The 130971-nt window shown below is 34.9% G+C and overlaps 6 protein-coding genes and 2 long non-coding RNA genes across 13 annotated transcripts in view; 4 read left to right on the forward strand and 4 right to left on the reverse strand.

Moving 5' to 3' along the window:
* slc12a5a (solute carrier family 12 member 5a) overlaps nt 1-24959 on the reverse strand; it is a 145953-nt gene extending 120994 nt beyond the window's left edge. For 2 of the 3 annotated variants that reach the window (XM_051112170.1, XM_051112168.1), the window contains exon 1: nt 24569-24959. In XM_051112170.1, the coding sequence (XP_050968127.1) occupies nt 24569-24689 (121 nt within the window). In that variant the 5' untranslated portion in view covers nt 24690-24959. The remainder of the gene's footprint in view (nt 1-24568) is intronic. The other variant, XM_051112169.1, reaches the window with a different exon arrangement.
* On the forward strand, nt 15486-17818 carry LOC127166697 (uncharacterized). Its single transcript, XM_051112173.1, has 3 exons — nt 15486-15727; nt 15980-16262; nt 16428-17818. Exon 3 carries the CDS (start codon nt 16451-16453, stop codon nt 17156-17158), a length of 708 nt encoding a protein of 235 aa, XP_050968130.1. The 5' UTR covers nt 15486-15727; nt 15980-16262; nt 16428-16450; the 3' UTR covers nt 17159-17818.
* Nucleotides 24960-28179: 3220 nt separating the features above from the next.
* On the forward strand, nt 28180-30463 carry LOC127166426 (probable N-acetyltransferase camello). Its single transcript, XM_051111677.1, has 2 exons — nt 28180-28316; nt 29642-30463. The coding sequence occupies exons 1-2, from the start codon at nt 28301-28303 to the stop codon at nt 30325-30327; spliced, it is 702 nt and encodes a 233-aa protein (XP_050967634.1). The 5' UTR covers nt 28180-28300; the 3' UTR covers nt 30328-30463.
* Nucleotides 28180-32669, forward strand: LOC127166427 (N-acetyltransferase family 8 member 3). Of its 2 annotated transcripts, none has more exons than XM_051111679.1 (2): nt 28180-28316; nt 31848-32669. In XM_051111679.1, the coding sequence occupies exons 1-2, from the start codon at nt 28301-28303 to the stop codon at nt 32531-32533; spliced, it is 702 nt and encodes a 233-aa protein (XP_050967636.1). In that variant the 5' UTR covers nt 28180-28300; the 3' UTR covers nt 32534-32669. The 2 variants fall into 2 exon arrangements, with proteins under 2 accessions (XP_050967636.1, XP_050967635.1); XM_051111678.1 differs by lacking the exon at nt 28180-28316 and adding an exon at nt 31437-31520.
* A 5322-nt stretch (nt 32670-37991) lies between these two features.
* LOC127167146 (1,25-dihydroxyvitamin D(3) 24-hydroxylase, mitochondrial) lies at nt 37992-44388 on the reverse strand. Its single transcript, XM_051112994.1, has 12 exons — nt 43984-44388; nt 43043-43233; nt 42862-42955; nt 42684-42777; nt 42510-42601; nt 42252-42363; nt 41191-41336; nt 40777-40943; nt 39304-39382; nt 38865-39062; nt 38665-38776; nt 37992-38530 (listed from the first exon to the last, which is right to left on the reverse strand). The coding sequence occupies exons 1-11, from the start codon at nt 44221-44223 to the stop codon at nt 38666-38668; spliced, it is 1524 nt and encodes a 507-aa protein (XP_050968951.1). The 5' UTR covers nt 44224-44388; the 3' UTR covers nt 37992-38530; nt 38665.
* A 12235-nt stretch (nt 44389-56623) lies between these two features.
* On the reverse strand, nt 56624-59719 carry LOC127167100 (uncharacterized). Its single transcript, XR_007827952.1, has 2 exons — nt 59463-59719; nt 56624-57280 (listed from the first exon to the last, which is right to left on the reverse strand). It is a non-coding gene; the product is annotated as an uncharacterized LOC127167100 (long non-coding RNA).
* Nucleotides 59720-62420: 2701 nt separating this feature from the next.
* On the reverse strand, nt 62421-98120 carry eya2 (EYA transcriptional coactivator and phosphatase 2). 3 transcript variants are annotated; one of them, XM_051113242.1, is made up of 16 exons: nt 97840-98120; nt 84854-84907; nt 84708-84748; nt 82964-83083; nt 82761-82877; nt 79570-79646; nt 79107-79287; nt 77856-77995; nt 77080-77163; nt 73756-73845; nt 69910-69968; nt 68435-68595; nt 67026-67140; nt 65078-65199; nt 64894-64994; nt 62421-63852 (listed from the first exon to the last, which is right to left on the reverse strand). In XM_051113242.1, exons 4-16 carry the CDS (start codon nt 83064-83066, stop codon nt 63772-63774), a joined length of 1431 nt encoding a protein of 476 aa, XP_050969199.1. In that variant the 5' UTR covers nt 83067-83083; nt 84708-84748; nt 84854-84907; nt 97840-98120; the 3' UTR covers nt 62421-63771. The 3 variants fall into 3 exon arrangements, with proteins under 3 accessions (XP_050969199.1, XP_050969200.1, XP_050969197.1); XM_051113243.1 differs by having other exon boundaries at nt 77856-77992; nt 79107-79290; XM_051113240.1 differs by having other exon boundaries at nt 79107-79290.
* A 24329-nt stretch (nt 98121-122449) lies between these two features.
* LOC127166492 (uncharacterized) lies at nt 122450-124837 on the forward strand. The gene is made up of 3 exons (XR_007827914.1): nt 122450-122624; nt 123543-123642; nt 124726-124837. It is a non-coding gene; the product is annotated as an uncharacterized LOC127166492 (long non-coding RNA).
* Nucleotides 124838-130971: the final 6134 nt, after the last annotated feature.

The raw sequence follows: 130971 nt of genomic DNA on the forward strand, positions 1-130971 counted from the left end.
CAAAACTAATCAAATGCTGGTAAAAAAAAGCGAGGAAGAAACACAAATTCCTTTTAAATGCAATTGAAAAAAGCCTGGAAACAACAATCAACGCTTTCTGTTTGCTGTTTGTAGTGTAGTATTAAAATTGAAAAGATGTCCGCCTGGCACAAAGAGAAACAAATGAAAAAAATGCAGCAGCAAAATTGATTTATCAGTTGAAAACCAACCAAACTGCACAGCCCTATTGTATACAAGAGAAAGACAGATCGCGACAAGCTTCCCTTCCTCGAATGTGATGGAAATGGGATCGACGCGTTCACCAGCAAAAGCAACTCAATAAACCGCAGCTGTTGCTTCAATTGGCCTGGCCAAATTCAATTAGAGGTGAGCGCTAATAGGTAAGCTGACTGCGGGCCATTCAATTCCCAATGACACACTGACAGCGATGCTGCCGAACAACCATTTTATGCTGCTATTTGCTGCTTCCGCGTCGGAAAAGAGACAGATGGAGAGAAAAGGCGCAAGCCTTGTCTTCCCACACGCCTATACACAAGAGTTACTGTACATCCTCAACATGAGAAAGGAAATCTGCATTGCATGCCCACACTTGTCTGTGTGGAAAAAAGATGAGGTGAGAAATCGAAACTGGAGCAAAACAGGAAATGCAAGTCTGTAATATGAGGAAAGACCTGGGAAGATGTTCACTGACGGAGGTGAAATGTGACAACTAGTGCATTTGTAGAGGCATCCGAGTTGGTTTTGGATGTCGAGGCGAACGGAAAACATGTGCATGACTTGTTGTCTCAGCGAGCCGTCTCATCTACACCCTGTTCCCTGTAGGATATCACAGCCTGCTTTCAATTTGACTCCAGACACAGGCCACTATTAGAAATCTGGGGCTCTGCACATCTCGTCTCAGCTACTGAGCTATTTATTCTCGCTGCTTTGCCTTGTCACAGGCAAAATTGATTTCAATTAAAATGACTACTGTGCTGAAAAAGCCCCCTCTCCGATGAAGAAGTCCCTCATGATTCAATAAAGAGTAGAGGTAGAGGGGAAAAAATTTCTTCAGATCTTACTCAATAACTATTTTATTCCCATGTACGGAAAGAAAAATCACAAATGAAATCTCATTAGTTTCTCAAATGGAGATTTTTTTTGCAGAACTTTCCAGCTTCTCAGATTTTCTTCAAGACTCACGCACGTGTCTCCACGTGTTTCAAGTAGAGCTCAATCTGAAGTCTGAAAAGTCAGAGTATAAAAAGTCTCAATATAAACTCAAACATTTCTCATCAAATGATCTGAGATGCTCTGTACATTCATTTTATTGGATGCCAACTAGTGATTTGCTTGTGTCTGTATTTTAGGAGAAACATCTACTTCAATGAAACCACCTCTAGAGCCACAAAAGAGCAACATCTGAGCAGTTACTATTTATTTATATTATTTATCTAATTATTTTCTATGCCAGTAGGAAAGAAAAACACAAATGAGATCTCTTTAATACCTCATTTGTTTCTCCTAGACAGCGTCGAGATTAAATGGAGATCAAATGGAGGCTTTTGCTGAAGACTTCTAAGAAAAAGATCCCAGTATCCCCCAAGAGAGATCTCAACAATCTTATCTCAAATATCAAGATCTCAATACATTCTCAAATGATCTGAGCTGCTATCCACTTTCATTTTATAGCTCTAAACTCCTACTTAACTCCAAATGAGTATCAAAAGATCAATGCAATGATCTCTTTAACATCCTAACTGGTCCTCAGACAGAACTGAGACTAATATTATTTTTAAGGCGTTTTGGAGAAACACATTAACAAATTGAAATTTTTGCTGAGGTAAAAGGGAAAGGAAGAAGGGTCTTATCTAGTGAAACAATCAAAGTGAACATGCAAAGAAGATCAAACACCCCTAACAAAAAAGGTAAAACAGCAATATAGGATGATTTTTAAGTTGAGGGAGAACATGAGATGGGAATTTTTCGACATACCCTAAAACTGTCATGAACCGGAAACAAACAGTCCAGGCAGAGTCAGACAAGACGAGCGTTTGGCATTAAAAAGTATATAAATTGTATTATTTTTATGAAAATAACCGATCGTTTTGCTGGATAAGACCCTTCTTCCTCGACTGGGATCGTTTACAACCGCATCTGGGATCGTTTGAAGCCGCATTTAAACTGCATTTTGTAAGTTCAAAATTGGGGCACCATATCAGTCCATTATATGGCGAAAAATGCTGAAATGTTTTCCTCACAATGCATAATTTCTTTACGACTGAAGAAAGAATGAGATGAACATCTTGGATGACAAGGGGGTGAGTACATTATATGTGAATCTTTGTTTTGGAAGTGGACTTCTCCTTTAAAAGGCACTTTAAGAGACACATCGGAGACAAAATTAATATTTCAGTGTAACATAAATAAGAACTTCATTGAATCTCTAGCACCACAAAAGAGCAACATCTTTGCAATTACATTTTTATATGTCAATAGGACAGAAAAACACAAATGAGGTCTCTTTAATACCTTAAATATGGATTCTTTGCATCTGTTTTATCTCTTCTTCTGAGTTAACTCATAACTCATGATACTTCAGCTAGTATCAACTCAGCAAATGGCTTGATCAATACCATTTTCACCAGTTTGCAAGAAAGATAACACAACTGAGGTTTCTTATATATCTAAAATGTTCATCCAAGACAGCACTGAGACATATTAGTAAAATGAATCAAAGCACTTTAAGAGATCTGAGACAAACTGATGCTTCACTGTAACAATCTAAGAAGTTCATCAAACCACTACAGCCACAAAAGAGCAACATCTGAGAAATTACTTTTTTCTGCATGGAAATGCTCCTTAAGACCTCAAATGTTCATCCAAGACAGCACTGACATGCATTAGTAAAAGACATCACTTACATTTTTATATGTCAGCATAAAAGAAAACACAAAGAGATCTCTTTATTACCTCAACTGTTTCTCCTAGACAGCACTGAGACCAAATGGAGATCAAATGGAGACTCTGAAGTCATCACAGCTTATTCTGATCTGCTCTTATTCCTTTTATAGCTCTGCACTCTTACTGCATGAAAACTGTCGTCTCATTTGAGTCTATTTTTAATCCTCCCAAAGCTTTTTAGGAGAAACATCTGAAATCAACGTGAAAACTATACAAAGAGCAACCAGAGAGCAATAAAACCTTCCTCTGGGAACAAACACACACACGTTTAGTTCGACAGGCTCTGATTAGAATGAATGCTCACTCATGCATGAACACAGAGCAAGCCAAGGGAAGACGACTTGTGCAGTTGCACCTTTTCTCCAACAAAGGGATGCTTCCGAATACAATAACCATCAGTCGGTCTTCCCACACGCGCTCGTACCTACAGGAGGTGTAAATCATACATATTCTGACACCTCTGTGTACGGCCGGGATGCACGCGGCTCCTCTGGGAGGAGAGGAGCTCTGTTGTCTTATCTTGAGGGCAATCGGTGGCACAGCCTCTGTCAGTGACTCACCGAGGTGGCGTGCGCGCATACGTGCAAGCCCTGTGACAACAGTCCACGTGCGACGGGACGAGTGTCTTCCTCCCTGTTCCTCTTCATCCGTTTCTCCCCATCCCCCTCCCACAAAGAGCGTTACATAATGCGTGCATGGAATACTAAACGGGAGAGAGGATGCCTTGGATTCTCGTGCGTGGGAGGGTTGCACTAAAATAGCTCAGATTATGCACTAGTGGCAGCACTACTGAAACGGCATTTGACTTCCTCCAGTAAATGGAACGAGTCTTTGCGTGCTTAAAACAGTCAGACTCCAACGGCTACGCTCTTGACCTCTTTTTCTACTTGCTGCGTGAGGAAATCCTCGCCTGTAAACGGACTGTTAACGCAAGACGTTTTAACATTTAATTAATGTGAAACAGGATGGAGTCCAGAGTACTGAGTGAAGATGAAGGAACATTTGTGAAAAAAGAGAAATACTCTGTCATTATTTGTTCAGCCTCATGTATGTCCAAAGCTGTATGTTTCTTTCTTCTGTGAAATACAAAAGGAGAAGGTTAGCAGAATGTCTGATTCTTGCTTTCAATGAAAGTGGTTGTCAAGCTCCAAAACAGAGTAGTTTATATCATGTTCTAAAGCCATATGATAGCTTTGTGTGAAGAACAGACTGACATTGAAGTCTTTATTCAATTACTGAAAAGCTTACATTGGAAAAGATATGGCTTCCATCAACTTTCATTATTTGGAAAAAAATCAGCTTGGACAATCTGTTTGTCTTTAATGGAATTAATTACTATTTATTTATTTATTTACTTATTCATTTGTAAAGTATTTCTTTAAACGTTGAATTGATTTTATAAAATGGTTAAAACAACACCATGAAAAAAGACAACAATGTTCAATAACTAACTAAATAATAATAATAATTATTATTATTATTGCAATAATTCTTACAAAAAGTTCATTATAAATACAGTTCTATTGTTGATAAGGGCAATGAATAAAAATATGTTGGGGGTTGTGAAAACGCTAAAAATGTAAAAATAAGATTAAAAAAAGTATATATATATAATTGTATATAATATTATATAATAAGCATATATGTTATTGTATTAAAATAAGTAAAATTTAAATTTAAATAAATACATAATAGGTGAAAAGCGAAAGACCCTAAAACATTGTGAGGTCTGAAATAAAAATCGACTGCATTGCCCACAATCATTTCCTCCCTCATTTCTACAATCACAGCCTGTAAACATTACAACCGGCCGTAATTCAGCACAAGGTTTCTAACAGATGCATTCAAGAGCCACATTTGTTTCCAACCACATTGGGTTACTTTCTAGCAGCAGATTCCATAATGAATCTGAACGCCTTTCAGATAAACAGGGTTGCGGCCGAAGCAAACAAAAGATGCGAGACGCCTAAATCAGACGGCTGCTGCGTAAACATCCCATCTCCATTCGAGACAGAGAAAGCAATAGTCAAATCTTCTCGAAATGCAGGGAGAGATGCATTTTAATACTGTGATGTCTTCATGCGACTGTTCCAAATTTATTACACGCTGGCGATGATTGAAGTCAAGCTCTCAGCGAATGTGAAGGGGGCCGGCCTGCTTTTCCATAAACGCATCGGGGAGGGCTGATAACTCCGTGGCTTGTATGCAAATACACGATGGAACAAATGCATGGGAGTCGTTTCTATTTCTCCTCGCTTAGTAGCGCATAAATACTTTTTTGATAAGTAAATCTGCTGGTTGCAGACTCACCGTTACAGCTCTGTTACTAAACTCCTCAACCGGTCATTGCCGACCGATAAGTAAATGGAAGAAATAGCGAAAGGATTTGGAGAAAGGACGGAGGCTGTCACTGAGCATTAGCCATGCACATCTTGCTCCATGCATCTGGCCTTTGTACTTTGAACTGAGCGAGGAGGTCTGGGGGCGTTTAAGTGCTCATTTGCTTCCCATTATTTCATAATCATTACTATTACTTTCCTCTTTGCACGTATCTACATTTTGTCAACGTGCTCTTTTTCATTTCGAGAAACAATCATCACCTATATAAAACCATTAACAGCAGCAAATGATATGTGCCTGGGGAAATTCCTTGCATTTGCATGCAATTACTAAGAATTATATCAAAGCGACTTAAGGAGAAAGGATTCAATGGCTTAAGCTATGCTCACATCATTTACTGCACAGAAAGCAAAACCATTTCTTAAACTTACACAATCATCCATGGAAGGAACCGGAATGAACTAGAATCAATATTTCTCAAAGGAAATTTTTATTGCTCAGATGCTGCTCTTTCATATGTGAGATGTCAGTTTTGTTTTTCATAGAAATCCATTTAGTCTTAGATGTTTCACCTTAAATTCCAAAAATAAGTCAAAATGAAATATAAATGAGAATTAAATTTCATGATGCAAGTGTACAGAGCTTCAAAATTTGTTTTGGTTAGTAATGTTTGAGTTCATATCAGTGTTGTTGTTTACTAATCTAAAACAACTAAGAATCATTTTCATTAATTGAAATAAAGCTGCAATACAACAACAAATTTTGGATTAAAATCTTTAAATGAAGATCAGAAACAATGCTAATATAAAATGTGGAAGTACTAAAATTACTAAAACTGAAATAAATATAATTTTTAACATAAGCTAAATAATAGAAATATAAAAATTATTAAAAAATGCAAAAGCACATAAAATTATTAAAACTTCAACTAAAATTAGAATAAAACTAAAAATATAAAATTCAACATAATTCAACATAATAAATACTGTAATATAATATAAATAATACTAAAATAACACTGGTTCATATAGAGATTTCAGACTTTTGGTTGCTCTTTTAGCCACTTAACCTCTTTAGATTGCAGTATAAATTATCAGTAACACTTCACAATAAGGTTCATTAGTTAACATTAGTTAACTACTTTAGTTAACACTGGTCAAAGACATTTAATCACCTGTAGGGGTAGAGATAAAGTACTGCTGTAATACCAAATGGTGACTGTGAAGCCCTTGGTCTGGCCTGTGTGTGTGTGTGTTTGAATGAAGATAAAGGGGACCTTGAGCTGTCAGCGCTGACCTTTAAGCTTGTGGGCGTGCGGCAGATAACAGCAGACCTGCGCTGATTAAAAACCTACAGCAGAGACTCAACCACTGCAACTATATCAACACTCTCACTCGCTCATCCATCTCAGCACCAAACTTCTGCAGCGATACCCTCATAGCTCCTCCAGACGTAAAGATGCGACACAGACCTGCTGTTCTGTATGGACAAGTCATTACTGCTGTTGAGCTTGACAAATCATCAGGCTAAAGTTCTTCACACTGTTTACTACCCATAATGTTACCGGTGTTTTATCAAATGTAATTATCCAATCAAAAGGCTGTGATTAATTAATAATATGTGGCTCATGATCTGCCTTTTTCGGCATCTCAGAGCATCTAGGGTGCACAATAAACTCCATCTGGTCTTGTCCTGTGATTTTAACATGCATTTAGAAAAGCAACATGCACCAGGTTTGCTTTTCTTTACAAATCTAGTAAAATGCTGTAAACTTCTGTGAACAAAAATGTTGGAAATCATGCAAATGTGAAAATAAATAAGCATATGTAAATCTGTTATCGCAGGAACTTCCTGCAGTTCTCTGCAGTTAATAAAAGCTTTTGAGTTTAACTCCAAACAATTAAGACATATTGTAAAAATAATTCATATTATTAATATTCATTTTTTACAGTGCAATTGTATTACAACAGTAATATATTTATGTGTTAGAGTTAATAAAATAATAAAACATTATTCATTTTATTACTATTATAAACAATATCATAATAATTAGTATTATATTAAAATAGTTTTATTTCCTAAAAACACTAGTGTGAGCGTAACTCTTAAAGACTTAAACTAAAATCATGTCTGATCAACAGGGTTACTATAGTTAACTAAAACTAAAATTAACACTAAAATGATTAAAAAAGTTTCATTGCTTGAAATAAAATAAACTTTAACTGAAATTAAATTTTAATATATAAAAGTATATGAAGTATTTTATTTCAGCTAGCTGCCAAGGAAAACATTTTCATTTAGTTTAACTTGATGTACCAAAATAACTCGAACTGAAATAAACGTTATAAATTGTTATTATTATAATGTTCTAATTATTTGGCTTCCTAAAACACCTGGGACACTAATCTCAACTAATGAGGGTTTGAATCCACTTTAAAGTACAGGTACAAGTCAATGCAAATAAATTTATTTTAATTCAATTATTTTTTTAATTAATTTATATTTAGATATTTTAAGTGATTTTTAAGAACTGTTCAGCCTTCCTGTAGCTCAAACAGTAAAGCAAGGCAAAAATAATGCCAAGGTCATGGGTCAGTTTTTTAGGCAAAGCAAGAACTAATAAAGTGTATCTTAAATGCATTGTGAGTCGCTCTGGATAAAAGCATCTGCAAAATGCATAACAATGTTTAATTTGGTCACTGTAATGGGCATGGAGCTCTTCATTTTGCACCAGATTGAAGCATTTAAGTTTAAAATGCAGATACTTCTTCACCTTTAAGTCTCTAGAAATGGCTCTGGTCCCAAACATGCTTAACAAGACATGTAATTTGAGGAATCAGTCATAGAGCAAACGCTGCAGGACGACTTACATACTGAAGCGAATTCAAATCACTAACCCAAACAAGAGTAATAATAGTGCAAATACTCCTAATTAATAATTCATGTTGCTGAAACAATGCATTTTTTATGCAACCTGACAGCTTTGATGAATTAGTCCAGGAGTGAATCAAAGAGTGAATCAGAGTGGCTGTGGCTTTCCAGCATGTATAAAATACTAAACACAACTTCTTGAACCATAAGCTCTTTGAACCCCTGCCAACAGACTCATTCGCGTCTCAGTCCGTAAGAGCCAAGACTCATTCATCACTGCAACTTTTTCCACAGCTCGATGTGTATTTCCAGACTCATTCTTTATCATTAAAGTCCTCCTTGCAGGCTAATAATGTACTACGGCGATAAACAAATCACTCTGTGAGACAGGGAACTACAGGTTGGTTAGTGAGGAAAAACGCTGTTCCCCTTTTCGACTTTGTGCAGCTGGTTCATATTGCAGCGTTTGGTTCCCTTGGTCTAAAATAATCCGAGGCTCTTGAGGGGCCGTGATTAGTTGTGATAACCGCTGGACATGAGCTGAGATCAGGGGGATGAATGGGACGGTCCTACAGGGCGGGTCGTGAACCGTGGCCGCTGGGGAGCCTGAGCCGCTACAGGGACTGATGGAGGCCGGAGATTTCAGAGCAACGTGTTTATATCACAGTCCGTTTAGAAAAGAGCCCGGAGCTACGGACGCTCACAGAGAGATAAAAAGAGAGAAATATGAAAGAAAGAGGCAAGGTACTGAACTGATACAAGTGCTAAAAAGACACTTTTTTTGTTTGTTGGTAAAATTAATAAGCATTAATGGTCATTTTTTCTAAAAATACTGCACAATATAACATCAAACTTTACATCATTAAATAACTTTACACCATTACAAACACTACAAAATACCCTAACAACTACATAACCCACTAAAAACCCCGCAGAACCCTTTTAGCAACCACCACAAGACCCTAGTGACCACCTAGCAACAACTTAGTAACAACTCAAAGTATCCCAGCAACCACATACTGAAATCAATCAGAAGCCCATAGTAAACACCCACAACAATCTAGTAACCCCTTAGAAAACATCCACAACACCCTAGTAACCACCTAGCAACTATTTAGACTACCCCATCAAGCACATAACTCACTAAAACCCAGCAGAACCCCTTGTTAGTAAATAAAATTAATAAGCAAGTTAGTAGTATTTTTTCTAGAGATACTGCACAATATATCATCAAACTGATAATTAATCTTGAACAACTTTACACCATTACAAACATGGACTCAAGCTTCAATATCTGACCAGTGTTTTACTAGTAGCCACCTAACAATTCACATAACCCACTGAAAAAAAAATCAGAAGCAAACATCCACAACACCCTAGTAATGACCTAGCAAAACCCTAGTAACTATTTAGAATACCCTAGTAACCACACAATCCACTAAAATCCATTAGAACTCCATAGCAAACAACCACAACACCCTAGTAACCACCTAGCAACACCCTTGCAACTATTTGTATACCCTAGTAACCACATAACCCATTAAAACCCACCAGAACTCCTTAGAAAACATCCACAACACAGCAGTAACCACCTAGCAACACCCTAGCAACTATTTAGACTATCCTAGTAACCACATAACCCACTAAAACTATCAGGACCCCATAGTGAACACCCACAACACCCTAGTAATGACCTAGCAACACCCTGCTAACTATTTAGAATACCCTAGCAACTACATAACCCACAAAACCCCCTCATAACCTCTTAGCAACAACCCACTAGTAACCACTTAGCAACACCCTGCTATTTAGAATACCCTAGCAACTACATAACCCACAAAACCCCATCAAAACCTCTTAGCAACAACCCACTAGTAACCACTTAGCAACACCCTAGTAACTATTTAGAATACCCTAGTAACCACACAAACCACTAAAACCCATGAGAACCCCTTAGCAACCACTAAAAACACCATAGCAACCACCTAGCGACGCCCTAGTAACAATAATAACACAGTAAACCCCATCAGAACCCCTAGGCAAGTTATAGTTAACCTTTTTTTACTTAAAATAATAAGGTTAGTTTATAATAAAACAAATGTTAACTTAAATAAAATAAAATATATTAAAAAAGTATTTTTTATCAGCCAGTTGCCAGGGCAACATTTCTCAAATCTAAAATAAAATGAATAATAAAAACCATAAAAATGTCAAAGACAAAACTAAATTATTAAAACGTTACCTGAAATTAAACTAAAATAAGAACTTAAAAAAATAAAAACGACTTCAAAAAATTAATAAAAACTGTAATAAAAAGTGTTGTACTGGTGAGTTTTGCATGCAAATATAAAAAATATATTTTTTCACGAAGCCACTAAAATGAAAATCTGCAGATAAAGCATTGATGTATGTCTTTGTTTCTGTGAAAGATGGAATTTGACCAAGAGACTGGCTTTAATTTAGTTTTTAATGATTTCGTAGCCTGTGTTCTGGACTCAAATATACTAGAGAAAAACAGGGAAATAATTCTTTTGTCATAGGAAGAAAAATGATATTGGCGCAATCCAAAATATGGTTTTGTGGCCAGTAAATATTCTCAGTTCAGCCGTCTTTGGCAGGAATGTCAGAAAGTTAAAGTGGGACCCTGGAAGGAGGGCATCTGACTGTGACATTAAGTTATTAAGCTGATGTTGATGTGGGTATTTTTCTTCTGTGTGTGTGTGTGTTTGGGTGGTATGACTCACCAAAAGCAATCACCTACTTTTCGCCATCAACTCCTTTCAAACTCGCTGTTTAATAGCCTGCAATGTTTTGCCACGGGCACCTTTTATACCTCCTTCAACAAAAAATAAAAACCGAAGGCCAGTCTCCTTCAAACTCTCCTTCACATAGAACAGAGGAAAATGGCTGCTTTAGAAGCTAATTGCAGTCATAACATCGCTCTATCCATCATTTCTCTCAGCTGCATGGGTCCTTGGAGACAGTTTCCATATTTAAACAGCACAGCTCCTCCACAGAAAGATCATGACCTGAGTCTCTATGACAACCTCTAAATACTGATCTAAAACCAGCCTAAACTACCACACATGAATGTGCATCACTGTTTCTAGTTTACACTGAGAACAGTTTCCAGCAAGACTAATAACGGTGCCTTAACGCTAGAGTATATGCTGTGTTATGATTTCAGTTGAGTTTCAAGAACGTAAAGCAAAAAGCAAGCATCATGATTATTGTTTAATGATTTGATGGCAAAACCTCATGAAAAATACAGCAACTAGTTTTTGCTCAGAAGAGCTCAGTCTAGAAGCTTCAGAATCAGAGTTGTGCACAATTCAGAATTCAAATGAGAATGTTTTCTATTGCAAACAGGATGCAGAATTGCAATTTCAGTTTGAATGTGAAAGAGCAGAATTTAAAAGAATTGAAATGTTTAAAACCTAGCTAGATAGAACGTTAGAACGACAGATAGATAGACAGACAGACAGACAGATAGATAGATAGACAGATACATAGATAGATAGATGTATAACAGAATGTATGAAAGAACGATAGACAAGGATAGACAAGAATAGATAAAAGGACAGATGATAGAGAGAGAGACAGATAGATAGACAGATGTATAACAGAATGTATGACAGAACGATAGAACAATAGATAGAACGACAGAACGATAGATAGATAGATAGATAGATAGATAGATAGATAACAGAATGTAAGACAGAACAATAGATAGAAGGATAGACAGAAAGATAGATAGATAGATAGATAGATAGATAGATAGATAGATAGATAGATAGATAACAGAATGTATGACAGAACAATAGATAAATAGAAGGATAGATAGAAGGATAGATAGATAGATAGATAGATAGATAGATAGACAGAAGGATAGACAGAAGGTTAGACAGAAGGATAGATAGATAGATAGATAGATAGATAGATAGATAGATAGATAGATAGATAGATAGATAGATAGATAGATAGATAGATAGATAGATAGATAGATAGATAGATAGATAGATAGATAGATAGATAGATAACAGAATGTACGACAGAAGGATAGACAGAAGAATAGATAGATAGATAGATAGATAGATAGATAGATAGATAGAAACAGAACGATAGAACAAAAGAACAACAGTGATATATAGAATGGCAAATAGATAGAATGATGGATAGATAGAATGATACAGAGAATGTATAAGAGAACGTATGACAGAACGATAGAAGGACAATCATGAATGCTCCATGTCTGTGGCGTCTGTGGTTGAGGACTGCAGGTTCATTTCTGGTGTTTAATGGCAAATGAAGGTGTGAAGAAACCCAGAGACACACAGCAGCTCACAGAACTGCCACCACAATCCATCAGCAGCCCCAGAGACAATGATGAAACCAGAGGCAACAGCTCACTGATATAGAAGGTCCTTTCAGCATATTAGAGAATCCAGATCACACAAGCACATCATCTAAAGACACGGCTCTCTATGCAACTGCTGTAAAGATATTTAACAAGGCAAATTCATTTCCAATATCCGGCATTTGAAACAATCATCGTAATATGAAGAGCGTGAACATTTGTGCATATCGGTGTGAAGATGTGCAATTATCACGCATGCTTAAATGCATTTCAAACTGAATCAGCCATAATGGAGGAAGATCTTCCCGCTCATGCTCTCCGACAACAGAATGACGAATGGCTGTAGGACAGGAACTGTGCGGAAAACCCATATATGGAGATGGTTTGGGCGTATATTATACTAATTACTAACCGTAGGCTAATGCTCCATCATTTGAGACAATCCAGATCAACATTAGAACAAATTTTGCATATAAATACACAATTATTAGCTAAAGCGATGCACTGAAGGTGAGTGATTGTGATTGCACATTTCTCTCAATGCTCTCATTTAAACCAATAGAGCTGATCTCAAAATATTAAGGCTGCCTAAGTAAGTTATTATGATTGAATCTAGGCTAATATTTAGTGCCGGTCGTGATCAATAATTCAAACCACACATCATTGTTTCTGCAAGGAGGCTCAGAAATGGCTCAAGGGAGTAAGATCAGTGCAAGAACGATTGCTGCTGCCGTTTGGACCGTAACAATACGGTAAGATCCTGGATGTGAATCATAACATCATTACAGCGTGTCTTTTCTTTGATGTAGCTGAGCCGTGAATCCTCTCCCTTTTCCTTGAGATTCAAGCGGTTATTTCTGCTCATCCTTTCTTTGTGTTGACGCTGCGTTACATAACAAGCCCATGAAGGCTTTGCATGATGACGCTGGCAGCATCTACACAGCTACGACCCCCACCACATGTCTGCTTCTACCCCTGATACCCAACGCTAGGAAGAGAGTCTGGATCGGTGAACTGATGCTCCTGAAGAACACAGCTGCCCTCTACAGTTTGCATACATTACACTGATCAAAGTGAGCGCTTATATGAATATAGGACTACAGGAATAAGACTACAGGAGCTGCATTCTAAAATAAAATAAAATAAAATAAAATAAAATAAAATAAAATAAAATAATTATTTTATTTTATTTGGGGGTTTTTGGGGGGTAATTCCTTTTATTCTCAGTGTGATTTTCATTACTATTAAATGTACAAAAATGCAATTTTTATTTTTTTAAATGTAAAATACTTCCTGGATGCACAAATACTTTAAATAAATATAAATAATAAGTGCATATTAAGGAAAAAATAATGAAAATTACAAGTTTTTGAGAATTTGGGGCCTAAAATATGCCAATTTCAGAATGAAAGAAAAACATCTTAAATGTCATTAAAAAACTTTTCTTTATGCAAAAAATTCTTTCTTTATTTCTTTCTTGAATATATTTTTGAGTACGTTGTATAACAATTTCCTGTATTTCTATTCTGACAGCTTCAATATCATTTTTCTTTATCTGAAAATGACAGGGTGAATTTCACAAATATATGTCCAGATTTTGTTTAACCATAAAGTAAAATGAAAATAATTATAATAATAAAATAAAAACAACAATATTTTGCATAAAGATTTGTATGTGTTAAAATAATGCATTTGGATATTTATTTATGTAGATTTTTATTTGTTAAAATAATGCATTTGGACATTTATTTATTATTTATTTATATATATATATATATATATATATTCAATTTAAACTACTTTCATGATGCACAAGTAAGTAAATATAAATAATAAACATACAGTATAGTTACATAAATGTAATAAATATAAACAGTGTTCAAATTAAAATATTAAGAATTACATTTTCCATTATGGCAATGTATATTTAGGGGTTAAAATGTGGTAACTTCAGAAGAAAAAAAAATAGTAACAGCCTTAATCATCTTTATGCTAAATATTTTTTCCCAATGAACAATTTCAACAATTTTTTACATTTTGAATATAGTCTCCAGTATTTTTGCTCTGACAGTTTCAATCTCATTTTTACTCTTACTACTGGTATGCAATCTAGTGGTGCAGTAATGCAATTGCATCTCTTTTAAAACTGATCTCTAGTGCTTGGCACTGCAGGTTTATTTAGCAGACATTGCATATGACAAATATAATTTTGTCAGCAATGATATCTCACCATGACTGTGAGGACAGGCCTGTTGTTGATGTTGATAAGCAACATTAATCTCTAGACTAGACAAGATTAAAATCAATGTGAGGAGATGCACTAATGTAATGACATTACAGTTTTTCTCGATTGGTTTGGCTCATTTCTTGAAACCGAGATGACATTCTCAAAATAACATGGACAAATCTCCAAACCACCTTGCAATTGTTCACAACAGAATGTCATTTTTCATTGGTTTTATCAAATTGCAAATGCTTTAGTACATGTCTCAAGTGACTCTGTGCTTTTTTTCAAATGATTATGTACAAGTAGCTACAGTTAGCACAATGAGCCCACATTTAGCACATTTTCCAAATAAATAGATCTTGCTGATCTAAACTGATTAGTTGATTTTTCAGTGAAATGGTTACTCTCTCCAAAACATATCAGCATGGTTTCATTGTGTAAGTCATCATATGCACAATTGTCTGTTCAACTGTCAAAATTAGTCAAAGATATAATACCATGAAAGAATTTCTTGGAACATTTGATAAATTTATGACAGTACTTGACAATCAATCAGGTGAAATTAGAACTAACGAAGGAGCAGTTTCCCACATCTCAGATGACCAATCAAACAGTTTGTTTAGTTACCTGACAGGTGTTGTCTATGATTATGACTGCTGCCAAAAGTATATAGACAGAGCTTGGCCCGGGGCCAGTTTCATTTGCAGTGTGAACATGGAAGCACCTCGCCAAGTACAACAGCAACTTCCTGCTCGAGGAAGAGGAGGAAGAGGAAGAGGAAGAGGAGGAGTGAGAATGCATGGAGGAATAGGGGGAAGAGGCCGAGGAGCACGGAGGCACCATGATGTCCCAGATGAAATCCGGGCCACCCTTATTGACCACGTTATAAACCATCGCCTCACAATGGCAGAGGCAGGTCGCCGAGTGCAGCCTAATGTGCCTCGGTCTACAGTCTCCTCCATCATCCAAACCTTTCGCAGGGAAAACAGGTACAGAACTATTCTATTGAACTATTCAGTGTTGGTGTGTGTGTAGGCCTAGAGTACTGTAATATCTTCATGTGATGTTATATGATACTATAAAAATGACAAAGACAAAAAAAATGGAGAAAATACTGTGAATAGTATTCCAGTCACTGTGCAGTGCATCACACTTGTAGTACCATAAAACAGCAGTACAATTACATTGGTAACTCATTTTGTAACAAATTTACAGTGTTGACCTTTGACTTGTATGTCTAGGATTGGACGACAGCCTCAAGTGGGTGGCAGAAGAAAACTTCTAAATGAACAACAAGAACGAGAAATATGCAACATGGTCATTGCAAATAATGCCATCACACTGAGACAGATTCGTAATGCAATCCTTCTAGACAATGTAATGTTCCAAAATATAAACTCTATCAGCATCTCCACAATAGACCGGGTATTGAAGAAACATCAGATGACCATGAAACAGATTTACAGGGTACCATTTGAGAGAAACTCTGACAGAGTGAAAGAGCTGCGGTACCAGTATGTGCATGTAAGTCAACTACTGGTTGTCTATCATTGTAACACTATTACAGTAAGACATGGTTACCACTTTTTTTGTTTTGCTTTATCCTTTTTACCTTCAGAATCCAGCTTTGTGTGACTAGAGCATTATGCCTAGAAATTGTCTTCAGTTTTTCACTCCCTCTTTTTACAGTACTTTAGATCCTCTTTAGAATAATGGCATTAGAAGGCAACGAAACCCCTCACATCCTAGTGTTCGTTGATGAAGCTGGCTTCAACCTGGCCAAAGGTCGAAGGCGTGGCCGTAACATCATTGGCCACCGAGCCACTGTGGATGTCCCAGGCCAGCGAGGAGCAAATATAACAATGTGTGCCGCTATATCAGAAAGAGGTGTGGCCACACACATTCCCAGTTTAGGGCCCTACAATACACAAAAGCTCCTCAATTTTTTGGACCACCTTTATACTGATCTGATCCCGGAAAATGAGAGAGGTGAAGAAGGACCTCAGCTACCACATTATGTCATTGTGTGGGATAATGTGAACTTCCACCGTGGCCCACGCATCAGAACCTGGTTCACCACCCATCCCCGGATGCTAATGGAGTTTCTTCCACCTTACTCTCCTTTCCTAAATCCAATTGAGGAGTTTTTTTCAGCTTGGAGGTGGAGGGTGTATGAGCATCAGGCTCAAGACCAGAGGGCCCTGCTGCATGCAATGGATGCTGCATGTGAGGACATCACAGGGGATCAATGTAGGGGATGGTTGAGACATTCACGCCGTTTCTTCCCTCGCTGCATCGCAAGAGAAAATATCCGTTGCGATGTGGATGAGAATTTATGGCCTAACAGAGAGCAGCGCGTCGATGGCCAGGAGGATGAGGATGGTGGCCAGGAAAGAGAGGGTGACAATGGCGACCACTGAAAATATTACTGTACTATAGTTCTGAAACTTTATTTACAGTATGGTAGGCTAGAGTTTTTTTTGTTTTTTGTTTGTGTTTATAACTGTTCACATTTACAGAATCCTGTATATGTTTTCTTTTCACAGTATGTTCTCTAATGTTAACATTTCTTTGTACGAATAAAAATGTTTACAGTTTCCTTGAGTATGAGTGGTTTATTGGAGGCTGATTTTACTGTAAAATCTTTTAGTTTTATTCATAGTGGTATTCTGTTACTAGACCTGTGCCTCAGTGACAAAACGTCTAAGCATTTTGACTTGCAGTGCTTAAACAATGCCAAAGGTATAATGCATTTTGGGGGCATTGACTATTTATATGAGAAGGATATTTAGTTTTGACACATGGATAAACTGTTTTGGGAGAGATATGAGCTTTTGCAGGGGATCCATGGTGTTGTGCTAAACCATCCAGGTTATTTTGACAAAAGCACTAAATGAATGCACATGTGCCAAGGCAATTGAGAAGGATCTGTGCTATTTTGACTGTACTGACCTTTTATATGGGAAAGGAATCTGCTTTTGAAGCATGGAAGAAGAGTTTGGGGAAAGATATTTGATTTTGCTAGTGAGCTATAATGTTGAGCAGAACTGTAAGACTGTTTGGCCAAATGACCTTATGGTTTTGAGAATGTCATCTCGGTTTCAAGAAATGAGCCAAACCAATCGAGAAAAACTGTAAAGCACAGACGAGTGTTCAGACAGTAATATCAATATCTAACAGACATACATTGTTTATGTATATGCGCAAACTTGTCTGTGTGTTTCTGCATCATGTGTGCAACGGTAAATCCAATCAAATTTATTGATCCATCCTTTCAGGAAAGGGTAATTCAGTTATCATTTCATGACTTTAACGGTAAAACAAATCAAACAATCAAAAACAACAACAGCCAGATCAAATAATTACACAAAGCAATTATTGCAGGCTGAAAAAGATTGCTTTCACTTAATATCGAAAAAAATTTAAATCATTAACAGAGAAAAACTGGATCTTCAGACAGAGAAGAGAGTGATGGATGACATTCCACATGGAGTGAATCCTGACCTTCTGTAAATCCCACAGAGCTCATGATCACCACATTATTACCTGACAGCGGCTGGTGGGACTGAGAGACTGATTGTTTACACAGACAGACAAACAATAGACTAATAGACATAAAACCTGCACCACCAGACCAGCATTATGCTAAAATAGCGAGGGCGCTATCACGTCTGTCTCGCCAGCGACGGCTTGAATGGAAACAAACAGCTCGGCGTGCCATTATGAAGAAAGGACGGACTGCTCATTGAGAGCTAAACAATCTGCATATCCCAATAGGCTAATGGCCTCCGCCGTATTTGGACATCAATTGACTCTGAAACATTATGCAAATGAAAGCAGGCTGAGCGGCCAATGACAACAATGAAGACAAACGCGACATCAGCTAAAACAATACAAGCTGCTCTGGCCGCATTTCCTGCACTAGATAGATATTTTACCACTACATTGTGTTTAACGTGCAAAATGAGAACGAGCTTGATTTGAAAATTGTCTCAACAGGGCAAAACACACCAAAAATCTCATGTGCATGAAGATCTTTGTGGGGGGAAAATAATAATAAAGAGTAAAAACTAAATAAAATATTATATAGGCTGGATTGGAAGATTTATGTAATTCACTTGCATAACATTTTCCAGATTTCTGCACAAAAACAAAATAATAATAATAATAATTAATTAATTAATAAAATAAATTACAACAGTTTATTATTAACTATTTGCATCTATTTGATTTCATTTAAGCAATCATTATAAAATGCATTCATTCAAATTGCTTAGAATCAGCAAAAATCTGTACTTTTTTTAGTATCACTGAGACTATTATAATTTTATTAATCGATTTTTATATTTTCTGTTTTCATTTTAATTTGTGTTTCATTTAATGTTATGTTATGTTATGTTATTTTATTTTCTTTAGTAGATTAGTTAAGCTAAATTAAAATGAGAAATGTTGCCTCAGCTGAAATAAAACTGCTTTTATATTTTATTTTGGTTAACATTTATTTTATTTCAGGACATTTTTTTTATGGTTTTAGTTTCAGTTTTATTTAACTATAATTACCCTGGAAAACAATTTAATTTATTTAAATGTATAAGACTGAAAGAAATAGGATTTATTGGTGAAAAAATATATAAACCTATGAATTTAAAACACATTCAGGTTATTAGTTTTAACACAGAAATCTTAAATGTTTCATTTATGCATGACTGACAAATGTAAATTACATTAGGTTTATTAGTTTGTTAATCTTGAAGTGTGCAGTGCAAAAAGATAAAATTTTTATATTTAGGCCTCAATATTTTTTGTGCATGAACAGTACAACTATTCCTTTAACTGTTTACAGATAAGCCACAGGAATGTTTATTGTGCATATTAATACTACTTATGCATGTGTTAACGGCATGTGGTTTTCTTGTTGTGTTTTTAGCACACAAAACACAGGTTGCATTGCCAGAGCTTTGGTTCCCATGCACAATATACAAAGTCCTCATTTAATTCTGCCAAAACTACAAACTCCAGCATGGTACAAAGTGACACACTTTCCCAAACAACTCTTCCAGCGTTGTGTGTGGGATGTTCTTGTCGACTGAGCGTTCTTTGTCTTTGTGCAAACGATCACTAAATCGAGATGAATTTGCCCATGATGGCGGTTCCAGTAGACGCTCATCACGGAGCAGCCAAAACTCCCACGCTGCACGTCTGTGATGGAGAACACAGCTATTGTGCAGCAGTGTAATATGTATGAGTGATTACTGACATGGTTAAAAACAGCTTATGGCGCTTGTTCTGTCTGGTGTGTGTGGAATATGCCAATTATAGAAATGACGACATACTGTGTTTAGCACTCTGGCTACTATTTCTGGCTGCTTGATGGAAATTAGTAAGTGTAATTAGTCATGTAATCTGTTACAGTCCTGAATGATTCCTTAAAGTCATGCACACTGTTTAGGAGAATTGTGCTGTTCATTCACAAGATACCAGACATCAGATTTTCACCTGCTGAATCATAAAGCAGACCATAACAGACAACCTAGCAACTACATACTGTAGCAGATCTCTAGAAACCACCCAAAACAAAAGATAAGCAACCTCCTAACAATATCTTAACTTAACAAACATCTAGAATACCCTACTGTGACAAAATATCAACCAAATAGCAGTGCATTATTTTTTTACACATTTACAAGCATAAAGACTAAGGCTTTATTCATGACAAACTTAAGAATACAATTTAAAGTCTTAATAGCAATACTTCAAAGAATTGTATACAATAAATTAACTAAAAATTTTTTTTTAAAAAAGTAAAACAAGCAAACAAACAAACAAATAAATAATAAAAAAAGACATTTTCTTTGACAACATATGTTTGTAAATGTAACATTTTACAAAGAATTGTAATAAAATATTAACTTAATATGAAAACATTCTTGTTTGAGGATAAACTCCTTACAAAACTAAAAAAACATTGCAATAAATAATTCCAAAATGAGTGGATAAATTAAATTGAGTGGTTAAAGTGAGATACTTTTTGCAAGTTTATATCTTACTAAATAACAATTATGAATAATTAAAAAATAAAAGCTAACATTTTTGTTCAACAAAAAAAAAGCCAGATTTTTTTTTATGAAATCTGTTATTGATTTTATTACTGAAAAAAGTACACAGGCCGATATCCAAGTTATATGAAGTAATTAATATATAAGAGATTAGGATTAACAACTAAACTAGCAGTGCGTCAGTGCCTTTAGCACCACTGACATTACCCATGACCTCAGAAAATGTAGAAATATACCTTACCATTCCACATTAACTGCAAATATTTCTGACTATCATTGTAATATCTACCACTAAAAAGAGGTTACTATAAGAGAGGGCCACACTGAATCAGATACTGAATAATTGAAACAGTATCCAGGACGTCTTAATCATCCTATTAGCCTCATAAAGCGTTAGACTCGGGCTAGATCTTTCAGACTGTCTGGAGACCTTCAAGGTCAGATGAACCTCTACATTGGGTGGCATCTCAGATCGATAAAAACAACATCAGCGATAGCATGAAAAATAACAGTGATGCTTCATCCTCGTCGAGGCTGTTCTCAACAAACACCCATGAGACACAGTAACCTACCTGTGATGCTCACATACGTGGACTGACTACAAAACCAGCACTCTGTTTGCTATTTTACTGTTTATGCATGCATGCATACAGACACTCAAACACATATACACTCATGCATGTCCAAAAAAGGCCTCAGAGCAGGATTCAGCCAGTTCATGCTTTTTTTAGGGACACAGGAGGTGACAGAGCAGCATTATTTGCCAGAGTGTGCATGGTGAAAGCAGTCACTGTGGTTTTACTATTATCATCGCATTCAGCACTCTCTCTGCACACACCAATCACGGCACAAAGAGGATGCAGTTGTCATGGAAACGTTGTGGCGACTTAAACCGGAGACGAGAGCTCCAAGGCTGTACCGTCTCTAAGCGACTACAGGTGTGCATCTCTATATCTATGGATGGGGAGCACTGAGATGGACGTTCTACACCTTCTTGGACACTGTCTTTGATTTGAGACTCCAGCGGATTTAACATGGCAAAAACACCAATGTTTGTCTCCAATGTTCAATCTTTCTTTCATAACCCAATGAGCTGCCTTGCATCTTCTAAAGGAGTAACCTAACTAAAATGTCCCTCATAATTAGCTGAACAAATGCTGCACAAACAGTGCTCCACATGTCATATGTATGTAAGACTTGAGTGTCATAAATACAAATCTCATTAAAATACATTAAACTGGTTAAAGTAATCTCCTAAACTGATTAAATGTCGCTATTTTTATCAATTCATTTCAGTACTAAATGAAATGTTTATTAAGATCAGACTGATTTTCACTGAGCAGTGCAATCTGGGATTGCTTATATTTGTCCAGTACATGGTGTTTTATAATTAGATAATCAAATAACTATTTTTTGGAACAGGCTCTGCATCAAAAGCTATTTTTAGTTTGGTAAAAATTCTTAACATACAATTGTTTTGATTTGTTATTTAAAACAATACATAGAAGTAATTGAATAAAAATGCCCAAATATATTTGATTTGTTTAGAATTGTTTCTTCAAAATTATTAAAAGGGAGGCAACTGTGTGAAATACTGTTACTAAACGTATATAGCTATTAATGCACTTAACATACTGGGTAGCAATTGTTAATACTTTTTAAAGGAAACTTAAAAAAATGGCTAAAGAATCATCTTAGAATCGGACTGTGATTCCCAAAATTGGATTGGGTCATGAAGTGCCTAGAGATTCCCAGCCCTACTTGTAATACATTAAAATGCACCCTAGGTAGGCAGCTCACTAAGTTTTGGAGCAGAGCTTCCCATTATGCTACTAATCAAATATAAGTAGGACACATAGGAAGGTATTCACAACAAAACTTCACCGAACTCTGAGACCTTTCAAGTGTAGAAGAACAGACATAAGCATTTGTAGTACAACTGAATGGTACAATTCAAATTGTTGTAATGCATACAATAGTGCCTCATAACCCTTAATATTCACCAACACTACAGTAGATCTACACTAGTATTTTAGTATTTAGTGGGTCACTTAGTATCTATTTCAGTCATGTTAAATATTCCCATCCACAGTGAATTCTTAATGCTCTAAAATCCCGTTCCACATAACCAACATCAAACATATTCTGATGCATCGCACTGCTTTTTCACTTTTTGTGTGTGTAGACAAATTACTCGTCATAATAATAAAGCACGTCTGTTTTGCTGCATTTCTCTATGCCCATCAAATCACATAATTGTTTAATACTTAGCAGAATCCCATGAGCAAAAAATAGCAAACCTCATCACAGAAAACATCAAGAGGCTAATGATTACAGCTGAATAATACCGCCTGACTTGTATTTAATAGACTTCCTGTATGTCACACAGCGCAGTGTGCCTAAAACACATTTCGCCTCATTAAATATTCAAAGGCTTCATCAAATATAATAGACTGTCAGAAGTGCCATTATCTGAAGACAACCGTGCCCACTTAAGGCTAACAGACATGGCAAGACAGTGTAACCATTTCAACAAGCTACTGAAGTGCGTCTACATGCATCGCCATACTGCATCCATTCGTTCATCCATCACTATAAGGAATACTGCACCAAACTGATTCTCTGTCAGATTTAGCATTGCAGTACTGATGAAAAAAAAAAAAAAAAACAAGCAGATTCTCACAAAAAGTAGGATCAAATCTCACAGTTTACACAAGATGTAGAGATTATGAATGCAATACATGGCAGCTTGAGCTTAGGGAAGGAAAACATACACTTGCACTGGACATACAAACTAAAAACGCATGCAATAGACCAATTAAACCCAATGCTCAGTGCATTTAATGACATTTATAATAAAGCACCATTTCAACAATGGTATATGGATTTTCTTAGTCCTAATGAACTAATCAATATAGTCTACATGAAATATTGTGTGAATTATAGATGTATTTCATGTTATATAATATCGAATCAATATGAAATATGAAATATATTGATATTCAATGAAAATTTATATTGGGGGAAAAACAAGGTTTATATGGATTTCCTTATGGATCAGTATACTCTATATGAAATATTATATGAATATATTAGAACATGAATATAATCTATATCATCTGCTATATTTATATGCACTGAATATAATATTAAAAAAAAATGATTTATTAAACAAAGACAAATAAAACCCTTTTTTTTCATTTAAAGTCATAAAAACTAAAGCACTGTCTTGCAGATATTTAAAAATTATATATTATTTATACATGTCTATATGAATTTACCCAAGAGATTATAAGATTCTGTATGGATTTGTGACTTGTATATGAAATATTAAACTTTTATTAATATTATAATATATTCATATAGTATAAAACAGTACATGGATTGATATAAAATAATAAAAATACATTTAGTTAATGAACTATATTATATTAAGCACTGGACATTATACTGTAAAATCATTAAGGTTTGTTTTGTGCCACTGGATTACAGATATTAAAAATGACTGATGCCAAATCTGATAGGTTTATATGTATTTTTTCTTAGTTTTCCAAAAATATAGATGTATATGCATATGAAATATGATTCGAATATACCACATTATCAAACAGATATGACATCTAGACTGAATATGGTCAATGAAACAGTCTTTAGTCTCATGTGATGGTTATATCAGAGCGTGGCGTGTTGAATATCATTATTCCAATTTCAGATTCCCAGCAGCTGGATTAGTTTATCCTTCACAGGTGTCAAAACGTCATAAACATCTCTCACCTTTCCCGGCTCCCTCCGTTCCCGTGGCGTCGGACGCGCCCGGCGTCTCCTCATCGCCCTCGAACAGCTGGTTCACTTCGCCCTGGATGTCACCGGCGGTCACCGTGAACCTCTGGCTCATGCTGTCGCCGGTGGCCTGAAGCGGACTGACGGGGAACGAATAAACGCGGCTTCGCTCTCTTCACCGGCTCCAGCTGGAGGAATTCGCCGGTGATGCAGATGTGCGCCGGTCAGCGGTGATCAGCCCGGTGTCTGTTGTAGGAGGAGTATGAAGAGAGGACTAACGAGAATTCAAGAGCGCAAACGTGTGTAACGTGTCCGGTTGAGACGTGCGTTTTATTGTTCTTTGATAACAGACATTGAATGAGTCGCGAGCGGAGCATCAACCGGTGTCTGAGACTCACTGCACATCCGGGTCCTAAAGCCCGCAAAAGATCAATCAATCACAAACATTGATCAAGTAGCTTTATGATCACAAACAGCGTGTTTATTCATTTATCTTATGGCGTACATGCAACCATTAGCAGATATATTCATAGATAAATATACTTTCCTCTATATATACTATACCTCTAACATGACAAAACGCAAAAGAAAAAAAAACCCAGACATTTATTTTATTATTATTATTTTTTTAATTAAATTGTTGTGTTATTAATTAATTAATTAATTAAGAAAAGTGCTATACACACTTTAAAACGTTCATAGCACTAGGCTAGCAATGACCTCCCAATGTAAAAACATTTTAAAATATGACAACACAAAAAAAGAAACTTTTCAAATATATGTGAATGTCCATATATGATATAGTAGGATAGCCTACATTTTATTTTCTTATTTAATTTTTAAATGTATATGTTACATAAGTTCGCTTTATATTTTGTTGTTCTTGTTTTTGTCACATATTTTGAACTGTACAACAATGCTTCATATGTTCCCTGTTGTTTTTGCACTGTATTTGATTGTGATTGAACTACATACGAACATTATTTGCTGCAAAAAAAAAAAAATAAAAATAAAATAATAATAATAATAATAATTTTTTACTTTATTACTATAAGCAATAATCCATGGTACTATTACAAAATATATATATATATATATATATATATATATATATACAGTGCCCTCCACTAATATTGGCACCCTTGATAAATATGAAAATAAATCTGCTTTGTTTATCTTTTTGATTTTACATTCAAAAAATTCACAAAATGCTAACCTTTCATTGAAGCAAAACAATTAGAATTGGGGGGAAACTTATGTTATGAAATAAATGTTTTTCTCTAACGCATGGTGGGCACAATTATTGGCACCCTTAGAAATTATAATGAGTAAAATATCTCTGAAGTATATTCCCATTCATATTTGCATTTATTTAGCACACTAGAATGGCTAGGAGTATGATACTGTCCAGCCATGACTTCCTGTTTCACAGGAATATAAATATGAGGAGCACAAAGGCCAAATTCCCTTAATCATCCATCACAAGGAATAAAACCAAATAATATAGTTCTGATGTGCAGAACAAGATTGTTGAGCTTCACAAAATAGAAAGTGGCTGTAAGAAAAGAGCCAAAGCATTGAAAAGTCCCATTTCCACCATCAGGGTAATAATTAAGAATTTCAATCAACTAAAGATGTTACAAATCTAACTGGAAAAGGATGTGTGTCTATATCGTCCTAATGCATGGTGAGGAGGAGAGTTTAAGTGTCCAAAGACTCTCCAAGTATCACAGCAGGAGAATTGCAGAGATTAATTGAGTCTTGGGGTCAGAAGACTAAAAAAAAAAATTCAAACAGCCCCTTCATCACCACATGGTGTTCAGGAGGGTTTTAAGAAAAATCCTCCTTGCTCATCCAAAAACAAACTCCAGCGTATTCAGTTGTCAGACACGACTTAAATTTCAAATAGGAATGGCTTCTGTGGTCAGATGAAACTAAAAACAAGAGCTTTCCGGCAGCAAACACTCAAGATAGGTTTGGTACAAAAAGTACCCCATGCCCATGGGTAAATATACTGCTGGATCTTTAATGTTGTGGGCTTATTTTCCTGCCAGAGGTCCTGGACATCTTGTTCAGATACATGGCATCATGGATTCTAGCAAATACCAACAGATAAAAAATGTAAACCTGACTGCATCTGTTAGAAGTTCTATAATGAGCTGTGGTTGGATCTTCCATCAGGACAGTGATCCAAATCAAACATTGAAATCAACACAAAAATGTGTCACTGAGCATAAAATGAAGCTTCTGCCATTGGCGTCCCAGTTGCCTGACCTGAACCCTATAGAAAATGCGTGAGGTGAACTGAAGAGAAGAAGCACCAGCATGGAGCTGAGAAACTGAAGGATCTGAAGAGTTTCTGTATGAAGGAATGGTCTCTGATCTCTTGTCAGGTGTTCTCCAAACTCTTCAGGCATTAAAGGAGAAAACTCAGAGCTGTTATCTTGAATAAAGGACGTTACAATAATTGGGTGCCAATAATTGCGGTCAACATGAACTAGAGAAAAATATTTATTTCATAATGAGATTTCCCCCCTGCTTTCCATTGTTTTGCTTCAATGATAGGTTGGAATTTTGTGAATTTTTTGAATGAAAGATTAAAAGGATAAACAATGCAGATTTATTTTCACAGCCACCTTCGCTCATATTTACCAAGGGTGCCAATATTAGTGGAGGGCACTGTATATATATATATATATATATATATATATATATATGGTAGTGGTAGCCTACATGGTACCGTGATAGCCATCCCGTTTGTTTGGACATGACCACTGCCTTCTTTGAGAACCATGTAAATATCATGGTACATGAATATGAAAATCATAACCATAATCAAAGCATCAAGGCATTTCCTTACATATTCATCATGTTCCATAGTATTTGCATGGTACTCCAACTTCAGAGAATACTATGATGTTGCTATAGCATGGGTGTTTCTGTTTTAAAAAAAAGTTTTATACCCCAACTGACAGATATTTTTGTTTATTTATTTTTGTTTTAGGCAAAAGCTCACAGTTTTGTTCATTTTCTCAAGACTTCATTATTTAAATATAAAGAAACCTAAATGTATCTTGATTTAGGGATGAGAATTACTGAGAAACATTATTCTTTTATAGCAATGCATGCAACATTTAATACCACCACTTTGTGAATATAATGAATACTTATGCTCAAAATTGTTTAAGGACTTAAATTGTGGAATTGTGAATTAAGATTTTTAAGACCCACAGAAACCCTGTTTTTATCAACTGAGTTCACACGAAAACCGCATGTTCTGTTCATGGCGTCACATAACTGTCAAAACACGAAGACTTATGACACCACAGAAAATTAAAATTTTAAAAATTTAAAATACATATGTGTACACACGGCACAAAAAAAGGCAGTAAAGTGAAATTCAACAGTAACGGTTCGGTAACGCTAGGTGGCGATAATAGCAGAACAGTGCAAACTATCTTCCTCAAGAATACATGAGTGAAAGTTGGAAGTTCCTTACTCATATTCAAACACATCTTTAACTGTGTTCAAAAAAACTTCTACATATGTTTAGGAAATTGTGAAATGAAATGAATAAAATGTCCGGTCTGATCGGAGAATGTCCTTTTGAACTTTGAACTACCGAAAAGCGCTGATAATGATTTTTTTTATCACACACATCATGTGACTGAAACTGCAGATTGTGTGAGACACAAATCGAACACTTACTGGAAATAAAGGATAATAATGACCAAATCAAACAGTAAGTAGCTAACATTTCTATCTATCTATCTATCTATCTATCTATCTATCTATCTATCTATCTATCTATCTATCTATCTATCTGTCTAGCCTTTTGTCTAACCTTCTATCTATCTATCTATCTATCTATCTATCTATCTATCTATCTATCTATCTATCTATCAATTCTTCTGTCTATCCTTCTATCTATTGTTCTTTCATACATTCTGTTATCTATCTATCTATCTTTCTATCTGTCTATCTATCCTTCTGTCTAACCTTTTGTCTAACCTTCTGTCTATCTATCTATCTGTCTATCAATTTTTCTGTCTATCCTTCTATCTATCGTTCTTTCATACATTCTGTTATCTATCTATCTATCTATCTATCTATCTATCTATCTATCTATCTATTTTTCATCTATCGTTCTGTCATACAATCTGTTATCTATCTATCTATCTATCTATCTATCCTTCTGTCTATCCTTCTGTCTAACCTTTTGTCTAACCTTCTGTCTATCTATCTATCTATCTATCTATCTATCTATCTATCAATTCTTCTGTCTCCTTCTATCTATTGTTCTTTCATACATTCTGTTATCTATCTATCTATCTTTCTATCTGTCTATCTATCCTTCTGTCTAACCTTTTGTCTAACCTTCTGTCTATCTATCTATCTATCTGTCTATCAATTTTTCTGTCTATCCTTCTATCTATCGTTCTTTCATACATTCTGTTATCTATCTATCTATCTATCTATCTATCTATCTATCTATCTATCTATCTATCTATTTTTCATCTATCGTTCTGTCATACAATCTGTTATCTATCTATCTATCTATCTATCTATCTATCTATCTATCTATCTATCTATCTATCTATCTATCCTTCTGTCTATCCTTCTGTCTAACCTTTTGTCTAACCTTTTGTCTAACCTTCTGTCTATCTATCTATCTATCTATCTATCTATCTATCTATCTATCTATCTATCTATCTATCTATCTATCAATTCTTCTGTCTCCTTCTATCTATCGTTCTTTCATACATTCTGTTATCTATCTATCTATCTATCTATATATATATATATTTTTCATCTATCGTTCTGTCATACAATCTGTTATCTATCTATCTATCTATCTATCGATCTGTTGTTACCCACACTGACACCTGCAAACATTTTAATTGTGTTTATGCATTGTAGTGTCGCCAAAAAGTGAAAATTCTTTGATTATTTACAAACTTGATGTTTAACTTTAGGGATTTAGGGAATGGTACATTTAATATATATATTTTTTCATGATTATACCCTATCCATTTCTTTTTTTAATTCCTCTTCACAATCCACCAGTGCACATTGTGATCCGGCGGTATCAGCCCTCTGACCGAGAGGCAGTGGAAACCATTTTCCGAAATGGAATAATGGAGCACATCAATCCTGCATTCATGTATGCCATGACCCGACCGCTGCACATCACTGTAAGCCTGTTCTTTTACATCGGTGCATATGTGATGAGTGGACAGTCAGTCGTTCTGGCCCTGGTGTCTGGAGGAGCCTACATTGGCTTTGTATACTTCTGTTGCTATGAGTTTTATGCTGGCTTTGTCAAGGCGAGACTGAACACGGACATGAAGGACATCCCAGGTTACTACCTCAGCAATCCAGATAACTGCTTCTGGGTTGCTGAGGCTGAGATCCATGGCCGGCCTCAGATTTTGGGTATGGTGGCTGTGGAAGGTAAAAATGACCCGGGAAGTGAAGGAAAAAAGTATGGAGAGCTTTACCGGATGATTGTTTCATCCACCTGTCGCCGTTGTGGTCTCGGTGTACGGTTGGCCAAAACTGTTGAAGACTTCTGTAGGGAACGCCACTTCTCAAAGATTGGACTTTCCACCTCGTCTACACAGAAAGCAGGTGTGGCGTTGTACTTTAGGCTAGGTTTTAAACTCATCCTGGTTCATACTCAGTCTGAGTCTCCCAAGTGGATGATCTGGATGACTAGAGCCACAATTCTGGTCATGGAGAAGAGCATCTGAGCATTAGCTTCTCATGTAAATGCTTAAATGCAAGAACCTGAGTTTTATAATTCTGATTGATGTACTGTTTATCTTTTATAATCATAGCTGCATTGTTACACTGCACTTTTTATAGACATTTTATACCACTGTTGTATATTACACAAATGTAATTAAAATTTGATTAAAGATTTTTCACTTCTGAATTTGATTAACTGTTCATTCTTTCTTGCACTACATATCTGTGCATTATTGCTAAATTTCATTATTTCAGTTATTTACATTTCTTCTGTACATTGTTTCATTGCATTGTCAGACGTGTAAAATGATTAAGATTTCTTAAATGTTTTTGAAATATAAGGCTGCATTTATATGTCTTCAGTGTCACATGATTATTATATTCTTTTTATATATATATATATATATATATATACACACACACACACACACACACACAGTATACATAACTGCATATATATATATGAACATTTATACATTTATAATAAGAACCATTATTAATAACTCAGCACCAATAATAACTGAGGGCCAAATCAGCATATTAGAATGCTTTCTGAAGGATCATGTGACACTGAAGAGAGTAATGATGCAAAAAATTCAGATTTGATCACAGAATTAAATTAAATGTTAAAATATAATCACATAGAAAGCAGTTATTTTAAATTGTAAAAAATATTTCGAGAATATTTACTGTATTTAGTGAGTCTTCAAAAACATGAAAAAAATGTAATTATTCAAAACTTGAATTGATAGAAAATACATAATAAAATGCACTTATATACATAAATGTAGTAATTTACAGTACATCAAATCACATTGAAATCACATTTATTAAAAAAACATTAACTTGTGTATTTATATGTATATATAAATACGCACACATACATGTATATATTTAAGAAATATTTACACACACACACACACACACACACATATATATATATATATATATGTAAATATTTCTTAAATATATGTATCATGTAAACAAAAACTTTTATTTTGGAAGTGATTAGTTGATTTGACAGGACTAAAATAAAGTTAGTCTGATAGGAGAATATCCTTGTGAACTTTGAACTGACGGAAGGGCTGATAATATGATATTACCACACGCATTGTGATCGAAAGCGCAGCAGGTTCTATCAGACACGAACCAAACATTGATTGGAAATAAAGGATAATCATGACCCAATCAAGCCGTAAGTAACTAACATTTATGTCTATGGGCCTATCTATCTATCTATCTATCTGTCTGTCCTGCACTGACACTTGCAAACCTTTAAAATATATTAATGCATTGTAGTCTCGCCAAAAAGTGAATATTCTTTGATTACTCACCTGCAAGTTGTTCTGATGTTGTTCTTTAGGGTTCTTTAAATATAATATACATGATTGTGATATACATATACATAATATACATTATGTTGTAACGATTACAGTTTTATATATATATATATATATATATATTGTGTGTGTGTTTTAATGATTTTATCCTATCCATTTCTATTTTTATTCCTCTTTACCAGTGCACATTGTGATCCGGCGGTATCAGCCCTCTGACCGGGAGGCAGTGGAAACCATTTTCCGGGATGGATTAATGGAGCACATCAATCCTGCATTCATGTATGCCATGACCCGACCGCTGCACATCACTGTAAGCCTGTTCTTTTACATCGGTGCGTATGTGATGAGTGGACAGTCAGTCGTTCTGGCCCTGGTGTCTGGAGGAGCCTGGATTGGATTTGTGTACTTCTGCTGCTACGAGTTTTACGCCAGCTACATCCAGGAGAGACTGAACACTGACATGAAGGACATCCCAGGTTACTACCTCAGCAATCCAGATAACTGCTTCTGGGTTGCTGAGGCTGAGATGGCCGGCCGGCCTCGGGTTTTGGGGATGGTGGCTGTGGTAGGTAAAAATGACCCAGGAAGTGAAGGGGAAATGTATGGAGAGCTTTACCGGATGACTGTTTCATCCACCTGTCGCCGTTCTGGTCTCGGATTACGGTTGGCCAAAACTGCCGAAGACTTCTGTAAGGAACGCCGCTTCTCAAAAATAAAACTTTCCACCACATCTCCACAGAAAGCAGGTGTGGCATTGTACTTTAGAATGGGCTTTAAACTCATCCTGGTTCATACTCAATTTGAGACTCCCAAGTGGATGATCTGGATGACTAGAGCCACAATTCTGATCATGGAGAAGAACATCTGATCATTAGCTTCTCATCTAAAGGCTTAAATGCAAGAACCTGAGTTTTATCATTCTGATTGATGTGCTGTTTGTCCTTTATAATCAAAGCTGCATTGTTACATTGCACATTTTATAGACACTTTATAGCACAGTTTTATATTACACAAATGTAATAAAATTTTGATGAAAGATTTTTCACTTTTGAATTTAATTCCTTTTTTATTTCTTGCTTGCAGTGCATATCTGTGCATTATTACTCCATTTCATTTAGTTATGTAAATTTTTTCAATGTGTTATTTTAATAAATTTCATTGGACACCCTAGATGAAGGTCAAAAGTTTGGAATAATTAAGATTTCTTTTAATGTTTTAGAAATATATTTTTTATGTATAGAATTAGGTTCACCAAGGCTGCATTTAATTGTCTTCAGTGCCACATGATATATATAAAACACACACACACACACACACACCAAAATAATAAGCAGCAACAAACTGTTTTCAACATTTATGAGATTAATTAATATTAGCATATTATAATAACTGAGCAGCAAATCAGCATACTGGAATGATTTCTGAAGCATCATGTGACACTGAAGACTGGAGTAATGATGCTGAAAATTCAGCTTTAATCACAGCAATAAAATACATTTAAAAAAAAAAAAATAACATAGCAGACAGTTATTTTAAATTGTAATATTTCATAATAGTACAGTATTTACTGTATTTTAGAAATAAATGCAGGTGAGACTGCTCAAAAACATGGAAAAATATATTTATACAAAACTTACATTAACACTGAAAGGAAATCATTAATGAATAAATAAATCTGCTTATATACATACGTGATTTACAGTACATTGAGAATGTTCCTGCAATGAACACGCTACTGTTGTACAACTTCTAAACACACACTAGAGGGCGGCATCAACCTTAAAATATCCATTGCTGGTCATTTTCAGGGTAGTGTGTAGGAAGGAGACGTAGGGCGACGAAATATAACAAACGGGCTTTAATAAAAGCCAACAAGGGTAAATCCAGACAAGAACAGCAGGGGGAACCACACACTAACATAACGTTAAGGTCGGACGACAACCACAGAGCTGAACACAACTATTAAAGGGGTGCTAACGATACAAAGACAGGTGTGGGTGATTAACCAATAAAGACTTAACAAGGAACGGAACAGGAAAGACCATATAAGGGCACAGAGGGGACACACCAACAAAACAGTCCACAGGGGTGTGACAGTCATGAGCTGAAAAGACCTCAGGTGGATCAGAGGGATATGTTCTATCCAGATCGAATATTGTCAGTTGTTACCTGTGAAAGTTGGCAGATAATGCATTGTAATGCATTTAGTGATTTTCCTATACTTGAATATTGCACATCATTGCCTGAAATATTACAAATATATTACAGCAGTTTTAATACAACATAAGCAATTTTCCACTTTCATATTTTGTTCCTCAAAACATTGCATTCTGTTGCATCTCAAGTGTGCCTAGATCACATCAAATCAGAAAAGTGGTGGCAGTTTTAATGCCGCAGCATTCATATTTTACAGTATCGCTATGATCATGCTTTACAAAAATTTCACATCTGTCAGGTATTGCTCAATTTCTCTAAGCTTAGTGATGAAATCAAGGCCGCAGAGTCATTTCTGAAATTGAGAGTGGAAAGATTTACCTATACGACTATACTATACTTCCTACACAATGGTTTTGAACACTGCTCCTACTACTAGATGTAGTAATGCCCAGCTCGTACAGAGATTATACTCACATTTATCTGCCTCTGAGTAAAAGATGTCTTGAAGTGAATGACCTTTTAAAGATTATGTAAAACTTCCACATTGCTGTCGTATACAGTAAAACAGCACAGATGATAAGGAGTCCGCTGATAATACATATAAAACACGGATATAAGTTGGTGTGTTTAAGGTTTCTACAGGTTAAACCAATTTCATTCAGTTCATGGGTGTGTAAAGGTTATTTATGATACCATTCGAAGTTTGTGTTTTTGAATGAAGGCTGCGTTTATTCAATCATTAGAAACAGTAATATTGTGTAACATTATTACAATTTAAAATAACTGTTTTTTTCTATGTGTATATCTGTTAAAATATAATTTATTTCTGCGTTCAAAGCTGAATTTTCAGCAGCATTAGTCCAGTCTTCGGTGTCACATAATCCTTCAGAAATCATTCTGATATGCTGATTTGCTTCTTAAGAAATTTCGGATTATTATCAATGTTGAAAACAGCTGTGCTGCTTTATATTTTTGATGAATATAAAGTTCAAAATGTTAAAGGTTTTGTTTTAGTTTGGCATTGATCAAGCAGGAATTTCATCGTTTTACATCAGCAGCTCTACTATGTGATAAACACATCCCACAGTAATTCTTAGGAAAACTAATAAGGCAAGAACATAACAATTTAATTACAGGAATTCCATCACACTTACAGTATAGATGAAGTGAGAAAAAAGAAATAAACATTAGGTTTGGATAATTCAGTCACTGCCTGACTTTAGTTGTGGTTTTCTAATGCTACTATAAACACGGGCGGCAATCAAGCTTTTGACTTTATTGCATTGCTCTATTGATGTAGTGAGTTTGTTTTTGCTCTAAACCCACACAACACGAGGTGAACGACACTGGCATCGGGCCAAAGCAAAGGGACGTTGAGAAACTGGGGTTAAAGTTACAGTAGTTGCTGTTATATCACTTGGCAGTGTTTTTGTGTGCCTTTCTGTCAAAACATCAGGTTCATAGCTTGTGAAATACCAGAACATGATGACATTATTGAATCTGTGTCAGTCCAGTGTCAGCTGACAGGCTCAGAGTGGCCAATTAACCCAAACACCCCCATCCACCCCATAAACCCCTCAGAACAGGTCAACACAAAAATAATACTTCTATGTAATTGTTGTATAACTACAACAATATCAATAATATATTTATATATATACAGCAGATTTTAATGTTATTATTTTGTTATTATTGTTTTTTTATGTAATAATATTACTTATATTACTTATATTTTACTTTTTAGAATAAGATGCTTTATTGATATCAGAAAATAGATAAATAATAAATAAATGTATACATACATACATACATACAAAGAAAGATAGAAAAGAAATAAGTTACAGAAACATTTCTTATTATAAGTGTTGAAAACTGTTGTGCTGCTTCACATTTCTGGGCAAACTGTGTAATATATAAATAAATAAATAAATAAAAGGGGCAAATGCTGTTTTTCTTTCACTTTTTGGTTATCAAAAATCATTGTTTTCACCATTAATAATAATAACTGTTTCTTGAGCAAATCAGCATATTAGAATGATTTCTGAATCATGTGACACTGAAGACTGGAGAAATGATGCTGAAAATTGATCACAGCAATAAATACCATTTTATAATATATTCACATGAAAAACATTTATTTTAGATTGTAATAATATTTCACAATATTACTGTTTTTACTGTATTTTTAATGAAGCTTTGGTGAGCATAAGAGACTAGAAAAGGTTCATTATAAAGAAATCATTATATATAATATACGGTCAACATTTGAAGCGGATCAAAACCTTGTATCAAAGTTGTCCTAAAATCAAAACAATACCCATTCTTCTCTTAGGACAACTTTGATGAACTTTTTTGATCCACTTAAAATGTTGACTGCTGTACACACACACACATATATATATGTGTGTGTGTATATATATATATATATATATATATATATATATACACTACCGTTCAAAAGTTTGGGGTCAGTAAGACTTGTAATAGTCTTTAAAGAAGTCTCTTATGCTCATCAAGGCTGCATTTATTTGATTAAAAATATAGAAAAAAAAACAGTAATATTGCAAAATGTTTTTACAATATAAAATAATGTTTTTTATTTTAACATACTTTAAAATTGAATTTATTCCTGTGATGAAAAGCTGAATTTTTATCAGCTGTTACTCCAGTCTTAAGTGTCACATGATCCTTCAGAAATCATTCTAATATGCGGATTTATTATTAGAATGATCAATGTTGGATAATATCAACAGTTGTGCTGCCAAATATTTTTTGGAACCTGTGATTTTTGTTTTTCAGGATTCTTTCATGAATAACAAGTTTAAAAAGTACAGTGTTTATTCAAAATATAAATATTTTATAACAATGTAAATTATTTATTATTAACTTTTAATAAACTTTTAATTATTAACTTAATACATCCTTGGTGAATAAAAATATTAATTTCTTAAAAAAAAAAAGAAAAAAGAAACAATAATGTACTGACCCCAAACTTTTGAACGGTAGTGTATATATATATATGTGTGTGTGTGTGTGTGTGTGTATATATATATATATATATATATATGTATATATACAGGGGTTGGACAATGAAACTGAAACACTGGCCAATATAGTGTTGGAGGTTTCATGGCTATATTTATGCAGCCTGGTGGCCAGTCTTTACTGATCGCACATTCCACCAATAAGAGCAGAGTGTGAAGGTTGACTATGTGCACCCAATAGCTCAAACATTGTACCCTGAAGGTGGTGCCGTGTATTAGGATGATAATGCACCAATACACACAGCAAGACTGGTGACAAGAGTGATTTGATGAACATGAAAGTAAAGTTAAACATCTCCCATGGCCTGCACAGTCACCAGATCTGAATATTATTGAGCCACTTTGGGGTGTTTTGGAGGAGCGAGTCAGGAAATGTTTTCATACACCAACATCACATAGTGACCTGGCCACTGTTCTGCGAAAGGAATGGCTCAAAATCCTTCTGGCTACTGTGCAGGACTTGTATTTGTCATTCCCAAGATGAAATAATGCTGTATTGGCTGCAAAAGGAGGCCAAACACCATACTAATTGTGGTCTAAACCCAGGTGTTTCAGTTTCACTGTCCAACCCCTGTATATATATATATATACATATATATACACATATATATATATGTATATATATATATATATATATATGTGTGTGTGTGTATATATATGTGTGTGTGTGTATATATGTATATATTAGGGGTGTAACGGTACACTGATGTCACCGTTCGGTATGTTCCTCAGTTCGAGGGTCACGGTTCGATACGATTTCGGTACTTTATAATGAATCTTTTTTTTAGTCTCTTCTGCTCACCAAAGCTTCATTGAAAATACAGTAAAAACAGTATTATTGTGAAATATTATTACAATCTAAAATAAGTGTTTTCTATGTGAATATATGATAAAATGGTATTTATTGCTGTGATCAATGCTGAATTTTCAGCATCATTTCTCCATATAAATGTATTATTTATTTAATTATTTTAGATCAATTATGTGGTTCATTATAGTATGGACTGATTACAATTTCCAGATGTATTTATTTATTTATTTATGTATTTATGTATGTATGTAAGTGAAAGTCAAGTATTTTTATTGTGGGATACACAGTGAATCAATTTATATCAGACCACAGCATTACATTTAAAGTTTTTATTAAGAACATAAGTAGTAAACAATATCCAGTGAATTTCTTGACTCTAGTGATTTTCTTGTCAACAATCACTTCAACAATGTTTTCTCATCACTCATACAGACAGAAATTTAACATATACATATTACTGAGTACATAAATAGAACATTACATTTATGTTTAATATAACATGTATGTACAACATTTTTACACTTTTTGTATTAGAAAAAAGATTTACATAATACTGTACATGGAACGATTTCAGTACTAAATAATATTGCATAGAAAATTTATCATCTCTGCATAATAATTTTACTATAATAATATAGAAGGTAGCAGCAATTATGGAAAAACCTTAAATATTTAATTTAAGCTGTTGTTTTTTAATAAAGTAAATAAATAGAAGAATTATTTACTAGTATCATAAAACTAAATACTAATAGTTTGAGGTATAAGTGTGAAACTCATTCTAAACGTTAGCAGCAGTATAAAGGCCACAATGTGTCAGATCCATTAATATGGAGTCATCTGTTCAGGTTAGTATCTGCAAAGACAAAAAAAAAAAAAAAAAACAGGTTTCAAAACACAAGACAAGAGCCTCACAATGCACACAGGAGCATCAAACCTCTTCTAATGTCTTTATGTTCTTAAATAAGATGTTTGAAATCATATTCATACCTCATCGACGGACAAAAGCCACAGGAAGCTCTCGACTGGGAACCAGAGTTCCTGAATGCAGCGCGTCCACCGGCTCATGATCTGTGGCCACAATCTCGTACTCACGTAGTATCTGTGATGAAGAGCATGAAAAATTACATTAATCTACTTATATTAAGACCTAGAAGTATTGCTTAAGCTTTTATGTCCAGCAAACATACCCAGCAGAGACTGAGCTGGATCTGTAGCTCAGCGAGCCGCCGGCCGATGCACATCCTCTTTCCGATCCCAAACGGCACGTGTGCGAATGGGTTGATAGAGCCTTTCTCCTTGAGCCAGCGCTCTGGTCTGAACTGCTTCCCGTTGTCAAAATACTCCTCATTTAAACCGATAGCCTGACTGTTGATCATCAGGACGGTCTGAAAACATCATAAGAAATAGGGATAAATAAATGTAATGCACTCAAATACTCTCTTATAATGAATTCAATAATGTGCAATGCATAAAATGTCTATGAAACTTAGAGGCTTATTTCGGTTAGGATGCTTTCTTAGAAAGGAGCTGTCAGTTGGACTGCAGACTTCAAGGCCTCTCACTAGGTTTTGAATCAGAGTTCATATAGGGGGCAGTAGTGAGCAGTTCTAATAATGAGATACTCACTCCTTTGGATAGAGTATAATCGCCCAGCACGGTGTCTTTGTCTAAGGTACGGCTGGTGAACGGCACAGACGGTGAAACTCTGCGGGGAAAAAAAAGACAACAATGAACTTCTTGCTTTTGAGAATTCCTGAGAATTTCCTCTTTTCTTTTTTGGCATGCGTGAGCGCGTAAGCTGAAAGGTATGAGGCACGTTATGCTGCTAATGCAAGTCAAGGCTAGATAATCCCACAAATACACCATCAACATTCCCAGCACATGCTTCAGCATTATCCTGCTTTAATGTCCGTGTCTTCCTGTAACGCATGACTGTCGCCTGAAACATGAAAGCGTGACGCATAAACATGCTTCCATGCGCTTTCGGATTCCGGTCGGGACTACTATGTCAGCTGACTGCATCTGGGAATGATCAGCCTAATCTGCTGCCATTTTATTGATCATGCATCACCTCATATAACCCTTTTACAGCTGACACTGAGAATTCAACAGAAAAGTGATGGGATGACTCACTTTTAAAAATAAAGGTTGCAAAGAGAGGTTTTTGGCAGTAACTTTTGTGGAATTGAAAGATTCCATGGATGTTAAAGGTTCTTCATGGATCCATCAATGCCAATAAAAAAACTTTATTTTTACCAGTCTAACAACCATTTTGGGTTCTGCAAAGAACTGTTAAGTTCCATTGTCCTCATTTTTGAACTTTTTAATAACCTGAAGAGCCTTTTCCACTATAAAACCTTTTGTGGAATGGAAAGATTCCATGGACGTTAAAGGTTCTTTACATGAAACTACTGATTCCAATAAATAACCTTTAGTGTAAGAACCCATTTTAGGTTCCCAAAAGAACTTTTCAGTAAACAGGTCTTGAAAGAACCATTTTCTTAATTTTTCACTTTATTGGCATTGATGTGTTCACGAAAAACCTTCAACATCCATGGAACCACTAAAGGTTCTTTATAGTGGAAACCGGTTCTTTAGATTATTCAAATGTTCTTCGGACTAAGAAAAATGGTTCTTTTAAAAAACGTTTGGGAACCCAAAATGGTTCGAACCCTTATTTGTGTCTGAAGAACCCTTTTCCACTATATATAAACTTTTTTGGAATGGAAAGATTTTACACTCTTAAAAATAAATGTTCTTTACTGGCATTGATGATTCCATGAAGAACCTTCAACATCTCTGGAACCTTTCCATTCCACAAAATGTTCTTTATAGTGGAAAAAAATAATTGTTCTTTTAAGAACTGTTCTTGGCTGAAGGGTTCTTGGCGTAACCCTGAATGGTTCTTAATGGTTCATTGATGCGAAACCTGCGTTTGGAACCTTTATTTATTTATTATTCAAATTTAAAGGTTCTTCATGGAACCATTAATGCCAAAAAAGCACCTTTATTTTTAACTTTTCAGTAAACAGTTCCTTAAAGAACAAGGAAACTTTTTATATGTATAAAAAAAACTTGTAATAAATATATTTTGCCCACCTCATGGACTCCTTCAGGCAGGCTTTGAGGTAGGGCATGTTCTTGATGTGCTCGGCACGCGGCGTTTCCCCTGCAGGCACCACTTCCTGGATCTCCTTCAGAAGTTTAGCTTGGGCGCAGGGGTTACGTGAGAGGTTGAAAATAACCCACAACATGCTATTAGCGGTCTGCAAGAAGAAAACAAGAAGGATTTGCTTGGTCAATCAGGCCACGCTGTACAGCGTCCCTGCCTGAGCGGCGCGCTACGCCTGCTCTGCCTCATTCTTCTGACTTATGTGCTTGATTGAACTAAGCTGTGTGTTGTTCAGTCTTAGCTTGGATAAGAGCAGAACAAAGACGAGTTAAAATAACTGTTTTTTTAGCTCACGAGTGTGACTCGAAAACAAACTCGCTGAAAAACAAGAAAGTGCGTACCGTCTCCATTCCTCCGACCTGGAGTTCGGTTGTGGCGGCGTACAGCTCCTTCTTGGTGAGGTGGCTCTGGTGGTAGATATCGCAGAGGAAGTTTTCAGAGTCGCCGTTTGAGTGCCTCTTCAGATTCTTGTCAATGTAAAGTTTTGCTGAAAAAATGAAAGATTGCTTGTTAGTTGGTGATATTTGTAATAGTTTTAAAACATGACATTTTGAGTGCGTGCATGGTTATTTTTTGAAAATAGAAGTAAATAAAATTTGCTCAATCCATTTAAAATAAATTACTAATTTAAATATATTATAATTATATTTATATAGACAAACTATCATTGGAGGTTGGATTTATTTGTTTTTAAAAAGAAGTCTCTTATGCTCATCAACACAGGGATAATTTAAAATAATAATGCAACAAAATACAAAAACACAATAACTGTTTTCTATGTGAATATATTGTAAAATGTTATTTATGCCTGTGATCAAATCTGAATTTTCAGCATCATTACTATAGTCTTCAGTCACATGATCCTTCAGAAATCATTCTAAGATGCTGATTTGCTGCTTAAGAAACATTTCTGATTATTATCAGTGTTTAAAATCTAAATATTCTATTCAAAAACTTAAAAACTGTTAAGGTGTCACCATTTTTGTCTTAATGGCAGGCCTATGTGTGGAACGCCCTACGTGTAGTCAGGTACAGCACGTGCCGCTGTTTTTAGCTGCAGGGAAAGCTAAAAGAGCTGTGTGACAGGTGCTGCGAGTGAGCCGCCGCTAATGGAGCAATAGCAGCACAACAAACTGTGAGTAATTCAGCCTCACGTCAACATTCCTCCTGCCCTCCCTCCCTCCCTTTGCTCCGCTTCTGCTACTACAAATATTTGGCTGGATTTTCATGCACTTAGGTCACTGCGTTTACTACTGCGGTTTACTCTCTCTCTCTCTCTCTCTCTTCTGCTGATCTGCTATGGTGGCTCGGAGCAGAAAGCTGTAAGTTCATGTGTCATCACCTGACTTGAAATGAATGCTTTATGGGTCACACATCAACTGATTAAGGAGCGCTTTAGTACCTGTGCTAAAAATACGGTCCCAGGCCGCTGTGTGATCTTGCCAAGTTTTCGTATTGAAGGTCTTGTGGAGCTCCACGGGCGTCACCATCATCAATCCAAAGGTGCTCATCATCTGAAAGTGAGAAGACACCATGTGGATCTGTTTTGGAACTATGAAACACTTTGCATTGCATTGCATCAGAAGAGATGTAGATGAAGCTTACAGTGTGTTACACACTGTTCAAGCTATGAATTGGATCAAAAGGATGGTCAATTTACCGTTTTTACTGCCGTGATGAAATCCATGGCCTCCTCACTGATGCTGTCTTGCAAGAGTCCAAAACGTTTGTCGTAAAGCACATAGCAAATGGCTTAAAGACCAAAAGAGAAATAAACATTTAATGCATTTCTTTATAACAAGGAAGTATGTGGAAAACGTGGTGTGAAACTCACTTTCAAAGGACCACTTGTTCAGTTCAAAATACAAATCATCGATCTTCCCGTTGACTTGGGCTCTTCTGATCCTCTTGATTAAATCAGCTGAAACCTTTCCATAAAGACAACAAGCAGTCATTCATACAGTCTGTGCATATATGTGCATTATACTTGAAATTTCTCAAGCAGAACTCACTTCATTGATTTTGCCGTCCAGTTTCATGACTTCAGTTGGTTTCATGAGTTTCTGCTGGAAAGCGCTGCGCACCCGCTGCCAGTCCTTTCCTTCCCTGCAAATGCATTTGTTTGCATTTTAGAATATTATGAAATGACCAATAAAATCTCGCATGCATTTGTAACTGAACTATGATATTTACAGGATGAGCAGCCCATAAGCTTCGTCCCGCATGTCTCTGTAGGCTTTCCATGGTTTGATCTCCAGTCTCTGAGGATAGTTGCCCTCCTTTCTGTAAAGAGCCTCCAGTAAACATGGAGCCCCAATGTGAACCGACTCAAAAGAGCCCAGCTTCATCTGGAAGATCTTCCCAAATTTCTTATGGTAATGGATCTGAGGTTAAAAACAGAGAAGAACAGAGAAAACACCCTTAATATTGAAGAAATGTAAATAAATACATTTAATTAAACAATGATTTTATTTAAACTATTATTAGGACAAGCCAGGATTCAAATAAGCATAAAAAGTTTCACTAAAATTACTATTTTAAGTAAAGCTGTAAGTTAATTTATAGTGTGTATATAAATAGGAAAAATATAAATGAAAAGCACACAAGAAATAAAATTAAATCATGCATTCATTATTTATAATATTAAAAAACTTTACTTAACTAACATTAAAAACTTTACTAAACATAAATGTTATAGTGTATATACAAATAAGAACATTTTAAATGAAAAGCATACATGACTAAAATCGATTAATAAAAAGATTAAAATCATGAATTTATATTTTATTTAAATAACTCTAAATAAATGGGGAAAAAAAGTTTCAATAAAGTTAATTTATAGAATAAGTAGAATATAAATGAAAATCCCACATAAACTGAAATAAAATAATGTATTTATTATTATTATTATTATTAATGGAAAGCAAGGTTTATATTCTATACTGTATTTCATACATTAATTATAAAAATTAACTTTAAAGTAATTATTCAAACTGAAAAAAAGTATTTTAATTGGACTGAAAAGAATAAATAAAAATCAAAATAAAATAAAAAAAAAAATCAGTTATCGTAATTTTTTTTAAAATAAAACAAAATAATTGTTTAATAATGTATAACAATAAAGAGGTTCATACCAGCGCCTCATGTTGTCTTTTTAAACCCCCTTTTCGGAGCAGCTCGATGAGGCTTCCGAACAGCGGCCAGTTGGTTGGTCCAGGGATGGAGTCGAGACTGTGCGCACAGGGCGCGCTTCCCGCAGCATCCTTCGAGTCCAGCACGCACACGGAGGATGTGGGTTTACAGTGCTGAAGCCCCACAGACTTCTTCTTCAGCAGCTCCAGAATCTGAGGACCCTTTTGGATATGCACTCTCATCTTGGCGCGTGCGTAAAACGGCGTGCGTAAAAGTGTTTGTGAAGTTTCTCTTAAATGCCACTATATATATACTCGCGGCCGTGTTTATCTCGGTCGGACGCGGCGACCAATCAGGAATCGTGTGTGGAAGTCGAGCCCACCATTCATTTATGGATCCGCTTTGGTGAGTACCGCATGACCCCACATAGACCGAGGAAGTACCCTCAAACGCGCTTTATAAATAAACATAACGGAGGTGACGCGGTTCGCTTTGAGCTGCCCTCAACTCCTCTCTCTGAGTCAACACGGAGACCACGCGACGCCACGACGCGCAAATATTTGCTCAATAGCTCCTGTGCGCTCTCTTGGCCAAAGGCGATCGACGGTCGCGGTTGTTTGTACAGTGTTTGCGATGGAGCTCTAGAACATCTAGAACATCTAGAAGGCGGAATTTCATTGATGAGATCTGACATGTCATCAAGCATCGGCATCCACAAGTGCGGCATCTGATTCATAGCGAATTTCGAAAAGAAACTCTTCTGAAAGCTTTTTGCATTGAGATAACATTATTCATGTAGTATGGTTTTACAGTATTAGTAATAAATAAATCAGGAGAGCTGAGAGATAACATGTATGTTTGTCCATAAGCATCAAGATTTCAGATTAAAAGTTGCATAAGAGAAAGTGCATATCTAATGGGTCCTACAGTGTGACAAATTAAAGTATAAATATTAAGAATTTAATGAATGAATTTGATGGCATGAAGGCATTCATCTTCATTAATTAATTAATTAATTAATTTGCATTGCAATAGAATTAATTTATTATGGTTTTACAGCATTGTCTAATAAATGTACCAAGATGGTTGTGTATGTATTTTACATTAAAAAGCTGCATATGTATAAGAGTACACTGTAAATAATATCGATTATTGGATTATGTTTTACAAAAAAATACTGTTTCAGTTTTTCTCATTCAAAATTCTATGTAAATTGCCATTTCTGTATAATTATTTGTGAAATGTACTAGCAATTTCTGTTTTTTCCGGTGTAAGTGCATATTTTAAAGAATTTTTAACGCTGCTGTTTAAACAAGGGTTACTGGAGTTTCTTTTAGTATTTTTAATTCAAAATGTAACATTTAATTCAGTGCCATTCAGTTACTTGCTGGTTATTTGTAATTATTTGTGTGAAATTTACTTACAAAAAAGATTATTTCACAGTAAATCATGCATTTATTTCAGTGCATATATGTGACCCTGGACCACAAAACCAGTCATAAGTGTAAATTTCTCAAAATTGGTATTTATACATCGTCTGAAAGCTGAATAAATAGGCTTTTCATTAATGTATGTATGTTTGTTAGGAAAGGACAATATTTGGCCGAGATACAACTATTTGAAAATCTGGAATCTGATGGTGCAAAAAAAAAAAAAAAAAAAAAAAAAAAAATCTAAATACTGAGAAAATTGCCTTTAAATTTGTCAATTTAAAGCAATATATATTACTAATCCAAAAATATTTTTTTATATATTTACGGTGGGAATTTTACAAAATATTTTCATGGAACATGATCTTTACTTAATATCCTAATGATTTTTGGAATAAAAGAAAAATCGATAAATTTGACCCATCCAGTGTTTTTTTGGCTATTGCTACAAATATACCCGTGCAACATAAGACTGGTTTTGTGGTCCAGGGTCGCATATATATATATATATTATATAACTGTCCTATTTGGCAGAAAAAGTACACTTGGTATTGTACGTTTATGAACTTAGCCGGACCATGTTGTTACTGTGTGTATCGTATGACCCATGAGGTTTGGGAATAAAATTAGCCGGGTAAGTGTGTTGCCCGGTACCCAATGTGCAATGTTATATCTGAACTCAGGCCCCTCTGGTAATCCCACGCTCATGACATAGTATAGTTTTACCAAAGTAGAGATATGTGGTACAGTAAACATGTTGACTCAGAGCATACATAGGTCTTGTTTAAATAACCTTGAACCCTCTGCAGTGCTTGCTGTGCTGTCGTAGTATTTAACAACAGTGTCCATAAAACACACAGAGAACGGATTTATCAGGACTGGGTTTGCTAGTGCCGAGGAGACAACGAGACAACTTTAATAGAACGTTCATTCAAAGTTATCATAACGTTCTCAAAATGTCAGCACAAAAACGTTATTTATACATTTATGGAATGTTTTTCTGAAAATTTTCAGTTGGATGTTCGGTTTAGAGAACATTCAAAAGTAATTCCCATAATGTATGCAAAATAATAAAATGGAACATTCCCCTATTGTTATCTTTAACATCCACATAACAAACAAATAAATAAATAAATAAGTTAACCCTTTTAAATGTTTTTTAAATGTTCATAGAACATATTACTAACTTGTTTTATGGTAGTCATCAATAGTGGACAAAAAAATGCCTTTTTCAACATCTGATACTGGTCAATTTAATTACAGCACTTAAGAAGTCTAATAAAATGACCATTTTTACACAAAAGGCCTAAAAAACCACAGAAAAAATAAAAACAACATTTAAACGCAACTTGTGCATGTTGACAAGGCTGATGGTAGTTTTGTTAATCATTCTGTTATTCAAAGCAGATATTTGTTTTTAGCCAATAATCTCAAAATGGCCAAATTTTGGCTGATTTATATATGTCTTGACTAGCATGATGATCAAATTGCACAGTAAGGTCACATGCTGCTTTAAAAATGATCCTAGAAGTTTAAGGCATGGTATGTTAGATAAAGTAATTTAAATAATTTAATTTAAAAATTCTAAATTTAAAATTAAAAATTTAAATTTGACTCTGGTTCTTAAAAAAATAAATAAAATTGACTATGCTTCATAACCCATCTTGTTATTTATATTATTTCTTTTTTCCTCCTTTTTTTAGGAATAGCATTTAATTGATAATCATTTCATAATTTTTACTGTCCCCAGTGTCACTTTCCATCCTTTTTGTTAGTATTTTTATTCCTTTAAATAATAAAAGTCAGTTCCACATCTTCCAGGAAGTGACATCATTATGGAGGGGAATCAGAAGCAGACAGTTGTGAGTACTGGCGATGAATTTAATGAATTTTGCTAGTATGATAATGTATGAAACACCATTTGTTTTTTAAATGTGTTTACTGCATAACAGAAATGCCTCAGAACCGGTTGTTGGTTAACAGAGGAGATGTTTGGACTATGAACAGTGAAGTGAGTAGCAATTGTTTATAGTGACAGGAAACTCAAGATGGTGGATGCAGTTAGAATTAACCCTCATAAACAAACCTATAAACATATAACCTATAAACAATAACATGCAATATGCACATTACCTCTTGTTAACTTTAATGGACTAAATCGACTAAAAGAATGTAATTTGAACCAGTCCTCAGGTTATTCAGGAACACATGGGTGGTCGTTTTTGGCAAAAACAAGGTATTAGAGCTTCTGACCAAACCACAGCCATGCAAGGACTTAAAACCCTGAACTTGTTTTGGCTATTTGGCAGTACAAGGCTCTGGAAGGTTGTGGTTGATGCAAGACTCTTTCTTTGGTAAATTTTGGTTAAGCTCTTTCATACTTGGGATTTTTGGATTTTTTTTAATTGCCCAACGCCCAACATTGGTTTGAGCTTTAGATCAAAAGTAATGGGAAAACAAGATACCATTGCACAAGAGTATCCATAAAAATACACATGGTTTTGAAAACACATGGGTTTGGCTATGCAGAACTCACTGGCGTGATGTTAAGGTGTTGTGGATTGTTGCCAGAGCATTCTGGGTAATAATAAGTGGTTTTCATTTGGTTACTTGCTGATATCCGACTCAAGTCTGGGATTTTTTTTCCACTCGTCTGTGAGATAAAATATGCCTCTGCTTCATGTCTGCAGCACATAGTACAGACATTTAACAACGAGGCTTAACAAATACCCTTACTTAAGACTAAGTGATTTGAAATCTAATGTTTTATTCATGTTCTGTCAACCTAATGATTCTGCCTCATAAACTCTTTGACCTGAGAGCTGGATTACACACATAAGACAGGCCGAAAACACATGAAGTGAACCAAAACTGATGAGTCAAGCTTGTACGACCCCGGCTGATAGGGGCCACTGAGTTCAGAGACAACACACACATGCACATAAACACTAGTAAAGGTCGTTCAGTAACAATTTGTTCATTATGCGTGTGGCAGATGAAGAAAAGACTTGGGAGGTGAACTAGTCATGTTTGTGTTTCATAATTTATCTTTGGTTGCGTATAAAGATTTAGTAATTTGGAGTTGGATCAAAGATTGCATATGTGGACATGCTCAAGAAGATTGCCTATTGAAAATCAAACGTTTTAATTGAACTCTGCTCGAATTAAACCTCGTTAGATGATGAACTCAATTATTTGTTAATTGCCACAAGGCGGATCATATCTGACTGCTAAAACATTGTTGTGCTTTGTTCACAAATTCTCATACCGCATTTCTCAGCCACATCTGTTTCTTGTGCCGTTTGACGACCTTAGCTGTCCTTCTTTAAAGAATTAGGTCGCATTCCACTCGGCATCAAGGTGTTGAAGGATTTGTGCGTGTGAAATAGAGTAAAAAATGTCCCCTCTTGTGTCATTCATACCTGTCACGTCAGGGCAAACCTGAGGAACCAATCTGGTCCAATAGCATAATTTTGCTGTCAATTTACAGTGTTTTTACACTGCTCGAACAGTGATTTATAGGTGACATTTGGGAACGGCTCAGCCCCAGATACCTCACTACGAACTCACTGACCCTCTCTGAGGTTTTTCTTGCACAAACAACTCAGAGGGCCGGGAAAGGGTTAAGGGTTTCCCTACGGCAGCCTTTCCTCTACTTCACACTCGAGACCTCAAAGAGTAGAGCCATCATTGCAATGCACAATTATCATAATGCTGTTATGAAATTAAATGGGTAGTTGGTGCAGGGCTGTGTCCTAATATTTGGGCTTGTTGACTGCAGTGGAAAAACAATGCAAATTGTAAATAAAGTGCAACTAACGATAGATAAGATAGACTTTCATATCTTTTGTTGTTGACGTCAGAAGACACCTACTCAAACTCTATTTATTTGGTTAAGAATGACCACAGTTTGTCTTATAATTTATTGGCCAAAATTCAGTCTATTCAATGTCAGGGTTTCTGCTCATTTTAAGACCAATTCAAATGTCAATAATATGTTTTTTTAAACAAGTCTTCATACCTGAATGGCAGATAATTCTTTGTTTTACACAAACATAGTTAATTTGGTTCAGTTTGTCAGTATCTGTCTTCATTTTGCACCTCTAGTAAAAGTAACTTGATTTAAGAATGCTTAGATGTTTCTACTGGAAAACACAAAGAGAAAAATACTGACATGCATGCAACATTTTATGCCATGACTTTATACATTTAAGACTTTCTACTCCAATTTAAGACCTTTTAAGGCATGCATTTGTGGAAGGACCCACAGAAACCCTGTAATGTATGATATTGTTTGGCCTGTGCAGGTTATAGTAATATTCATGCATTTCATGGTTTGATTTAAAGGTTATTTTTCCTCATTTTGTTTCATAACATGACTTCATCTCTGATAGGTCTTTCCTATAAGACATAGTATGTCATATTGTTTTTGAACACTTTACAGTGTAAACAAAACATTGTTTTTTGACGTAACCTTAAGTCAAAAGAGAACATTTTATTCACTTTTATTGGATAAAGATATTACGCTGCTTGGAGTAGCTACTTAATATTTGATGTGAAGTCTGTCTCCTCAAGCCAAATCGTTTCAGTTCCATCTGCATCCTTTCAGTATAACCTCGACTGACCTCATTTAAGAGTCTCAAAGTCCACACCGAAAATCACTTATCCAATCAGACCCAATACACTTTGGTGCACTACTTTTGCACAGCTTGGAGGAAAGGGTTAAAAATGAGCCAATAGATCAACGGGTGCAATCGATAGCAGTTTCCCCAAATCAGCTCCTCTATTTGCATATATGACAGTGTGTCTCCTCCTGCCAGCAGAGAGAGAGAGATTATTAACATTTTTGAGCTCATCCTGTGCCCACATGTACAAAGCATTCTTCCACTGGAATGTTCCCACTTTCAGATGGATGAGTAGATAGACTTCAGCTACAAGACGACAGAATGAAGAAGAGCAGAGGAACAGTTTATAGCTCATGATGTGATGTTTAGATATTCCTCAGAAGAAAACAGTCACACATGAATCAGTAGTACAGAGCTATAAAATGAATGCAGAGAGCAGCTTAGATCATTTAGGAAGAGTGTGATGAGAAAAGTTTGAGATTTCTAATTTTTGATTTGCAGAAGTTTAAGAAAGGAAACTCTGAAGGAGACACATGCGAGAGCACATGAGTCCAAAACCAGTTTGTTATTTAATCTCATTGCTTTCTATGAGAAACGCTTGATATATTAAAGAGGTCTCGTTACTGCTGTCTTTCCCGTAAGATGTAGTACGTTATATTGTTTTCGCACGCTGTACTTTGTAAACAAACTGTTTTGATGTCGTAATCTTGAGTCAAGAGGATAAACACAAACACTTTAAAACCACCGGTGGCTCACTGCCATGAGAACTAGTGAGTTGATTACAAGGTTTAGTCTCCCAGAAAAACAAAGGAACAAAGCCAGATTTGTGTTTCTTAACCTTCTGATGCATGATGTCCGCTTAGTTGGACAGAAAGCCATTTTTAACCATTCAGGATGCGATGTTACAATAAAGCCACCATGAGGTGTTCTGCTTTTGACCTTTATTTAGGGAATTCAGAGAAAAAGGAATTGGGAATGTTCGTATTCTTTTCTGTAGAAAGTTAGTAATAACCTTATATTTACTAAATATGGTTTTTGTGTGTGTGTGTGTGTGTGTGTGTGTGTGTGTGTGAGTGAATTATTTATTAAAAAGCTTAATTATGAAACTCTTTTCTTGTCATCAACAGTGTGTCCATGTCTGATGGATCTGCATCTTTTGTCATAGTAGTGACTCAGTCATTAGCAGAATTTCAAGAACCTTATTTATTTTACACATTCATTTATAGTACTGATTTAAAATCTTTTTTTTTTCTTTTTAGACTATAAACTGCTTAATGGGCTCAGGTCACATACACCAAAAATCAGATTTCTGACTCACTCATAATCCCGAGCCGATGCATGGTGCCAGTAAACTGCCTGACTCACAGGTGATGAAACCCCTCGTCCCCCATGACCCCGACCAAGCTACTTAAAGCCTCGGGTAAATTTGCTGAAGCTCTTGACCCTAGATACTGTGTCCCACAGGGCGCATAAACCCTATCTAGGGTGCAGAGCCTTTCGGAAACAAGCAGAAATCCAGCTGGCCTTATCTTATCATGTTATGAGTAAGCAAACAGGAGCACAGAAAATGTCAGCCTGCACATTACCCTACACACATCAATCACCTGAGAACTCAAGTTCTCACCTATTGATCAGTTTGATGAAATTTATTGTAGATTCTATACTGCACCAGCCATTTGATGGCTTTGTCTTCTATAGAACTGAATGAATCTGCATTGTGCATTTGCACATGCTGTCTATGTTGTTTTAGTACTTGATTCACAGAAGCAATTATGCAGATCAGATACAAAATCAGTGGTAGCAATTTGAACGGAGTAAATCCGTCCAGACGATGAGCAGTAAAACTTTCAGACTGGGATCTTGAGGTTGTTTTACGGAAGGTTAAAACCATTCCCATAAATCTGGCTGCAATTACGAAAATGTCCACAACCGGCCCTTTTAAAATGATTCATCCCCAATGAAATCAAAATTGGAGTTCCATGGAACTGCAGTTTTCTGAACTCCTGGCCTGTTAACTGAATTCACCCATAATGTTTATAATACAAGACCATCGCCCTCTAGGTGTCTGTCTATCTATTCCTCTGTACATCTGTCTGTCTATCCATCTGTTTGTCCCTCCATCTATCCATCCATCAATCTGTCTATATCCATCTGTCCATCTATCTATCTACCTACCTATCTATCTATCTATCTATCTGTCTGTCTGTCTGTCTGTCTGTCTGTCTGTCCGTCTATCTGTATATTCTTCTTTCTATCTGTCTGTCTGTCTATCTGTATATCTATCTTGCTATCTATCTGTCTGTCCGTCCATCTATCTTTGTCCGTCCATCCATCCTGCTATCTATCTATCTATCTGTCTGTCCATCCTACTATCTGTCTGTCTGTCTGTCTGTCTGTCTATCTGTATATCTGTCTTGCTATCTGTCTCTGTCCATCTATCTTTCTGTCTGTCCATCCATCCTGCTATCTATCTTTCTGTCCGTCCATCTGTCCATCCATCCTGCTATCTATCTATCTGTCCGTCCATCCTGCTATCTGTCTGTCTGTCTGTCCTGCTATCTATCTATCTATCTATCTATCTATCTATCTATCTATCTATCTATCTATCTATCTATCTATCCGTCTGTCCATCCATCCTGCTATCTATCTATCTGTCTGTCTGTCTATCGATCTGTATATTTGTCTTCTTATCTGTCTTTATTCTGTCTTTATTATCCATCCGTCTTTATTTGTCTGTGCATCCATCCGTGTGTCTGTCTATCTATCCGTCTGTTTGTCTGTCTATCCATCTGTGTGTCTGTCTATCTATCTGTCTATCCATCTATCTGTCTTGCTATCCATCCATCTTTCTGTCTATTCATCCCTCCATCCGTCTGTATTTGCCTGTGCATCTATCTATCTATCTATCTATCTATCTATCTATCTATCTATCTGTCTAAAGGGTACCTTAATTGTGATTAAAATACTTTAGTTTGCCATGTGGTTTTTAAAGTGTTATGAGTAGCTGCTGGGGTATTTGCTGTGGTTATTTACTCACTCAAGTCAATCGGTTTCTATCTGTCTAGACAAAAAAAAGAAGAATAAATAGACAAATCAGAGAGCCTGTTTACCTACATTAGATCTGATAGGTGTTGACAGCGTTACTCGAGCCGTTCAGCGCCCCCAAAGGGCCGTTTGGCAACATGCTCCGGTTTACCGTCAGTGCTGTCGCTCGTATTGCAGGGACCACCATCACTGAGCCTCAGTGCTATTTATAATGCTTTCAGCACCCAACAGATGCAACAAATTTATTACAGCCACATGTCTCCAGCAGGGATCATTAACCTTTTGGGATGACCGTGCCATAAAGTCGTCCAAATGTTTAGGAAGAACTCCCGCTACTCATTTCCGATGTCCCTCAGAAGTGACTCAGTGTTATTATGAGCTCATCGCAGCTTGTTATGATGGGTGTTGTATAAGTGACAGGCCATGGCAACAGCTGACAATCCTTCTCAGTGATTGCTTAATATTTCTTGATGTTTGGCCAGCATGTAAGTACAATAACTAGCGGTTAATTCAAATCACTCAACTCTCACTTAGGCCTTTAATATAAGTACGTCTCTAAAAATAAATAAATGGTAGCAAATGTCTGTACATGCTGTCCAAGACTGCGGTTTAGAAAAGGTGTTGTCACATTAAAGTTCTGAATATGAAACAAATTGGACACATAGTATCACATTCTTACTGATGGTTGCTAGGGCGTTGCTATGTAATTGTTTACTGGCCCACCGTGAAGTCTAGAGCAAATCCTAAAGCTAATTATGAGCAGTAGTTATAGTGATGCTCGGATTACCAAAGACCACAGAAAAATTAAGCATATATCTGGGAATGTCTGCAAAACAATATGTGACTAATATAACAATTTGTCCTTCTCTTGACTTCCAGATGCTTGATGTATTTTATAGGCACAGTGTTTGGCTTTGTTGGCCTCTCCTCTTCATGGTCAAGTTTTAAAAGCGTTGAGTGTTCCCTCAAATCGCGCCAGAGCCGCATGACTTTGGCACGCTGACTCTTGGGACAAATGGTGTAATGCCTGTTGTTTGAGCGGGAGAGTGAAGTTACAAACACCTGACCACATTTTCCCTGCGTTCAGCCTCTGGTGGAAACTCTCCAGATTTCATCTCTGTTTCATTCATTGCAGCACACGAGTATCCGTGCGCTCTGTGACCTGCCCGAGCCTGTTTTCTAGAGGCTGTTTTGCCTGCCGCTGTGTTTTCTCAAATGACGTCAACTTCCTTGAGTTCCCTGAGTGTAACACTAAATTTATGAGTATGTTGTGCAACCACAAATTCTTCCGCTTGATAAAAGACGATGGGGAAACTGTAGCCCGGGGTCTGTTTCTGCGCTACAGTAGAACAACAGATATGTTTTAGTGCTGCCAGGGACACCTTGTTATGATCGCCCTTTGACTTGTTTCAATAAGTTCCCGTACGACACGCTCTGTTCTGCACCCCAAACTGAAAAATCAACACACAATCTTGAGATCGACTCGTGTGCTGTAGTTGTTTTCTGTGGGACAGCTGGTTTGCATTAAGTTGTAAACAATCCATTAATTCCCAGCATGCATCAGAATGGCCTATATTTGTATCTTGTATATTTAGTAGTGTTTTCCAAAGCAAATGCGCATTACGTTTTGCTATGAATTTTTAAGCAAGAATTCCGATTAAACCAGAAATTGTAGATTTTGACCGATTGGATTGTTATTTGGTTGCATATCAGTTCTTATGCGTCATGTTTTGTTTGCTTTTATGTAGTTGCTCAATGCATTTTCATTTTGCCAAGTTGCATCATGTATGATTCTCAAATAGTATCTTGTTGCACATTTATACTTTTTATATCTAAAGAATTTTTTTTTTTTTCATATATTAACAGTCCAAATATGTAGTGTCACTGTAATATATACAGTATATTATATATAAGTTACATAATTATATTATATAAGTGAATATATATGTTTTTTCAAAATGGTTCTCATTTTATAATGTTCTCTGTGGTTCACTTATAATGCTCACTTATAACTTAAAATGTGATTTAATTAAATATTCAAATATTCCAAAAATCATTTTTTTGTCTTGTATAAATCACACTTTTATATGAAATGTGTAATTTTAGCATTAAAGGATACGTTTATGAATGTGTTTAACTTTTCTAACCACATGTATTTACTCATGAAAGTGAAATGAATGAATGTATTTTTTTTAAAAAAGCTATAATATGTAAACAATTTAGTGGAGTATCTTTATTGCTATATATTTCATATGTATCTACCTATACATGGTCTATGCATACGCTGCAGTATGTAAAAAATATATAGCACTAGTTTCCCATGTATTTTTTAAAATTGTCATTATATTTTCCAATATATTTTGCCCTATATATTTTGTTTGGGACATGCTGTACTGTAGCCGTCCATGCCGTTCAGCAACAGATGTGTGTGTGTGGGTGTGTCAGGAGGTCAGCGTTGGTGTTCTGCTGGATGAACGCCAGTGCTCGGGTTCAGGCAGTGCCTGTGTTCTGTGTGCTGAACTCCAGCAACTACAACCACACACTCAAACACCATCGTGTACTGCATGACCTCTGCCAGCATCTCACTCACACCGCTCTTCATTAGTTCATTACTTACCAATAATGAAAAGAATCACACAAAAAATCTGCATTTCAGCCTCAGATCAAAGGAAGAAGAATAAATAATTTATGCAATAGGGAAATATATCAAGAACAGAAAACTTGAATGATAATTATACAATAACTATAACTTTTTTTTCATAATTACCTGTTTTTAAGTAATGCTGATTTGATAACTGTTTGTACAGCAAATACTACCACAATCTATTAATATGTTAGTTTAAATCAAGTATATTTTGTGCACTGCAGTAATTAGAATTAAATGGCATGTTAAATTGCAAAATGTGACCTTTGTGACGGCATCCAAGTTTAGACTATTTATTATATTGATCTCACAAAATCATTTGCGTTTAATCCTAAAATCAAGAGAAGAAAAATTATTTAAATGATTTCTTTATGCAATGAGAAATTATTTATGCAATAGTAAATAGTTATTGCATTAAGAAACAAATACTGTTAAGTTTATAATTTGTCAATATTGTTTATTTTAATAAACAATGATACACGTATACAATATGAAACAATTTAGCCACTGAATTTTATGAAAATGTAGCACTTTTGTTTCACTTTTTCTCCAGTGATGATTCTGTTTTATTGCAAAATGTTACAAAAGCTTTATGATGGCATCCAAGTTTACATAAGTACATAAGTAAGATTAGGGATCAAAAAGCTCACACTGGTCTAACGCTAATCTGAATATATAAAATTGAAAGGAAAAAAGGTATTTTTTTAAATGTAATAGCAAAGTTATTTTTATTATTTCCAAAAAAAATTGTAAATTTATTTTAATTAACAATGATGCACATATACAAAGACAGTTTGATTAGTGACTTTATGATGATTAAGCACTGTGTCAATGTTTTTTCTTTTTATAATTCCCATTTTTTTCTGTGATTCTGTGAGTGATTCCCAAGATCAAAAAAAAAAAAAAAAAAAATTAAACAATTTATGCAATTGTAAATATTTATTACATAGAGAACAACCTAATAGTATAGTTCAATCTGTCATTATGTTTTATTATTATTAATATTATTTATTCATTTATTTATGATACACATACAAAAGCACTTTTGAGTTTTTTCTTAGTATTTTTCAGTGGTAATTCTGATTTGATGACTGTACAGCAAACATTACCACAGTTTATAAATGTTTTGCGATTAAGATCAATTATGTTTTGTGGACTGAAGTAATTTAAATGAAATCAAAAAATGTTAAAAGGTCTTTAAGGCATATCCACACAGGGAATGAATAAAGTTGAGTAAAGTTATTTATTGGTCACTAATCTCCATACTGGAGGTGTACTGCATTGTCTTTAGTCTAATTAGGTAATAATGTCCCTAAAAGGCGATGAAGAGACCGTGAAGGTGATAAGTGCTGTATCACGGTACATGTCAGTCTCCTGTCCGGCGAGTGCATCAAGGGCACTAGAGTGAGTGAACTCGCTGCTGTTACATGTTGATGGCGTGTGGCTGCGTAATCAGCGGCCGCTCGAGGTCACAGTCCCTCCCGCATGCCGTGTTTCTGTGCTTCCCCTCCATCTCTCTCTGAAATGACTCCTCAAGGTCTCTTTCGGCTGGACTCTGGAACATAGTAGACTTTGTAGCCATAAACTTGTTATGCTGAATGCTGGATGACAAATAACTGAGGAGTCAACAGTCGGGTTGAGGGATTGACTTGTGTAAGTGCGTGCGTTTGATTACGTGAGCTTTGCATGATGTGGTTCATGGCAAAATTGATCCCCTGTTATTAGTGGACGTCGGGACAAATAAACAAGTTTAAGTCGGTGTGGGGTTGAAATGCTGTTTTTGAGTTTGTAAAGGACGCTCAGGTTCAGTGAAAGATTGAAACATTTTAACGCAGCTGTTTTAATGTCTTCAAAAAATGAAAGAAATTACACAGAGAATGCGTCTGATATAAAAAAAATTTGGTCATTCAAAATAATATTAATTTAGATATATAAAATCTTTCTGATATACATTTACAATTGCATACAATTTCTGTTATATTATTAGTTATTTTGTTAGTAATACATTTATTTATACTTAGTTTTTCTATTATTTGTATTATAATGATCATTTGCATTACATAATGATATTACACATGATACATAATGAAAATTACACATGACCCTAAATAGCTCAGAATAATTTGATATTAATTTAGTAAATATTTTACAATCATTTAACATTATTCATATTGTATCTTTATAATATAATTTATTAAATAAGTATTTATTTGTTATTGTTATATTATATATATGATGTATTAAATGATATTGCTTATAACATTTGTTTTATTTTATTACAGGCCTATATTTATAAATTAGATTACAATTAAATTTTAAATAATGTATTTTAAAGTAAAAATGATTAAATAATAATAATAATAATAATAATAATAATAATAATTTAAAAATAATAATAATAATAATTATTATTATTATTATAAATTATAATTCTACATTTTTAAAACTTGCCAATATCCTAGACTTTGCCCATTTGTCAGAATTTTTTACTCATTTAAAACACAATCAAATTCAGAATAAGCATGTTGTTTGAATTTTTATCTAAATATTGTGTTACACTGAATGACAATGTAACAATATTTCAACCAAATTTTGACATTTTATCCCAAAAAACATTTGAAACCTTAAAAATAGACACTTTACTTACATTTAATGTGCTTTAATCACTTTTGTAAATTTCTTTTGATGTGGACATTTTAGGGTGCAACAAATATATATTATATTACAATTAAATTTTAAATAATGTATTTTAAAGTAAAAATTATTTAATAATAATAATAATCTGCAATTGCCTACAATTTATGTATTTATATTCCATTATTACAATTATTATATTTGTTGTAATTAAACACGATGATATAAAAATATCCCCTTTATAAAATATATTTGTTATATAAATATAAATATTTTGTATAAATAAATGTACTTGATATATTTATAATATAAATATAATTAGGTTATTTTTATATAATAATTTCAAATATTTATCATATGTTTTATATAATTATTATAGAATAAATTATTAGTTATATTTTAAATGACATTCTATTTGTTAATCATAGTTTTATTTTATAATACAATTACTTCAATATAACTGTCATTAATTTAATTGTTATATTACAGTATGTAAAATATATGTATTTTATGTTACCACTGAAAATATAAAAATAGGCAAGTCTTTATCCTTCAAAAATATGTCCTTTTCAGACAGTTTATGTACACAGGGAAAAACGGATTCATCTTTGTATTTAAAAAGGGGGAAAAGCCTTTACAGGAGTAAATAATCTAATGTTCAAAGTTAATATTGATTCTTGCAAACACGTGAAAGTGGTTTAAAATCATTGCCAGATAGATCTGTACCTGTGCTGTAAGATCTAAACCTGGTGACATTCACATGAGTTTATTATAAAGACAGCCATGCCAAAACAAACGAATGAGCAAACAAAATGTTCCAATCATCACTGATCAAATGTTATACAGAGATGAACGAGAAAAGAGTTTCTCTTTCCACAAAACACTTGAATTCGTCGTCTATATCAGACGAGCAGTGCTGGCTTTGTTTTTGACTCTGATTTTCAGGTCTGTCCTACGCGCTTTTCCTTTGCATATACATTATATAGAGCTTTTCATCATAACAGGACGATGGGATAGAACAGAATAACCTCTTCGCTACACATTCACCTGAAAAACAAACTTGTGAGGCGAGTCATTGACATTTGCCTTCAGATCAAACTCACTCAAGGGTGCGACGGGCTGAAAGGCCGGCGGCGGGTCGCAGGGGCCGTTGAGCTCGGACTAACTCATCCAAACATTCCTTTACGAGCATTAGGTATGATCTGTCAACACTAGCTGATCAAATAAGTGTTGAGCACACAAGCGCTGTGATCTAGGGCAGCTCGTGTTTAGCGGTGTGTCTCTGTTCTACTATGTGGCACGGACTCAGGGTGCAAAGTTGCAATGACAACAACAAGTGCAGACTGATGGTGAAAGTGTCATCAAGGGCCTTTAAAAATACGCTCTTGTACAAATAAGCTAGGTAAACGACTTGTTATTTAAAATAAGCTGGTGTCATTGAGGGGAAATTCCAGCAGATGGCAGCAAAGCTTGTATTGTAGCAGTTAGTGTCTCTTCTCGAATAATTCTTCAGTTATCACAATTTACTAATGTACACTACCGTTCAAAAGTTCGGGGTCAGTACATTTTTATTGTTTCTTTTCTTTTTTTTTTTTTTTTTTAAAGAAATGAATACTTTTATTCACCAAGGATGTATTAAGTTAATAATTAAAAGTTTATTAAAAGTTAATAATAAATAATTTACATTGTTATAAAATATTTATATTTTGAATAAACACTGTACTTTTTAAACTTGTTATTCATGAAAGAATCCTGAAAAAAAAAAAAAAAAAAAAAAAAAAAAATCACAGGTTCCAAAAAATATTTGGCAGCACAACTGTTGATATTATCCAACATCGATCATTCTAATAATAAATCCGCATATTAGAATGATTTCTGAAGGATCATGTGACACTTAAGACTGGAGTAACAGCTGATAAAAATTCAGCTTTTCATCACAGGAATAAATTCTATTTTAAAGTATGTTAAAATAAAAAACATTATTTTATATTTTAAAAACATTTTGCAATATTACTGTTTTTTTTTCTATATTTTTAATCAAATAAATGCAGCCTTGATGAGCATAAGAGACTTCTTTAAAGACTATTACAAGTCTTACTGACCCCAGACTTTTGAACGGTAATGTATGTTTGTGAATAACTATGGAAGCCTTTTTCCGCCAAAAAAAAAAAAAAAAATTACAATTTTATTGCGACTTATTTCACAATTCTGACTTTTTTTTCTCAGGACTGCATGATTAAAAACTCTTAATTCTGACTTTTTTTTTCTCAGAATTGTGAGATATAAACTCACAATTGCGAGTTATAAAGTCAGAATTGTTACCTTTTTTTATTTTAAAATAACAGTACAGGTGTCACCAGAAATTTATTTATTTATTTATTTATTTAGGCCTATACTATGTTACTACTGGACTGAACTCATTACTCTGATTCTCTGTATATGTAAGTGCTGTTATGTTATCTGAGACTAGATATAGACTGTTATAAAAACGTATTTTATGTTTATTGCTGTAAGTTTTACTTTATGGATTGTATTTTATCTGTTTTACTGTAAATCCACTTTTTTTCTGTTTATTTTCATACTATGGACGTGGACACAGAAAAACAAAACTGATATTTGAAAAGTTGTAAATGATTTTTACTGTATGCACAATATGTAACCACAAAATAAAAAAGGGAAACAAGTGGGGAAAAAGTGTTTTGCTCCCTTATTACTTTAATAGTAATAATAGTAAGAATATTTTAAAATATTAATATGTATAATAAAATCTATAAGTAAATATATATTAAATAAAAAAATAAATAACAAAGGTTTAAGCATAAATTGTTGTTTAAGAATAAATTTTTAAAAAATGTTTCTGTTTAATTTAATTGCATTTTTCTTTTTTTCTGAGCAAAAAAAAAAAAAAAATCATACATTTTTCCCTAATTTACAGAGGACACCCACTAAATTGTCATTCAGTGTAATCTTGTCAGGCATTTCTTTACAACAAAAAACTATTTATGACATATTAAAAGACAAATTATTTCACCCCAAATACTAATTTGTTGTAATTCTACATTTGTACAATTTGCCCATTTGTCAGTAAGAATTTTTTACTCATTTAGAACACAATAAAATTTAATATACTTCCTTATTATTTTATATTTTTTAATCTGTACAAGTCAGAGTAAGCATGTTGTTTGAATTTTTACATAAATATTGTTACACTGAATGACAATGTATTATTGTATAGTTATTTCAGCCAAATGTTGACATTCTCCAAATCTTATTTGAAACCTTAAAAGTAGACACTTTACTTCCATTAAATGTGCTTTGATCACTTTCGTAAATTTCTTTTGATGTGGACATCCTAACGTATTTGACCCATAATATGAAAAAAGTCTGAATTTGAATTGATATTTCATGCTTATTAGTAATAATGACACTTTTAATATTTTAAGATAAAATAATATTTATATCAATTAATCAATCTCAGATGTGACCCAGCACCACAAAACTAGTCATAAGGGTCAATTTTCTGAAATTAACTTTTTTACATCATCTGAAATCTGAATAAATAAGCTTTCCATTGATGTATGGTTTGTTATATCTGGCTGAGATACAGCTATTTGAAAATCGCCTTTAAAGTTGTTCAAATTAAGTTCTTAGCAATGCATATTACTAATCAAAAATTAAGTTTTGATATATTTACGATAGAAAATCTTCATAAAACATGATCTTTACATAACATCCTAATGATTTTTGACCTTCAATAATTTTGGCCCATTCAATGTATTTTGGGCTGTTGCTGCAAATATACCTGTGCTACTTAAGGTTTTGTGGTCCAGGGTCACAGATAATATGATTGTATACTGCCTAATATAAAAAATAGTACACACATTTTAAACAAAGCATTGTTTTCTTATGCAAAATATGTTTTTATTTTCTTTTTGATTTTGCGGTGAAATTTGAGCTTTGTGAGATTTGTGCCTTAAAAAACCCCCAAAGTAACAGTTTTCTATAACTGTTTATTCCACTTTACACAAGGCAAATGCCACTTGAAGAAGGAAACATGTGAATGAAATTAATTTATCTTTATTCTATTATAATAAGCCCAGAAGTAATCAACAATAAAACCTTATATACAAATTATAGCGAACAGAAGCGATTGTAAAGAGCACATGCAGGTCAGAGTGGCACATACAGTATATAGTATATCAACTTCAGCAACGTAACAAATATACATCAGTAACAAACCACATGAAGATCCAGGCACACGTCAGAGACACAGGAAGAAAAGAAGTCGGAAACTCACAGGACACTCAAATTCATAAGTTAATCATGTCGTTTAATTTAGTCCCAGTATAATTTGCTACAATAGTTTGGCTAATTTCATGGTTAGTTTACTTTTAAATCACTTCAGGGGGGTTTCCTTTACAATAAGTGGATTTGCAGTACTTTGTACTCAAGTGAGGGGTTAGTTTCTCTAAAGTTTTAGTACAATAGAATGCATCTGAATTTGAATGCATTTTAATTCAGCTAATATTTAATTATTCTTTTTATGTATGCTGCAATATTCAATCGATTTGGTAGGATATTGCAAGAAAAATATCAGTTTTGATTACATAAAATGATGTCAAATCTTACATCTTCACTTATGAATCTGATCTTTTTTCAATTTTCTGCTTTAATAAATCTAAAACTTATATTTTATGCTAAAATCTTATTTTTACACCCCTTTAAATTTTAAAATGGGTTGTTTCAGAACGGCTATGTTCAGAATACAATACTAACATTACAGCATACTGCACAGTTTACATTGTACACTGCCTAATATAAAAAATAGTACACATTATGCATTATGATAAACATTTCAAACAGTAGTATGCTGCATTACCGTCACATGACCTCTAGTTATCATCTCAAAAATAAAAACTTATTTTGCATTTTTAATCCAGTTTTGTGGGAATTGCTTTTACTTTTGGTCAGTCCAAAAAGATGAGATGTAAAAACTCAAGTCAAGTGCATTGCATTCTGGGATACCCATGTGCTGTGCTCCATTGTCGTCTTGTGTCTCTGTGAAAATACACATACTGTGCACAGTATATATACTGCAATCTGAAGAAATGAGCAGTGTGATAGTATGTTATTCCGAACACAGGCTTTCTGAATCAGTTGGTTGATGGGTCTTTGTTTTCAGTGCAGTGCCTTTGTAAAGAAAAGCGAGTGAATGAAAGAGCTGAGCCTCTCAGGTGGAGCACGAGAAAGAGACAAAAGCGTTTTTCTTGGATTGATTTGAAGCAAATGTTTCCAGTAAGATTGCTGTTCCCTGCTGATTGGTCCTGCAGTTCTTGGCTGGGTCATGTGATTCCTGTGGACCGCACACGTCTGAGGCGCAACGGGAGACGGCAGACGGGCGGGTGCTGCCCTCTAGAGGTAATCCAGCTCAAGTGCATGACTCAACGCCTCCAGATCCGCCCGGCACGTCACTCTCCAGAACGGCATGTTTTTCTGCGGGACGTTACAAAGCAAACTGTCAGTCATGATATTACAGAAAAAGTAATCATTTAATAGGTCATACATTTCTGTTTACATGTATGCACGTAAAGGTCTTTTAAAATACATACATATATATATATATATATATATATATATATGAAAAGTGTTTTAAAAATAAAGATTTGGGTAGATTTGAAATAAGGACTTTAATACATCATTCATGTTTGTTTAAATGGATTTAAATATATATAAAAAAGGTGATTTGAATTGTAATATGATAATTACAAAACCAGATTACGTAAAAAAAAAAAAAATTATAACAAATGCAATTTAATATAAATGTCATTTTTAAATATTTATATTTATATTTATATAAAAACTGAACATTAAAATATATTAAATTCCAATATAAAATATATTTTTATCATATAAATGATTTTAATAAAAATACTAAAGTACAAAATAAAATCATAATAGAATTAAATATAAATACACAATTTCAAAAGATATTTTAAAATAAGTAGTAAAATAACAAAGTATTTATTATTTAAAAAACAATAAGACTAATATTAAAATCTACTGAATTATAATATAACGTGCTAACTCTAATAAAAATGATTATAAAATAAAACTAGGATTATAACAAAAATAATTGAATATAAATAAATCACATTTAATATTTTATAAATATTGTAAAGTATGTTATTATTATTATTATTTTAAAATAGTAATAATATTGAATAATGTTTAAATGTAAAATATAAATCATCTTTAAAAATGTATGTATATATATATATATACATATATATGTATATATATATACACACACACACACACACACATATATATATATATATATATATATATATATATACATATATATATACACGCGCACACACACACACACACATATATATATATATATATTTTTTTTTTATGTGTAATGTTAGAATTCACAGCCTTTGTTAATAAAAATATGACATTGTACAGTAATAGCATGTTTCTCTAGACATGGAACCATAACAATACCAGTAATAATAAATTCCTTTATACCTTCTTGGCGACCGTCTCCTCCTCGACTCCATCCCCTACAACCACATACACAGCTCTCCGACCAAATCTTTGAGTCACACGCTCAAAGCAGCTTTCTTTACCTATAACAGACACATAATGTTAACAATTCTGTTTCTAGATCAGAAAAACTGTCTGAAATGCAGCGCTGGAAGAGGCAGCCAACCTGTTTTGGTGGCACTGTAGATGTTCTCAATGGGAAAAGCTGCTCCAAGACCATAGAGAAGCACTTTAGAGAGCGCTGGAATCAGCTGCGTGGTGGTGACCATCACGTTCACACAGTTCGGTCTGTGAAAGGGAACATATGTAAGTGAAAATGATTCTTAAATAGTACAGCCATAAAGGAATTTAGCAGAATTTCTCTGTAAAAATACACAGATTCAGAGCTTCGATGGAGGGGCAGATTTTAGTGAATAAAGGTTTAGATTTGTGTCTATTCCTTACGGAAGCTTATTTCTGCCATGGAATTAAAACTTTTTATCTCAGTACTCAGACTTTTTTTCAGAATTGTGAGATACTCAGTTGTGAAATACAACCTCAGAATTGCAAAATATATACCTAATTGTGAAATATGAACTCTTAACTGTGAAATATAGAATCAGAATTGAAAAAAACAAACAAAAAAAAAACAACAACATAATTGTGACATCGTGAAATCTAAATTCAGAATTGTGAGATATTAACTCATTTCTGAAATATAGTTAACTGTGAAATATAAACTCAGATTGAGATATAAAATGAAATATATATAAAAATTGATAATATAAATAATAATATAAAATATGAATAAGAATAATATAAAAAGAACTTTGAGACACAGAACCTTAATTGTGAGATATAAACTCAGAATTGCAAAATATTTGTGAAATGTCAACTCAGAACTGCGAAAAATAAACTTATAATTGTGAGATATAGGATCATAATTGTGAGGTAAAAAGTCATAATTGTGAGAAATAAACTTAGAATTACGAAATATGAACTCAGAATTGCAAATACTTCCAAGATAAACTCGGAATTGCAAAAAATAAATAATTGTGAGAGAATCGTAACTGCAAAAAAGACTCATAATTGCGAGGTATGAACACGATTATACGGGGTATAATTGTGAAATATAAACACATAATTGCAAACTATAACTCACAGATATAAACTCATAATTATGAAATACTGTATAAACTCAGAATTGTGAAATTTTTGCAAGATATAAACTCAGAATTATGAAATATAAACTTAGAATTGGAAAATAATTGCAAGATGTCAACTCAGAACTGTAAAAAATAAAATCATAATTTTGAGATATAGAATCACTATTGTAAAAAAGACTCGTAACTGTGAATAAAATAAAAACTCATAACTGTGAAATATAAACTCATAATTATGTGATATGAAATTGCTAAATATTTGCAAGATAAACTCAGAATTGCAAAAAATGAACTCATAATTGTGAGATAGAATCATAATTGCAAAAAAGACTCATATTTGCAAGGTATGAACTCAGTTGTGAAATATAAATTCAGAATTGCAAAATATAAACTCATAATTTTGAAATATAAACTCAGTTGTGAAATATAAAGCCAGTTGCAAAATATAAACTCATAATTCCAAAATATAACTCATTATTAAGAAATATAATCTCAGAATTGTGAAGTATGACTCATAATTGCAAGATATAAATTGTGAGAGATAAACTTGCAATTCTGAGAAAAAGAAGTTTGAATTGTGACAGGTTCTGATCACTACATAGGTTTCACTGTATGGAGGACAGCAGATAAACCTCACTTTTTTACTAAAAAAAGCGGTGAGACTGAAATATCTTCACATATTTGAAGTGCTATTAATCATCATCTGTCCGTATCATCAATCTTTCATGCTGACAGTGTGCTCCGCTCGCCAAAACCCATTATGCACGAGTGTTACAAAACTGCTGTAACTTGCCGTAAAATAAGTCTATTGTCGGAGGATTATTTCAGATTCAGTATCTGTGGCACACTGTTGATTACCACACAAAGTAGTTTCTGCTTTTGAACTCTACGGCACGCACGCGCGTCTTGTTTATTTAAGCTGGAGTATTCCTGTAATGAGCGGCTGTATTCTTGTATGTGTTCTGTCCTCACCTGGAGTTGATGAGAGCGAGGGCTTTGAGTGCCTGCGTCAGCCACAGATCCGTCAAAACCTCCATTTCCCGTCTTAGCTGAAGCCACTCTTCCCGCTTCGGACTGCCCAACAAACCTACAAAACATAACAGCGATGATGAACCATTCACAAAACCAAAGATCTAACTGAACATCTAACTGAAGGTTAATGCATGAAACGAATTCTTAAATTATGCTTCCCGAAAATCCAAAAATAACAGGAAGAAATGTCACAAGCTGGCCATGAATTACACAGATTTTACAGCGTTGTTTGGCAAAAAGCAAAGCAGAGTAACAGTAATATGATGTACAATAAAATAATTTAGTTTATTCTAAATACTTTAATATTAAATCATATTTAATAATAATTTCTTACAATACAAGCACTTATTTTCTGGTGTTTAATTTATTATTTTATTTTATTTAAAACAAGAAAATATTTTTTCTAATATAATGTACAATAAATAATCTGGTTTATTCTCAATAATTTAATATTCAATCATATTTAATAATCATTTCTTGAACTATAAGCACTTATGTTCTGGTGTATTTTATTTTATTATTTTAATAAAACAAGAAAAAAAAACTAAATTCTTTCTAATATGAAGTACAATAATATTTAATTTAATAATTTATTTATTCGTTAATTTTATTTAATTTAAAACAAGAAAAATAATCAACATTTTTTCTTTTTGTTATTTGAAGGTCAAATTATACATGCATCGTAAATGTTTTCAAAGAACTGAAAATCCGTAATAAAATAAAAATATTATTTTCTTTTACGTTTTTACCTATTACATATTTAATGTATGAGGACATCACAATTTACAGCTGTTCCTCATTGTGAATTTGTTTTTAATTGTCTATTTATTTAGTAAAATCCCACAGGGCCAAAAGAAGCTAATAGCTGAAACACCCAATTCGTATTTATATAAATACATTTAATTAAATATCAAACATGTCCGTATCGCATATATAAATAAAATATATTAATATTAATTGTAATCAATAAAGTAATTAATTGCATACAATACTAAAAAACAATAAAATGCTCTTAAACTACATTCCTGCAATATTATTATTATTTCTTGCTACTGTCAATAATAATAATAATTATTACTATTATTTTAGATTTTTTATTATAGTTTTGCACCTGGTAGTAGTTCTTCAGTCCAACTGTGCAGTGTTTACAGTTGATGTACTAATTTGGAAGTCAACAGACTTGCGGCTACAGGTGTGTGTACTTCAGCTATTTTACAACGGCTTCCAGCATGGTTCGACCAATCGGATTCGAGAACAGGTAGTGTCTGTTTTGTACTAGTCATTTCAGGCCCTAATTATACTTGGTTGTGAAATCAGGGGTGTCGAATGCTGCGGTGTTCTCTTCTCACCTCCTACATTGTTCTTGTAGGTGTTGTAGATCTCTTTGACTCTGCGATAGCGGAAGGCGAGTTTCCTCATCCAGTCGACCCCGCCGTGAACACCTGAGCCCAAGCAGAGCGTGCCTCCACCTGCTGGGCTCTGGAAGCCATCCGTGCCAAAGTTATACGTGCTGCAAGTACAGACACACACGCACGGTCAGCTTTAGATCCGCTCGACACCACCAAACACTGTTTCTCCTGACACGCTCCTAAAAGTTTGACTGATGTCCGTCGTAAAATGTCTGGAAGCAGAGCGAGAGTCTGCCTACAGACAGTGATAAGAAACTATAAGGTTTAATAACCAGCGTGTCAGCATGCCGTTATGGTAAAGATATAGCTCACCTAAAAATGAAAATTGTACCATTTATTTATTCATCCTCTTGTAATTCCACATTTAATAAAGAAAAAAAAGGTTTTTGCTCCTTTTTCATATAGCATTAGTTCATATTAAATACATGTAAAAAAATTGCCAGTAAATTTTAATAAAATATTATTTTCTAAAATAAATGTAAATATATAATATTCCTACTGCTTTTTTTTTTTTTTTTACAGAAAATATATAGAAAAATATAATGGAATAAATAATAATAATCATAAGATATTAATAAATAAGATAAAACAATAAAAGATTTTAAAATAGACTTTTTAAAAACTGCTTTCATATAGCAACAGTTCTCCGTAGTAAATAAATAAATACATTTCAGTAACTGAACAATGCAATCTATGATTTATTAAATATTTTTGTTTTGATTTATTTTCATAAAAAAAAAAATGTAAATAATAAATATTTGATAAATCATAGATTGCATATATGGTACTTTTTTGTATTTGCATTTTTGTACTTTTGTAGTTTGTTTTTATATTCCTGCTGCTTTTTCATATAGCATCAGTTCATAGTAAGTAAATATATATATAGTAAATAAATAAAAATATTAAATAGATTGAACACAATTCAGTAAAATGAAATATGTTTATAAACTGCTTTTATAGTACTTGTGGAGCTTTTTAAAAAATATTCCTTTATCATATTGGATCAGTTCATAGTAATTAATAAAATTTTTTTTTAATAAATTCAGTAAACTTAAATATTTTCAATAAAATCAATAAAATATTTTAAATGAATTAAAATAAAAGATAGAAAATTATATAAACTGCTTTTTGGAGTATTAATGTGGGTTTGGAATAACAGAAATTTCACTTTCAGAGGACTATTTCTTTAATAACTCTGTAGACATGCTCTTAAACGTGTGATTAATGTCCATCATAAAACATCTGGAAGCGGAGCGAGGGCTTGCCTCGAAACTATGATAAAAACCAAAAACGTTTAATACTCAATATGTCAGCGGCATGAAGAACAGGAACCGTTTACAGCACATAATATCTGTTTTATTGAAAATGCTCATATTGTTGCTCAATTGGCTAAATGAAGGAAAGTCATACTCTACCTCAAGTCCTGCCCATTGTCATCCGAGGCCACATCATCGATGTGAACTTGGTCACATTCCTGGGAAATGAAAGGAAAGCAGATACGCATGAGGCGGATATACGTTACAGCCGTGTAAAGTGATGTACTGTGTATAGACAGGTTCACCCGCCGCTGAGCCTCGGGGAACGATGGTGAGAGCGAGAGTGAAATATTAAAAAAGACGAGCAACAAAAAAGCGAAATCAGGCCACCGAGACCCAAGACATCCAGGCGCCTTGTACTCCGGAGGGTAAAATATCAGAAAGATGGCAGACTTAACCTGATATTGGACGTTAATTAACGCTTTTGTCTTGGCTGGGTTTGCATGTACGACTGCCAATATACACTAATTGCGGTGGGTGATGCATAAGCTGAACATCTGCTCTTTTCTTGAGATCATTATCTAGCTTCGTAAAACAATTACTCAGCCTTCAGCACTGACAAAACACATTCATAATCTGCTGTTGTTTTTCATATTTTCGCAGACATGACTGGACACGTCATGTTTAGCTACATAATATCATGTTGCCGACCTCCCACTGACTTTTATTGTTTTTAAATTAATGTAATTATAACTAGATTTTCTCATTTTTCTTTCTTTCTTTTTTTTCCCCCCTCAGGATAAATTATTTCATGAATAAATGAAAGATTTAAAACAATCACGATAATATAATAAGACTAAATCAATATATATATATATATATATATATATATATATATTATTTTTATTATAACATTATAAATATCTTTGGTATCACTTTTAATAAATGTAATATGTCCTTGCTAAATACAAATATTATTTTATTAAAAAAAAACAAAAAAAACCCTTTTCAATCATTTTAATTTAACACAGTTGCAATAATAGAATAATATGATATAACAGAACTATCAATAATATTAATCATTAATATTAATCAATACTAATATAATAGAAATCAATAAACGATTAAAACAAATATATATTATTTACTAAACAATACACACTGCACACTGCATTTATTTATTTATTTATTTATTGTGTTTTTTCAGGAGTTTCGATTAATTTAAAAATAACATCTAGAAATAAAAAAAATAAATTAATATATATATATATATATATATATACACTAAACAATACACACTGCTTTTATTATTTTTTTTCACTGTTGTTTTTTAAGGGTTTTTGATTAATAAAATGCAAAATAACAGCATTTGTTTAAAATAGATTAAAATAGATTATATATTTTTCCTATCACTTTAAATGTATTAATATTTAATTAATCATTTATTACTTTATTTTAATTTATTAATCAACAATGTGTCTTTTCTGAATAAAAATGAATAAAAGCTGAATTAAAACTGTAATTTCTTTAATTTCTACATTTTTTTCCTGGATTTTTCATGAAATTATATGTGTGTATGTGTATATATATATATATATATATATATATATATTTTACTTTTTTCTTTGGGGGGGGGAGGGAGGGTATACATATATATGTATATATATATTCCAAAAAAACAAAACAAAACACCTTTCAATCACTAATTTAATCTGCTGCTCAGATACCTTCTCTACCAAACATCAATTTTTCTCTGAATATTTCTAGTAAAAATCAATTATTAAAAAAAAAAAAACAATAATAAAATCAATAATATAATAAAATAGTTCCACTGCTAGGTCACAAATTTGCTTTTCACTCTTGAATTATTCTGCTGTTCTCTACTAGACATTAATTTCATTTCTCTGATTAATTAAAGTGTTAAATGATCAAGTTAGGCCATTAATCACATGTATTTCTAAGCTGTTGACCCCTGTGCAGTTATTTTGCCCGCGGCGGCTTTCTGTTTCCCAGCTGACACGTCTGAATAGACTGAACTCTCAGTGTTTGAATGCTGAATGATGCTTTGGACTATTTGAGGGCAATTACAGGGAAAACAGAACAAGAGGGAAGCGGGCCGTCATTAAAACCTGCTCAAGAAATAATGGGGTGTGTGCCCTCCACCCCTGGGCTGTTGTTCCTCCCCAGGACAAATTTTCTTTTCAGTGGCAGCCACACACCCCTAATTAAGACCTCAGATGCTGTCAGGGTTTCTGCAGCACCTCCTCAAAAGCTTTTAGAGAATCTAATCCCTTCTTTCTTCATGCAGAGGGCAAACCGAGGTCTTTCACACACTGACTCTGCATATACTGTCAGGTCATGGAATGTTCAACAAACACTTTACTGCATAAACTCTACTGCATTTTAAATAACTAATACATATTTCATAACACCCATGAATATGTATTTTATAAGTCTTCTCTCTTCATCAAGGCTGCATTTATTTGATCATATTTATTTGAAATGGAACTTTTCTAACATTATAAATATATTGAGTGTCACTTTTGATCAATTTATTGCATCTCTGCTAAATTAAATTAATTAAATTCTTTAAAAATGTTTTGAAAACCTTTAAGCAGTAGTTTTTTTTTAATATATTTAGTCTTCATGATGAATTATTTAGCTGTTTCTTTGCATATTTGTGACAAACAGCAGAACCAGTTTTTACAGCTGTCACAAAAGCATGAGGACACATTATGTTTTGTTCCTCATATTTTGGTCTGGGTGGCTTCATGTGAGGAATATTACATGCATGTGTCACCACATGGAGGTCTTAAAAAAAAAAAAAAAAAACAGCAGGAACTGGTTTAAATATGATAATGCAGCAGAGACTACTGCTGTCTTAATGGCAGCTGAAAGCGGCATCAAATTAGCAAAAATAATTAACAAATAAAAACACGAGGGATGGAAAATACATAGAGGGTTATGATTGACAGGTGTTTTACTAGAGAATCTAAAAGGAGCAGATTCCTACCAATAAGAAAATTTTGTTATCTGGCTCTCTGGAACACTTGATTCTGATTGGCCAATTGCAACATTCTGCAATCAATTTATTTATTTATTTATTTTTATTTTTACTTTTTATGTTTTTTAATTGATCGTCAGCATTAGTGCTAGTTTTGTGTATGTTATTATTTGTTAAAGTTGTTATCTGACTATTCATACCTTTTTTATCAGAAATGCGAGCTTACATCTTGTAATTTTTTTTTTTTTCTCAAAATTTTTTTAATCACACAATTCTGAGAATTTTTCTCAGAATTGTGAGTTTATCTTGCATTTGCAAGTTTAAAAAAAGTTGTAAACTCTGGAAATTCGGAAAAAAGTTTTTGACTTTTGCAATTTTGACTTTTCCCTCAGAATTCTGAGTTCAATTCTGTTTTTTAAAGATATAATAAAAAATAAAAAGTTTAATTGCAAGTTCATAGCATATCTCGCAAAGACTTTTTCTTAGAATTGTGAGTTTACATCTTGTCACTTTTTTCTCAAAATTGCATGTTTTTATCTCACAATTCTGACTTTTTTCTCAGAATTGTGAGTTTATCTCACATTGAAAAACTTTGGAAATTCAGGAAAAAGTTTATATCTTGAAATTTTCATGTTTGTCCCTCCGAATTCTGAGTTCAGTACTGTTTTTTTTTTTTTTAAATAAATAAATAAAAAGTAAATTGCAAGTCTGTATCTCACAGTTCAGACTTTTGTGAGTTTGCATGTCACAACTGAGTATATATCTTGCAACGTATGAGAGAATTATGAGTAAAACGTTTTTTTGATAAGTGGTCACAAATTTCTTTTTTTGTTTTATTTTTTTTTATCCTATGGTGAAAATTTTATCCTATGGCTTCCGTATCACCCTCCATATTATAAAACAATTTACCTGTTTTTATAATTGACACCTTTTTTTCTGACATGCATTTAATCCAAAAAAGAGTGTTTGGCTGATTTTGTTGCTTCTGATGTTTTGCTCACCTCCAGGTCATTAAAAAACAGCCGTGAGTCGGCCAAGTTGAAGATCATCTCCTCCATCCACAAGCCCAGAGAAACAGCCTTGCCAGAGTCCTGGATCAAAACACAGAAAGCACGTCAAATTAGTTTTCATACCTGGTTTGAACGTTTCACAGAAGTGACAGGTGATGATTACATGACCTCACTGGGAGTAGGAGCGTGTGGCGCAACAGGTTTTTGTCCAACAAGAATGCTGATCACTCAGCGCAGTCTTTGTGCTTTCAATCAGAAGCGTGTCAAACTACAGCTATTTCTCTTTCTCTCTTGTTTTCTCTTCACATTGCAGGTAAAGCCTCATGCTAACATAAGCTAAGTCATTGTGCACTCCCGTTCCATGCCAGCTACGTACCTAGCTGCTAACTCCTCTGTTTGGCAGCGACTCAAACTGCAGGTGTCAGCCAAAGGTTAGTGTCAGATTAACTGCAAAACAGCTCTTCCTCTACACCTAATCATTGTTAGTGAATGGCGTAGCCACAGGAGCTGCAAGTTCGTCCTGCTTTAATTAAGTTAATAACCCGTAATCTGCTGCCATGAATGGATGACATTATTACAGGTGGTAGACAACCACAAAATAACAGTTGTACCACTTTAAAATTACGACTGAACAATTGAGAATGGATTTTAGGAAGGACTGTAATGAAGTTACGACATATGGTTAAAAAAACCCAACTTTTTTTGGCGACAACGCATTTGAAACTTATTGTAAATATATGATGAAATTTAAATGCTTGAAAGAAACATCATTTTCAAATTGACAACCTTTGTAATTGTACTTTTATATATTACTTAAACGTAATATATAAAAACAACAGGAAAATATATGGGTCAAAGACGTTAAGATGTCCACATTAAAATACATTTTCTATGGACATAAAAAGTCCATTAAATGTAAGTAAAGTGTCTACTTTTAAGGTTTCAAATTTTTTGGAGAATAAAATTTGGTTGAAATAATGTATGTTACATTGTCATTCAGTGTAACACAATATTTATGTAAAAATTCAAACAACAAGCTTATTCTGACTTGTACATATTAAGATATATAAAAGAATAAGGGAGCATTTTAAATTTTATTGTGTTTCAAATGAATAAAAAATTTGTGGCAATGGGCAAAACCTACAATAGTGGCAATTTTTTAAAAACTAATTAGTATTTGGGGTGAAAGTAATTTGTCTTTTATTATGTCATAAATTGATTTTTGTTGTAAATATGCCTGACAAGACTGTTAGACCGAATAACATTTTAGTGAGTGTCTTCTGTAAATTAGGGGAAAATGTATGATATTTATGTTTTGACCAAAAAAAACAAAAACAAAAATGCAATTAAATAAAAAAAAATGTTATTTAAAAAAAACCTTTTTTTTTAAAACAACAATTTAAAGCAGTATTACACGTATTGTTTTTATGCTTAAACCCTTTTTAATCTTTGACCCATATATAAAAAAGTAAAATATATTTCATATGATAAAAATTTTATTAGTAATTTTTTTATATTTACCCATATATTTTCCTGATATATTCCAGTGATTTTTTTTTTGTTTGTTTGTTTAAAATAAAATAAAAACATATTAGATATATTTATAATTGAGCACATGTGTAAATGTGCCATATTTTTAAAAAAAGTTAAATTGTTCAAAATCTGTCAATGTTTTAAAATATGATATTATTTTAAATATATATTTTAATATTATAAAATAAAATATTATTTTTAAACACTTATTTATTACACTTATTTTAAACACTTAAACACATTTTTAAATAAATTCATTTTATTTTAATTTATTTATTAATTATAACTTTTTTTGTTTGCCATTTAGGGTTGAGATAATTTGGACTGGAAAAAAACAGCCTTGTGTGCATATTCAGATATTGAGTTATGGGTGTATACATACTGACCAAGGATAAATGTCATCCTAATGGAAAGAGACTCCAATAACCTCTGACATTGACCTTAGCTTAAAAAACACATTAGCAAACTGGTGTCTTTCAACACCCTGAGACGTTTTGTATTCAGTAGGCCGAGTCTTGCTGTAGGCCAATCAGCCCAAACATGCTGTTTACAGTGATGGGCTTATGGCTTTGACATAAAGTACGTATAAAAAAAGCGAGTTAAATATCCTGTTACTTAAAGATGCGAAATCCGAGCCACGGCAATCGCGGCTCTTTGTATGACCGTAAGCGGCTTTGTCGTGACACACATCAAACTCGTTCCTATTTAACTCGAGCCCAATTTCAGTTTCATATGGATGTTTTCTTTGATTTGCTATCTCCAGTGGATTCCAGCCGCAGTTATAAGCTATTTTGGAGTCTTTTTCCTGGATCTGAAATTAGACACATTAGTCACGGCAACATTTCTGCAGTCCTCAAAAAGAAAGTCCAAAGATCTGCGCGCTCGAGACGGCCAGGCATTTCTCAGAGTCTCTTATGTGTCACGTCAAATCCGCAAGGGATCGTGGGAATTCAAAATAGATTGCGGGCCAAGAAAAAGAAACATGACCATTGTTTCCTCATCAGCTGCCTGGAGATTGCGTAGAAGTTCATGAGCCGTCAGTCAATACCAAGCGGCCAAATAACAAGTCTGGAGCTGAAGGAGCGTCATTATATCTTTCACTGTTCATTTAGTTCTTCCGCACTTACTGTCTGCTGACGACGGTTCTCTAAAACAGCTGGGGAACATATTTATTTATTATGAAAAATAGATCATGAGGGACTTTTGTTTCTGCTCGCTTTTAGGGCTTTAGATGGATTAAGATCAAACAAACGTGATTTGTACAAATTTTGCTACTTCTGCTGTATGTAGGACACATAAACCACCATTCACAATTTAGGTGACGTAAGATTAATAATATATTATTCAGCAAGATGCATTAAATTGATCAAAAAGACAGTAAAGACATTTATAATGTTACAAATGAATTCTATTTAAAAAATGTCTGTTAATCAAAGAATGCTGAAACAAAATGTATCAGTTTTTACAAAAATATGAAGCACTGCAACTATTTAACAATGTTTCTTGAGCAACATATCAGAATGATTTCTGAAAGATCATGTGACACTGAAGACTGGAGTAATGATGCTGAAAATTCAGCTTTGATCACAGAAATAAATTACATTTCAAAATATATTTATATAGAAAACTATTCATTTAAATTTGCATAATATTTAATTTTTTATATATATAAGGTGAATTGTAGATTTGTAAAAAAAAAAAAATACTAAAAAAGAAAGTATTGTCTTCCAAAACTAAAGCAGTGTAAAGTTCAGTGGTGCGAGTGGGAGAACTGGTTCGTACCTTGCCGAAGCGTGTGGAAAATGTCCCCGTGAGGAGCGAGTGGAAAATGATGATGGTCTCATCCAGGTCCCAAATAAACACTCTCTAAACACACATATACACACACACGATGAGTATGGACACACATTTAATCTGCTTACTAGTCAAGAAAGGTATTTACTCCAAAACACTGCATATTATCTCAGTGCTGTGTTTATGATAATAGTGGCTGATAATTTTAGTCGGTTCAGCCACATTTCACAGCTTACGGCAATGATAGGCAAACGCTCTTGAGCCATTGTTCATAAACGTATTACAGTTTTCTTTGTCTGGTAATCAAATACACATATCGATATTTTAATAAACAACATTAGGAAATACATGCAATAGAATCAGTGGAGGAAAGAATACACAAATGAGTAATTTTGTTCAAACCTGTATCACTTACAGTGATTTAGCTTTTAGTATTAAAACTTCAGCTGTGCTTTTTGTCATTTTTTTTTTATCAGTCCTCATATGTTTATTGTACAAAAAAAAGTTAGGACACTCTGCTAGAAATCTGTTCAGAAGAAATTCATACTGGTTTGGAACAACATACGGGTGAGTAAATAATGACAAAATGTTCATTTTGGATGACCTATCCTTTTAAACTCATTGTCATTTCCTTAAATGAGGTTGTTGCCAGATATCATTGCACAACTCTGTGTTGGATGTGAAAGTAATCCCCGCAGTACGGAGCACAAGAATGTTAATGAAAGGCGTTGTGTAAGGGACACCGTGAAGGCCAGCGTCTGTACCTCAATGTCAGAGTCCAGAGGGGGGACGGGGTCATTGGCCCGCTTCCTGCCTCTCAGCTTCCCATCTGAGCTGCGTCTCGCTGGAGCGCCTTCCTGCTCCTTTCCTGGAGTCGGAGGACTCGTGGGAGCGTGGTACTCTGCTATTACACACATACACACACACACACACGCATGTGATGACATATCGTGTACATACAGACATACAACCAAACATCTCAATACCAAAGCAAATAGTACTGAATGTTATAAGTTAGCACTATTGTATTACAAACTGAAATACATCACATATAATAATGTCATGTACCGTACAAATATAGCATCATTTGGTTACTTTAATATTTTGTACTATCTTTGTAATATTGAAACTTTGTTTTATACTACTATCAATTACATATAAAAACAGACATAAAGTCAAATATCTAGACATTAAAACAACATAAAGCTACCATCAATTTATTTATATATATATATATATATAGAGAGAGAGAGAGAGAGAGCGCTTTTTGTACTATTTTTGATAGTATATTATTTTTTCCACATTTCATACAGCTTTTTCAAACTATTTGTCCTTTATACAATTTAAAAATATTTTAATATAAAATAAAATATTATTTTTAAAAAAAATCATTATTTTATTTTGAAAAGAAAAGTCTAAGAGAGCCTTAGAAAAGAAGTATATTCTGAAGTATTTTCTACATTTTGGACTTTGCTTGTTGACAGTATTTTTTATATATTTTAGATGGCCTTTTAGTGTTTTCTTAAGTATTCCCTGTTGGGCTAAATATTAAATCAATTTGAAACTCAAATATATATAATATATATATATATATATATATATATATATATATATATTTGCTTTATAGTCAAATTACATATATAGAGAGACAGATTTCTGGATATTAAAGCAGCTTAAAGTCATAAATTTTGCAGTTTGGCAGATTTTCTAAAATATATATTTCATATAATTTTTCATGCTAATTTTCCTAGTATTTTCATTAATATTCCCTATATATATTGAGCTTTGCTTTTTTTTAAACTAAGATTCCATTTACAGAAAAATGTACAGTCAAAAATCTGGATATTTGAACTTGAAAAAGACCAATTATTGCTTAAGATGGCAGCATATATTTTAAACTATATTTAAGTATAATTTATATATTATATATTTATATAAAGTATTCCGTGTATCTAATATAAAAACAATAGTTATGTATGTAAATCATCCTCATCATTTCTCACCATAGAGCTCACCTGTGTGTGATTCCGGGCTGTGATTGGTCGATACAACGGGATGATCTGTGTGCTGATAGGGTATTGCTGTTGTGATGGCAGAGGGTGTGATATTGCTGGTTGTGATGTACGGGCTGTTGTAGTGTGTGTTGTAGTATGGCGAATATTGACTTTGACTGTAGCTAGAATACGTTGAGAAGTCCTGCTGGAAACAAAGACACAAATGAATCATCCCAGACTAGCCATACTACTTCCTATGTCTCATTTTGTTCATTTTTAGACCATATAAACTCATTCGTTAAGGGTTGGCTGATATACCATGGTGGTCAAATGATACTGTAATGTACTAAAAAAATGCCATGGTTCAATAAGTTTAGTCATGCCACTTTTCTTTTGCAATAGTGCAACAGTATATCAGTCTCCAAGGGTGGTTGTAGTCCATCAGTGAAGGTGCTGTGTGATGCATTTTCCTAATTTGACCCACCTGCTGTGCAGGACTGAATGGCGTTGAGCCTGTGATGCTGTTTGCACCCTGGAAAATTCCAGACGAAATGCTGCCGCCTGGAAAAGAAGCACAAAGCTAGTTTAAGAGAGTACATCGAGCCGACTGTGGTAAAGACACTCCAAAGCGCACGATCCAACACAAACACGACGCAGGAAACACGACAGGCAGCGGCCGAGAAACGGCTTGTGGACGGCTGGTGAAATATAGACACGTTTAAAGCGCTCAGAGAAAGTTCGCTTGATTTATGACTGCAAAAACAGTTCAGGTGAGAAAGGGCAGCGTGGAGCCCAGAGCAAATCCGTCTCCGTTATCGGACTTTCAGAGTCTGAATGTCTTTCTCCAGGCCTGTCTAGTTCGCTTTTTTCGGTCTCTTTCCCTTCATATTCCCGCTCGTTCGCTTTCTGAAACCTGCCCTAGATAAATGACTCTGTCAAAACAGCACGAAATCTCCAAGGAAGCAAGCAAAAAGTCTTCAAAGGGGGAGAGAGGGAAGCGGGCGAACGCCGGGGCCGTGTTTCTGATTTTCTCCACAGCGGTGAAACGCGAGGACCTTTGGCACCCGGAGAAGGGTTATTTATTTCATGCTACAGCAGGTCTCCTGTTGGAATTCGCCTATAAATCAAACGAGACCGGCGAGATGTAGCGCGAGACGTAGTAAGCGCGTTTTCCCAGACCCATTAGAAATCCATCCATTTCACGAGCAGACAATTTTACTGTAAATGATGTCTCGGGACGCTTATGAATGACCGTAAATCACTGTAATACATAATAGATTATATTATCGGCCATAGCACTAATAACTCATTGATTATGCTAATTAGACAGACAGGAAGCAGATGTCTTGTGCATTATGACATTGTATGTCTGAACAGTTCACACATGCTGCTTTACAAAAGTTTGTAATCAGTGAGATTTTGTTAATACTTTTTAAAAGAAGTCTTTTATGCTCACCAAAGCTGCTTTATTTGATTAAAAATACAGTAAAAACTGTACAATTGTGAAATATTATTACAATTTCAAATAACTGTTTTCTGTGTGAACGTATTGCAAAATATAATTTTTTTTTGCAGTGATCAAAGCTGAATTTTCAGCATCGTTACTGCAGTCTTCAGTGTCACATGATCCTTCAGAAATCATTATAATATGCTGATTGGCTGCTCAAGAAGAATTTTACAACATTTAAGAAACAGTTTTGTGTTGATATCCAAAATGAATGAAACCAAACATTTTTGTATGTCCATTTTTATGAAGGTGAAGATTTTTAGTGAATAATACCTTATATTCAGCCTAATGCTCACACCAGTGTTATTTTAGTATTATTTCTATACTATTATAGTTTTTGTTAATATTTAAAATGTTTTATATTTTCAGTTTAATTTGTAGTAATTTTATGCATTTTGGTCATTTAATTAGTTTTTTTTTTTTTAAATATTACGATTTAGATTTAATTTTTTATTATTTATTTTCATTTAGCCATACCAGTGCTACATTTAAGGTAACATTTTTAAACTTAAAAGTTTTTCATCTATTATTTTATTTTATTTTATTTCATTTTATTTCAGGTTATTTAAATTATCAAAAAAGTTTCACAGTTCTAGTTAATGACAAAAACCTTATCTCACACAAAGTTAACATATGATACATTTATGTTGCTTTTTCATACTTGACATCCTTTTTTTGTCCCCTGACAGCCTGTAGCTACTATTTGCTTTCATTGAATGGAAAAAATTCAAGCACTGTTAATTTTCTTTAAAGCATCCTCCTTTTGTGTTCCATGAAGAAAGATCAGACAGCTTTGGAACGACATGCGGGTAAGTAAATGATGATGACTAGTAAATAATTCTGTTCCTTTAAACCTGAAAACGTGCCTGGTGCCACTTCACCTTTGACCTTGACCGAGAGCGGTCAATTTCACACTGCAGGCAGAAGAGGGGCGACTGACTGTGATCCGACGCTCAGATCCCGTCTGAGACTCACTCCCACACTAACACGCTCCTCCAATGGCCAGTGTGTTGCGGAGGGGAGCGGAGAAAGGTTCTGACCTCCTGAGAGAGCAGAGAGAGACGCCTGACGCCAGGAGCCAGACCGCAGATAATGGGGAACAGGTGTGTGTGTGTGTGTTGGGGGGGGTCGACTGTAGACGGCACCTGAAAAGCTGTATGTGTGTCTGTGGGGATTTTGCTAACTATCCACCCAGCATAGATGTTCAGAACCATGTGTATTTGTTTATATCGTATCAATTAGAATGTTCATGAATATATTACACCATCAACCATCTTCAACATTGATGATAATCAGAAATGTTTCTCGAGCAGCAAATCAGCATCTTAGAATGATTTCTAAAGAATCATGTGACACTGAAGACTGGAGTAATCATGCTGAAAATTCAGCTTTGCGTCACAGGAATAAATTAATTTTTACAATATATTCACATGGAAAGCAGTTACTTTAAATTGTAATAATATTTCAGAATATTCCTGTATTTACTGTATTTTTGATCAAATAAATGCAGCCATGGTGACCAAAAGACACTTTTTTTTTTTCAAAAAATTTAAAAAATCTTACAAATTCCCAAACTTTCAAACAGTTGTGTGCACATTTTTATTTTTATTTTATATATATTTTATTCATAAAAGTTATTCATAAACTAAATTTCCTTTATTCAAATTACAATATAAAGTTGGCCCTATCACATATAAAGAATTTTAATTGTTTCTAATTGAACAGTCATGTAAATACAACACTAAACAACACTGAAAATAAACAATAATAATTAAAGAATATGTATTTTATCTAATGATATGCTTTTTGGCCACTAGATATATTTACTAAATTTACATGCTCAGAAAATCCAGATATTATTGAATAATTCCTGCAATAATTTACTTAATGTTTATGTTTATAGCAGCAGAAAAAGCACTAGTAGAAATCTTGATGACCTTAGCAACAGTAACTAAGGGGGCGGGACTAATGGTCAGTTGCACACCACTTTTCCTTATTTTCTCTGCATGCAAAGTGAGCGACTGCATATTTCCGATACTTTATTACTTGGTTTATTGCTCATTCCATGCTCTAAAATACCATGCAGATAAAATTATTTATAATACCTAGTTGTTTTATCACATGAAATGATAACACATGGCTCTTACAGAGGCGGTTGTGGCACTGACCGTGTGTGGAGTAACTGTAGAGCGTCTGAGCGGGTGGAGTACCGCTGAAGTTGGATGTGTATCCCAGAAGACTGCTCTGTCCTGGTGAATGACTCAAGCCATCTTCTGTTTTAATATCTGATCGGGTGAGAGAAAGAGACACGATCAGCTGTCAGGTCAGCTGTGATGTGCACTATTTAGGGCGGGTGTGAAATGACACTTACTGTAGGATGCCATGCTGTAGCCCTGTGTGTGATGTGTGTATGGTGTGTACGGACCGGCCGGTTGTAACGCGGGGCTGTATTGCGTCTGTCCGTAAGCAGCCATGACTAAGGACAGTGGATCTGTAAAAAATAAAAAATTGTATTTAGAGAAACACATCTTAAGAATAAATAGACAACATCTGTCTAATGTGATGTTCTGATTCAAAAACAAATGACTCTTATGAAACAGTTCTTTTAAATGGATGGATTAATAATACTAACAGTCTGTTATTTAACTGTAATTGAGATATTGTTATAGTTTTATCACTTAGAATGAATTTTAAATGTTGTTTTTATTTCATTAAAAAATTCTATAAATGATATATATATAAAATACAATATATATAATTTACATAAAATACATGTTTATTATATATACATATATAAATTTTCATTTTTGACATTTTTTGTAATTTTGTTGTTTTTGTAATTGTTTTTTTTTTAAAGTGTATATACTGTAGATATGTTTTTTTTAATCTCAGTTTTAGTTTTAATGTTAGTGCATTAGTGCATCAGTATACAAATAGCAGGAAAAAAATAAGTTATTGATTTTTATATATATATATATTTTTTTTTTAATATATATTTTAGAATATTTTAAGAATCATTAATGGAACTGTTAAGGAATCTGGAATCATTAATGGAATCCAATTTGCGAATGAATGATTCTTTTGCACACAAATTACTCTTATGAGCCGATATGAGGCTGATTCATGATTAAAAGGAACTGTTTCATAGGAGTCGTTTGTTTCTGAATCAAACTACACTGGTTGTGCTGTTTGTTGTATGCAAATACATGCATCTCAAAACCATGAGTCCCATCAATTCTTCAAAAGTACTAAAAGAATCATTAAGGGAACTGTTAAGGAATCTGAATCAAATGTGATTCAAACCCAAATAATCTTATGGTTCGGTTCTCTTTAATGAATCTGACAGATGAATCAGTCTAAAGTTTATGAGTTATGAATTGCTCAAAAGTACTAAAAGATTCCTTAATGGAATTAAGTTATGGATTTTGAACTGTTAAGTGGAATCTAATTCAGGAATGAATGACTCTTATGATTCATTCTCAAACTCATTAGTTATCTTGTCCTTATAAGTACTACAATTACTGTAGGTCAGGGGTGCCCAACCCTGTTCCTGCAGATCGACTTTCCTGCAGAGTTTAGATCCAACCCTAATCAAACACACCTGTCTGTAATTATCAAGTGCTCCTTGAGATCCTAATTAGCAGGTTCAGGTGTATTTGGTCAGGGTTAGAGCTGAACTCTGCAGGAAAGTCGATCTCCAGGACCAGGGTTGAGCACCCCTGCTGTAGGTAATTGGGATCATTGGGACCATTGAGTGGATTTAGTAAATCATTATATTCTGTACAATTCTTGATTCTCATCCCAAATCGTATGGTTTTAAACAAGCATTTCATGTACATCTACACTGGTAAATTAAAATTCAGCCACAAAATTCTCCACAAATCAACTGTAAAACCATTCATATGTAATTTGTCACTTTGAATTGAAAGTTTTGTGAAGAGTTTGCACAGAAAGTTTGCCAAACAAGTTTGCCAATGGGGAAAAAAATCTTATCTTGTGCTTTTTGCTTAAGTGCACGCTTCTTGTTTTAAGGATATTTTTATTGGAAAACAAGCAAGAAAATTTTTTTTGCAGCATATAAGCAAAACCCAGTGACTAGCTGTAATATCACTCACATGGCCTAAAATCGTCGCCTGATGTGTAGATCTAGTGGCTCCTGTGAATAAAAGAAACATTTGAAACGTTTTCTATCTGAACCACCATGAATGCACTAGAGGAAATTCATTACATCCAAACTGTGAAGTATGAATTTGATGCAGACCTGTGGCTGTCTGTCGTCGTACTTCCGCCTGCACGCGTTCAGCTGTCAGCTCTCCTGAAAAACACAGACCTGTTTGTCAGAAATGTGTGACCTAAAAAGCACACCGGGCTTCGGTCCAACAGCACGCATCTCGAAAGTAAAATACGAAGAAGGAACCAAAACATAAAAATGCACAAAGCGCAATTCATGTCTAATCGTGTCTTACACAGGGGGAAAAAAAGGTGAACGGGCAGTATTTCTCAATGACGAGGCACCTGCGGTTTCCAAAAACACACATAATTAGAATTCTAAGATACAGACAACAGTGAAAAGCTTGTTTGTATAAACCGGCTTGGTAGGACTGTGTTCCTGGAACAGAACAATGTGTAACCTGCGTTTTCAACCTGGCATAATTTGGCATCGGAAACCACAGGCAGGACGATGTGCCAGCAGTTCAGGACGGGCGAAAAAACGCTGGTTGTGCTTGCGCCTGTAATGTAAGAAATGCAACCGTCCCTGTTCTGTTCTGGGCTGGTAATGACAAGGTGTGGTATGTGGGTATAGTTTGCATGAATACAAATGAGAGAAGATATGGGTGAAACACCGCGAATGACCTTTTAACCTTGACTGTTTTTTTTTTTTAAGTTATTGCTCTTTCTAATGTACGTTTCATTTCATTTTCAACTTTGCCTTTAGACATTAGGAGGAAAAACGCGCAAATGAGAGCTAAGCTAAAATCAGTGCGATTTAATTTAATTTGTGAGAATTTAATGACAAATTTTTGGGTTTGAATTGAGATCTCTGATTTTTGATTGCAATATGACCCACCTCAACTCAGGACAAAAAACCGTCCTTGTCCTCTAATAAAGTCTGTATTTGTTTTCTCATCGCTGTCATAAAATATTACTAAAAACTATACTATTTAGTATCTCGGTACTAAAATAATACACTTTTAAAACAACTTTATAGTTCTTATTTATTTTTATTCAGTTATAGATATTTTATTATTGTTTCGGTTAATCTACAAGTCAATGAAAAATGAAATGTATATTTTCTTATTATTTATTAAAAAAAAGTATATTCTATTTATAATATATAAAACAATTTTTAAAAATGTTTTTGGTTTTAATTTTAATTTTAGTTAATAATAATAACCCTGCTACTCTGGTACCAGAATGTACATCTCATGCTGCCAAAACCTCATCTTAGACTAAGACGCATGCTTGCCGTAAGGTCGCTTCTGACAAAAATAAGCACAAAGCTGTTGTCTTCCTCTAAACTTCTCCCTGTTTTTCCCTCAGGGCTCCTCCATCTGTCGTTCGGGACGGAGAGACGCTCAATGTGAGCAATATCAAGAGTGCAGCTGCTGTCAGGAGCAAAGATGGAAAGGAAGGGCAGCAAAAAGGTGAAATAAGAGCCAAAACGAGAGCTTTCATACAATCACGCAAGAGTGGGCATGTACATGTGTGACCTCAAACGCAGATCGTGACGTGCCAGATTCAGCTCCTTTTTAATTAATCTGACAGTTTAGTGAATGATGGTTTGGCGGCTGCGGTCAGGCGGCACCCAACGAATGTTTAAAACAAACACAGACAATGTCTCGCTGCTGCTCGCTCTGTTTTCTCAGTAAACAATTGCGACACTACCGTACGTGGTATTCGTGATTAAAGAAACATATCATGTGACCGTCATAACGACAGCAAAGCTGCGATAATTCCATCGCTTGGCGTGTTAAAGGTGAAACTTTTTCCACTTCAAAAAACCGGTTACCTCTTAAGAAATGCATTGTACGTTGGCGTATGATATGGCGTATGATAGTATTCGATCGATACAAGTTTTTTCCAATAATGATGTCATCTATCTAAACAGTTAAGCTTAAAAGCTTATTTAAAATGCAATAAAATGATCAACTAAATATTACGCAATTTAACGGGTTGTATTTCCACAAACGCATCATAAATGAAACAATTTATACCAACAGGTGTCAGTACAGAAGTCTAAGACTGCCAATTGGCCACTAAGAAAAAAGTAATTATTATATTTTTTATATATTATTTTATATATTTTTAAATCTATTAACTCGAAGTCTTATATAAATTGATGGAAGCATTAACAAGATTTGCTAGCTAATCGTATTTGGAAAATAGTGCGCAAGTCATATTTTCATAAGAATTTTTGTGTGTGTGTGTGTGTGTGTGTGTGTTTTTTTAAATAATTTGCACTTAAAAGAGCAACATCAACCAGTGTTATTATTGGGAACTAAAACTATTCAAAATCGTTAATTGAAATAAATCTAAAATAAAATATTAATGTTAGGTTAAAAACTTTAAAAGTATATATATATATATATATATATAAAGTAACAAAATTATAAAAACTTAAATAAAAATAAAAACTGAAAATACAAAATTAAAGCTAATTCAAAATAATACTATAATAGTACATAAATAATACAAAAATAATATTGGTGTCAACATTATGCTAAATAACTTGTGTGTCTCACAAAGCTGTAATAAAATAAATTAACAATAAATTTAAAAATGTACAATAAGAAATTTGAAATTTTGGCTTGGCAACCAACTAAAATAAAATAAGTTTAAGTACTAAATTTACTAAAACTAAAAAAAACTAATAAATTAAAAATAAATAGAAATATTAAGAGAAAAAAAAAATAAAAATGTAAAAAATCACTATGAAAACTTACAAAAAAGTATAAAAACTTAAAAATAAGAAAATATAAAAATAAAAGCAAATTTAATTTATTTTTAAATTTTACAATAGTTCAAAAGCACTAAAATAACACTATTGTTTTGCTGAATAACTCATGGAGGTGAACGGCTGATTTTTCATTTTTGAGTGCACTATCCCTTTAATCTCATATAAACACACTTTCACACACATCTGCTTGTTTTCAGAAAACAGAAAGAGCAGTTCTCCAGGTCAGAGACGCAGCGATTGACACTGATGGTTTTCTCACACCTGCTGACGCACCACTCCTAACAAAACCTTTCCCAAGAAAATAAACGTGAGCGGGGACGGCGAACGCGGGCCGCCCAGCAGAGTCCTGACTTCCTCCCAGAGTTCCTGTGATGCGCAGTGTGTTTCCTGGTACGAGCGTGTCCCGGAGCGAGAGGGCATGGGAAAGAACGCTCTACCCCCTTTCACAGTGGTAAACTGAGCTAAAACAAACCCGGGACGGGGCACGGCCGGTCCAGAGCGCTTCACCTGGCCTCGCCGCTGTTCTGCTAGCGTTGGCGTCTTTCACGGCTATCGTATTCCACACAACGCCTTACATCATACATCACTGTGTGCTGTCACATCTATGTCTCTTTTTACCAAACATGAATGTGGCCATGAAGCAAAACTAGTTGAAGAACAACTGGTCGTAAGATGAAGCCTTCAACACTGGCTGTCCACTACTACTACTGTCTGTCTTTAACGGTTTATTAATTGTCATTAAAAATCAGTTCCTCTATGGACAAAACAAATATGATTTTTAACTTCTGGACCAGCCTGTTGCGCTTTGCTCCACATGTCCTGACAGGACCATTATGACCGGGTTAAGAGAGCAGGTTGTCTGTCTTTGAAACGAATCATGAGCCGTAGCTTTGCCATATGGCTGTCTGATTTACAGCGAGCTCTCCAAGCCGAACCGTGATCTAAACCGTTCAATCAAAGCTGCCAAACTGCTCTCTGGCCGGTAGCTGAAGGCTACGTCCCATATGGCGCTGGGCGCGGGTTCGCGGGTGACCGCTGCACCGCCTGAAGGGAAACCGCGAGACACGGTGACCTCACTGCAACAATGCAGCACTTCTGCAGCCCTCGTATTTCCAGCGTGACTCCAGACAGACTGCGAGCAGCCATCTGCCCTTTCATTTCCTCTAAACTCGCACGGGGTTTCACTAAGGGATCAATGGGGCAGGTAGTCCAGCTCCAAATATGAGAATTGATTAAATATAGACCATTTTTACATATCCCAGGTTCGCCATACTTGGCAAATTTTAAAATTTTAACTTGATTTACAATGTTATTCACTGTGGAAACGCATCATTACAGCCTGTAAAAAGAGTCTATTGTTCAGTTTAATTTTTCTGAAGCATGTATCCATCAAAGTGTTTTTTTTTTTTTTTTTTTTTTTTTTGCAATACTTCTTGTGCCCCAGTTTAACATGCAGAATTAACACTTGCATGCATGTGTTTTGAGGGTCAGTCTGAAAATTAAACCTGACCCACTATACAGTAAAGACACAAAATAACAACGTCATTTTCTGATGTTATTTTGCATCTTTTATTGAATACAAAAAATGTTTTGCAAGCAAAACCATCTGAATTTCCACCTTTTTTCTAAGAAGAATCTCAAAAAGTGCTACAAATTTACAAATACAAATAGATTTTCCTTGCAAAACTTTTCTGCTTGAGTTTGCTTTCTTTTTTTGAAAAATAAAAGGTTTTGACCTCAGTGCCTGAGCTCAACATTTCCTGAAAATACAGTAGATGCATTGGCAGCAGACCAACAGAAACAAAAGCTATTCACATTTTTCCTTGCAATACTTGCAATTCTGCTCAAGTGTTAATGCATTTGCTCGCAAATGTTTTAGCTATCGGACGCGATTGAAATGCAACATTTCCATTTTTTTCTGTGCCGTAAATTGCCATCCATAGTAAACTGTAGCGAAACTGTCGTTGAGGCTCTTCACCATTCAGTTTACCTCGTTATAGTTCAGCGATGCATTTGACATTTGGTAAATAGTCTTATCCAAACACTGAACTTATTCTAGCTAGCTAAAATACTGAAGTTATTGTTATAAACAGTTTTGCTTGTTTCATGTTCATTTTTCCTGGCAAAACATATTTTCCCATGTTTTCCTGTCTATGCTTCATATGCTACTTTTCCGTTAAAACCAGTAGTTTCGTATCGTAAACTCTTGTGAAAAGTGATAGTCGTTGAGACTCTTCATCTCACACTTTACCTCGTTATAGTTCACTGATGCATTTGACATTTGGTAAATAGTCTTATCCAAACATCAGGCTTACTCTAGCTCATTTACCGCATCATGCTGAACCTCAGAGATCTGGCTGTGCACGCTGTGGGAGTTTTTCAATTGATGCACTAAGCTGTGTTTTTTATTTGAAGCGCACACACAAACCGAACAGCTTGTCTGCGGCCGCTTGCCTTTGGGGCTCGAGCTTGTCTGCAGCCTTTGAACTCGGACTCTCGTAAATAAAGCCGGCCGGCCACACGCGTCTGCTCTTTAGCTCGCTAATGGAGCGATGGGGGGGCTGTAACAGCCTAGTAATGGTCTCTTGAGATGCGGCGGCGCTTACATCACTGTCCGGGGATTTCATCAATGCTGGAGCGCAGCAGAGCATGGGAACCCTGATAAGTGTTGCACGGATTCGACGAAGACATATATGCACAATGATGTAATGTACGATATAGAGGTGAGCAGCCAAAATCGTAACGCTAACCGTATAAATCACGATAGATGCTGGGAACTCGATTAGAAATGGTTTGCGTGTTACATAACTATGTAGTAATCCTCTATTTTTAGAAAATGTGGTAAATTAAAGAGTTAAAAAAGCACTTTGATTGGAACTTGATGGCCGCAAACCAAAAAATAAGATTATTCAAATTAAACGAAGCCTGACATCAGTGCAAAAACAGCTTCACTTTATGTAACGTCAAAAAATGTGAGCCAAAACAGTCAAACTGATATTATAAAGCCCGTTTTTTCACTTAATGCCATATTTACCTAAATATATCTATAGCACAATATAAACCACTGTACCATACTGTTTCCAAATGAATCATTTCTAAAACGTTTTAGTCTTTGTTCAAAACTTTCTCTTTTCAGCCAGAATTGTGACAATACTTGTTGTCCAGAAAATACAGCAAAGAAAGGTGATAAACGGGTTCACATGCACAGTGTGGAAAGTCCATATTTGAACATTTTGCATAATTTGCATTGCATCGTTTCTAAAACATTTCATTCTTTGTTTAAACATTTTTTCCTACAAAAACAATTCTGATGAGCGGTAAAGAGTTTGTGTGTGTATTTTTTGTGTGCTTCTCATGTTCGTCTTTGCTTTTCAGCCAGACTCGTACCAGTGCTGTATTTTCTGGACAACAAAGTAAAGAAAAGTGTAAAACAGATTAGAATGCATAAAATACAGTGCAGAAAGTTCATTGTTACATCAATGCAATTTTTATCCATGCATTATATTTCTATGTTTACACGTTTGTACTGCTGCATAATATAAACATATTAGAAATGTGTCATTTAGTTGTCCAGCAGCAAAGAAAAGTGTGAAAGAGTTTAGCATGCAAAAGATACAGTCCAGAAAGTCCATATTTACCCATTTTACTGATGCATAATATAAACTGTTGTACAAACTCTGTATTAAAAAAGAATAAAACATTTTCTTCTTTCCTCACTGCTTTTCAGCCAGAATCTTGACAATACTTGCTGTCCAGAAAAGACAGCAAAGAAAGTGTAAAATGGGTTTCAAATCGAATCATTTATAAAACAATGTATTCTTTCCCAGTTCCTGTTTGCTCTGTCAGCCAGAATAATGACATTACTGTATTTTAAGTAAAGAAAGTGTAAAATGATCTAGCATACACAAAACACATTTTGGAGAGTCCATATTTATACAAATCTATCCTTTCATACAATTCTGTATTCAATTTGAATCATTTCTAAAACACTGAACTCTTTCCAAGTTCCTCTTTCCTTGTCAGCCAATGCTGTATTTATTGGACAACAAGGTAAAATGTAAAATGAGCTAGCATGCACAAATTACAGTATGGAGAGCCCATATGTACACATTTTTACTATTGCACAATATTCACTGTTGTGCAATTCTGTATTTACAAAAACAATCCAGGTTCTTCCAGGTTCCTTTTTGTTGTTCAATACTTGTCATCCAGAAAACACAAAGAAAAGCAAAGAAAAGTGCAAAACAATTATGCACACACAAAACCCCGTGCGGAAAGTCCTCGGAAAGCTATCAGTTTTCCATCCTGCAGATAGACTTTTAATTTATTGGCTTCTGTTATTAAAAAGCCCAGCCCGGGCTCGGCCGCATGTTCCTGGCCACCATGTTTGTGTGTAACACTAACCGCCTGCCATGGTGGGCTCTGCTTTCCACATGACAGCCTCCAAGAGGAGAAAGCCACCTTTCATGCCAGCTTGTATGGAAGGATCCCCTCTCCCACCCAAAAACCCCCGACTTATGTGTAATCGACCCCCTCCGTTCAGACATTCGCCCCATCGGTTCCCAATTTCTCATCCTACCCATCCCCCTCATCCCTACTGCCGCCAGCCTCCAGGTCTGCTGGACCCTTCACCCCCGGAGCGCTGCCCCGAGACGTGGGTCACGGATGGGGACAGCTGGTGGACCTCCCAGGATCCGTCTTATGAGGGGATCGGTCAGGTAACACATCTGGCCTGTTGTAGTCGGGAGGCTCAGACTGCATTAAAACGGCTCGAGTGCATCAGAGAGAGAGAGAGAGAGAGAGAGAGAGAGAGCTGCATGCTTTCACAGCATGCAAATCACATGCACAACGAAAGAGCAACTATTCTTGGATAACATTTCACTGACTAGCCTTGTGAAAAGAAGTGTGCTTAATTGTATTGAATATACACTTGTAGTATGCTTCAGATGTTGAAATCTGACTGTACTTGCAGATAATACAATATTAATAAAATTAAAAGCCACAGTACACTTTCTCTTAACAAGACTATTTTTGAACACACTTTTAAAAAATGCACTTTGTAATAATGTTAAATTTAAAATTTTACTTTATATTTTAAATCATTGGTTTAATCTTTTGTTGTGCTTTAAAAACTATAAGTAATCTTTTTAAACATATGCTAAAGTCTACTTCTTTTTCACAAGGGTATAATCATATTTCAGGCTTGCAAAAATGCTTTCTGTTCAGTTATGAAGCTAGATTTTTACATTTCTAAAGAAACTGTGAGTGGTGTTTGCATGTGCAAAACTCCAGCCACGTTGTAAGGGTGTTGCAACACATTTGCTAAGGTTGTCCAGGTGGTTTTACTGAATTAAAAGTGTTTTTAGGATGTTTTGGTGGTCTCGTCTTAGCCCAAGTTTTAATGGTACTCAGTTTTGCCCAGTTTTATCATCCACTAGTTGTAAATCATCAGCTAGAAAAGTAACAGCACACCTCAAGTACGTAGCATGCATGCTGCAGGATGAGTTATGACAAATTTTATACTTTGGTTTAAAGCTTTGTTCAAATCACTAACGCTAAGTATATGCTATTCGGTGAAGCTTAAGTTGTATTTATCCTAAAATATTCCTTTGAAATTGAGTTTGGTGCTTGTTTGACTTGGATTTAAAAACCTGAGCTTTCGCATGACTTGCAAAACAGCCGTCTGCATAAAGTATCCACAACCCAGGAAGACTAAGTAGTTTATTCAGTTAGCAGTCTTGAACTTTTAACCTTGCGACACGGTAAGCTGCAAATTCTAACATCCCCGGCTTACATTGTTGTGGACAGTCACTGAATGATATATGACTTTATCAAAGAAACCTGTTGAAAAAGTTCCTGCTTGTTTGCCCTGAGGGCGGTTAGCATGTGTAAACGCGCCTGAGCAGCAGAGACGAGGAACTTTTCAGCTTATTCGAGAGAACTAATTTGTTTACATTGTATACGGTCCAAGTTTCTCAGTCGCCACCTTTGGAAATCGATTATGAAAGAGAGAATATAGTTAATCTGAAAAAGTCTCTTAATCATTGACATGTTGACTGATGTTGAGTTATTGACTGCAGTGTTGAGTTTAGGTGTTCTTGACTGTCAACTGGCAAAGCTGTTAACGCAATTAGTAGCGTAAAAAAAATCCCAAAATAAACATTTTTTCACATCAGCGCTAGAGGGTATAACGGTATACTGTGTGATGGTAGAAATGTCACAATTTTGCTTGGGTGCCATCAGACAATCAGCAGTGATGATGTTATTTTCTTATCAGCCTTCATTTGTTGCATGAATGTTGTGGCGTTTTTTTTTTATTCTTTTGATTTGCATCCATCAAGTTCCAAATAAAAAGAGAAAATAATAAGATAAAGCATCTATCATTTGTAAAATATTTAATGCACTGGATCACACACAGTCACTCAGCACTTTGCTTTATGACTCCATGACAGTGATGCATGTGACACTGGCTGCAAGTGTGTGTGTGTGTGTGTCTTAAGATATATGATAAGGACTAAAGGTTGGCAATAGCTGAAGAACCAGCTGCTGTTTGGTGAAAAGAATAAGACTGCAGGGAAAAGGGTTTAGATGACTCCGTGTGTGTGTGTGTGTGTGTGTGTGTGAAAGACAGAAACAGACTGAAAGGGAACTACAAAACTGTGCTGCTTTCTACTCGCATTAACATACAGAATCTCTCCACAGTGTATACTGTCATTTGTTAAGTCAAGCACCACTATTAGCGTTGCTTACATTTTTGGTTAATGATCTGAAAAAACTAAATGATGTGGAAAATCCCACAGGCTCACAATGAAGATGGAACTGAGACAGAAAAATAAGAGACTTTTCACTCAGAGCACCAAAGCACATTTTAATATATTATATACAGTATATATATATATATATATATATATATATATATTCCATAATATTTTATAGCATTAAAACTACATATATATACATTCCTATCTCAAAAAAAAAAATCACAATCACAATTTTAAAATTCTTCTATCTTTATATAATGAGTGCTTAGAGTTCAAAAGTAAGGCAAATCACCAAAAGGAAGTTTAGTTGTAATCAAAGATGATTAGAGCGTCGTCTGATCAAAGCGAGAAGTTAATTCGAAGTTCACCCTGCTGTTGACGGGCCTCTGACCATACGCGTTCCTGTATACTCGAATCAACAGTTGTTTTGGGAAACGACAGACCAGAAATTCAGAGCAAATTATTCTCCAAGTATGAGCAATAATAGTAGTGATGCTTCTTTTCCTATATCTGCATTACAGGCTTTTCATACCTTTAATCCTGAGGAGTGAAAAATTCCTTGGCCTGGACTTGAAGCCACAGTCGCGACTGTCTGATGATGTGGCAAAGTGTTAACTGTGACAACGGCTTTATGCTACCGATTACATTCAGTTGCGCAAGACTCACGAGACGTTCGGGAATCCCTCTATGGGCGCTAGCTAAATATTTTGCTCATTATGAGCGAGGTTATCTTCCATCTGGAAGCAGAGGATCGGTTGACAATTCAAAGCAGAAGCGGAGTTCAAGGCCTCCAGCCTCACCCTAAAACCGAGGGGTTAACGCCGGACGGCCCGTAATGAACCGAGCGACGATAAACTCAGGAAGAGCCGCGCTTCCTATGAAAATATTTATCATTCCAGAAACCTTTGGCTACAGAGGACTTTAGGAATTAATTTGTGTTTTCTTAAGAGGGGGCGTCTCAGGATGGGGAACTCGGGCCTCGCTTTGCCTCCTCGAGCAGGAATTGTGCAGCTTATTCACAATTTATTAGGATTAGTAATCAGAACCATGACGGAAGGAGAGCTCAGAATGAGACCTGATGTTATTAAACACCGAAAACGAGAGTGTCAAATCAAACTTGCCCCTGTGTGCATGACCTTTGATGTGCGTTTAACATTTTCCAGTGGGAAAAAGAATGTAAATAAGTGTTGGGTGCATTAATGTCTGTTTTCAGTCTGATCAATTTGTGTTCCGACGTATCCAAAAAAAAAAGTTTTGATTAAACTGACAAAAATATCTGCATGCTTCAAAATGGAGTTCTGCATTGTGATACTGAGAATAAGAGATCTGACTCCATTTTCAATGGATGTAAAATGTGAACGCAAAGAAAATGGTGTTCATTTTTGGTTCTGTTTGAATTTGGTTCTTTTAAAACAGAATCAAGTGTGAACAGACTGTAAAGTGACCACTTCAACTGGCAGCAAAAATTCCATTTTACTATGAATTTGAGAGAATTAAATGTGAACAGATAGTAGAGTAACATTTCTACTGGCAGCAGGAGACTTAATTTAATATGAATAATTTAATATTGTAATGCCATTTTGTTCTTTTAATTTAAATGTCTAAAAAACACCAAATGTTCATCATATTACAATGCTTTTTATAATAATCACAATATGTCAAGTTACCAAAGACAAAACTAGTTGCATTACATGGTTGTGCAGATGTTCTGCAATAAGAAATATTGTTCACTTAATCGTTGTCATGTTAGAAAAACAGAATCTGCTGAGTTGCATGAGTCAGTATTTCTTGGACTTGTTTGCGGTGTTGCAAAGTCATGGTGGTGGTAGAATCATTGCACATGGGAAAGATAGCACCGACATTTAGGATCACTACTACATCTACAACCGGTTTTGGATCTCAGTGTCCGATTCTGTATCTCTACTGTGGACCTGGATGGTTAATAATTTGGAACTCAGCAATAGTGACCTGCGCTCTTGTGAAACAAAGCGCTTAATGTATTGAGCAGGGGGTTGTGAGAGCTTCTCGAGGACGATGAATGCTTCTCTTTGAAAAATGCTTAGCAAGGCACCCTAAAATTACCTTATTAGTTTCCTGACTTTAAACATCGCCTCAGCGATTTCAGAGTAATCATCTAGAAAAAGAAAACTGCTTGTGTGAATAGACACGTATGCATAAACTAAGACTGCTAAAATGAGAGTACCAAGAGTGATTGTACAGAGTGAAACAGAATTAAATTAAGAATGACAGATGTTTAGATCTGAAAAACAAAGTATCCTGTTCAAAGACCTTCTACGTGATTAAGGAAATGGTTCTGAATAGCGCTAATTAAAGTTTCTTTGGTTTTTAATAATAGAAGGGGCCTTGTCCCATCAAAAACTGCATTTTAATCATGTTAAGCTTCCAATGATATAAACAAAAATAGAAACAACAACATTGCACATTTACATTTCACCTTTGTAGCTGATGGGAAAAGGCACTAAAAGACAACAATTTATAATAATTTAAGTCAGTGTATGGGAGGATCGACAGTTTTTTCTTTTGTGCATTTGGTCAGTGTGATGCTTAAATCTCAATCTGAAAATAGGTACTACATTAATACAAATTACTACAAATACAAAATACGTATCTACCTGATATGGAGCACTAATACTTTCACTTAACAGCTGAATGATTTACAGACAAATCTTTGATTTTAACTGTGTTCAAATTATAGTGCTTTTGATTCTATTTGCATAACATTTTGTTTATAAAACCTGCCTAAAATATGAATGGCAAATTATTATTATTATAATCTTGTGTTTAGATTATTTAAAAAACCCAGAAACCAAAAAACATATCTTAAGAACCTATAATAACACATCCAGTTTTTTTTTATTAATCTATGTATTAATTTTATTTTACCCTACAGAGCCAAATACAGCTCTTGAAGTAGCAGAAGGTTCTGAAGCTAGTAAATATTCAAGAGGCTCATCTTAATTTTTAAGAGCATGAACTGAACAATCTCAACTAGAATTTTTGACTAAAATCTACCTACAACATGATTAAAGCTTTTTTATATTGTTTGATTAAAATGTAGATATAAAATATGAATAAAAAAATAATATGAATAATGCATAACGTGTCTGTTTATTTTTCTTAATTAAAACGGAAACAATGCACTGCACACAGTACTAGATCTAGCCTTGTTTTATTTTATCTAAACTGAAAGAGGGTTACAGGGTTCATGAATTTCTATATGGTTCTAAACAATAGTGATGACTCTTTATTAGTTCTTCAGATCAGTGTTTAGGTTTCTTTTAATGCATAATATTTTTATGAATGTATATAGATATCTGCATATTTAAGCATCCTTTAAACTTCCTTAAAATGTTAACAAACGCATCATCTTGCATTTTCCAACAATATGGCTCATAGTATAAAGGATAAATAATGCATTATATTGTTAAGACAGGAAATGTTAGCGGTTCGTTATTGTCAAATACCCCACACAACAAGACAACTTTCATGAAGAAATGATGCACTCACCATATCTGAAGCAAAGCAAATGAAAAATCAGCTGTTACGTTCAGCAAAGTTTCCTCTCCATCCTGCGTGATGTGCGTTGATCAAAGCGCCGACGGACGGATATAATGTTGCATCCCGCCGCTGCTGTTACATTCGAATTTTGAAATTTTGAATGATCCGGCTGCGCGCGCGGTCAGATCGCGGTGTGTTCGAGAGCTCTGCCGTGTGTGTCTCGCTGCCTGCGTGTGTGGCGCACTCGAGTGCGCACTAATGTGAAGAAACGTTCAATAAATGAGCGATCTGAAGTTCCTCCTCCTACTGCTCCAGTCCTCAACGCGCGCGTGTAGCTCCACCGCAACGAGACCATCCTGCTCTGTGTGCGCGCGCACGCACATTTATCAACGCTTGTGAGGGTTGAAGTTTTAAAAATGTATCTCACAAATACAGTAAAACGTAAAAAAACAAGAATTTGAACTACTCTTTAATGCTTTATACATCAGCTATATGTTATATTATTTTGTAAAAGTTTCTAAAAATGCTAAAGTGAATCTACATTGTATAAAAACACTAAATAATGTCTTACTCGAAATGTATGACTGCAGACAGGTGTTTAAGGGTAGGGGATACAAAATAACATTAGTTCAGTATAAAAATGCAAATCAGCAACAGGAAAAACAAACTGTCAGAAAAGTTATTAATGGAGGTTCCCAAGGAAATCCTGATGAACACATTTAGATGATTGTGATTTGTCTTCATTATGAAGGCATAGTGTATTTTTAGCAGATTTGTATGCTTGTGCAAATTACCTTGAATGAAGCCTCACACACTGTCAAGTGAAAAAACTGAAGTCAAATGAAATGTGTGATTTCCAGCCAATGTGAAAGAATACTAATTTTAAAAAAATAGCTTTGACCTACAAGTGGATAAACATGCTGATTTTTGTTCCTCTTCTGTAGAGTTCCCTTTTATTATGAGGTGAGTTTCCCCTTGGAAATCAGTGACAATTTGTTTCCAAAGGTTCATTTCAAAAACAGTCAAAAGAAGAGGATAAATCATCATCATATCGTTATCAACAGAAATATCCTCAGGTATTACAGTATGCGTGTACATTTCATTTGCATTGGAGGGGTAGTGGCGTTTCATTATACTCATGTTCATACTTATACTCACCCATGTTCATCATAAGTATGTTTGTAAATGTAAACATACCCTAATTATAAAACACAATTCTTTTAGTGACTCTCACTTAAAAATGTATTCTATATCAACTATATAAACTATATTGTCATGATGGTACATGAATAAAAAAAAAGTCAAAATTATGAGATATAGGCCCCGTTTCACAGACAGGGCTTAGCCTAAACCAGGATTAGGTCATAGTTCAATTTAAGTAGTTTAGGAAAGTATACATTAGGAAAAACATTACTGGTGCGCATCTTGAGACAAAACAAAGGCACTGATATATTTTAAGATCAGTCAGTGCAAGTTTCTTTCTTACATTTTAGTCTAGGGCTAGACTTAAGCCTTGTCTGTGAAACCGGGGGATAAACTCTGAGATGTGAGAAAAATTCAGAATTCTATTTTTTTTTTTATTTCGCAACTTTCTCAGAATTGTGAGACATTTTTAAAAATTTTGAATGATACAGACTTCTATAAGATGCTGTGTCTCTTTAAGAAAGTTGATGAAAATCTATTAACTTGTCATTACGTTAGGTGAACATTAGGTGAAACAAACAAAATATTCAGGCCAATCAAGTTGTTAACGACATTTCCTTTGTCTTTCACTGTCTAGTTTCCCAGTACATACCAGATTTGTGAGGTGAGTCTGAACTAGTTTACGAGGCTTTAAGAGATTCTCTCAAACAGTGATGCTGAAAATGCCTTAAAGCTGTGTTGTTATGTGGTCGTTTGTATATTCTCTCGGCAGTTCTCACAAAGGTATTGTTCGAATAAAGCATCTCAAAATACAAATGGCAGATGGGGACTAGTTGTCAAACGGGAAGCACTTTAAATCAAATGCCTAATTAGATGTTGGTTTTTACAGTCAGTGGCTGTATATACTGCATTCAAACACCTAGTTTAACTAGTTAATGTAATATCTATTTGCAGTTTTGTGTTTGTACAGAAACTGGGTTTCTGTACAAAAAGTGTGACAACTAGCTGTCTATAGCTGTCTGTCTATTAATGCAATTAGAATCAAAGACAGAAATCACATTGCGCTAGATGTAGTTGGAGCAACATTCTATATCTGGGGGTCAAATCAAGTTCACACTTTATTAATGTTAAATTTAGCATTACAACAGTGACCATCATCTGGTTACAATAAGCAGTGATTCAGATGTGTGTGATATTCTAGTGGATTTGATTTATTTCCAAGGATGGCAAGAGTCTGGCTGCTGAGACAGAAAGGTAGAAAGAGTCTGAACGGAGTGAGCGAGAGCGCGGATGAGGAAAAATCTGGTAACTTTACCTATGACTGTAGTTAAGTAACGTAACCCAGACACGAATTTGTCTGGCCGTGATTCATTTTCGCGAGGAGGGTGGCCGATTTCCATGCTTTCTGTGGAATGTGCGGCTACAGAAGAAAATAAGAGCAGCCATTGTCTTTATCTTTATTTCTCTCTTGGAGTTTTGTTGAGCCGGTCAGACATGCTGTGAACAGCAAGAGATCAGGGAGAGTTTCCTCTCAATTCACCAGTTCACTTCTGTCTGCCATTCCTCATGAGCAAAGAAGTAGAACCCATTTCCAAAACATCATGTAAATATTCCCCAGAAGAGATGAAGTTCATTTCTATTTAAGTCTGCATTCAGCTGATGCCAATACTAATATTAAAACCATAAAGCGGTAGTGAATATATTTAGGGGAAAAGCTGAACATCACATTTAAATTGCTATTTTAATGAAATTTCTAACACTAAGCAATAAAGTTTAGTGTTTGCGTCATCCTGTAGTGTTTGTGCCCCAGACATAAAGTAATTGTCCTGTTACTTTACTCATCTGTGATTGTTTTCACTTCTTCTTCAGATGATTTTCACCTTGGGGAATCTTGAATTTTCAGGCAACCATCTAACACCTGTAAACACCTTAGCAACTGCCTGGTAACATCCTAGTAACATTCCAAAAATGACTCAAAACACCTTAAGCATCACGTATTGTAGAAATCCTCCAGGCAATCACTTACTACACCCTAGCATCCACATACCAACATACTTAAAACGCCACTAGACACCTTAAAAACAACATAGTAATGCACAAACCTCTTAGAACATCTTGGTGACAGCACAGCAACAAACAACTCAAAAGACCTTAGCAACACTTTAGCAACCACAAAGCAATGTTTTGGCAACCACCTAGAACATCTTAGAAACCACATAGCAACTGGAGAGGCAGTCTCTTAGGAGACCATACAAACGGCAACCAGGTAACAACAATCCACTTAGAGACCTTAACCTAACCCTAACCTTAACACCCTAGCAACCACAAAACAAAATACTATATAGCAACTGCACTGCAGTGTCTTAGCAACCACCCACAACAATCTCAAAACTGCCTAGCCTAGCAACATGCTACAATCCACCCAGAACACCTTAGCGACCACATAGCAACACCCTAGCAACTGCATAACTAAATACTATAGTAACCGCATTGCAATGTCTTAGCAACCACCCAGAACAACCTCAAAGCTTCCTAGCAACATACTACAATCCACCCAGAAGACCTTAGCAACCACATAGCAACACCCTAGCAACCACAAAACAAAATACTATAGCAAGTGCATTGCAATGTCTTAGCAGCCACCCAGAACAACATTAAAACTGCCTAGCAACATTTTACAGTCCACTTAGAACACCCTAGCAATTACATAGCAACACCCTAACAACAACAAATCAAAATGCTAAAGAAACTGCATTGCAATGTCTTAGCGATCACCCACAACAACCTCAAAAGTGCCTAGCAACATGCTTTGGTCCACCCAGGACACCTTAGAAACCACACAGCAACACCCTAGCAACAACAAAACAAAATATGCCACAATCCACCCAGGACACCTTAGCAAACACATAGCAACACCCTAGCAACAACAAAACAAAATGCTATAGCAACTACATTGCAGTGTCTTAGCAACCATCCAAAAGAACATTTAAACTGCCTAGCAACATTCTACAGTCCACCCAAGACACCTTAGCAACCACACCGCAACACCCTAGCAACCACATTACTAAATACTATAACAACCGCATTGCAATGTCTTAGCAACCACCCAGAACAATATTAAAATCTATCAACATGCTACAATCCACCGAAATACCTTAGCAACCACATAGCAACACCCTAGCAACCACATAACAAAAGACTATAGCAACTGCATTGCTGTGTCTTAGCAACCACCTAGAACAACCTCTAAACTGCCTAACAACATGCTACAATCCATCCAGAATACCTTTGCAACCACATAGCAACACCCTAGGAACCACAAAACAAAACGCTGTAGCAACCACATTGCAATTTCTTAGCAACCACCTGGAACAACTTCTAAACTGCCTTTAGCAACATGCTACAATCCACAACATGCTACACCTATAGCAACACCCTGTCATTGTGACGGTGGGTTTTGCATATGACTGAAGTCAACGTCATAAAGCAGAGCTCCTTCAATGTACTGGAGTCTCGGTGCGGCACCAATAAACACAGTAGAGCCCTTCCCAGCACTAATAAACTCTCAGTCTGTGGTGGTTCTGTGAGTAGTTCAGCGTGTTCGAGTCCTCTAACCCGTCACACACCGGCCGCTCGTCTCTCAGCGCCCCAGCAGTGCCCCTCTTGTCCGTGGAATGTGGAAATCATTTCCCCCTTAATTTTATAATGGAGGTGGAGGGGCGGCCTCCCTTTGGTTCAATTTTCACCAACACCATAAAACGCAGCGGTCATAAGAACAGCACCGACATCTGTTTTTTCCATTGCCAGGACTTTAATGATCAGGTAATAAAAGTTTCATTTGACAGAAATTGCAACAGATGTTTCGGCCGATAAAGTTCAGATAGAAGCGATCTCTCCGGAGACCTCTCTGACCCGACGGGTCCACCTTCACTACATACCGACACAACAAAAACCACTGCGGTCACATCCAGTTGACTTCCACTGCCCTGTCTAAATGCTAAAATAGCAATTTTTCCATATGTTTTTTAGCTTTGTAGTTTAAAGCGACAGTTCACCCAAAAATGAAATTCTTCACTTGTTACAATCCTGTATGAGATTCTTTCTTCTGTTGAACACAAAAAAAGATATTCTGAAGGATGTTGGTAACCAGACCAGCTGACGGTAACCATTGACTTCCATAGTATTTTCTTCCGTACTATGAAAATCAACAGCTACCGTCAACTGTTTGGTTACCAACATTCTTCAAAATATCTTCTTTTATGCTCATCAGAAAAAAATGAAACTCATACAGGTTTGAAAAAATTTGAGGGTGAGTAAATGATGACAGAAGTTTCATTTTTGGGTGGACTGTCCCTTTAATTCTATTAAGTCTGGTTTAGATTTCACACTGTATATTTCTAATCCCTACACTGATTTGCATATTTACAAGATTAACAACATTAATTACACAAATGCAAACCATGTTAACTATTCCTTTAAATGCTTGCAAAAATAATCACAGGGTGCAAGTTTCTGTAAAGTGCATCAATATTTAATTAGGTTAGCGTGGTTTCGTTTATAAGCGTTTTTCTGTTCCTGAACAACTTGCTGTAAGATTTTAACATTACGTTGTACACATTTAGCAATGTAATTTGGGTTTGCACTGCTGTTGAGTTTAAAAAGGTCTTGTAATTGGTTTAAAGTAGTATTTCATGCAATTTTTTCGACAATTTTTTCACCCTGAGGTCATCCGAGATGCAGATGAGTTTCTTTATCTGACCAGATTTGGAGAAATGTAGCGTATCATCACTTGCTCATCATTGGATCCTCTGCAGCAAATGGGTGCCATCAGAATGAGAGTCCAAACAGCTGACAAAAACATCGCAATAATTCACAAGTAATCCACACTACTGCAGTTTGTCAATTAACATCTTATGAAGCGAAAAGCTGTGAATTTGTAGGAAACAAATTCATCATTAATGCGTTTTATCTTTAAACCATTGCTTCTGGATAAAATACAAGTCTATAATCCATAATAACGTTTTCTCCAGTGAAAAACTTGTCTGGTCTGAATCAGGAAAGAAATATGCACAGATAAAACATTGTTTACAAGTGAAAACAGTTCTAAACAAATATGTGGGTAGATTTTGATGTGAGAGTTCAAGAGGAGATAGACGTGTTCATAGTTTGGACCTTTATTCTGATGGCACCCATTCACTGCAGAGGATCCATTGGTGAGCAAGTGATGGAATGCTATATTTCTCCAAATCTGTTCCCATGTAGAAACAAACTCATCTTCAATGGCCTGAGGCTGAGTACATTATAAGAAGATTTTCATTTTTAGGTGAACTATTCCTTTAAGAAATGCATTTTTTCTTAGAAATCTGAGTGAAAGGTGTGTACAAATCTTCTGGTATGTAAAGCTTAAAACAACTGAAGAAATGTTTCCAAGTATATTCTGTCAAATATGCACTGATTCAAGAGTGCCTCGCAGGAAGGCATTTGATACAAACAGCACTATTATCCCATGAACTAGTATTCAGTCTTGTCTTGTCGACTGACGTGAAAATGCCATTCTGGAATGAGTGAAACATCACGAAAACAAGGACACCTACAACAGACATTAAACAGACACTAATGACGCAGACCTGAAGAAATGATGAAAATTAAAACCCTAATCAGTGTCAGAAATCAATCTTAACTTTGGTAGGCCTCTGGTTTCAAAGTCAAGTGGATTTATTGGCACGCTAAATAGCTGTACATTGCCAACGTTTATTAATATTGCATACATTTTCTAGTAGTTTTAGGACTTATTAGTAATTTTTTTAAAAAGCACAAATGATCCAAATGAAATAATAATAGTATGCACAATCAATTAAAAGAGCAAAATGCTGTTTAATGTAGTTTTAGATGTAGTATACATATCTATTCACAAATATAAATTGACATTTAAATAAGTTTCAGTAATAATACATTTACTGTTTCCTTTTTTTTTCAGCATTTTTGGCGATAACATTTGATTGGCACCTGTTCTGGCCTGTTGAAATGAACAGGCCCCAGATGATTTATAATAAAGCTGGGCCACGAGCAGTGTGAACGCTTTACGACAGATCAGGACTGTGTGAAAGTGTGAGTGTGTGTCTTTCACAGCGCGTCTCTTCTCTTTCCCAGCCCAGCCCCAGAGGTGAGACAGATACGTTCACACATTTCATTTTGTGGTTCCCACGGCAGTCAAAAATGCACCTGACCCCGGGGCTCATGTACCGGGGGATTTTATTATATTTTGTACTCTTAAAGGAGCAGCCATGACTAATGCACGTTTTACTGTCTCCATTATGCTGCTGGATATTATGAAGTTACATGCAACATGACTGGATGTGTCTGTGTGTGTGTGTGTGTGAGTTCAGCAAAAGACATCTTCTGTCATGTTTGTCCATATTAGATATCTCTGTACGCCTATGAATGTATATGTTTTTATAGACCATTTTGTGTTTTAAAGGGATATTTCACCTGAATATGAACATTTGTGTCATCTGTTACAGTTCCATCTGTTTCATCATGAAGTGTTTTCATATAACTTTTACTTTTGTGTTTCTCATGAGGAACATTCAGAATTAACGTTTTCAGAACTTAATTGTAGTGTAATTTTCTTAGTTGGAGAATTTGAAAAACAAGAAGGTGCGTAAATGATGACGGAATTTTTGTGTGTGTGTGTGTGGATGTATCTGTATCCTCCCTCGGGCAGAGGCGACTGTTAGGAAATGAATAGAGGCTGTTCTCAATAGCTTTGTGTTTCTGTTTGTTTGTCCCTCTGTAAGCTGGGTGTAGGTAGGAGGGTCTCTGAGAAAGCTGGCGTTTCGCATGGCCACAGGCGCTGCAGCATTGTTAACCAAACAATACAGCAGGTCTTGGCATTAGCACAGCTCTGTTTAAGAGGTGCCAAACAACAGTTGCCTTCCCAACAGCAACGCAGGCCTGCAACTGAAACTTGCGGGTAAATCTTGATTTAAGTGCTTGCAATCCAATCACAGGAATTATGTTGTACAACATGCTAAAAAATAGGAATGAAAGCAACAAACATGTAATGCTACTACATTTTAATATTGGATAAGTATCATTCTGTTATATGTGACCCTGGACCACAAAACCAGTCTTAAGTAGCACAGGTATATTTGTAGCAAAAGCCAAAAATACACTGTATGGGTCATAATTAACAATTTTTCTTTTATGCCAAAAATCATTAGAATATTAAGTAAAGATCATGTTCAATGAAGATATTTTGTAAATGTCCTACCGTAAATATATAAAAACGTAATTTTTTGATGAGTAATATGCATTGCTAAGAACTTCATTTGGACAACTGTAAAGGTGATTTTCTCAATATTTAGATTTTTTTTTCACCCTCAGATTCCAAATATAAATATAAACCATACATCAATGTAAAGCGTATTTATTCAGCGCTCAGATTATGTATCAATCTCAATTTTAACTGGTTTGACTAGTTTTGTGGTCCAGGGTCGCATATTACATTTAATTAATAACTTATCAGTTTATCATAATTTTACAGGTTATCAGTTAGATTTTTGATGATTGACTCTTACATTTTTAAAATGTCTATTTTTTTATTAATTTATTTTTATATAAAAATTATTATATTATAAATGATATGTGTATATATGATTATAAAGATTATGTAGAAGTATATAATAATAATAATAATATCATGATTTTTATTGCATTAATTATGCTTTGTCTATGATCTCATAAATAATTTTAAACAGATTTATCATAAATGTTATGATAAAGTGTGGATGCATATTTACACTGAACATTTGAATCACATAGGAAATTTTAGTAGTTTTATTTTATTTTTAATTTTATTATATTTATTTCATGTATTATATGTTACATTATATTTTATTTTTGTTTATTATCTATATTATATTTTATTTAGAGGCTGGTCTTTTACAGCTCAGAAGATTTGGTGTGCTCAGTTATATTACATTTAAATATCAACATGTTAGTATATCATAATTGATTATCTATTATCAATTAGATTTTTTTGATGATTCACTCTCAAATATTTCTAATAAAATTCCTAAAAAGAACTAAAAGTAGACACATTAGACAATAACTGTCATATAATAAGAGTATAGAGCTAAAGTATAAAATGAATGTGAAAAAGCAGCTCAGATCATCTGATGAGAAAATGAGAGTTCATCTGACTCTGACTTTGATGGTCTCTTGGCAAATCTGAGCACAGTTTGAGACATCAAGGAGATCTCATGTTAAACTCCATATGAATGTGTCTTTTGTTCAGGAGAAACATCTGAGAAGCACAAGATAAAGTCTAATATCTGTCTGATAAAAGATGAGATATTAAAGATATCTTTTTTCTTTCATGCAGGCTCTCAAATTCTCCAGTGTTTTGGATCAGTTCTATGCACATTAGGAAGCCTTTAGTGGAAAGACGTGACGAGGTAAAGAAACTCAATCCTAATTCAACAGAAATGGTGGCGAATGAAGGTTGGACTTAAACTGAGTTTCAGTAATCAATGCCAAATTTTTCACTCAAACGTCAAAATCCTTTCAGCCTCTATCAATACCAGAGCTACTAACGCTGATCTTTGGCACAGTGTCCTTATGGCGTATCAATAGCCTGACTGCACTAATAGAAAGACCTGGACACTTTAAACCTTTTAACTAGTCCTGTAATTAAGTTAGCCTGATCACAGTGGCATGAATTATTGATAAGTTATTGGATTCCTATCAGCTTTGGGGAATTATTAATAATAGATTACCCATCTGGAAGCTGAAACAGATGTAAACCTGGACTCCCATTTGTTAACAACCTCTCAGTATTTCAGTATGAATCACATCTCAAAGAGAGAAGAAAATCCTTGTCATATAATATTTTGGTGTTAAGTCATTTGCCACTTACTTCTTCTGACATTCATCAGTTTAATGAAGAAATACTATAAATATATTTTAGAAATTAAAAATCTACACAATTTCACAATATATATAATATATATTTTTACCATTTCACCATTACAGATTATATATTTCTTGTCAAGATGTAAGTAATAATCAGTTATATTTGTTATTAATTTCTGTATATGTGTGTGTTTATATATATATATACAAATAATAAAAAAATGTAATAAAGAAGATGTAAATAAAATACACATGTACATGTAAATAAACAAAATAGAAAATAAATTGAAATATATATATATATATAAAATATTGTACAATTATATTATTATTAATATTAATAATTATTATTATTATTATTCTTATTTATTACAATATTTGTTTGTATATTTCTGTGCTATAATAATTTAAAAAAATGATTTTTTTTTTTAATAAAAAAATTAGATGTGCAACGTTTAAGTCTGGGTCTGACCTTTCCCTCTTTCCTTGTAAATAATATAAAAATGAGATGTTTGACTGCTCTCATTAAATCTTCTTTTGTGTGAGGGTTGATGGCGTTTATGAAACTTGTGGTGAACCAAAGAACAAAAGAAAAAATCTTAAAATAAGATAAGCTGACTTTAGAGAAATCATAAATTGCATTGGAGTTGTGTCGGTCATGGAAGTCTTGCTCTAATTACATGTGGTTTGACAGGCGTTCCAGCATCTTTTTCTCTCTCTCACACACACACACACAAAGTCAGAGAGTGTGACCGCAGCTCCACTGGAGACACATGCCCTGTAAAAGCTCAAAGGACAAACCGTGTTTGAACATCAGGTCAGAAACTACACCCCTTTATTTGTGATAATGACTATCTGACTGTATAGTACCTCAAGTGTACAAACTAGTACTGTAATGGTGCTGCTTCAGTGATAGCTTTTGTACCTTTTTTTTCTGAGAATTTGTTTGTTATATAATGTGGCTAGCTAAGCAATACGCCACTGTAATTTGTTTATCTTTTATTTGGGATTGTTTGTACAGTATCTGAAGGAGCAGGTATGATTAGGAAAATAAAGTGAGCGCTCACTTTTTATTTAAATTGATTTTGGTTCATTACATTCATTTTCTCCATAGGAGACAAACAAACAAATAAACGAACCCACAATAAAATGGTTTTTAGACTTAAACCAAACCAACCAGCTGAATCACAATCTTACAAACTTTAATTTAAATCAGAAAAGAACATGAACGTGTAAGAAAAAAGACAAAGGCAGAAACAAGTTTTTACCTTATTTTACATTCATATTACAACTTCTCCTCCTCACATCATGCATTTTTGACGACATAATCAAATAAAAACCATGAATATAAAACAATTAACTTATTTACTGTAATTTAAATTTATTAACGTATATCTGCATCTTGTTTTTTAATAAATGTACCACTTTTTTATCGATTGTAAATATTAGGTGACTTAAAATGCTTAAAACAATAACTAATATATCCCAATGAAGTCAGAAAAATAAAATTTTCCCTTTGAATTAAGTTTATTTTTCTTTCCTCTATGGAAGATATTTCACTTTTTTTCCCCCACAAAACAACACTTAATACCTTAAATAATTTTTGTAAACTATTGTAAATAATAATAATTGTAAATAATGTATTTAGTGATTAAACACAAACATTTTTAAGTATTAAGTTGAAATAGTTGTGTCTTCTGCATAAGCATGTCATCATTTAATAACCTCAAAGCTCATGGTTGAGTTCTTTATGGAGAAAGTGAACTGGAATTTTAGTTGGCAAACCCTGTCATGCTCTAAATACAGACAGAATAATTCATAATGCAGGTGAAAGTGATGAGAAAGAAAGTACCTGACACAGGTTCTCATGGAGTGGAGGCACTGATAAGCCTCAGTGGGAGGAGATTTCACATAGGTTTGAGTGACAAGGGAAGGCCAGCGAGAGAGAGAGGCAGAGTTTGGGAAATCTTCAGCCTAGAGCCAGTTGGCGAACAGGAGAGGAAATGCACAGAATGTCTTTTTCTTTTTTTGTTCTCACACCTTCGTATTCTCTCGTCACCCCAGGCATTGAGAAGCGCCGAACACCCCCGCTCACCTGCCCTGCCCTCCCTTGTGTGTGAGAACAAAAATAGTCTGAGGTCTGTGTCTTTCCCCCTTCCTTGAGTTTCATTCAGGCTCGCGCCAAAACCACCTGAGGCGCGCTTCTTTATAAGACACTGTCAGAAATGAACTTACTCCTGACCCTCTCCAATCCGCCTTTAAGATCGATATTAATGCTTTAAGCAAATGACCTCCGTGTGGCCTTCTACCCCCACTGACCCACAGTTCTGACATATTCACTAGTACTGACAACATTAGATGTGCTACCAAACCTATGACTTAGACAGTATAAGGCTTTGTATGTGCTTTCCAATATGAAAGCGGTCCCACACAGGCACTTCGTATGTTTTTGTATATGAACTATTTTAATTTATTATTTGTATTGATAATTATTTATAGAAGCCCACACTGTAAAAAACAATTTGTTGAGTCAACTTAAAATAATTTGTAACCTGGCTGCCTTAAAATTTTAAGTTTAGTCAACTCAAAAAAAGTTTATTGAACTTGAAATGTTAAATTATAGTGACAACTTAGATATCTGAGTTGAATCAACTTCAAATTTTAAGGCAGCTGGGTTACTTACCCATCTGTTAAGTTTAGCAAACACAAATATCTAAGTTGTTACTTAGTACAACTTAAAATTTCAAGTTGACTGAACTTAAAATTTTAAGGCAGCAGGGTAACAAATTATTTTAAGCTGACTCAACAAATTGTTTTTTATTTTTTTACAGTAATAAATAAATAAATAAATAAAAAGAAAGAAAAAGTGTAATTCTTAGGGAGAAAAATTTGTGAGATAAAAAAAATTACAATTCATTTATTCAATTTTTTTATTCTGTGGTTCTTTTTTCATTTTTATTAGTTTTTTTATATTTCTGTTTACCTGTATTTTTGTTTTGTTTTTATTGTTTAGTAATTCAATTAATTTTAGTCATTTCAGTCATTCAAAGTCAAATTTTTATTTCAGCTACGGTTGCTAAGGCAACTTTTTTTTTCTAATTTTATAAAAATATTTTTAATAGGAGGGTACAATAGCTATATATAGTAAAAATAATTTTCTTAAATAGTATTTTTTCATGTTTCCCATTAAAAACAAGTCTTGTTTTTTTGCATTTGTTTCAGGAGTGTTTGTTGTGGAAAAGAAGTCAAAAATACTGATTAAGAAATGATTTTATGTTTCGTTGTCTCTCTCGTCCGACTGACGTTACCACAGCAGACGCTGGACTATCAGCACGTTTTAATTTTAATGAGCTCACAAAGGGAGTGTCCTTCCCTTCTGGCTTCGCAGTGAATTTAATTTCCTCAATAAAGTCGACTTATTTTCATATTTTGCTACAGACATAACAATAAGCCGTTACTGTATGAGTTCAATCGGGTCCAAACCATCAAAACAACTTTTAATTGTTTGCCAGACGAAGCGGCTGGTGGACGCAGTCTGAACGACCTCTCGACCGCACTTCACAGCTAGTAAAGCTTTGTTTTCCAGAGTGTTTGTAGGGCTTTGATGAACTCGAAAGCGACCAGTGTTTTTTGTCCTTCTCCAAAGCGAGCAAAATTCCGAGTCGGTGCAGAGATGATGTGGATTTAAGAGAGAGTGAAAGACAGAAAAAACAGAGGTTTAAGGGTGGAGTGTTATCATCTCAGTGGAGATGTTTATTCACCTACAACCCCTGTGCAGTTCAAGCCCTGAGATGGAGAAAGACCTGATTTCTGGATGGTTATTTGTTTACTTTAATTTGGACTCATGCAGTTATAAATGAACAATTTTTTACTGCACACTTCATTCCCATTGCACTTTTTACTGTCCTTTTGCCCCTCAAAACAGTATTTTCGAGCATCTTTGTTTTGGGATGTGGTTGATGTTAACTAGTACTGCTATTCTCCTCCTCCTCGAGTGACTATCATTATGTCCAGATGAAAACTTCGGGGAATTTCCCCATTGTTATGCTGTCATACACAGAATACAGGCCGTGTCCCAAACACACAAAAGATGTTTTACGACACGAGCGACTGGGAAAATACCCACAGGAAAGAACAATCACACATGACATTGTGTAATATCGCAGCCGTTTTGTCTAGACAGCAATGAGATTCAATGGAGAACAAATGGAAACCCAACAATCTTACATGTATCTCTGTTCAGATCTCAACAACATGCTCGGGTTTGTCAAAATACCAAATTCTGCAATAAAAGTCAGAGATCTTAATATGATATTCATAAATCTTCATTTTATGGCTCTTATTGTATGACAGCTATTGACTGACAGCTCAGAGACAATGTTGAAGTGTGTGAATGAACCTCTCATCTTCTCTTCTTGTCTCATCTATGAAACAGAAACAAAATCACTGATTCATATCTCACTTTCCATCCTCAGTAACCCAGAACTCTGGCTCACCGTGAGAAATATCAGAGGTTGAAGTCAAGTGAAAATGTGCACAGTCTAATTTAGGTCTGTTATATTGTGTTACAATGTTTTCAACGTTTGAATGTCCTTGTCAATCACAGCAGCTGTAAGTCGCGTGAAACGTTCAGCTCTACATATCACTGTCAAAACAACTTATTGTCAGACAAGACCAACAGAAACATCAGACTTCTTATCTGTGCCTGTTTTTCTGTAACAACATTTAAACGTCCTTAAAATAAGATCAACTTACTTGAGAAGTAAAACTACATGAGAGATACAGAACTTCCAGAGAGATTTAAAGGGCCAGTTCACTCAAAAATAACAATTCTGTCATCAATTACTCACCCTTATGTTGTTCCAAACCGGTATGACTGTCTTTCTTCTGTGGAAAGTCAGTGGGCGCCAGTGTTGTTTTATTGTATAGGCAAAAACACTTGATTTATTTTGTGACTTAAGATACGTTTAGTTCAGTATTAGGCTTAAAACAAGGTTTGTTCTTCACTATCGAAAAAACACCACAGTGATACCTGCATATTTCTTTTGACCTAAATGTGACTATTTTAGACATGAACTGTGGTAATACCATGTATCAAGATATATATTAGGGCTGTTAATAGATTACATTTTTAACTGCGATTAATCGTGATTAATGAAGCAGTTTCGCATGATTCAGTAATTTGTGTTAATTGCATTAAATTCTTTAGAATTAATCAGATGCTTTAATGCCTTAACATTGACAGCCCTAATTTATACACACACACATGGTTTATTTTTACATTATTTAGCACCTTATTTGATATTAATTCAATTTTAATGTTATTGTAATATTGTGCACTTCTTCCTTTCACTTGTTTTATATGACAACACAATAATAATACTTTGCCAATCATTCCAATAAAATAGCCTACTTTAAATGTTTAAGTGAATTTTCAAAGTGTTTTCATGTGATTTAGTTCTTCATTCATTTATTTTACAGGAAAGACCACCTGTCACACCAAAGAACCAGCTGCAATCGCCATTCCGAAGATATGACTTCCTGTTGAAAAATGAAAAACTAATAAACAGAAAAGGCAAACACAAGCGTGCTAAAAGGCATCACTTCCACAAACGCAAAAACGAAGACTGACAGGATGAGGAAGAGACCAGAGGGGACGAAGAAAAATATCAGAACGGTATTTGGCAAAGCAGCTCTTAAGTAAAGCAAACACGGTCCGTCTGAGCAGAACCATCTGTGGAGAGCGAGCGCTGGCATCTGGAGCCGAATAAAACGCCCGCTAATAGAAATAATAACCGGCAGGGTCTTCCATAAAGCCTCTGCTTAGGAGTTCCAGTCTTGTAAGAGTCTGCCAGGCTGCCCATGTCACCACCCTGACACAGGGGATGATGGGATGAACGTACCCCGGTTGTGCCAAACGCACCGCTCGGGTGAAGCTGCCATGTTGGTTTTGGCGCCGTGCCCGCGAAGTCAGCGACTCGACGCTCCACAATCTGGGCATACGACTCCCGTATGGCACGGAAAAGCTCGCTCGCTCCATCACGGTGAGCGCCAAACCACTGCTGCCTTTCTGCCTCTTGCTCAGGGCTGTTATTTTCCCGTTTATCCTCCTTACCACCCGATCACTCTCCTCCTTCACCGCTCACCTCCATTTATTTTCTCCGTCTCAAATATATGCATAAACAAGCAGGCAAATGTACTTAATTTAGACTGGAGTATACCCAAATTGCAAGGTTATTTCATCTAGTATAAAAGCTTACCATGGTAACTGTGGTTTACACCAAAATAGCAGTTGCTGTTAAACCATAATACAAAAGCCTACATTTGGGATTTCTTTTAAACTGTGTAGGTAGCTTCCAGAATCTTTGTCATATTTTGTGTGTTGGTGTAAATTATGCTCAACTTTGTACCATTTTAAAGGTCTTACCAAAAAGTACTATAGCGGTACCATGGTAAAGTGATGTATCTAATGATACTACTATGGTATTTTGAAATATAGTAGTCAACATTTGACGTGGATCAAAAACGTTCATCAAAGTTGTTCTAAGACAAGAACGGGTATTGTTTTTCGTTTTAGGACAACTTTGATGAAATGTTTTGATCCACTAGCCATCCAAATGTTGACTACTGTATACATTGTTTTTTTATATGGTACCCCATAGTACTTCCAAGAATACCATGGTACATTTCCAAAATGGCTAAATATTAGCAAGATTATTTAATGTTCTATAAAGGTTTTCCATGGTAAATTAAGGTTTCCATCAAAATTAAGTCATAATAAATGCATCTGAGATTTCTTTTAAATGGTGTAGATAGTTTCAGATTTTTTTTCTGCCACTCTTAAACTTGTTTTCTATATGATAATGTTGTATGTTGGCAGAAATGATCAACTTTGCCCATTTTTAGGGGTCTTTCCATAAAAAGTGTCAAATAGTAATACTATGGTATTTTGAAATATACAATGGAGCACCATGGTACTTCCACAAATACCATGGAACATTTCCAAAATACCATGGTAGTACCACAGTACTGTTTGGTACTTTGGTAAATAATGTATTTTAGAACATGTGCCATGGGTTTTCAGCAATACCTTGGAGTACTATGGCACAGTACTATGGTAAATTACCATGGTACGACCATTTCTGACATCTGATACCATTACTATACTGTAATGCCACCACTTATAAAAAAATACAATGGTATTATGATGCTACTGAGGTATTTTGGACATTTATGGTATTACCATACTGGAAGTATAAAAATATGCGACATTACTTTTAGTACCATAGTATATTTCGAAGTGCCATAGTATGTGAACAGATACTATCATAGTACTTACAGTATTTACATGCTCAAAAGAATAACGTGGTATCTTGATTGTGCATGGTCCTTGATTGTGGTAAACGCATAGTACTTTTTGTTATGATAGTACGTATGGTAGTATGACAACTGATAAGGTGAGTCATGATACTGATGATGAAAAATGTGTTTTTAAATGATTTCATATTTTATATTTCTATGTAATTACAGTTCATAAAGACCACAACTGTCAACAGAAGACAAAACAATACCTCAAATGTAGTCTGTATGTCTTTAAGTCAAGCCTTCTTAGGTCCTATGAGTTTGTGAACAGACAATTTGAATCATCACAATATGAATCATTATTCAAGTCATATCGACTACTTTCGAGGTTCTTTGCTTAAGGTGAAGAACTTTATTTTTAAGTGCACATAGACTGTTCCACCAGAGCAAACGTCACATTTTCAAACATCATGTTTACTCAGGTCAAAGTGCATGTATGATTCTGGTGTATATGAAACCAGCCTTCAAGATGAAAGTGAAGATGGTGTAATATATCTGCCTCGGCTCAGCTCATAACAAATGTTGTTTCTCTGGGGATGGAAACAATGTCCTCAGACACTCCAGATTTGTGTTGGTTCCTAAAGCTCACAGCTCTGTTTGCTCTTAAGGATTGTTTTAAAGTTTTAAGTAGGGAACAGATTTGTAAACACTTCCTTAGGAAGAGATGGTGTTGCTGGTTAACACCCATTTTACAGCCCCAGGGTAACGAGAGGCACAGGGTGCATAATGTATATTTATATAACAACAGGTTTGCTTGAGGTTACAGCGCTGAGGTTACAGCAACAGAAAATTCCTGCACTTATTCCCAAATAATGGATAAAAACACCTTTAGGATAATTCTAAAGCAAAATAAAACAAAACAAAACAAAACAAAAAATATATAGATGTAGATTTAGATATAGATAAAAGAAACATATTATGTACTGTGACTTTTATCGTAATATACAAAAGAAATCCATTATCTTGTGATAAATCTCTCTCGTGCACGTCATCATGTGTGGCTTGTGCTTTAGTCATACGTGCCCTTAAGAAGGCCCATAAATGCCTTGATTTTCAACCCCAGAGCAGCGGGTCATGATGTAAGTGTTTGTAACGCCGCTGAAGTGCCTCATTCGGCTGGAAACACATTCATATGGAGTTGATTAAACTTGTGCTCCTCTTTGCCCTCAACTGGGCTTGAGTATGATTCAGGCTCTGAAATTCACCTTGATCCACACACACACATGCTCAGCCTGTGCCCCGGGGCAATGTGATTGACAGGTTGGGGTTGTGTGGTGGGATTAAGGGGTGGGCGGGTCAGGAGGGGGAGGTGGGATTAGGAGCGGTGAGCTTCATTAACCCGATTGTTTACACAAGCAGATCCCAAGCAATGAGAGCTTTTCCTTCCCACAAGATTCCCCTTTAAACCCCTGCCACTGTGGCCGTCCGGGACTCATCTGCTGTTCCGCGCTCTAGTGTGGATGAGTGTTTAATACAGGGATCAAGGCAATATTTATTTATTTATTTTTTTACAAGAGTAAAAATACACATTTCAGAGTTTCTGCTTTGTGAATTTGTTGTTCTGACTTTTTAAAATGTATTTTATTGAATTTTTTTTAATTGACACTTTGCCAATGTTGTGTAGTTTAGCGCCATAAATCCAAAATCCTAAAAAATTGTGAGTGGCATTATAATGCATGCCGAAGTGTTTCCCAGTTTATCTGAATTTATATATATATATATATATATATATATATATATATTTTTTTTTTTACTTTAATCTGGTTATTTATATTAAAAACAAAACATGTATTGGCATTTTTGTAGTGTCCAAAACCATGCAGTTTCAAAAATTATGGTAATTTCATGGAATTGTAGTTGTTTAGCATGAGTGCTTTGTGTAAAATATTTTGTTTCTGTAAACAGATTATTATCATGTTCCATGAAGATATTTTGTAAATTTCCAACCATAAGTATATCAAAACTTAATTTTTGATTAGTAATATACATTGATAAGAACTTCATTTGGACAGTTTTAAAGGCAATTTTCTCAATATTTTGATTTTTTTGCACCCTCAGATTCTAGATTTTCAAATAATTGTAATAGTTGTATATTGTCCTATCCTAACAAACCATACATCAATGGAATGCTTATTTATTCAATATGCTTATTTAAATGTGTATTTAAATCTCAATTAAAAAATTGATTTTGTGGTCCAGGGTCACATATAATATGATTTAATTATAAATAGAATTAATAATATATAAAATATTATTTCAGTATAATAAGTTGCAATAAATTGATTATTTAATTGTGTTTAAATCTTTTACCTAATTTGACATATTATATCAGTTCTGTGTGATTTCTACAGAAAATGCTATTGAAACATTTGCACCTTGCAAATAAAATGAAATCATATAGGATCCAGGCAGTTTTTGGTTTTTAATTATGTAACAGTAAACAAAATTGTACAAATGTTAAAAGGTCCTGAAAGTGTACATTATAGGCAGCTTTATTAACCCAAACCTATCCGCACCTCCTCACAGACATCTCGGGCCTCTTTATATGTCAGTGAAAGGGGTAAGGAGAGATGAAGACAGCCATAAATCGAGGCCCATCAACCCGTCTCGGACTTCAAACGCACTGATTCGCTCTCTAAGCGGGTCCAGCGCAGAGCCCCGGGGTCCTCCTGAGCCCTAAAAACAACACTGGGAGCTATTTACACTCCGTCATACAGAGAGAGAGAGAGAGACAGTGCGCATGTGTGTTTGCTGTCTTGCTAAATAGGCTTTATCTGAGAGTGTGGAAGCTTCCAGAGGTGCTGCTATCACCTCTCAAGTGGCTCTTTTGTTTAGGCACTGCAGGGCTGTTGTTTTCCTATTGCAGTGAAGTGGAAAAGTAAATTAGTCTTCCCTCCTGGCTGAAGGAGCGGTGTGAATGGTGTGTGTCGACAGGCAGGGTGTTGGACAGCTTTGGGTGGGCTAATGGGCCGATTTGCTGTCTCTTTGGCAGGAGCCGATGCATACTGTCAGCCCTTACTGAGACGTGCTCAGCTTCAAAGAGCCGCATGGCACTGATGCATGGAAGCACTAAACGTTTAATGCATCCTTGTGCTGGTGTTTTTTGTGTTAGTGTGTGTGTGTGTGCACTCTTTTGGCATGTTTATTTGACGTGTATCTGTTTGAGCAACTTTGCTTGCTTGAATGTTTGTGCATGCATGCATGTGTAAATACAGCAATGTATGGAAACACTAAACATTTAATTCATCCTATTCTGGATGCTTTTTATGTTAGTATGCATATTTCATTGGCTCATATATTAGACGTGTCAGTTTGAGCAACTTTGCTTGCTTAAATGTTTTTGCATGCGTGCATGTGTAAACACAGCAATGCATGGAGGCACTAAATGTTTAATGCATCCTCCCCCGGGTGCTTTTTGTGTTAGTGTGTGGACATGTGCACTATACTGATATTTGACATGTTTCAGTTTGAGCAACTTAATGTTTGTGCACGCATGTGTAAATGCAGAAATGCATAAAGACACTAAATGTCTAATGCATCCTATTTTGAATGTTTTTTTGTGTTAGTATGCATATGTATGCATTTCACTGGCTTGTATATTTGACCTTTTAACTGCAGCAACTATGCATGCTTACATTTTTGTACATGTACAAAAATGCATGGAGGCACTAAATATTTAATGCATGTTATTTTGATGTATGCATGCACTGTATTGCCTTGAACATTATAAGTGAAATGTGGCAGTTTGAGCAACTTTGCATGCTTAAATATTTGTGCATGTGTGCATGTGCAAATACAGCAATAAATGGAGACACTAAACATTTATTGTATCCTATTTTGGATGCTTTTTGTGTTAGTATGCATATGTATGCATTTCACTGGCTTGTATATTTGACATTTCAATTTCAGCAACTACGCATGCTTACATTTTTGTACATGCATGCATGTTTAAATGCAAAAATGCATGGAGGCACTAAATATTTAATGCATGTTGTGTTGGTGCATGTATGCACTGTATTGCCTTGAACAATATTAGTGAAATGTGGCAGTCTGAGCAACTTTGCATGCTTAAATGTTTGTACATGCATACATGTGTTAATGCAGCAATGCATGTCTGACATGCAAGTCTTATTTCACACCCTCACTATGTAGCAGGTTTTTAAGATCTCATCTAGTTCACAACAGCAAACCAAATCTCGGAGATTCCGGCAGATCCATGTCCTCTTGGAATGTGAAATTTCAGACAGGAAAGAGGGATGGTGGAAGAGAAAAAAAAAAAAAGCGATTTAGGGACATCTGGTGCTGATTTGGCCGGGGTGCTGCGGACACGGCCGGGCTGGCGTGTTTTGACTGGAATACCAGGGGGAAGTTGCCGTTGTTTGTTTTTGAATAAGTGAGGTCATTAATCGATGAACGTGAAGGAAGGAGCCTCGGTGCCAACTGACAAAACGTAGCGGCTCAAACTTGGTTTGACACCAGCGGAGGGTGGAATGCAAACAGCAGGGTACCCTTTTCCCCCCTTCGGATGAAAAATAAAACCCCTCAAGCTCGGCTAGTGAATGCACATCACAGGCCATGAGGATGATGGTCTGCTGGCAAATGCTCTTCATGCAACACTGAAAACAGGCTCGTTGCCATCAGTGTGTGCCGTCTGATGAACCTCACAGACGTTTAAAAAGAATGTAAACGCAAAACTGACTTTGTTTACTTAATAAATTCATAAGTGTAAATTATTATTAAAATATACAAGAAATCATAGTCTTTCAAATAAATATGAAAGTTCTCCACCTAAATTGTTTAATAATATTAAGTAATAATATCATAGCTGATCGCTTCCCATGCTCTAATCAAATTCTGATGATAAAATCAAATTCCTTAATTGGCTTGGTGGAAGTATGCCATATGATAGAAACATTTAATGTTTTGTACTTATTCTGTGAAGTGTTTTAAATAATTTAAAATGTATTGATGTTTAATTTATTCCAAAAAGCTCTATTTCCTCCTACATTTCTTTTTCTGATTATATAAACATATAAAATAAATAAAAATATATCTAATATTACAATAACATTTAATTGGGATGCAAATGCTTTATTAATTCTGTGAAATATTTTAAGTGATTTCTAGATTTCTATGATAAAATGGCCCTGTCATGAAGTGAATAGTGTTGTTTGTTTGCACATGCTGTCTGTCGCTTTAGCACCCTGTTGACTAAAGGAATTATGCAAATCAGGTAACAGTGCAAACACACCCACAAAATTAGTACTGAATGCAATTAACACGACACAGTTACCCATCTTGCAGGCTGGCTTCTCCATCGTTTGGTCTTCTTTTGATAAATTGCTGCTGCAGTGATTAATAGAAATAGAAACAGAAAACTGAGCCAGCCCAAAGGTGCTGAGTTTTATGCATAAGGGCAATCAATAATCTAATTTACATAGAAAACATGTTTGTTTGTTGCTTATAAAATACATTCCATTTAACTATTTTTTGAAAAATAGTTTTTGCAGTGAAAATATTATGCTCATGGCACAAGATCTGATGCAGTAGCCAAATACAATAGTAGAAATTAAAAACTGAGTCTACCAAAATGTGGTAGTACTCGTTTTATTTGTCTGTGGGTGATTAGTGAATAAAATGCATGTTTTTGCACTTAAATAGCATGTGCTGAAGTGTTTATTGAGTTTGCACCTTTGAGTTTAAGTATATTTTGAACTCACTACAAGTTGCATCTTCATCTCAGAAGCTTGTTTCTGACATCACGCCGGTCTGAAAGCATGGCACAGCCGTGATGCCCTGAGAGCCTGAATACACAAACCACAAACCCAAGATGACTGCCAAAGCAAACGAACTGCAAAGCCTGTTTGGAGAGAGAGACAGGCAGCGAATACGCTCTCCGAAATCAAGGCCATCAAGCCTTTCAAAATAATAATTTTGCACTCTGTCTAGTTCCGTAGACCTCTTCATTGTTCCATCATGACATCTTCTCTGTTGAGCGGCTGGATGAGAGTGGCGTGACGGTGGGCATGAAACCCCATATGCTGGCGTTCCTCCTCCAGGGCACACGGTGAGAGTTGAAGGTAATTGGTAAAGACAGATGTTTGATTCAGTGAGGTGTCGGCTGTGCTGCGCTCGCTGCAGTGATGTGTTTGCTTGCTGTGTTCCTTGAGTTTGGCTGTAGTTTATGGTTACTGTGCGTTCGAGTAAATGGAGAATGTGTGCTGGCGAAGAGCACAAGAGGAAGAGGCAAAGAACATAAAGAACTGGGTTTTTACATTTTCTGAAGTGTGTTTGCCCATGCAAAACTTGAAACCATGATGATTAGGTGGTTCCTTACTGGCCCAAGTCAACAGAGCACACCTTCCAGGTTATTATATTCAGGGACTTCCCTCAATGTCAGTATAAACCCTTAAAGGAGAAGTCCACTTAAAAATGAATCTGTTTTATAACTGATGATTGATAAAATGCCCAACATTAACTCAGCTAACAAGGACTGTTCTCAGAACTTTGGCTAACTTCTGGTTATTTGTTATCTGATATTTAATAATGTCCTCAAAATTTTAGCAAATAAATAAATAAATGACTGTTATTTATTCATCCTTCATGGAATGTTTCAGTCAGACATTTTTTTAATTTTTAAATGTTACTGGTTGTTTCAGAACATTCAGAAAACATTCAGAAGTAACGTTGCCATGACGTTGTCATTTGCAAAATGATAAGATGGAATGTTCCCATAATGTTTGATTAACAAAGAAATTATATATTTATAAAACCTCAAAAAAAAAAAAAAAAAAAAAAAGAAAGAAAAAAACGAGACGTTTTGAACATTCAGAAATTACTTTTCCTTAAACTAATGAGAACATTTGCGTTCATAGAACATGTATTTGGTAGGTGGGAAAACTGTTATTTTCCTGTTTATAAATGTGAAGCTTGTTTGAAACTATATGTGTTGTAGTGCTATATAAATAAATGTGACAAGCACCATGATTTGCTTTGTCATTCATGTCCGTAGCACAAGTTTAAAGGTAGATCAGCACTAAAGCAGCAGGGAAGCAGTACTAGAAATGCAATAAAAGTAGTGAAAAAACATATTGGAAAAACGTCTTGGCTTGTCTTGCAGGTTTTGCTGATGAATGAGGAGCTCCAGGGGAAGATAGAGCTGGCGAGGTGAAGAGACAGACGCCTCTGAAGGCTTTTTAGCACAGAGGGAGGACAGGAGTGTGGATCAACTCACCTTCATCATCATCATAATCATCATCATCATCATCACAGTCTGCCAGAGCAACTTCTGCTGGAGTTTTGGCAGAGAAGTGAAGCAGCTCCTGCAGGCGTGAGCTCAAGCTAAACCTGCATGATTATGACCAGCGTTGGGGGTAACGCAAGTTACGTAATATTATTACTTTTTCCAAGTAACTAGTAAAGTAACGCATTACTTTTTAATTGACAAAGAAAATATCTGAGTTACTTTTTTCAAATAAGTAACGCCAGTTACTTATCCCCCATTTATTGATTAAAAGCTCTCCTTTCCCTATGTTGAGAGAAATCGGGAGTAAGATATTAGTTTTAGAATAAATGTGAACATGCATTAATTCATCTCACTCACAAAAAACAGATTCAGTGTTCATTAATATGAACAAAAACTGTGAAATTCAACTCAGAATGACGCAAACCTGCAATAATTAAATATGTTAAATAATACACATATCTTTTAACTTAAGCAATTAATACCATTTTATTAACCAATGTCTTTGCTGCCGACGTTCAGTGATCCAATTCCACCATACTAATAAGCAAAAATGACTCAAGATAATCTAACATTAGTTTTCCTTTTTTTGTATTGCTGAAGAGTTGATATTTTTTCTTCTGCGGTCTACTGTACACACGTGAATTCACTTTTCTCAAAGCCTGAGGCTTTTGGTGTGAAAAGGCATTTACATTTGCCAAAATAGAACTTTTTATATTAAAAACAAACAAGCAAGCCTTGCCCAGATTTAAAAAGTAACGCAAAAGTAATGTAACGCATTACTTTCCATAAAAAGTAACTAACATAATTAGTTACTTTTTTTAGGGAGTAACTCAATATTGTAATGCGTTACTTTTAAAAGTAACTTTCCAACACTGATTATGACAAAAATGGTCATTCTTAAAAAAGTGTTTCTTCATGTTTATTGATTCCAACCAAATCAAATTTGTAACAGTTTGGTTAAGTTCAACTATTCTCACTCAGAAACATGACAAACATGACTCATTGACTCAATAAAGCGTTATATTTTTCTCTGTACTTCACATAGGTGGGATCATACTGAGGGATCACTGAGAAAGAAATTCCTTTAGAAATGGAAACGCAAGGAAACGTCTCACATCCCCAGATCTTCAGAGCTCTACAGGGAGGTGTGTGTGTGTGTGTGTGTGTGTGTGTTCAAACCCCCAGAGTGAATAATGATGTGTGTGGTAACACAACATTCATGATTTGCAGATCACTTCACACTTACGGTCCATTAAAGTTCTGAAATATCTCAGTGTGTTGGACTGCTGAAAGTGCATTTGACTGGCAGGACTAAACGCTGTTGAGCTCATAGCAGCCCACAGACAATTTCTATCTCTTTTTGACAACCCAGTACTCACTGCTTGAGTTTGTTTGTTTATTGTTCTGGTGTTTATTTTTTTATTTTACTTTATTTCTTACTGAGATTTTCTGAACTAGTGAATTCAGGGAGGTTCTGAAATTGAATTTGCCAACATTTTTATTATTATTTTTGTTCTCTGGAATGTGCCTGGGTTAACACCCAGTGCAGTAATATGTTTACTTTTATTCCAAACTTCATTAGTTTATTTAATTTGATTTTGTTTTATTTTTATTTTGTTGTAATGCCATTCTTCAGGCTGACTTTCTGTGATGAATTCATATTTTAATAAGTAATATTTTGTTGTTGAAGAGTGAATCCTGGGAGGTCCTGAAATTGAATTTGCTGCCATCTATTTTTTTTTCTTCCTTATTTTTGTTCCCTGAAATGTGTCAACGTTAACACCCAGTGCAGGAATGTTTTTTTTTTTTTTTTAATTCAGAAACTTAAGTTTGAATTATATCCTGTTCCTGCATAACAAAGCAGGACTAAATAAATAAATAATTGTAATTTTTAATAAATTTTTTATTTGAAACCATATTAGTTTGAATTTGAATTTGCAGGGCAACAATAAATAAATAAATAAATTCTGTTTAAATAAAAGAAAAAACAATATAAAAGTTTTTTTTTTTAATCATTAGTTTTATTCAAAACCTCAGTTTGAGTCTGACACTGTTCCTGAATAACAAGGCAACCTTAAATAGGTAAGTAAGTAGAAAAAAAAAAAAAGACTTCATTCACTCTTAAAAAAAAAAAATAGGTATGTTTCCTGCTTGGAGGAAATGTCTATGTTTTATTTGTATGTCTGATACACAGACAGCTGCTCCAGTATCTTCAATCTCCTCTCCAGCAGGTCTCCTTATCTCGTTTAATGAAGCCGTCCGCGGGGGCAAGCGAGCACAGGCCTGACCTCCAGCGATCCCTCCTCACCTCATCAAGCTCTCACTCATCTGGAGCAACAGCCGCCCCTGGCCAGCACAGGTGAACTGCTTAAATCAGCTTTAACAGACTGATGACTAACCAGCCAAGATGAATGGTGTGGGAAAGTGAGAGGACGTGACATTTATAGGCTCAAAGGCCCGAGCGCTCGAGAAAGAAAACAGAAAGGGGAGGAGGGGATGGTGAATGTGGGAGCAGTAAAATGTGATGTGTACAGAGGCTTGTTCGCTGTGAATGTGGACTGATGTCCACCTTGTGGTTGCTCTTTAATTGCCTAATATAACAGAAGTTATAAAACAAAAGGAAATAAAAACTGATACAAATAGAGTCAATAGTTATCATACAGTAAGAGTACAAAGCAGCTTAGATCCATTTGATCTTGAAAGAATTTCATGTGAGCTCATAATTGAGATGTGAGGTTTGTGTGTGTCTTTAAGAAAAATGTCAGAATTGTGAGAGAAAGTCAGAATTATGAGATAAAAAGTCACAAGTATATTTTTTATTTAATGGCATTTTTTTATCTCACAATTCTGTATTTCTTCTCATAATTCTGTATTTCTTCTGTATTTTTTCTCATAATTTTTTATAAACTCAATTCTGAGAAGTAAAGCAAGAAGACATGTCTGAAGTAAAAATTGTGAGATAAAAACAAAAAAAATCGGAATTGTTAAAAGGTCACAATTACCAAATGCATAGATAGAGATTAATTTTATATTTCACCTGAAAATGCATTAAGCATTTTATAAAAAGGCTGTTGACAGTATATGTATACATATGCGTCATGTTATTGTACTTCTGTTTCTCTCTCTCTTTCAGTTCTAGATGGTCTGCTACTGATGGTCTTCCTCATGTGAGCTACTCTCTACTCTGCTAATTTATTGACAGCCTTTAAAAATATTTACCCGTACACTTCCTCTTCCCAGTGGGCGCCTGGCCCATAATCCTCCTGGCCCTTTATTAGATCATTTGTCAAAGCCCAGAGCTCTTTACTTGTCTTCTCTTTCTTTCTGGCCCCTCCTTCCTGTTGCTTTCCTCTCGTCTCCTCTCCTGTGAGAGAGCCTCCTTCTCCCTTTAAAAGAAACATTTACAGCTGATTAGTCTGTGCCGTAAAGACAGAGCCGGTCCTCGGAGGAACGTGGTGAAACGTTTCTGCAAGACTAGACGCTCAACGTTATGAGAAACACATGGAAAGAAAGAAAGACAGAAAGATTGCTGCAAACATTATGAATATTGGAAAAAAACCTGAGGCTGTGCTTTAAAACCTAGTGTGCTGCCTAACTAGACAGCATCATAGACAATAATGTAAAAACATGTCTTATAAGAAATATTATTTTGGCCAAAAACAAAACAAGAAAATTTAGTAAAGTCACTTCAGTTTTTTATTGTTTCAGTTTGTGATTAACATCATCACAAATTATTATTATTATTATTATTATTATTATTATTATTTCAGTGAAAATGCAGAGCTCATGGCGCAAGATGCTACCAAAAATGAAGTGCATGCCAACCAACAATTAAAAACTAGCTCGGATTAAACACAAGAATGCGGGCCCTCTCAAGGCAGCAAGGCAGTTTTCTTGGTTTTGGAACAAAATGCTGGTTTCGTTTGTTCTTGACACCATAGTAAACACAGCAAAGTCAGAGTGTTTTGTATTTGTATTATATTTGTATTTAAATCTGAGTGTATTTGTGCAATACACAACATCTAAACCACATGGACATTATCAAACAAGTGTCTGTCCCAACAATTAGCGTAAAATACCATCTATGTTCATCCATCTGGCAAATGCACACCCGCAGATTTCCCTCTCAGTCTGAGTGCTGAATGTGGAAAAGCGAAGCAGTGCAGCTCATTGATATGCAGAAGCATGCGGCTCAGACTGGGATTGCTGTTATTATTGGGGTGCGCGGAGAGGAGGTCTGGCACGGGCTTCCACAGGCTAGCGGCTCTGCGCATGTCCGCGACGCTCGCAAACACGCACACACACGTTCGCCCCGGCCACAGGTATGTCCCCGGCCCGGTGGGTAACCCCTGCCCGGCCAAAGAGCTGTCAGAATCCCTCCGCTCTCCCGTCAGCCTAACTAGAGTGGAAAAGGCCCAAGCGGCCGGTGAGGAGTTGGGGGTTGAATGTTGATGCTCTTTCAGACGTATGGGTTTCCCTCTGTGTTTCAGGCTTCAGGCGTCCTTTATTAGTCAATTACGGATAAGCTGCTGCAGTGGAAACAGCGCTTTTGCAAAGACAGACAAATTGCGATTTCGTCTTGATGAGGGAAAATTGGTGCAAGCGTTCATCATCTGCATGGGTATCATATTTGTTGGAAATGTCTGTTGTGAGCATTCCTGTTTTGGTGATACTAAATAATGTGGACAATTTTAACAACTGGACTACATTACCCACAGTGCACCAGGATCCAGCAGATGGCAAAGTGATGCTTTGGAAGCATGCAATCTAATTGAGATTTTGGACATTTTGACTGCTGTGAGTTTTGAGGGAAGAAAGATGAGGGTGGAATGATGTTCGACATCTGGTAGTTATCCAGTTTTCACCCAAACCTTGAAAACTTGTCTGTTTATTGTTCTTATTGTTATGATTTGACATTATTTCTGCTTAAGGCAAGACACTACATGGCTATGAAAGCCTGTTTCCACCACTGAATACGAAAATGAACTTTTTATGTCAAAATTCTGACATATCAGAAAAATAGAACAATAGAATTGTGAGATATAAATTGCAATTTGCAATTGCAAGTTATGAAGTTTAATTCGGAGGGGAAAAAATGACTTTTCTTACAGTTGCAAGCTTATATGTGACCCTGGACCACAAAACCAGTCTTAAGTGGCACGGGTGTATTTGTCAAAAATCATTAGGATATTAAGTAAAGATCATGTTCCATGAAGATATTTTGTAAAATTTCCTACCGTAAATATATCAAAACTTAATTTCTGATTAGTAATATGCATTGCTAAGAACTTAATTTGGACAACTTTAAAGGTGATTTTCTCAATATTTTGATTTTTTTTTTGCTCCCTCAGATTCCAGATTTTGAAATAGGCCAAATATTGTCCTATCCGAACAAACAATACATCAATGAAACAAGAATTTGGAATTTTCAATGTACAGACAATACAATGTTTCTGGAAATACATGCAAATGTATGCATAATAAATTATGTAATGGATCATTTGCATGATCTTAGGAAACCAAAAATATACAGGAATATGCCCATAAATAACACATTTTAATTTATGGGAAACTAGAGCTTCTATTTTTATTTATTTCTATACACACATTACCATATATTTTATCACATGCGCATCTATATGTATATAAAGTGAATATGAAATTACAGGCATTGAGATATTTAAGTATGTAAGTATTATTCTGTATATTTTCAGTATACATTAAATAATTGAATATATTGATTGTTAACATACACCAGTCGTATTTTGGTCTCTGGATATGGCTCAAGTATGAAATAGCTCTACATATGGCTTTTAATGTATGTCTGTGGGGGTTTTGTCCATGTAAACATGAGTAAGAATCACTAATATTAATTATAAATGATTCACAGGAATGGAGTCTGTAGTAATGAGCACATTCTGGAGCAAATTACAGTGACTGCAGTTTAATGACCTCCTTAAAAATCCACAAATATTTAAAAATTTGCCATAATAACTGACAAATTGGCTCTGTACTTCAGATATCCAGGTGCATTCAGAGGAAATAAGGCGCAGAAAGCCTCTCGTTTTCAGAGTGTCTGCCGTGAAATGCACATGGCCCTCCATATTTTGATGGACTACTTCTTGAAACTCAATCAAGATATGCTTTCCCCTCCCTGAACGCACTATGAGGCTTATTATTTTAACCCCGAATGCGCTGTATGATGTCTATACCGTATCTGCCGGCCAAGATTTCTTCGCTTCCTGCTTAAGCATGAAAAAAAAATCTGCATTCCTCTGGGTTCCCGATTTTGGCCTGCTTGAAGCAGCAGAAGACTCGTGGAGTCGGGATGGGACGCGGCCAGTACAAACACTGCGATGCCTGGCCAATTAGACATGCTAAATGCATTTGATTCAGTGCCCTGTGAACCCTGATGTGTTTAATTAAACACGCCTCATCTCAACGCGCCCGTTCAACCTGATTAAGCTGAACACTTCAATCGCACGAATGGGCCTTGTAGATTCTCTTGAAAGGAGATTTTGCTTGATAATATTGAGTTTTACGCTCATCCATGTGAGGTTTTGCTTTTAGCTCCATAGTTTGACATATCTGAAAGTTAAACAGGATATTCATTGAGACAAGAAGTAGCTTGAACTTGATTTTATCTGCTTAACTTTTAGCTTTTTTAGCCACTGCTGCAAATTACCATTCTGCATCAAAAAGAATTTCCCTATTGACAGCTATTCACAAGTAGTCCTGTATTTTAATGAAATAACATTGTTTTTTTTGTTTTGCATGGAACATATAATTCACATGAATGTTTTTATATTGCAGTAGATGTTTTACCACTGACCATTTTTTGGAAGATGACGGCAAATAAAAAAGCATTCAAAAGTCTAGGTTCGGTAAGATTTTTTAAATGCTTTTGAAGGAAGTTTCTGATGTTCAACAAGGCTGTATTTATTTAATAAAAATACAGTAGAAATAGTGATATTGATAACAGTGAAATATTATTACCATTTCGAATAATTGTTTTCTATTTGAATATATTTTAAAATGTAATTTTATTTGCAAAGCTGATTTTTTTGCATGACTATTCCAGTCGTCAGTGTCATCATTCTGTGATTTAATCTATGTAAATTATTAAATGTAAATGTCTTTATTGTCACTTTTAATAAGTTTAATGTGTCCGTGTGTTAATTTCTTCCAAACAAACAAATAATAACTTACTAACTCCAAACTTTTGAATGTATTTTGCATAAACATCTTTTTTATTATATTATAGTAGATGTTTCACCACTGACCAGTTGCTTAAAATAGACCGCAAATAAGGTGATTGGCTTAAAAAAAAATCTGCCTTTGAGATTAATTGGGATGGTAATGGGAAGTTCTTTCCAGATATATTAGAATTCTTTGGATCATTTGGAAAATTCTTAAGCTTAGAAAAAAAGATTACAAAAACATTTTTTAATCTTTGGAATAACATGCACAGCAAAACCAGGAACATGCTTAAGAAAGTGCATGAGGTCAGTTTTGATTTCATGTTGACTTGAAGCTAAACTCAATTTGAAGGGTAAATGTAGTGGCAATTAAATTGAGATAAATGGCTGTACTTTTCCGAGCGCGCTCAGACGTGAGTCTAAGAGAGTGAAATTGTTTATTAAAGCTTGAGAGCGCAAGAAAACGCATATGGATCCGCACCACTGTGTTGAAAGACACTTTAAAGTATTTGAAAGAGTGTACTAACAGATTAGAGCACTCCTTGATCTAATGAAAATCCATATTGCAAAACATTTAGCCATGAGAGAGGCATACGTAATCTAATAAGACACGTAACACAATTTCTGAATTACTGGTAGAGCAAATAGATAATGGAGATGAACTGTATGGGCCTTATTTGATAATGTCAAACTAAATGAAAAATTCACCCATGCATATTCTCATATTCATTATTATTACACCTCGTATTGGAAATATTAACACACACTGGCACAGACTTAACCACCATGCACTGTAATAAATTATACAGCCACAGTCGTACTTTACATACCGCTGCACAAACTAATGGTCACTCTGATGTGCACGTCAATGTTAAACCAATCAGTCGTTCCTGAAGGCACAGGAAATAGACTTTATTAGCACTCACCTCCTCTCCTAAGACAACTTTTAGCTCTCATCCACGCAATTAGACTAAGTGGCCTGTCACTGACCATTTCGTTTCATATTCATTGTCCACAGCGTCAGAATTACCACGAAAACGCTGAATGTCTGAGATGAGTCTGGCCGTACACTCACGGTCAAACCGTTCCTGAAAGACAACAGTTGAGGAACTTGGCATGGCATGCATTAAATACTTTTTTCAAGCTTGTTATAGCATACATTTCTGTTACAAAAGGTACTGTGGCAATACATAGGCCTATTATTGATGTCATGGTACTGAATGATCACCATACTCATTGAGAGTACATGCTCATAAAACATGGTATTACCATAGT

Source organism: Labeo rohita, chromosome 6 (genome assembly GCF_022985175.1).
Source record: "Labeo rohita strain BAU-BD-2019 chromosome 6, IGBB_LRoh.1.0, whole genome shotgun sequence".
Taxonomy (NCBI): domain Eukaryota; kingdom Metazoa; phylum Chordata; class Actinopteri; order Cypriniformes; family Cyprinidae; genus Labeo; species Labeo rohita.

Coding starts and splice junctions, on each gene's coding strand:
- LOC127166697 (XM_051112173.1), top strand. CDS start 16,451: ATGGCATTAGAAGGCAACGAAACCCCTCACATCCTAGTGTTCGTTGAT.
- eya2 (XM_051113240.1), bottom strand. CDS start 83,066: ATGGCTGCTTACGGACAGACGCAATACAGCCCCGCGTTACAACCGGCC. Junction 77,164..77,855: donor CTCTGGACTCTGACATTGAG/GTACAGACGCTG, acceptor ATGTGTGTTTAG/AGAGTGTTTATTTGGGACCT. Junction 65,200..67,025: donor CTCGCTCTCATCAACTCCAG/GTGAGGACAGAA, acceptor TCCCTTTCACAG/ACCGAACTGTGTGAACGTGA.
- LOC127167146 (XM_051112994.1), bottom strand. CDS start 44,223: ATGAGAGTGCATATCCAAAAGGGTCCTCAGATTCTGGAGCTGCTGAAG. Junction 42,602..42,683: donor GAACAAGTGGTCCTTTGAAA/GTGAGTTTCACA, acceptor TTGGTCTTTAAG/CCATTTGCTATGTGCTTTAC. Junction 40,944..41,190: donor AGGTCGGAGGAATGGAGACG/GTACGCACTTTC, acceptor TTCTTCTTGCAG/ACCGCTAATAGCATGTTGTG.